Source organism: Curcuma longa, chromosome 7 (assembly GCF_044706935.1).
Source record: "Curcuma longa cultivar G26 ecotype Majalengka, Jawa Barat chromosome 7, ITB_CL_G26_1.1, whole genome shotgun sequence".
Lineage (NCBI taxonomy): Eukaryota > Viridiplantae > Streptophyta > Magnoliopsida > Zingiberales > Zingiberaceae > Curcuma > Curcuma longa.
The window spans coordinates 856295-1000473 of NC_133867.1; the positions used below are offsets into that span (position 1 = coordinate 856295).

Consider the following 144179-nt stretch of genomic DNA (forward strand, 5'->3'; position numbering starts at 1 on the left):
TTTGGACCCAACAATTGGTATCAGAGCGAGGCCGCTCTTCACCGGACTAACCGCCGGATGAGCCATGATCCGGATCTAACCATGTGGGTTGAACCTTAAAAACAAAGGAAGTAGGGGCTCCCGTGTTTGAATCAAGAGGACCAGACACCGGGCAGGAAGTCCTAGTAGGTCGGGTAGACCGAGGGGCATGAAGTCCTGGTTGCGGCTGGGCAGGAAGTCCTAGTAGGTCGGGTAGACCGAGGGGCAGGAAGTCCTGGTCGCGGCTGGGCAGGAAGTCCTAGTAGGTCAGGGTGGACCGAGGGGCAGGAAGCTCCTGGTGGGTCGAAGATTCAGACATCAAACGGAGGCTTTCCGTTTGAGGGGGGGTCTGTGGTCCTTTGTTTGAGGGGGGGATTGTTGGGTTGCAAAGGTGCAACATAGTCCCACATCTAAAACACATGGAAAAGATCATGGGTTTAAAAGGATGGAAAGATATCTCCATTGGCATGAGGCCTTTTGGGAGAGCCCAAGAACAAAACCATGAGGGCTTAGGCCCAAAGTGGACAATATCATGTCATTGTGGAGATGTGGACATTCTTTAGACCCTACCAAGCTGGAGAATATAAATCATATGTACCCAGTTTGTTACATATGTAATCAATTCGAGAACCTCTCAGTGACTTAGTGAATATATCTGCTAGTTGATCCTGTGAGTTAATAAAGCTAGTAGATATTTCACCAGATATGACTTTCTCTCTGACAAAGTGACAATCGACTTCAATATGCTTTATCCTCTCATGAAAAACTAGATTCGAGGCGATATGCATAACGGTTTGGTTGTCACATATAAGTGACATTTGTGTAACCTCTCCAAATCTTAGCTCTTGAAGCAACTGTTAAGTGGAAGCTGAAGGAGCAATAGAACTTTGGATGATCTGTGCAGCACGGGGAGGTCGACCATGTAGGCTCCAACATTTATCAATCGTGTGTCCTAGTCGGTGGCAATAATCACACCAAAGGCGTTCTTTGCCACCCTTACAAGATGACATGATCAACCTTCTTTCCATCAGTACCTGCTTTCAGAAAGGTATTGCTGCTGGTGTGTTGGTGGAAAAACACAAGGTAGGTGCTGCTGATGTCCGCCTACTTCTGGAAGAACGGGAAGAGGAGAAGAAAATGAGAGCTAGAACTTGCTAGCTTGCTGCCGTTACTGGAAGAGGGCAGCAGAGAAGAGAAGCACGCGGGAGGCAGGACGAGGAAGGCGTGTTGCTCGTTGCGTCGAGGAAGATGCGCGACGAGGAAGCCGCTGCGATTGCTGCATCGCGATGAGGAAGGTGTGCTGCCCGTCGCGTCGAGGAAGACGCGCGACGAGGAAGCCGCTGCGATTGCTGCGTCGCGACGAGAAAAACATGCGACGAGGTAGGTGTGTTGCTCGTCGCGTCGAGGAAGATGCGCGACGAGGAAGCCGCTGCGATTGCTGCGTCGTGACGAGGAAAGCGACGGAAGAGATCGGCACGCGGGAGGCTGGACGAGGAAGACGTGCTGCTTGTTGTGTCGAGGAAGACGCGCGACGAGGAAGACGTGCTGCTTGTCGCATCGAGAAAGACGCACGACGAGAAAGCCGCTGCGATTGCTGCGTCGCAACGAAGAAAACGCGCGACGAGGAAGTCATCAAGCTTAACAACGGATAGATCCCTTGATACTTTATATGCATCAACCATAGATGCCCATAAAGTAGTTCGGGGAAAGGCTTGTAACACATACCTTACAAGATCGCGGTTATCGATCTTTTCTCCGATTACATGGAGTCCATTTACTATTTCCTTGAACCTCCCATGCATTTGACTTACATTTTCATTGGATCTCATCGCGAAGGATTGTAGTTGACTCACCAAAAGATCCTTCTTGGCTCTTCGTCCAGTCTTTTGTAGGGATAGCTTTTCCCTCGATGTCTTTGGGTATCTCAAACTCATCTACAATACTAAACCAATTTTCAATGTCATTCATTAAATAATATTCCATTCTACCTTTCCAGTAGGCGAAATCATTTCCATCGAAGTATGGTGGTCGTGCGGTGCTGTAACCCTCTTGGAATGCCATGAGTTGCTCCGGTTGATTGTTAGATCCTCCGAAACGTAACCGGCTCTGATACCACTTGTTAGGATCGGTTGGTTCGCTAGAGGGGGGGTGAATAGCGTTTCTCGATTTTTCTTGATCTTTCTCTGCACAGAGATTAGCGGAAGCAAAAATATAAAAGAGAAAATAAGAGATCAACGCTAACCCGGTTTGTTTACTTGGTATCCACCTCCGCAGAGGTGACTAATCCAAGGATCCACACGCACGCACACACCCGATGCACTATGAATCTTCTCCTTCTCGAAAACCTCGAAGGCGGAGAAACCTTTACAACTCTTTCGATCTCCTCAAGAATGATATGAAATAGTGTTTGAGAGGAGAGGAAGAAAGCAGAGAATGGAGAACAAACAAGTTCTCAGAAGAAGCACAAAGTAATAAAAGAATAGCGAAGAAGATGAGTTGTTCTCGTGCAGGCTTCTTTTATAACTCTGCAACATCAGTCGACTGCTGGCAGGGCCAGTCGACTGATGCCTTCAATCGGCAACAAAATCTCGCATTAAAGCGCATTAAATGCTTGCCAATTTTCTGCAACGTTCAAATAGCAGTCGACTGTCCAAGACCAGTCGACTGGAAACAGTCGACTCACCATAACACCAGTCGACTGCCCAGTCGACTCCTGTCTTCCTCTGGCTCGACTGATTTTTCTGTGTGCGTCTGATTTATGAGCAGTCGACTGCTGGCAGGGCCAGTCGACTGGTGAAGCTGAAAAATCACATTTCAGCTTCTCTTGACCTAGACCTCGGCCTTCAAACATCTCCCACAGCCTCATGCCTTCCCTGGATGCTCCATCATCCTTGCACTAGCTTGAGATGCTTCCATCAGCTTCGTCATGTCAAGTCTTTGCCAAGACTACCCACTTGGACTTTTCCTTGCCAAGACTACCCACTTGGACTTTTCCTTGCCAAGACTACCCACTTGGACTTTTCCTTGCCAAGACTTCCCACTTGGACTTTTCCTTGCCAAGACTTCCCGCTTGGACTTTTTCCTTGCCAAGACTTCCCACTTGGACTTTTCCTTTGCCAAGACTTCCCACTTGGACTTTTCTTTTGCCAAGACTACGCTTGGACTTTCCTGCAAACTTGCATCACACATGTTAGATCACAAGAATTGCCTAACTTTAAACATGGTTTAGCCAAACATTGAAACTCAATGCACTTGGGGCAAAGATTGCACCAACAGTGCTATTTATCCAATAAATAGTATAACCTTTAGCCGATTGCCTTATGACACCCCTCAAATTAACACTAAGTTCAGTAATGAACTTCTTGATCTAAACCGCTTCGTTTGCTGCTTCAAAAACAGCAATGGTATCTTATTTGAAACACTTCCAACTTATTACGCTATAATTTAAAGTGAATATGACTGAGACTCAGAATCATTCTTATCTGTCTAGTAGATGGCATCCGATACCCGCATGTAACCATATCACCTTCTCTATGTACCAAGAATAAATCCCTATTTTCTCGTAAGTACTTTAAAAATTATCTTGACAGTCGCCCAATGATCCATTCCTAGACCTGACTGGTCTCTGCTCGTGATACTCAAAGCACATGATAAATCGGACATTGTACACATCATAGTATACATGATTGATCCTATTGTCGAAACATAAGGAATCTTATTTATGTAAATCCTCTAGTCTTTTGTCTGTGGGCACGTAGACTTTAAAAGGTGTAACCTTTCTTGGATTTCAGCATACTAAATAGCTTTTAGCACCTTGTCTATTTATGCAGACTACAAAAGATCAAGCAAATTCTTTGATCTATCTCTATAGATTTTAATCTCGAGGATATAGGTCGCTTTTCTCATGTCTTTTATGGAGAATATTTGACTAATCCTAGTTTGACTGATTGTAGAAGAGGCACATTATTTCCTATCATTAATATGTCACCAACATATAATGGCAGGAATCCGATCACACTCCCACTGACCTCTTTATACAAAGGGTTCGTCAGATTTTGTGAGGAATCAAACTTTTTGATTGCCTGATCAAAATGGATATTTGATAAGTTGCTATTTGATAGGGAAAATTAGGGTTAGATTGGACCGGTTTGATCACATTTCATATCATAATTGAGTTTTTGAGCTTATTTCTTATCCTTGATGAATTTTAGGCTTCATTTTATATTGTTTCATTAATTGAGTAATTTATAGGTATTAATTGTTTAAATCTGATTTGTGCAGGAAATTAGGATGAAGCCACAAATAAGCTCAATTTGGAGGAAATTAAATCCTGATTCGAGTTTGATTCAAATAAGAGTTAATTTGGCTCAATCCGGTGCAAAAATGGCTAATTCGGTTCAAAGGGTTCAACTAGGTTCAATTTGGGCTCGTATCGGGATCAATTTAGGCTTGATTTAGTCAAATCTTGATGTGGGTTGGTTTAATTGGAATCAAATCAATTTAATTCAGCCAGTTCAGAAGGCTTAAAAGGCGAAGTTGGTTCACGAAGCAAGGTGAGCTCGGTCAGTTTCTTCTCTTTTCTCTCTCCCAACGTCGTTCCACCGAGCTCCCGTCATCGCGGCTTCATTTCCCCCCCCCCCCCAATCAGCACATTTTGATGGCGGCGTGATGCAAGTGTTTTGTATGGGAATTATTTATGTATATGTTCCCTTATTTATTGTGTCACTTACACCCGTCAAAATTATTTATTTATTTATTTATTTATTTATCAAACCTCTTATTATCACCTTAAGTGGTATAGGGAGGTCCAGGTCGTCTCTCTCTCGGACTCAATGATAGAAAGTTATATCCTAGACCATTGATGTGGGGTTCCTATTTATTGACTTATTCGTTCCTATCTACAACTCCATTTATTCAAGAATCAAATCATATTTCACATACAACACAACAACATTATAAACATTAGAACATGTTCATTATTCAATTCATGGTCATCACTCAATCAATCATCAAACATATAATTATTCAACCACTTATTTTATTTACAATAATGGTTAACTTATTACACGAATTTTATTCCTACAAACTCAACATACAACCTACATCTTCATACAACAAATTCAATATACAACATACTAAACAAGCTTCATACAAACACTATACATTACAACATACATCTACAATGCATACATTACACAACAACACTATTCATTATACAACATCATACAACATGAGTTCGATACATACAACATACTAAACTAACATACAACATGCTTTATCATACAACCATATACATCATGTTTGTATCACCAATTAGGATTTTCTACCAATGGATCGATGCGTTTGAAACCTTAGAGGGGGCCGGTCTCACAAAGATAAATAAATCATGATTATGATTAAAAACTAGCAAGCGATTTCATAGTATTATGGTTTTAACTTTGATGTTCTTATCAATACTTTATCCAGTAAGATAGTTAGCGACAAAATCAAAAGCATAAAACAACCACAAACACTTAACAAGGAAAGAACAATCGCTAAGGATGGTCAAACCCAAGGAAAAATATAAATTTATGAAAAATGTTCGATTTACTTAGCGGGAGCAAATACAATAAAGTTTACTTGGATCAGTCGATTGATGCGCTTTAACGGCTATGTAATCTGCATTTAATCAGTCAGCTGTCGCTCTAACGGTCAAGTATCAGTCGACTTCCCACTCGACCAATCGACTGCCCAGTCGACTGCTCACTCGACTGATCTTTCTGTCCACTTCGGTGTGCTTCTGATAAATCATCAGTCGACTGGTGAAATGGTCAGTCGACTGACATCAGTCGACTGGCAAACTGGTCAGTCGACTGGCATCAGTCGACTGGCAAACTGGTCAGTCGACTGATCAAGCTGAAACTCCCCTTTCAGCTTCTTCTTCAGCCCTTAGCCTTGACGCAAGCCTTCAAACGCCTTCCACAAACTTCATGTCTTTCCTTGCACTAGCTTGAGACGTTTCCCTTAGCTTCGTCGTACTAAGTCTTCCTTTGCCAAGAGGTCGCGCCTCCGGGACTTCATCCTTTGCCAAGAGGCCTCGCCTCCGGGACTTCACTTTTGTCAAGAGGTCGCGCCTTCGGGACTTCACCATTTGCCAAGTCTTCCAACCTGGACTTTCTTGTGAACTCAATTCACACATGTTAGATCACCAACATTGTCTAACTTAAACTCATTTTAGCCAAACATTAAAATCCAATTCACTTGGGGCAAGATTGCACCAACAATATTATCCACAAATATGACACTAAATGTTATACAACATATACAATTAATTCACAATTGATGCTACAACTACTAAACAGGTTCACAATCATTATAATGTACAAATAACATGTTTCGAAACAACAACAACTAATTTACAACATGTCAGAATAAAACAACATACATTAACAATAAACAAACCTTTATTAAATCATCAAATTCAAATACAATGTTATTGGTTATACACAAGGATCACTACATACAACATCCTAAATTAAGCATACATGTCCAAACAAACACTACAATAGATGACCAATCCTTAGCTGAACAGACAACCAACATATGCACACAGATAACCAATCCTTAGTTCATCACATATGCCAAAGATAACCAAGATTTCAATGCTCTACCCAATAAAATAGTCGAACAGAGCTAATTAAGCACAAACAGGGGATTTGAACTGTAAACACAGAACCGACAGAGAATGGTCAAATGGGTAGATGTCATGCTAGAGTTAAGTTACTCCCTTCAGTTATGACCAAGAACAGGAAAGAGTGTGGAACGGTGAAGATGAATGGAAAGACCCAAATCGGCACAGACAGCAGCCAACTCCATCAACAGGGATACTTCAATTATTGCAACCTGTTAGCAAAACAACACAAACAAAACACATTAGAAGTTATATCAGAATTCAGGGTTAAAACAAAGGTTAGACTTAGAGTTAGGATTAGGAACAAAATTAGGAATTAATGTTAACAGTTAGGGTTAGAATTAGGGTTAGGGATACATTCATTATTACGGTTAGAACACAATTAGGGAGTATCAGTGGGTATTTACAATGTAAAAGTGGGCAAAGGAGGGTTTTCGATTTCAACAGAACAAACAACACAAACAACTAACAATTGAAATAAAATCTATACTGGAAATTTAAGCTAGGGTTTAGGGGTGTCTTCCCTCAACCGGTACCAATTGATGTCAAACAGAAGGTGACGGTGGTGGATTCCCTATTCAGCGCAGATGGGAACCAAAGACCAGATAGGAAATAGTGCCGATGGATGTGGAATTCGCTGAAGAAGTCACCCACGGCGAATCGTGAACAGAACAGCGAAGGCAAGAGCATCCTCCTCAATCCTTCATCCCTGCTGAAGTCACAGATAAAGACGTCAGAACAAGGAAGGAAAACCCTTACCTTACTATTTTTTCGGTGACAATGGGATGAACGGCGATCGGCGCACTTGCTAAAGTCACAGACAAGAGATAGATGAATTTCCACTGAAATCACAGACGGAATCCTCTTCGGCCCAACCGTAGGGATGGTGGTCAGCGCTCATCGCCTAGCTCAGTCGCCGGCGCCATCGGAGCTGCTCGGGCAATCGGGGAAGAAGAGGAACGGGAGAGTGGGGAGCTCGGCAAAGACGAAGCAGGAAGAAAATGGCGAGAATGAGAACGGCGTAACCCTAACCTGCGAGCCCCCCCCCCCTTTGGCGTTGTGAATCGGCGAAGGCTTTAACCTATGTGCTTGAACCAGCTGAACCGGTGATTTGATTGAACTGAACCAGAGGAATTGATTTGAATTGGGCTGGGCAGTGATGTTGGGCCACAACTTGATTGGGTTTTGGCTTAAACCTGAACCAGGCTCCAATTATCCAATTGAGCCGAATTAATTTCAATTGAACCGGGCTTGACTTGAGAACTTGATTGGGCTGAATCTTGAATTGGGATTGAGTTGAACCAACTGTGTTGGGATAATTGAACCAAGGTGGAACCAATAGCTTGAACCATAATCTTAATCGATTGAAACCCAAGCTTGAACCAAGTGAACCAAACTCGAGTTGAACCAAAAACTTAAACCAACTGATTTTGATCCTGATCAAACCAAATTAAATCCAATTTAGACCCAAACTCGAACCAAATTGATTTTTCTTGCAATTGAATTTCTTGCAAAATAAAATGTAACCAATTAATCTCCATAAATATCATAAATTAATGAAAAATACAATAAAGCTCAAAAATTCATGCAATATTAAGAATTAGCCCAATAAACCTTATTTATGATGTGAAATGCAATCAAACCGGTCCAATCTAACCCTAATTTACCCAGTCAAATAGCCAGTTATCACGGCGGCAACGTTCGACGAACACTGAAGATTCCGAAGGAGCCTCCGTCGACGTGGTTGCAAAAGCGGCAGCGCTCAGTCCCTCTCGGTCACAGAACGTTGCTGAGAGTGGTTAGCTCCGGCGACTGGCGACCGACGATCCTTCCGCACAACAGAGAGCAAGGCATGAGCGGTTGCTCCGGCGAGGTCTCTATCCCTCCCGATTCCACCGATGTTGAGCAGAATCGTTCTCCGCCGACGTGGTTGCAAACGTGGGAACGATTCTCCTTGGTCCCAATCGCCTTCCATCCCCCGAAGAGTGCAAGGTAAGGGTTCTGCTTCGCTTCTCTGATGTTTGGTTATGGTTGCAGCTAGATATCGGGCAGAGGAAGATCCTGAGCCACGCTTCTCCGTTCGTTCTCCGCCGTGGTGTCTTGCTCCAGTGCGATACGCTGCCCCTTTGGAGTGCCATCGATCGATTGAAGCAATCGTGGTTCTGTGTAAATCGGGAGAGACTATCCCTGATTCTTCCCTTGATTAGATTTTTCTTCCCTTAGCTTAAGTTTTGTTCTGTTCTGTTCTTGCATCGAAACCCCCACATTGGTTGTTGCCTATCCTGTTGATTCTAGGGTTGGATGTTTACTGTGTTTAATTGTCTATTTGCCTTTTTAAGGGTAATATGGTAGAGATAAATGGATGAGCAGGGTTGTTATCTGAATGATTTCATGGGCTTGTATGTTGGTTGATGACATCCATGTTTTTTGATTCTTGTAAATACCTAATAAACATTGTGATTGATTTTGTGAATTCAAATGCAAGGTTTGGTTGTTAATCATGTGGGTTGAATGAGTTTTGGGTGGTTGATGTTATGAACATGTTCCATTTGCAATTGTAGTGAACCGGTTGTGTAGCATGCTATTGTGTTGTTGTAGATAGAAATAAAACTTGTGAAGCTTGTTATTGACCACAAACATCACATTTGCCCATGAAAGCGTCGTCCCGATCATGACATGCGTCGTCTCCGATTACATGATGACTCCTTAGGGTTTCCTTTGATATGGAATATCACCTCTTCTTCTTCCCGTCGAAGAAAAACATCTATCTAACATTACCTTTGTTATATTTGGAAGGTGTCCTAAGGCAATCGCCTTATGATTGTACTATTTATTGAATAAGTAGAAATTCACTATTTAAGTGCATATTTTATATGTTTGATTGGATCTTAAATTTGTTTACTGAATGCCCACAATACATTTCATAGCATGAGAGAATTTGTGATTAGATCACAAACTGTAAGTTTCTCTACATATGTAATTATGAAAGTATTGAAACTATCCCTAATCGATGAATTGATGAATACGGACATCATCGATTCTATTGAGACTAGCACGTTTATACTCCTTGGTTTACGTAGTAGTAACTCTTACTAGCTGGAGATATTGGATGTTGAGAGTTAAACGTGGATGCTAGTTAAAGATAGCTAATTCATTGGAGTGACCTGTCGTGAGACTTCATATGGTTCTTTCTGTATGTCAATGAAGTTCTTAGTGCAGCTTAAGTGCGAGTTTCCTTAGACTTACAGTATTCAAGTCACCTTGGTCACGGAAGCTTATACTTTAACATCTTAAGCAAGCATCACCAAGGAGGTGTGGATCCGAGATGATTGAGTATAAGTTGAAGTACCCGAAGATATTTGAATAGCCTATAGAGGATTCACCGCTCTTTGTAAAAGAGACGTATACCCTACGACCGCTTGTTTGGATTATTATTGAAAGTCTTTGGCCAAAGCAACACGTATCAAGAATGTGGTATTCTTGGATACGTGTATGAGTAACTCGAATCCACAGAACAAGAAAGTAAGCTTGGGCTAGGTGTGACGTAGTCAGCCTAGCGGGGACGGATACACATAAACCATGTCCTGAATCAAGCGGGTATAAGACGGTAAAAGGAACGAGACACGCTTCATTAAAGTTGATGAAGGGTTTAGAAATTGTTTTGTCAGTTATTGATTTTTCGATTAATTGAGGGTCATGATGTACTACTAGGTGCAACTCATGATCGATTCGAAATTAAAGGATAATTACGGACGGCCAATATAACCGGAAACCTATTGGGTTACATGCATTACAAGTTTATTGAAAGGACTTAAAATAAATTTGAGAATTAAATTCTCAGAACAAGAGAAATTCGATTAGATCGTACAAAGGCAAATGATGGTTTTCATCTTATGAAGACGGATTAAATAAAATCAAAAATGTTCTGGTTGTCAAACCAGACAAACTGATTTTGAATTAAAGATTGAACCAACTTGGTTTGGTTCATTATGGAAGGCATTTTGACAAAATGAAAGGCATGACGGGCTTTGTCTTGAGAAGACAAAACAAACAAAACTTATTTGGGTCAAATCGGAATTCGTTTGGTTGTTGAATTAAATATTTTAGTTGTGAACCAAAATTGAACCAAACCGAATTTGGTTCGAATTGAACCAAACCCTAAAGCATTGAATCGGGTTCAAGGAAAGCCCTAAACCCGGTTCACCTCTTCTCGTTTCCCAAACGTGTAGGACACGCCACTCTTCTCCTTTCCCAAACACGCGGACACGCGACTTAGCTCGATGCCGACTACAAATTGGGAAGGAGATCTCGGTGGTCGCCGGATCGCGCAAGGAAGGAAGCAGATCTTTCCCTCCAGCCGTCGCACACATAAAGAAGGCAACAAACCCTTGATTGCTGCTGCTCTTGCAAGATAATGAAGAAGATTTGATCTCCTTCCCAAATCTACCGGTGAGTTAAGGAAAGAAGGGTTGGCTGGTTGGTTCTAGGGTTGGGTTTCAGCTCTATAAAAAGGGTGGTTGGCTATGGTTTTGAAGAGTAAGAATCCTATCCCTGCCTCTTCCCTTGCTGTCACCTTTTGCCCCTGTTCAGCCTCATCTTGAGGAAGAAGAAGTCCCTGTTTTGGTTTTCTTCTTGCCTTCCCTGTTGCTGGAAACATCCTGTGCTGCAGGAGGTTTGTGTGGTTGCTGTCCGATTACTGCTGGAGCTTTGTGTGGTGACTGACCAATAGCTGTCGGCCAAGTTTTGTTTCCTGCCGTCCAAGGAAGTTGCTGCCACTTCCTATTGATTTCTGCCTTTGAAAGATCACCAGAAATCAGATTACCAGCGATCGTTAGAATATCCCGGAAACAAAAGTAGCGTATGTTGTTGTACGCTTCCGATATTAGGGTATTCTCCTGTATCGACCATTGCTGATTCACGGCTAGTACCGCGATCAGCAACATGACTCGTGCTTAAGGAAGTCATCCAGATAAAACTTGGCGTGGATCATTGATAGAGGCAAACTTCGAGGAAGCTGCTCAATTCATGTCATTTCCGCTGAGCGTCATACGTCAAGTATACCTAGAATAATTATTATTCTAAAAATTTTATTTTTCCAGCATTTCTACAATTGTGTTGTATCTTGCATGTGTGCGTTGTGAGTGTTGTAATAATTTAGATTATTATCTTTTTTTTTGCTTCCGCTGTGTATGTTTTGATAAGCATAAAAACGCGTAACGCACCGGGTCGATCCCAAGTTTTGTCTGGATGGCTTCCTTAAGCACGAGTTATGTTGTTGGTCGCGGTACTAGCCATGAGTCAGCAACCGTCGATACAGGAGAATACCTTAATATCGAAAACGTACAACAACACATGTTACTTTCGTTTCCGAGGTATTCTAACGATCGCCAGTAATTTGATTTCCGGTGATCTTTCAAAGGCATCAATCAATAGGAAGTGGCAGCAACTTCCTTGGACGGCAGGAAACAAAACTTGGCTGGTAGCTATTGGTCAGTCACCACACAAAGCTCCAGCAGCAATCGGACAGCAACCACACAAAGCTCCAGCAACACAAGATGTTTCCGGCAACAGGGAAGGCAAGAAGAAAACTGAAACAGGGACTTCTTCTTCCTCAAGATGAGGTTGAAACAGGGGCAAAAGGTGACGGCAAGGGAAGAGGCAGGGATAGGATTCTTACTCTTCAAAACCATAGCCAGCCACCCTTTTTATAGAGCCGAAACCCAACCCTAGAACCAGCCAGCCAACCCTTCTTTCCTTTACTCACCGGCAGATTTAGGAAGGAGATCAAATCTTCTTCCTTATCTTGCAAGAGCAACAGCAATCAAGGGTTTGTTGCCTTCTTTGTGTGTGCGACGGCTGGAGGGGAAGATCCTCTTCCTTTCTTACGCTATTCGACAACCACCGAGTTCTCCTTCCCGATTTGCAGTCGGCATCGGGCTGAGTCGTGCCCCCGTGTGTTTGGGAAAGGAGAAGAGTCACATGTCCTGCGCGTTTGGGAAAGGAGAAGAGGTGAACCAGGTAAGCTTGAACCGGGTTTAGGGTTTTCCTTGAACCCGGTTCAATGCTTTAGGGTTTGGTTCAATTCGAACCAAGTTCGGTTCGATTCAATTTTGGTTCACAACCAAAATATTTAATTCAACAACCAAACGAACTCCAATTTGACCCAAACAAGTTTTGTTTGTTTCATCTTTTCAAGACGAAGCCCGTCATGTCTTCCATTTTGCCAAAATTCCTTCCATAATGAATCAAACTAAGTTGGTTCAATCTTTGATTCAAAATTGGTTTGTCTGGTTCGACAACCAGAACATTTTCAATTTTATTTAATCCATCTTCATAAGACGAAATCCATTATTTATCTTTGTCCGGTCTAACCAAATTTCTCTTATTCTGAGAATCTAATTCTCAAACTCGTTTTAAGTCCTTCCAAAAAACTTATAGTGCATGTGACCTAATAGGTTTCTGGTTATGTTGGCCGTCCGTAATTAACCCTTAATTTCGGATCGATCATGAGTGGCACCTAGTAGTACATCATGACCCCCAATTGATCGAAAAATCAATAACTGATTTCAGAACAATTTCTAAACCCTTCAGCAGCTTTAATGAAACGTGTCTCGTTCCTTTCACCGTCTTATACCCGCTTGATTCAGGACATGGTCTGTGTGTGTCAGTCCCCGCTAGGTTAACTACATCACACCTAGCCCAAGCTTACATCCTTGTTCTATGGATTCGAGTTACTCGTACATGTGTCCAAGAATACCACATTCTTGATATGTGTTGTTTTGGCCAAAGACTTTCAGTAACAATTGAAACAAGCGGCCGTAGGGTATACGTCTCTTTTACAAAGAGTGGTGAATCCTCTGTGGGCTATTCAAACATCTTCAGGCACTTCAACTTATACTCAATCATCTCAGGTCTATACCTCCTTGGAAATGCTTACTTAAGATGTTAAAGTATAAGCTTTCGCGACTAAGGTGACTTGAATACCGCAAGTCTAAGGAAACTTACACTTAAGCTGCACTGAGAAATTCATTGACATACAGAAAGAACCACATGAAGTCTCACGGCAGGTCACTCCAATAAACTAGCTACTTTTAACTAGCATCCACGTTTAACTTTCAACATCCAATGTTTCTAGCTAGTGAGAGCTACTGCTTGGCAAACCAAGGAGTATAAACGTGTTAGTCTCAACAAAATCGATGACGTCCGTGTTCATCAATTCATCGACTAGGGATGTTTCAATACTTTCATAATTACATATGTAGAGAAACTCATAGTTTGTGATCTAATCACAAATTCTCTCATGCTATGAAATATATTGTGGGCATTCAGTGAACAAATTGAAGATCCAATCAAACATATAAAATATGCACTTAAACAGTTAATTCTACTTATTCAATAAACAGTACAATCATAAGGCGATTGCCTTATGACACCTCTCAAATATAACATACTCCCACTTGGCCTAAAATCAATCGCCATGATATCCAATACCAAACGCCTCTATATGTTCCTTAAACTTACTTTGAGGTATAGGCTTCGTCAAAGGATTCGTAAGGTTTCTTTCTGTGAGAATTTTCTTGATTTGTATTTCCTTTCTACTGATGATCTCTCTAATCAGATGATATCACCAATGTACGTGTTTGGATCGATGATGAGACCTGGGTTCCTTTGTTGCGCAATTGCTCCATTGTTGTCACAATAGACTAGTAATGCTTCAACAATGGTTGGAACCACTCCAAGTTTAGTGATGAACTTTCTGATTCAAACCGCTTTCTTTGCTGCTTCACAAGCCGCAATGTATTGTGCCTCCGTGGTAGAATCGATAATCGTGTCTTGTTTGGAACTCTTTCAACTTATTGCACCATCATTTAAAGTGAATATGTATCCAAACTGTGACCTGGAATCATCCTTCTCTATCTGAAAGTTGGCATCAGTATACCCGCGTGTTACTATATCACCGTTTCCATATACCAAGAACACATCCTTAGTTCTTCGTAAGTACTTAAGGATTATCTTGACAGCCACTCAATGATCCATCCCTGGATCTGACTGATATCTGCTCATAACATTCAGAGCATATAATACATCGGGCCTTGTACATATCATAGAGTACATGATAGATCCTATTGCCGAAGCATAAGGAATCTCACTCATGTGATTCCTTTCATCTTCTATCCACGGACATATAGACTTCAAGAGATGAACCGCATGCCTGATGGGTATGTAACCTCTCTTGGATTCAAGCATGTCAAACTGTTTTAGCACCTTTAATGATGATCGAATCAAGAGAAGTCTTATTCCGAAAATCATGCTATAATGTTTGTTGCGATCATTTTCCGGGGCTTTCTAACTATCACTGATAATCATATTCTCGATGTAGTTTTTGGTGGTCAATCTTTGACCGTCGATAACGGATAAACAATCGAAAATCCTTTTCGATCACAATGGAATAATTCTCTGGAAGCTTCGTAAGCTCTCGAGAAGCTGACACACGATCGTCAAACGACCGAGGTTGATTAACAGCGACCGAAAAACTTATCCGATAATTGAAAATAATTTTCGATAATCGAACAACGTATTCCGATGACAAAACCCTATTACAATCAAACCCTCTTCTCCCACACAACCCACGAACAGAAGAACACAATGGAAATTAGGTTTTTCTAGCTTTCCCCTTCTCACCCACACGGGTCGAAACAGAAACGAAGAAGAACAATTCATCTCCTTCTCATCTCTGATCTATAGCCAATCTCCCACAATCAATTGGCTACAAGAGGCAGCTCTGATCAGCAACACGCTAGAGAACGCCGACAAAACAAAGGAAGGCGCCCCATCCTCACTCGCGGCGGCTAGGGTTTGCTGTGTCCTTGCTTCTTTGGCGGATGGAGGACGACGGACGATGGACGACGCTCGTGACTTGCTCAGCAGACAGCACGAACAAGGGTGACACGAGTAGAGGTGTGCGACACTTGCAACCGGTGCACACACACGATGAAGAAGCAGCCGGCCACCACTCGGGGAGAAGGAAGAAGCCAACGTCAACGGAAGAGGTCGAATCCTCTGTTTTAGCTGCACAAGCAGAGACATCGACAGAGGGTGGTACATCGCGGGGAGCTTCAGAACAGGGGTGGCACGACGCGGGGAGAGAAGCCCTGAAATCGCGATCGACTCAGCGGTGTTGCTCTCCGATCCGACGACACCTATGCGCGGACAGGAGTGACGGCGCGACGCGGGAGAAGGGGAGACGCGGGGAAGAGGATGAAGACGATGAATAGGGCAACCACGGTTTGTCGCAATTACTTCTGAATCATGATAAGGTTTAAGTTTTTTCTTTTCTTTTGTTTTTCACATGGCACGACAACCAAAAACAAAAACCAAAAAATAAACCAAAAACTACAAAACCCTAAATCGGGCTGAACCAGATTCAGCCGAACTGATACTGTAGCAAACTAGATTTGTTTTGGTTCGCTTGGTTCACTAACCAAACAAACTCCAATTTGATACAAACTAGTTTTATTCAATTCATCTTCACAAGATGAATATTCCCATCACATCCGTTCTGCCAAAATCTCTTCCATCATAAATCAAACCAAGTTGGTTCAATTTGGTTCAAAATCAAATCGTTTGGTTCACTAACCAAACGCCCTCTGATTTGAACGAAATTAGTTTCGTTCATTTCGTCTTCGCATTTCATCTGATTTGAACGAAATAAATTTCGTTCATTTCATCTTCGTAAGATAAGTTCCATCATTTTGTCCTTTGTCCGGTCCAACCATACTTTATTTCTCTCGTTCTAAGAATTTAATTCTCAAACTCATTTTGTCCTTCGGAGAACTTGTAGTGCGTGTGACTCAATAGGTTTCCAGTTATGTTGGTCGTCCGTAATTAATCATTAATTACGGAATGATCATGAGTGGCACCTAGTAGTACATCATGATCCCCAATTGATCGTAAAATCAACGATTGATTCCAGAACAATTCTAAACCTTTTAGCAGCTCCAATTAAACGTGTCTCATTCCTTTCACCATCTTATACCCGCTTGGTTCAAGATATGGTCTATGTGTCGATCCCCACTAGGCTGACTACGTCACATCTAGCCCAAGCTGCTTTCTTGTCCTATGGATTCAAGTTACTTGTACATGTGTCCAAGAGTACCGTACTCTTGATATGTAATGCTTTGGCCAAAGACTTTTAGTAACAATCTTGACAAGCGCCCGCAGGGTATACGTCTCCTTTTTCAAGGAGCGGTGAATCCTCTGTGAGTCATTAAAACACCTTCGGACACTTTGACTTATACCCATTCATTATGGTTCCATACCTCCTCGGAGGTGCTTGCTTAAGATGTCAAAGTATAAGCCTCCATGACCAAGGTGACTTGAATACCGCAAGTTAAAGGAAATTCACACTTAAGCTGCACTGAGATCTTCATTGACATACGTATAAAACTATATGAAGTCTCAAAACAGGTCACTCCAATGAACTAGTTACATTTAACTAGCATCTACGTTTAACTCTCAACATCAAATGTCTTCAACAGTGAGATCGGCTGCTTGGTTAACTAAAAAGTTTAAACGTGCTAGTCTCGACAGAATCGATGACGTTTGTGCTCATCAATTTCTTGACTAAGGATAGTTTCAATACATTCATAATTGCACATGTAGAGATGCTCACTAGTTGTAATTCAATCACAAATTTCCTCATGCTATGAATCGTATTGCGGACATTCAGTATTTGAGTTTAAGATCCAATCAAACATATATGGAATGTGCACTCAAATAGTGAATTGCTATTTATCCAATAAATAGTATAACAGTAAGGCGATTGCCTTAGGACACCTCTCAAATCTAACAATCATGCACCACCCAAGAGGACCAACAGCCAATGGACTTGCCACCGTCGTCTAGCCTCCAACTACCCCTTCCTCCGTTGGCCAGTCACTACCTCTAGGTTATAGTTGTAGTGTTGGACAACAAGCAGACAACAAGAAATCCAACCACGAAGGAGTTTCTTTTGATGCCTTGGCTACTATTACGGTGAGCAATTATTATTGTCAAAACTTCGACGCCATTAGGCTTATTGCCTCTTGTCGATAGCGAGCCTTCAGACCTTTGAATGATGGCTTCATCGCCTCCGTTCACTTCATTTCGTATTGTCGAGTTGCTTTATGCAGTCGGATACTAAATCAAAACATAAGTCCTTTCTCGGATCATTTTGTCTCCCTCCTGCGACTAGTATCAAAATGGAGATATGACACGTGACTTAGTAAAGTCGTCTAACGGAGATCTCAGCGTGGATACAAGTAGAGGTAGCTTTTCTAAAGGTTATTAGTTAATATCATTTCTGCTTCACATCATCCAACAAGTATAATTTAATTATGTTGTTTATTTCTATGATTATGTCTACACATACGTGTATCCTTGTATGTATGTGATATGCATGTTATAATAATTTAGATTATTATGTTTCCGCTGCTTGTTTATCAAAATAAAATTTAAAATGCACATAAAGACACCCAACAAATACATCAGTGTTTTCATGTTTTTTTCACCCCATAGACATATTGATTACCCTTTGGATGAATTCTTTCATAATCATACGTTGAGATAAAAGATATTGCATTTATCAACATTCATCATTAGTGAAATTAAAATCCTATAATTACCATCCATACTAGCTTTCTCATCGTTTTCTGTCCCCGGGGCAATGGTGTCGCGGTAGGACATCCAGGTTGTCAGCCAGGCACCTGCGGTTCGATCCCCAGCTACGACGTATTTGTAGGAATTTTCCTCCAAATGGAGAGTGCAACAAAGGATGCTAGGCGTCTGGGCTGGCCATTGCGTGCACTTCCCGATTTACCCTGGTGGTCGGTGGAAAACTTCCGTGGGACCGGATCGGTCACCCCTAGAGATAGTCAATGGGGCTAACTGAGATTTAACATTTTTTTTCTCATCATTTTCTCTCGATCGCTTTTGGTTCTTTACCACAACACAACTTTTCTTGATTCTCTAATAACCCCTTTGCAAATAATTTGATACTCGACAACACAGTCCTAATGGATAATATTTTTATTACTTGACTATATCGTACACTTGTGGTATGACCACATCAACTACTTATGATACAATTATTTATACCTCTTGAGAAGTCATAGTCCCTGGATCTGTTGAAGGTATTTAAAGTTAAAGTTGGAAATAAACTAGGCAAGAAGGTTAAGGTTATCAAATCTTACTGTGATGGTGAATACTATGAAAGATATGAAGGATCAGGTGAAGGGAACAGATACACGAATAATTATAACGTTACTAAAGGGTTTAGAAGTGGTTTTAGAATCAACTATAATTTTTTGATTGATTAGGGTTCATGATGTACTGTTAAGTGTCATTAATGATTGATCCATAATTAATAATTAATTATGGATGACCAACATATACTTAAAACTTATAAAGTCATATGTACTATGAATTTATCCAAAAAAACATATAATGAGTTTGAGAATTAGATTATTAAATTGAGAAAAATTGAGTTTAGTTGGACTAGACAAAGTCAAATATGGAAGATATTTTGTTATAACGGAAGTGTAGATGAGCCACATCTGCCTCTTTGATTTAATTTTAATTAAAAAATGATTTGATTTTAAACCAATATGGTTTAGTCTTGAACCAAACTTAAGGCTAATGGTTTGAATTTTGATTTAGCGGATACAGATTTGGATTCACTAATTAAATCCGTTAGGAGATCTATAAATAGATCCAGTTAGAAGAGAGAAATAAGATTTTTTATCTTTGCGACAAAAACCTAAGGTTAGGTTTTTGATCCTCTCTTCTCTCCCTCTCCTCCTTGTCACCATTGACCACTAAAGGGCTCTCCTTTATGCTGCTGCCCAACACCACCGGGGGGCTTATTGCCACCGACCAACACTGCTGGAGACTTATTCTCTGACCCCTCTTTCTTCTGCGACAAGCCATCTGTTGGGATTATCCTGGTACGTTGTATGTGTTTACACGTTTTACAAACGTACGCAGCAGAAAAATAATAATTAAACCTAATTATTACAATACTTGCAACACACGTATGCAAATGCAACAGACATAAGACATGATTAGAATTTAAAATTTTTAGAATAATAAATACTTTGCGCGTACCTGGTGTATGACGCTCAACGAGAATAGTATCAATCGAGCGACCCTTGTCGAAGTTCTGCCTCTACTAGTGATCCAAGCCAAACTCTCATCTGGACGACTTTCTAAGTCATGAATCATATCACCGTCTTCGATATTAGCTGATGATTGGTAACAATCAATACGAGAGAAAATCTCATTCCGAAAAACACGCAACAATATTTATCGTGGTTATTTTTCAGGGTTTTCTAACTATCATCGACAATCATATTCCTGGTATAGTTTTCGGTGGTCAATCTTTGATCGCTAATTTGAAGCAAATGGTCTGAACTTTAACCGACAAAATAGAATTATCTTAGCGACTTCACAAGCTAGGTGGCGATAAGTGAGCTCCAACAATGCAAAACAGTCGAAGTGCAAGCTCTGATAGTGGTTTAAGGTCGTGGCCATGGATGGCAAGATCCGGGAGAAGATTCAAAACCTCCGACTGATCCCTATCTTGGAGGAAGCAACAAGCAAGAGGTGGCGCGATTAGGGTTCTTCGATCGGTGACAGAGAAAACTCTTTTCCCAATGTGCTAGCGAAGAAGATCCGCCAGTCATATTGCAATTCCAGAGAGGAAGGAGGACAACATCGGAAACTTCTCCTACGATCGGCCACCATGACCAAAAGACCAAAATCACAATTAGGGAAAAATCGGTTGTCAACACGATCGGGAAGCTAAGCCACGTTCGAGAGGGAAGGACGATGCTCGGAAGAGAAGGTGCGACAATCTTCTCAATCAGCCACTACTGCCCGGGGAGAGGAGGTGCCGAAGACCTTCTCTGCTCTGCCATCAACCACCGCTGCTGCTAGCCACCACAGGCAGTCATCGTTGCCCGCGAACGAGAGAAACAGAGCGCTCGGGAGAGGCTTTGGCCGACGACATTCTTATGGAGGAGAGGCTCGACCGACGACAACTTTGCTCTCGACGGATGGCGTGAACAGGGAGGAAGAAGCGACTTCTAGGGTTTGCCTCCGAGCTCTTCCACATGGTCTGCTTCCTTTTAAAATGCGATTCTCCCAAGTTTACCATCAGCAGACGCGATTGTGGAGGAGTCGTGTGAGGAAATCAGGTCACCAACAAATGTGGGATCACGAGATCGCGATCCCCAGTGTGCGCGATGGCCGAGTGAGGAGAAAAGAAAACTCAGATTTTAGGCTTGAATCGAGTTCAACTAAATGGCTATTGTAGCAAACCGGATTGAACCGATATCGTAGTAAATTGAGTTTATTGATTCAAAACTAAATTACTTGGTTCAATAACCAAACGACCTCCGATTTGATCCAAATCAGTTTTGTTCATTTCATCTTCATAAGACGAAGTCCATCATTACTTCCGTTTTGCCAAAATATCTCCCATCATAAACCAAATCAAATTGATTCAAAACTGAATCGCTTGATTCAAAAACCAAAATATCTTCGATTTGAATCAAATCTTTTTTATTTATTTCATCTTCATAAGTCCTTTAAAAAATTTGTAGTCATGTGATCTAATATATTTTTGATTATGTTGATCGTCCGTAATAATTTTTTATCAGTCTTATTTTTCATGCTGGTTGTCAAACAATTTTTTCGGTTCACGAACCAAATCCACTCAAGCTTGGATGTTCTTCTCCTGTATCAGTTAACTAACGTTAGTTATTTCACAGTGTATCGTTCAAAGAATATAGTAAATAAAGAATAATTGTCAATGAAATAAAGCGAGAAATAAATATTCTTTATTAATTTGAAATAGTCATTCCATAAAAATAAAGATCTATTTGAAACAACTATTACGTGGAGAACATATAATCTCAATTGGAAGATAGAAGAATGCATTCTCTCTCTTCTTTTGGAAATTATTAAAACATGGAAACAAAAAATGGCCGCAAGATCGACGAGATTCAATCTCGGTCAATAACATACGCAAACAATTATAAAATTAATATCCTCTTTATATTATTTTTAATTCTTTCCAAAACTCGAGATAAAAGATAGGCGAAGGATTCAGATTCAGATTCAGATTCAGATTCAGACGACGCAGCAGTGCACTCCCCACCACTAAACACATTGAATCTGATTTACATGGGCCGGGAGGCCCAAAGACAAAAAAGAAAAAAGCCCCACGATGCCAGGAGTCCACCCACCGTTGGATGTGGTTTCCGCGGGGTCTCTCTCGCTTCCAACGCACCACGTTGCCATATTCGCCTCGACCGAGGCGATACATTGGCATCGGCGTCGGTTCCATCCATTGCCCGTCGTTATTTATTCCTCCCCCAGTCCCACTACGCTTCTCCCGTGCCCAACTAAAATCGAATTAATTGAAAAGGCAAGACAAGGGGCAAAAAAAGAAAGCAAAACGATTCCAACTCCTTCCTGTCGCTCTCTCCGGATCTGTCACGGAAGCGAAAAGAAAAAAAAAAGAAAAATGAAATGAAAATTAGAAGACCAAACCGAGAACCGGAGCTTCAAACCCTAACCCTAGGTTCCCCGCCTTCCACCCCTACCCCCACCTCCCTCTCCTGTCGTCTTCTCCTCCCTTCCCCTCTCCTCCAGGTCTCGCCCTAGGCGAGCTTGCCTTCCTCCACCCCTACGATTCCGGGGATGTCGCGCTGACGCCCCCGGGTCGTGATGAAGGGTAAAGGGACCGACCTCCGTTCCGATGCCGCCGAGAACCCTTCCTCCGCGCCCTCCCCGCCTTCCGGCTTAGATCTTTTCTCCCAGGCGAGGAAGGCGCTCTCAGTCCGATGCCCCTTCGACGGCGAGGAGTCTACGCCTAGGGTTCCGACGCTCCCTTCTCGTCTGGCCTCTTTTCTCGCTCGCGCCTCCGAGAGCCACAAGAAGCAACGAAAGGTCGCGGGGGAGAACACTGAGAAGCCGTCGACGCCTGGTAAGCCGCCCACTGTTTGGGATGAAACTGAAGAGTACTTTCGGCCACTCACTCTGTCGGACGTCGACCTACTGGTTCCGACACTCGAGTTGGGTCCAGGTTCAGTAGATTCCTGCCTAATTATGCCAGTTCTTGGAAATTGGGCGGAGGGTAGCAAGACAGTTGGGGAGTCGGAGCCTTCTGCCCCGCAATTGAATTCCGTTTCATTGCCTGAGAAAGAACAACAACTCTTAGACCTTCAAACAGAGGAGACAGAGAAAGTTCAAGATGGCCAGAAGGTGCCTCTTCCTGAAACAGATGGGATTCCGGCTCCTGGAGACGGTGCATTATTAGCTGAAGGAGAAGAAGAAAATGATCATAGTTTATCTTTTCATTGGCTTTTGGGTTCAAAGGAACGTTTCAATCTCACGTCTCAGCGCCCAAACAAGAATCGGAAGCTCCTGGGTGGAGATGCTGGCTTGGATAGGTTGCTACTGCTTCCTCATTCACATTCAGGAGCTGAAATATGTGATGCATGTTGCACTGCAGAGAGTAGAGCGAAGTCGAACAAGTTGCTTCACTGCCATTCTTGCAAGGCTTTGGTGCACCAGAAATGTTATGGGGTAAATGAGGCTTTGGACGGGGCTTGGGTTTGTTCTTGGTGTAAGCATTTGGAGAAAGCAAGTAAAGTCATACAGGGAAGGCCATGTTTTCTTTGTCCCAGGGAAGGTGGAGCAATGAAAGAACTAAACATTGGTCCATCCGGTTACCCTAGCGATTATGGTACATTTGTGCACCTGTTTTGTAGTCTGTGGACACCAGAAGTGTTCGTCGAAGACACTGCTTCAATGCAATTGGTTATGAATGCTGGCAGCATAGATGATAATCGGAGGAGGTTGGTCTGTCATTTATGCAAGGTGAAGCATGGTGTATGTGTAAGATGCAGCCATGGTAATTCTATTCGTTGTTTCCCTTGCTGTCCTTTGTTGCTAACATATAGCTTGATGTCTTATTTCTTCATGTTTAATATTTAGGCTATGTTTTCTATGAGGGAGTGAATTTGTGAGGGATGTAGAATAAGACTAGTGAAACAAATTTAGAGGAAAAGGATAATGTGCTGTATCCTTCATTTGTGTGTTCCTTGGAGGAAAGAATCAAGAGATTAATTTTTCCCACCATTTTTTTTAGAGGGAAAGAAAGAGTGAGGGAATTTTAAATTTAACAAATTGTTTTTCTAAAAACTAAAAAAAGATTAAAAAGAGCTTTTTTCAAGCTAGTGGCATTGGATAGCTAATTGTATTTTCCATCTGATTTGGATAGAAGCCAAATGAATTACAACTGGCTAAAGAGTTCTCTTACTTTTTCTTTCCTTCCATTTCCCTTAAAGGAAGTGGAGGGAAATAGGATAGCTTCATTCCCCTCCTCTGATATTTCCATGAAGGGAAACAAGTGCTTACTGCTTTTAATCTTTCACCATTTCAGGATGTGTTTGTGCACATTCAATACATTGTATGCGTTTATGCTTAGAAAATTTGATGTGATTTATAATTGTTCAAATTTTTCACTCTTGTCATTCAGATTAATGTTTTCCCTTCTATTATCTTCTAAATAGGTTGTTCTAGTATTCATGTTTGCACAATTCTCTTCATTCCTTTGTAACAAGTTGCTAGTATCTCTCCTGCTATGCTGTATATCATGCAACACTCTACTTGCAAGCAACTGCATCAACTGTATGTTATATCATTGTTGTGGATTTTTCTTTGGTCAGATTAGTGCCCTGATGAGTGCTTGGTTTATAAATTTAATAGATTCAAAGAGAGGATAGAAACTTGGAGTGATTTACTTTGTTTCTTTGGTCAGTTTGGTTCAGTTTGTGCCAAATGGACACAAACATGGCGATGCCTTTTATTTTATGGATAGCGTGAAGAGTTATTTTTGAACAGTTAAGATTGTCTTGCTACCATTAATGAGCTCTGCAAGTCTCTTGGATCTGCAGTTTTCTTGTTTTTCTCTTTAGTTATTGTCTTGATAACTGGTTCAGCTTTGATACTTCAGGAACATGTAGAACATCTTTCCACCCTATGTGTGCTAGGGAGTCAAAGAATCAGATGGAGATTTGGGGAAAATTTGGGTGTTCTAATGTAAATCTTCATTGTCTCTCTTCTTTTCTGTGACTTTTTGTATTTTATTAATCTCTTCATCAAAACTTTTCTTCTCTTACACCTTATAGGTTGAGTTGCGAGCTTTTTGCTCAAAACACACTGCTTTCCAGGATGTGAAAAGTGTTAAAGACTTCCCTACTAACTTCTTAATGGCTACTGATGACCATTCTATGACAGACAAGCTTTCAATCAATATTCCCCCTGCCAAAAAGTTGCCAAAATTACGATTTACTCGCAAGAATAGAGATAAAAACTACATGCAAAATGAAATTGCAAAGTTCACTTCTGAGAAAATAGTCCAGGTGGAACCAGGTGAGCAAGATACTGTAGGAAGTAAGCTTAATCTTGATAGTGGCCAAGCAGGTTCTACTACAGAGATGGCTTCTGTTGGAGCTATTGACAGTGAAATTGTTAAACGAAGTACCGCTGATGTCCCTGCAATACTTAGAGAGGTAATATTCACCAACTCACAACCATTGTCATGTTGCTGGTAGTGGGCTATTTTTCTCTTTGTTGGTCAATCTGTTGTTGGAGGCAGCTTTAGCCTCCTTGTTTCTAAATTTACCTAGTTTGTCAAGTTCTGTCAGCTTTTTCTTTTTCTTTGTTTTGGTAATTTTGGTTGTTGGCTTGATTTTTGGTTTTCTATTTGTTATCCTAACAAAGTTGATGCAGCTTTCTAATTAACATTATATGTAATATATAATCAACTAGGAAATGTTTAAAAAATGTGATGTTAATGGATAAACGTGAGCAACTCAAGAAAACCCAAAAGACCAAACTTGTCTGGACCTACCTAATCATCCCTCATTCTTTAATCTCAGATATTTTTTTCCAACCTAGCTTGTGCCTAACAACTAGTTACCAAACATTGTTGCGTAACTTTGGCTATCAATTATGGTTGTCGAATTGCAGGATAGATCTTAGGATTTTTCTATCATATGACTCAAATTAGGCTAAATATTGTTGCATAATTTTGGTTCTTAACACTATATGTGATATGTAATCAACTAGGAAATGCTTCAAAAATTTGATGTTAATCAATCACCCTGAGCAAATCCTATAGATCGAACTTGTCTGAACCTACCTAGTAATCCCTCATCATTAATCTTTAGACATTTTGTTCAACCCAACTTGTTTCGAACAACTAATTACTATATGCTGCTGTATAACTTTGGCTAACAACTGTGGTTGATCTTTCAATCATCGACCCAAATTAGGATCGAAATCCATATGGGACATTTCACAAATCTACACTTTGGTTGTCATTGCTACCAACCACCAAAGTACAATCAAACAGAATCAGTCATATAAGAATTATTTTAATCTCCATATAGCTATCATCAGTGTTATAGATGTTACTCATTTTGTTACATAAAGATCTGAAACTAGTTCATAATCATCATAGAAAGGAATTATAACAAAATATATAGACAATGAAAATTCTATCTGTTTGAAAATAGGAACAACTAATGAGAATATTTACTTTATAAAAAATAGAAACAAAAATAGTGACTATCCTACAAATTGAGTCTTCTACATAAAAATGGGTTGGAATATCTTGTTCCAAATAGAATGAGTCTGAATATCTTCTTTCAAATAGAATGACCTGGAATATCTTTATCTAAATCATTCCCTAAATGGAGAGGATTTCTAAACTCCTCAACCTGGAGTATATGTGTTGATCATTTGAGCCTTGCTCACTAATTCTTTAAATTTAGCTTATGAAGCTTCTTTGCCAGAATGTTAGCTGTTTGCTCCCTAGTATGAACATGTCATACATACACTCCTGTTTTCTAATTTCTCCTTGATGAAATAGCAGTCAACCTTTACATGTTTTCTATGCTTACAGATGCCTTGTTTTTGTAATATAGCTTTATAGGAGAGCTGCTAGGGATTTTTATTCAGTTAAAAGTCTCCCTAGTGATATCCCTTCTCACATACAGTGAGCCAATGCTCAAGATTCAACCTCTGCCCTGTTTCTTGCAATTATATATTGTTTCTTCTCTATGTCACAAGAAAAGTACAATATCCTGAAATTGAACTTGTATTGACAGAAGAATTTACCAAATTAACATTGGTGTAAATCTCTATTACCCTGGAACCACCTTTCTTGAAAAACAAATCCCTATCAGAAGTGTTAGACACCTTAAGATTCTATTACCATCTCCTTCAGTGAGTGTATAAATGGGCTAACCACAGTGACTGCAACTCTAATGTTAGACATTAGCCTCAAATGCTACTCTTAACCAATCTACCTATCACTCCTCAATGTCTCACTTGGTATTAGGCTCACTAGGTGTATAGTTTAAAATTTTGAGCCATGCGGTTGGCATGGACGGAATTTACCGTTCTGCCCTTCGACTAACATCGGCATCGACACCGATACCATCAATAAAGGGTAGAGCCTCTCGCGGTAGCCTCATGGAGGATGCGCGAAGGTCGTACGAGGTCGCACGAAGGCCGTGAAGATCACATGGAGGCCTCCCTTGACTGCGAGGTTTCAAGCGAGGCCCCGTGATCAGGCGAGGCATCGCGGAAGGCCTTATGCGACCTCTGCGAGGCCAAGCTGGCTCACATGACGTTCGCGCAAGAACTCACGATCTTCACATGAGAATCCGTAGTTAGGTGAGGCTTTCGTGCAGCCTTTGTGTGCGACCTCGCGGCTAGAGCCGTTAATTTGGGTTGAGCTTCTCGGGTTGGCCCTCCCCGTCAAACAATTTAATCGGGTTGGGTTGAAATTTTATTAATCCATTTAAAAGCGGACCTAAACGGGCCAACCCACACGGGTTGTAGGTACAGGTGGGCCAGCTTGTGGCGGGCTCAGGTTGGCTCGTGGGTTAAGAAGGATTTTTTTTTTCAAAATTCAAAACTAAAGTGGAAAACTTAATGGGTTTGTGGGTTGATCTGCCTAATCCGCAATCCAAAATTAAAAATTTCAACCTTTTCTATATAAGCTTATGGGCTGACCCGCCTAACCCGCAACCCATCTGGTCTTGTGTTGGGTTCCTAGTGGGCTGACCCGCCTCGCTCTGCTAGATGATAGGTTTTTGGTGGACTGAATTGCCCCGCCACCGGTCGACCCGTCTGACAGCTCTATTTGCGGCCAAGCGAGGCCTCTGCGTTGCCTCGTGTGACCTTTGCGAGGTAGCTGTCTATCCGAGCTCACGACTTCACGGAGCCAGACCTCTATGTTTTTTTTCCCATTTCTTGCTTATTTTAATTTTTTTTAAATGATTAAAATTTTTTAATTATTAATTATTTTTCTTTTTCCTTTCTATTTTTAAATTTAAAGATTGAAATTTTTTTCTTTCCATCAGTCCATAATGATAAATATAGAAATTAAGAGAGAAAAAAATTCCTTTTTTAAGGATAGAGAAAAAATACCTAAAGATAGAAAAAATAAATATAATATAATTTCTAAATACTACTTCAATTAAGTTATATTATTTTATATATAAATTTGGTTTAATTTTAAACAATTAAAATAAGTTAAATTAAATTTAAATCTATTTGATCCTAATTATCATGTCTACTTGGGTGGACTTTAATTAATCCTAAATTGACTTTTTACTCAATCTTAATTTTTAAAATATTAATTTAATTAATTAATTATTTTATAAAATTATTTAAGATATAAAATTTTTAATTAAGATAAAATTTGGTATTTTGTATGTTCTAGCTTTTATGATAGAGATCGAGAATTAAAATCATTATTTAAGAATTATAATATATATACTTAATATATCAATCATTTTACTAAATAGAAAATTTATATACTTTTATATATTCTCAAAATAAATATTACATTAATCCATAAATAATTTGAAGTTTTCAAATTGTTATTTGAAATAAAAAGTTTCACTCATTTTATTGAAAATGAGATATATTTATATACAAAGCTAGGAATCTATCTTACATAAGTATCTACAATTAGGAAATTAATTAAGCTAATTAACAGCTAGTATAATTGACAGATATATATTGCTTTATACAGCTAATAGATATATACTGCTATATATATAGCTAACACTTCCTCCTCAAGTTGGAGTATAGATATTAATCATACCCAACTTGTTACAAAGATAATAAATCCGAATCCCATTTAAAGTTTTTGTGAAGATGTCTCCTAGTTATTCACCAATCTTCACATATTCTATAGAAATTAAGTTTTGTTGAATCTTCTCACAACAAAATGACAATCAATTTCAATGTGTTTAGTTTGCTCATGAAACACATGATTTGATGCAATATGAAGAGTAACTTGGTTATCACATCACAATTTTGTTAGTACTGAAGGTTTGAGTCCTATTTCATTCATGAGTTGATATATTCACATTATCTCACATAGACTTGTGCCATAGCTCTATATGTTGACTCTGCATTGGATCGTAACATAATGTTTTGCTTCTTACTCTTCTATAAGATTAAATTTCCTCCAACAAAGATACAATAACCTGAAATAGATCTTCTATCCATTTTGGAACCTGTCCAATCTGCATATGAAAAATACTCAATATGAGTGTGCCCATGATTTGCATACATGATATCATGTTCGGGTGCTCCTTTCAAATAATACAAAATTTATTTTACCGCTGTCGAATGATGAATTGTTGGAGATGACAAAAATTGATTGACAACACTAATCGGATATGTAATATCTGAACGAGTTACAGTAAGGTAATTTAACTTCCCAACCAACCTTCGATACCTTTTAGGATGTTCAAATAGTTCCCAATCTCTTGTGAGATGCATGTTCTGAGTTATTAGAACACTATAAGGTTTTGTCCCTAATTTTTCTATCTCAGTTAATAGGTTGAGGACATATTTTCTCTGAGATGGAAATATACCTTTTTTACTCCTTATAACTTCAATGCCTAAAAAATACTTTAGCACCCTCAAGTCCTTCGTGTGAAACTGAGTATGAATGAAAGACTTAAGAGATGTGATTCCCGTAGTATCACTTCCAGTGATAACAATATTATCCATATATACAACTAACAGGATGATACGAGCTTCTGATTGCTTGTAGAACACAGAATGGTCAAATTTGCTTTTCATCATACTAAATTTGTCAACAATCTTACTAAATTTTCTAAACCAAGCGCGAGTACTCTATTTCAAACCATACAAAGATTTTCGAAGATGACAAACTCGCCCTGACTCTTCCTGAGCAACAAAATCAGGAGATTGCTCCGTATATACCTCCTCTTGGAGATCTCCATGAAGAAAAACATTCTTGATATCAAGTTGATGTAAAGACCAATGATGAGTAGTAGCTATTGAAATAAACAATCGAACATATATTAATTTTGCAACAGGAGAAAAAAATGTTAAAATAGTTTACACCATAGGTCTAAGCATAACCTTTTGCAACAAGTCAGACTTTCAATCTTGTAACTAACCCATCCGGATTGACTTTAACTGCGAAGACCCTTTTGCATCCTATAGTCCATTTCCCTGAAGGTAAATCGACCAAGTCCCAACTGCCATTGTCATCAAACATTCATCTCCTCTATCATTGCCTTATACCAAACAGGATAAGTAGGATAAAAGACATGACTTCACGGACAGTTTTAGGAATAGAAATTGAGTCAAGTGAAGTAATAAAAGAGCAAGAGGAAGACGATAAGCCATTATAAGAAACAAAAGAAGTAGGATAAGTAAATTGACATTTACCTTTGCGTAATGCAATAGAGAGATCATTACTTAGGACTGGATCTGCTGACAAAGGAGGAGGTGCAGGACATGAATCAAGAGGTTGACGCGACTTGAATAATAAGAAGTTTGATAGGATCTGGTTCTGAGACAGGTGTGGAGGATTTGATAGAATATGCCAATAAATCATCATAAGGTGTCTTCCATGAAGGTAACATCAATTGAAACAAGATATTTGTTAATGTTGGGACAATATCACCTATAACTTTTCTGAAGACGAGAAGGAAGACACATTTTAAAGATTTGGGGGTCTAATTTAGTGATATACGGACAAACATCACGAATAAAACAAGTGCTACCAGATATCCTAGGGTTAATAGGAAACGACTTATTAGAAAAAGTATTTTGAAAGGAATTTTACCATGAAGAGTGGAAGATGACATGCGGTTAATGAGAAAACATACTATAGAAATTACATCAGTCCAAAATGTTCTGGGAACATTCATTTGGAATAAAAGAGCTCGTGCAGTTTCAAGAAGATGTTTGTTCTTACATTCTGCCACACTATTTTGATAAGTTTTAACACGAGATTTCATGAAGCAAGCCATTCTAACTCATATGAGATTGAAATAAACTAGATGTATATTCTTTGGCATTATTACTTCACAACGTATAGATGGACACATTGAATTGAGTTCTAACCTTAGCAAAAAATGTACAAAATAGAGAAAATAATTCAAAATGATTTTTCATTAAATATAATTAAGTTACACGAGAATAATCATCCACCAAAGTAACAAAGTATCTAAATCCAAGTTTAGATAAAATAGGATAAATACCCCAAATATCAGAATGAACTAATTCAAAAGGAACAATAACATGTTTATTGACTCTAGGGCTCGAACTAAGACGCTGTTGTTTTGCAAATTGATATGATTCATAATCTAATGAAGATATCTTATTATATTGTGGACAAAGCTTCTTTAATATGGGAGAAATGAATGATCTAACTTACAATGAGCCTCGAAAAGAAAAGAGACACTCAAGCAAACAAAAGAATTTGGGAGCGGTGTGTCAAGAATGTAGAGGCCTCCAGATTCATGTCTTTTACCAATAATCTTCTTCATTATAAGATCTTAAAATAAATAATCATCAAGAAAAAATGAGATGCAACAATTAATATTGCGAGTTAGTTGATTGATAGAGAGCAAATTAAAGAATAAATTAGGTAAATATAAGATAGAGGAAGCAAAGGGGTAAGATTGATAGTGCCAGATCTACTAACATAAGATGGAGATCTATCAGTTAAAGGAACGGTAGGATTGTTAGCTTTAGACTGAAAAGTAGAAAAGTGACTAGAATTATCTATTATATGATCCGTGACACCAGAATCAATGATCTATTTGGAGGATGAGGAAAGAAGACATGCGTTGTGTTTATCTGAATCAGCAATAGCAGTGATAGAAGATGATGAAAAACTTGAGTGATTTTTGATATTGTGAGAACTTGACAAATTTATATGTAGAGATAAGGATGGATTTATCAGAGACATTATTAGTGGGCGCAATCTGGGCCAAGTGTTGTTGTTGATTTTTGTACTGAAGTTTTCTACACTCAAACTTCGTATGACCTGACGTACGACAGTAGTTGCACACAATAACACTAGAATTCGGCGTTCAAGTTTCAAAGTTTTGAGGGTTACTTTCTTTGTTTCCACTGTGATTAGTTGATCTCCTAGGTATATAGTTAGTATTGCGACTTATCAAGGCACCACTAAATGGAACGGGTGCAGTACTTTTTGTACGGAGAATGCAACTAAATACATCTTGTAGGGACTGATCTTGTGTTTCTACACAGTAAAAGGCTTTGTAAACCTCATACACGAAGGAGAGATTCCCTGTTACAGAGTACAAAAACTTCAGATAATCCATCAAGTTTTTAACAACTTACAGTGATTGATCAAACCAATTACTTCACTATCAATAGAATTCCAAATCTGAAGGAATAAGCGGTCATCCTCTCTAAGCTATATCTGCTTTAAATCATCTTTGGGAGGATCATCAGTCAAACGACCATCTTTGTCAATACTTTGTAGATAGAGGCGAACAGTCTTAACTCCAATCCAAGTAGTTCGAATCATTTAGCTTCTGGTCCATGATTTTAGATATCACAGGAACCACATCTGTCACAATAGACTACTTATTTTCAGCTATAAGACCTTGAAACCTAGGAAAAAAATAGCAGAAGACCAAAATAGAGAATACAAAGCAGAATAAATACCACAATCCAAACTTTGTCCAATGGAAGTCCACAAGCAAGGATGCATTCATACGAGTTGGCGTGTGAAACCCTATATTCTAATCTCTAATATTGCTCTGATACTATGTTATTTGAGATGAAAAAAATCACTCATTTTATTGAAAGATGAGATATTTATATACAAAGTTAGGAATCTATCTTAGGTAATTATCTACAATTAGAAAGTATTAAATTAAGCTAATTAACAGCTAGCATAATTGACAGATATATATTGCTATATACAGCTAGAAGATATATACTGCTAACACAAATAAATATACATAATCAATCCTTAAATTCATCAAAATATATCTAAACATGTCTAAATCGAAGATGATGACCATTTTAAATGCAAGGTCTTCGACTTGATGTCTTTACAATGAAACTTAAATTGATGATCAATCTTCATCACCATTGTAAATGCAAACTCTTGAACTTGACACCTCTACGATAAAATTATAATTAAAACTATTTAATTATGTGTAATATTAATAAAAATATAAATTTTAAATTTATACATTCAACAAACACAAACAGTTATTGTAAAAGATTCAATAAGCATCAAATATTTCATAAGATAATATAAAAATTTGAATTAAACATTGAACATCTCAAATATAATTTATAGTAAATATTTATAACAATTAAATATTAATAAAAATATTTTTAATTAATATACTTTATATTTTAAAAAATATCAAAATCGTATCGGTTCAATATGATATGGTACCGAAACTTATAAACTTCCTCATGTAGGCCACTATTTTGAAATGCATTCTTGATATCCAGTTGTTGTAGAGATCAAATCAAGATTGGGTTCTAATAATAGAAGGCCCTAAACTGTATTAAGTTTGTCTATAGGACAAAAGTCTCCTAATACCGAATACCACATGTTTGGGTAAATCCACTGGCAATAATCCTTTGTACCTGTTCACGCTCCATCTACATTGAACTTTTCTGTGAAGACCCACTTATCCCACTGTTTTCTTCCCTTTGTGTAATTCCACAGCCCCCAAGTATCATTCCTTTGTGTAGCACCATTCTCTTTGTGAATTACTATTCTCCATGTAAGGTAACACGAGCTTCTTGTATGACAATAAGGTAGTAATGGCTTTGTATAACGTGTGATAAGGAATGAACCTTGATATACATGCTGGGTGCATGATCTAATCTTTTTTCTGAAAACTTTAGGTAGGCATAGATCTAGGTCTTTGCTTTGTAGCTCAACATCGTGCTTAATCAGTTTTCTAGATGGCTTGGCATCCGAGCTTGAACTTAGGTTAGACTTTTGACCTTGCTGAGCTTCTGGTTCAGTCACCACTGAATGTTTTTTGTGTCAATACACAAGTAACTCAGGAGGATGAGAGCTGCCTCCTCTCATTCCTGCATATTTTTTCTTAGTCAGTGAGTTGCACAATAGGGATAGCATCAAACTGCATGTTAGGTAGTACTGGCGGCGCTCGGATAAAATGGGAGTCAGCCAATGGTATGTTCAGCTTCTGGACTATCCTAAGATTTGTGTTCATCCAAAGTCTCTTCTTGAAGAGGTATGGGAAAGATAAGATTGGGATTCATGACAGGTAACATCCATGGACTCAAATACATGGCTAAGTTATGTTGAATAACATTTGTACTCACATTGAGTGGGTGAATACCCAGTTAACACCTACCTGGCCAATTTTGGACTAATGGTTTTGAGGTTGCCTGTGTATAAAAGTAGGGCATCCAAAGGTCCAAAGTGGAAGATATGAGATGCAGTTTAGAAAGCCTTTTCTTGGGGCAGATTTTAAAGGAGACTGCAAGGTGACCATATATGACAGCATATGACCTATGCAATCTGCATGTGCAATTAAAAAAAAAACAAATTTGATCCTTTCAAAACAATTTAAACTTGACCACATTTATGTAAAACCCTAAGTTATCCTATAGTAGCTTGTAACTCGTATGTGTTAAACACTTGCTTTACTAGTGATCAGGTTTGAAATCTCGAGCTGATGTTTCAGTATGGTGTCAGTGATAAATTAGCGATGGAAGGAGGAAAGAGATGGATTAAAAGAAAAAGATAAATAACTTTTATTTTTTTGTTTTCCATTTGAAATGCAATAATTTGGACATTATCTTATATGAAGAAAAATTGTAAAAACAACTCAATTTTAGCATGTCAAGGAGTATTGAGTGTTAACACAATACTCAACATAGGAGACTTTGTCTTGGTGTCGAGTAGTAGTGAGTTTTGGTAATTTATCAGAATAATACGTTTCGACCGACATGGTACAAAATTTTAAAACATGCTAGTGATAAATACTTTAGATATCACTCAGAATATTTTTTAAGTATTTTAAGTAACTGCATATGCCTCCACATATAGCACATGCATTATACAATGAGTTGACGACGTGCTGCCTGCCTACACTTTTTGAAACCTTGAGGTGAAAAATTTGGACATGCTTATAAAAGAAGTGGTGTTGGGAAACTAAACATGAGGATTTTTGAGAGCATTCTATTTATGAGACAGCTCGCTATTAGAATGATTTCACTTCAAAGATATTATGGACGTGCGTAGTGAACATTAAGGCTTTAGCAACTTCTAGAAGGGGTTGATTTTTCCCTTCTTCTACACCATTTTGTGAGATATATTAGGATAGGAGCATATTGATGAATAATTCCATTAGAGTTTGTTCACCTAGAATGGAGTTGAAGTTTTCTTTTCCTTGTTAGTTCTCAATGTCTGAATGGTGTTGAATTGACTTTTTTTTATTAAATTATTGTATGAAATGTTTTGAATCTTTTATACCTCAGTTTTTTCTTAAAGAAGGCAGACTCAGCACTCTAGTGTGAACACTAAGAATGTAATCAACCACTGAATAATTGAGATATTTTAGATATGAGAAGATCCTCTTATGTTACTACGGATTAGGGAGAAAGGGTGATACTTTTCAGTTTGACAAGGAATGATATACAAACACAAAACTGAAAGAATTAGGATTTTTACTCGTAAATTCACTGCCACAAAATTAAGACATCATTCTGGGAAATAGAAAAGGAGTTATGTTGGGTTGTTGTATCATGTTTTCTCATGCAAGCATCATCTTCAACGTAGTGAAGTCCACCATCTTCTCTAGCACTACAGTCATCCTCCTTGATCCTTGCCTCAAATTTTACAAGCTATAGAATTTAGTAGTTCATTTAGTTCATGAGCTATTTTTCTAAAAAAACAACTTAGGCTAAATTTGGTAAGTGCAACACAGAATAGAGTATAATTATTTTATGACCTATCTTCCTGAAAGAAACAAATTACAAGCTAATTTGTAAGTGCAGCAAAATAAGACTGCAATTGTTTTTTGACAGGTTTATTAAAACTTCTCCAGCAATAGAGGTGAATATTTCATCTAATATTTTAACTTTGGAATTTCAATGGTATAGTAGTAAAATAGAGATGGGGTTACTTGTCATATGGTTGCATGTTCTAGAATCAAATATCTTGGGAATTTTAATTTGGTCATGAAAATCAGTAATTTTGTGAGCAAATTTGACTATTGTTGTGCTTGAATTATTTTCCCCCAACTAACTCAAAAGCATATTGTCTTATTTTAGCTATTCTAGCTTGGTCTTATCACAACATACCTCCAAAGACTCATTGTTAGCACTAGGTTCCTTGTTTTTCTCCTTTACTAATGGCTGGTAATCCTTGCTATCTTATTGTTTATCATTAATGATAACCCTATACGAAAGAATTCTGAAACCACTATAGAATGGACATATCTGGACCTGATAGAAGAAGCCACATGCTTACTTGAGCTTGTGGTTTTCCTTCCCATATTGTTGTGCGGGCTCAAGTGATGAAGGAAAAAATAGATAAGCTAGCATGGCACAAAGCTCAAAGACCGTGAAACTAGTTCTTAGAGAATGCTTTTATTCTCTTTCTCACTACAGAAAGGGACAATGAAAATACCATCTGTCTTAAAAAAGAAGCAAAATAATTGAAAGACAAAATAATTTAGAATATTCACTATTTGAAGAAAAGAAACAAAAACAAGTTTCTCCTAGACATCTAGATAGAATGATTTGAATATCCTATTCTGAATAGAATGTCTCAAAATGTCTTCTTCCAAATTGAATGCTTTGGAATATCTTCTTCCCATAATTATTAAAGGCGCTCGCTTGGCTGCGCCTTGGTGCAAGGTGTGGCTAGGCGAGCCCCTTGCACTTTGTTGCCTTAAGCGCATGCCTTGTGAGAGGTGACAGGTGTGCTTGAGACGCGATTTTTCTTGCTTCATAGAAGTGAGACGTACATGCCAAAAAAAACTTTCTAAAGTCTTGCCCATACCTTTAATCACTCTTTTAATTAATTACGTAGCATGCATGCAACACTTATTTCTCTATTTTTGAATGAAAAAAGTGATTTTGAACATGTAAGTATAAATATTTAAGGAAATATTAAATTTTTTGTTTTGTGTGAAGCTTCATTCCAAAAGAATAAATAGGCTGAAGAAAAAAAAGACTAAATGATTAAGTTTTTGTTAAGTATAATAGGGCTTTGAGACGTCGATATGATATGTGTGGCACTGTTGATTCTATTTCTTTAGATGAGATTGACGATAGCGATGAATGATTGATGAGGTGATTGAAAGATAACACTGATGAATAAAATGATTTAATATTTGATGATGACAATTTGACTTGGAATGAAGTTGCATGAGCTTCTTGAGTTGGTGAAGATGCCTACAGATCTTGAGTTTCATCTTCTTCAAAAGAAGTAAGGGCAACTACATCAAAAGGAACTAAGAGAAGATCTTTTAATCAACTTATTGATGAAGAGGAGGAAGAAATGGATCTTGAGGAAACCGATGAACATTTATCTATACAAATCTAAAACATCTGATGACGATGATAATAATATGATTGAGGAAGATTTTGATGATTTAGATATTTGATTTTTTTCTTTAATTTGAATTATGCATATAACATATTTTTTTGCTATGAATTTTATATTTACATGAACTATAATTTTGTTAGTGAAATATTTTGATAGAAATTTCCTATATATTTTTGAATTGTAAAAATTTATACTCAAAGCGCCTTACTTTGGTAACACATGCGCCTCACCTTACGCTATGCGCCTCAGGCCCCATAGCATCTGTTGGAAGTAATCCTGAATAAACAACACTGGATTTAACCGGCAGACTAAAACAAAAATCACTAGTCTCATTCCTGTGAATTAATTGCATGGGTATTGGCGTGTTTAGACAATGCTGCACACGGACAGCTTCTGTCTCTGTTCTGTCTTAGTTTTGCTAGTTGAAAGTTGCATTATACATGCTGTGATACACAAATAGGCTAATGGATTATGGCTGTGGACCAGAAGCTTTCTGCATCTGGAACCTTATCCAAGTTGGAACTGTCATCTGTTCTGTACAAACCTCACATGGAAATTACCTTGCGTCCAAGCGCTGTTCATGTGAGATTGAGATGAATCATTATGTTGTGATATTGCTCCTATCATACAATTGTAATTGTCTTGTTCAAGCGATGACCTGTTAAAACAATTTGCAACCCTCTGCCAAATTAGTTAGGAACTGTTTACAACAGCTAGACCAGAAATCAAGAGTTCTTTACAGTATGGGAGGGAAGGGTGGTAAAACATGGGATCCAAAATCATGTTTCTTATTGTTGCAATTTCCATCCAACGCTGCTTATACTCTTTTCTGTTTGCAGCTAATTGTCATGGGCAAAATCAGTGCTGAAGATGTTGCATCAGAGATGGGCATCTCATTAGGTTCCTTGCAAGCAGCACTTGTTGTATGTGGACAATTTTGTACTTTTTTTTGTCTTTTGTGGACATTTCTTTGATAGACTGAATCTATGTATGGCAGGGTGAAACAACATCCTTTTCACCTGGTTTAAAGTTGAAAATTATCAAATGGCTTCAGAATTCTGTACATGTATCAGCTTTGCCACCATCAAAACTCAGAAATAGCCCTATGGCATCATCTGAGTATAAAGTTACAAAGATTGATAGCTTAAATGCTGTTAAAGGGAAGGATCCTGAGAACAAGTCAACTGGTGATAAAGTCACAAGCGCTGAGTCATCAGATGCTGTTCTTGTTAAGTCACTACCACCACAAAGAAGAACAAAAGGCCACATGATGATAAAGAATAATGATAAGGCATTATGCTCATCCCTACTCCCTTCCATTTTGGAAAACAGTAATGGGAATATAGACAGTGTTCCGCTTGCCCTTAGCAAAGACATGGTGCAAGATGCTAGTAAAAGAAAATCTCCTAATCCCATCGAGGGCATTCCAAATGACCAAAACCATCCAGAGATGGTAATTATTCTATTAATGTGTTGCATTTGTTGTATTTTTTTAGTCCTTAAAAGGTGCATGTTTGGGCAATTATGTATGGCCTACTTTGCCTACTCAGGCAATTACTGCAATTAGCCCTAGCTTTTCACCAGGGTTTAAACATTTGCACCTAGCGGTGTAGTTTTAAACTGTTGGAATTATTTCGCTTTGTGCTTTCTAACTATTTGCTATGTGGACCCATTTATAGAGGACAAAGACCAAATCAAATACTGTCATTTTTAGAAACCAAACCAAAGGGGGTGGTTTAATTGCTAATACACCTTATTCTTTCTATTGATGTACTGATCCTGATACTGTTGGACCTTTTGCTTCTGAATTCCTTTTGCATGGGTGGTTTTATACATTTGTAGATCACTGCATGTCTGTTTAATCCACTATGCAACAATTAGTAAGTTGGTGGAAACTGATTTAAATGAATTGTTCTATTTTTGTGCATGTAGAATCCGGTAAGGACGTATATCAGTTGAACTATTTGCATGATAAGGATGCTTAATAACCATGCACTTGATGGCTTGGTAAATAGAAATGAAGAAAACATTAGATTATGCATGATAATGACTTTATTTTAGAGTAAAATCTTGTCTTTTTTTGTTGCTAAGGTATAATCGCTAGGCATCCCCAAAGATAGTACCCGTGGGATAATTTCAGCTTTGGATCTTCTTGTTTTTGTCAATCAGCAATCAAATGGTTATGTTTTGCAGAATTGCATACCTTCTTTCATCAACCTGCATTATGATTTGATATAGGTTAATATTATAATTCATTCTATTAATGGACACAGTTTTTCTAACTACTACTAGATGATAATAGTAGCATATATTTCTTCTGCTTAAAATTTACCCACTCAAATTCTTTTAACTAAAATTTAGTAAGTGATTCTAATTACACTTTTATGCAACAAAAGATAACTTAGTTTCTCTTTGTTAATGAATTAGTAATGACTAGATTCATGCTCTCATATCTTATTTTACAGAAGATTATTGAAGACACTCTTAAGAATGAAGATTCTAGTCCTTTGCATCCAGGTTACATGCCTCAAGGTGGGTTGCTGTCTGCTAATTTTGTAATACGTGCATTTCTGTTGTTGTGTTGTTTTATTTCGTGGCTAATTGGTGAACATGGTATATCAAGTGTAGCCATTTTGAGGCATGATTATGGTTGTGTTGTTTGTACTATGTATTTTATGTTCCATAGTTTGAACTCACTAAATGCACTTGACAATGGTACACACTGACAACAATTTTGCATCATATATGGCTTCCAAAATTTTTTCAATTGTTTGGGTTAAGAGTCATGAGAGTTATAATTGTCACTTATTATGCATTTGGTTAGACACTGGGTATTTTAGCCTTTTGAGTATGTGTAGTTTTGTATATAGTGTGATGTTCTCTTGGGTAAATACAATAAACACTATTTTCTCTCTCAACAGGGATATTCTCTCTAATGTCTAAACAAGATTTTATCTCTCAATAGCGTTTAGGGTATAATAGAGTAAGTCCATCTTCTTGGCATTTGGACAAAGAGAATGAGAGAATAAGAGTGGATCTCCTCTCTTAGCCCCGCATGATTGAGTTAGATCCTCTTGGGCATGCTTAAGTATCAACAGGGTATTTTGGCATTTTGGTCGGAAAAAGCTTCTCAGGATTTGACATAGTATAATTGTTTGTTTTAAAAAATGGGAGGTTGAAACTTTTTTTTCCTTAAAAAAGCCAAGGAAATTTTGACAAAAGGGGAGGATCATATTAAAAGGGAGGGCCCATAAGAAAATGTCACTAGTAGTTATTATTCTCCATTCTCATCTTTCTGTCAGAAATTGGTGATTCCCCAGACAGATCCCTCTTGGAGTACAAAGACAGGAAACTTACTTCTCTTCTCAATAGTAGATATTGGAACCCTTTCTCAAAATATTTGTCAACTTCAATTCTGACTGTTGCATCTTGAAAGTTTCTAGTCACTGTTGTATTGTGTCTTTGTCATCTTAGGTGAGTGTAATTTCAAATTTATACATTTTCCAGTTATTAGTTTTTTTCTGGTTTATTTAATAGGTTCAACAAAATGGTATCACTGCTTTAGTTCTAGGGTTTGTTAGTCATTGTTATCTGCATGGTTTGAAGTTTTGAATTCTGAGCCAGGAATCAAGTCCCTGACCAAAAGGAGACTGGTTCAGTGTAGTGGGGGTCAAGACCAAAATAAGAACACCTTTGCTGCTCCCTCTTCACTGCCAATCCCTAGCATCATGAAGGGAAGGAGGAAGAGAAACATGACTGGATTTTTGATACAGGCGAGAGACTATGAGATTTAAAACCTTGGTTATGTTTCATGGTTTTATTCTACATAGGGTATTTCCTCTTTGGGTATTATTTTGGAGGTCTTATGTATATGATGTAATGCTTCTCTTGGGAAAAAAAACACAACACAACATCTTTGAATATGTGGATTACATTTACACCTTGATGATACCATCCTGTAGACTATTTCAATGAGAGAGCTGAGTGATGTGATGATAGATATTAGTTGAGTATGAGAGTGATGTTCTGTTAGATAAGTTTCTTGTAAAGAGGAGCAACTAAGGTTTCAAATCTCGTTGTGAGGTAGAGTTACAGTGGTCAGAATCATACAGGTTCGTACTGTTTTGACTTGTGCTCACAAATGTCGTTGGTTTCTCCGATGAGGAGCAGAAGGGGAATAAAGAAGAAGAGTAAGGGGAAGAAGCAAAAGAGGAGTCTGACAAAGGTATTTATAATGATTGAGGTATTGTTGGTGCTCGATTGAGTCATGATGAGGGCACAAAATACATGAAGGATGAGCTTGCAACAAATGGCTACAAAGTGATGAGCTCACGATGAATTTATAATGAGCTCGCAACTCGCTTTTAGAAAAGGATGAGCTCATAGATGAACTCACATATGACATACAAACTCATGGATGAATTTGCAGGAACAAATGAATTTGCAGAAGAACTCACCAACCACAGACAAACTCATGTATGAAGAATGAGCTCGCAGACTAACTCATGGACAAACCAGTTGATAGCAGATGAACTCTTGGATGGTGGATGAACTTGCAGATGAGTTTGCTGATGAACTTGTTATTGAAGACTAAGTTTGCATACTAGTGATTTCAGACCTTGCTTGCAAGTCGGTGGGTTGAATGAAAAGTTTTCAGTGCTGACTGGCCTGGAACAAAATTTGGAACACTTGGAGCGGCACTTGTGAAATTTTTAACAAACAATTTATATTTTGATGCCGAGTATAGAAATTTGAAGTTTGTGTAAATGTTTTTTTGCCTATCGTATATAAAAGTTTTATGTATCTACTGCTTTTGTTCATATTTGATATATTATGTGATAGATGTAAAATTTCTTGCACATACACAAATTTGGTCAGTTGTTCAATTTGGAAAACAGTGTGGTTGTTACCCAATTTAATTTATCATTTAATATGTAACAAGTAGTGTTTGATTCAAGATGATAAGAGATGTATATTTCAATCTGAACTCAAATGTCCAGTAATAGTGTTTGATTGAAGATGATAAGAGTTGTATATTTCAATCTGACCTAAAATGTCCTTGCAGTTGATTTTCAAAGTCTGTTTGTTATTGCCAATTTTATAAACTACAAAGAGACAGATTGTTCTCACTTAGGATATGTTAAATGACCTACTGAATTTCTGACTGTATATCACTATCACCAACAGGAAACCCATTAAGAGTAGATACCAATAATCTGCCTTATGAAGAGTGCAAGATCCATGATGTTCAGGAGAAAGTAGCTGATCTTCATTGCAGTGACAAACAAGCTGAGGATGCTGATGCCATCTTTGAAAATAAGCCACAACAAGAGTTTAGTTCTTCAAAAGAATTAAATAATGAACTGGAGGCAGCAGTTTCTTGTAAATTTTATCTTGAGTAAGTTATTTTTATTATTTTTATATATTTTTTGTTTTAAAAACTCCAAAACCTGGTTCCTGCTGCCTGCAAGGTCTTTATTTGCATGTTTCTTCTATGAATCCTTAATTTGTTTTCTTTTTCTGTCCTTGTTAAGTCGAACAAGTCTTTTTAAAACTAATAGAAAAGATTAATATATTTTTATTTTGAAATTTTAATTTATTCCAGCTTATTATTTTTTTTGGGCAGAAATGGTGCACTTGATTCTTTTTCTAACGTTCATCCTTTGATCAATATGAAGTTGTTGCAAATGCGGAACTCATTCAAGAAAACTCCTGGAGATCCAACTTATAACGGTAAACTATCCACAATATGGTTAAACAAGACTCGTTCCTTTATGTTATACAACTGTATGCCATTGAAAACATTTTCGCCTATTGATATAGGGAATTCATGTCCTCAGTGCATCAAACAAGGCTTGCTTTGTTCCTCCACTGGTACACACTGCTCGCTGGATGGAACAAAAATTGACCAAATTTCTAAAACTAAGAATATGGGTCTCTTGGAACTTTCCCCTGAGGATGAAGTGGAGGGAGAAATAGTTTACTTTCAATCTAAGCTGCTTGATAATGCCATGACAATCAAGCATAAATATGGTGAAGCATCATTTTTTTTTAAGAACTGCCTTATGGTGGTTAAAATAATGTTGCTTGTTCATTTATTTGAGATTCACATTCTGGATTTTCTTTTGTATTATGCAGATGATTTATTGCTGAGGATAGTTAAGAACCTTCCTCATGAGCTAAATGAATCAACTAAACAGAAATGGGACTTAATCCTTGTTAATCAGTTTTTTCATGAAATTAAAGAGGCAAAGAAGCGAGGGAGAAAAGAGAAGAAGAACAAAGAAGCTCAGGCTGTATATGCTGCTGCTGCTGAAGCAGCAGCTGTTTCATCAAGAAACTCATTAAGGAAAGACAACAATGATGAGATTATAGCAGCTGCTCAAGAAGTGAAGTTTTAACTCTATTATTAATTAGTTCTCATGCATAAAGCTTGTTTCTTAATCTCCTTGTTTCCTTATCTATAGATTCCTGCAAACTTAAATGCTGCAACTGGGAGAGCTGGTTTACCATTGGTGCCTCGGCCAAAGGAGGCCTTTAGATCCGCTGTTTTAAAATTGACCTCAGATAAGCAGACTATGGCTTTTCAGATGCCTGAATTCTTGAAAGACAATGTATTGTCTTGTGAAATATGCATGCGAACTGAGACAATGTTAAACCGTATCTTTGTCTGTTCAACCTGCAAGGTAGGTTGCATCTCTACTTTGGTAGTTTAAAATATCATATTACTAATACCTTTGGTAGTTTAAAATATCTATTACTAAGACTACTACATATTGCAGGTTGCTGTTCATTTAGACTGCTATCAAAGGCTTTCTGAAATTCCAGTTGGTCCATGGAAATGTGAGCGCTGTGAGGAAATGTCACTGTCATCTACTAGCCCCCAAAATGTAACTGATGCCAATGATAGAAATGCTATGGTTCAGTGTGGCTTATGTGGTACTCTGGATGGTGCTATGAGAAAGTCAGCAGATGGACAGTGGGTTCATGCTTTCTGTGCTGAGGTAATTACTTATCCTTTTGTTGAATTTCCCTCAAAGTTATTATATTTAGAATAAATCTGGATTTCCCTAAATTTGAATTTTCTTATAATATGGATTATCTTATAATTTGGATTTTCCTATATGGGATACCTTAAGTTTAGGATAATAATTAATGGCAATTTTCTTGTTTTAGGAATTTGTTATTATGTTCAGCCATGTGAATCATATATATATTAGGATGTATTATTCTCCAATTGAAGCAATGAGAAATAAGATCATTCTTCCTCAAAAATTTTCATGGTATTAGAGCTCAGTTATCTGAAAAAACCTAGCCTCCATTCCTGACCATCTTCCATGGTCAACTATGGCATGACAATAAAAAAATCTACCTTTGAAGTATCTTAACATGCCCATTAAATATCTACTCTCCCAAATTCTGGAAGTTCTGAAAACTTTGAAAGTCTCTCTTCTCATCACCAGCCATAAACTCAATGGACAAAACTTTCTCCAGTGGTCTCAATCTGTCAGGATGTTTATCTGCGGCAGAGGCAAAGAAGATTATTTAATAGGGGAGATTCCAATTTTGAAGAAGGATGATCCAGATTACAAGAAGTGGAAGACCGAAAATCATCTAATAATGTCATGACTCATAAATTTCATGAATATTGATATTGGTGAGATTTTTTTTCCTATTAGACCACACAAGAAATTTGTAAGAGATTTATTCTAGTTCTGAGAATACATTGGAGCTGTTTGCAGTTGAGTCAATCCTTCATGATTTACGATGGGGAGACCTCATAGTGACATAATATTTCAACACACTCACCTGTCACTGGTAGAAACTAGACATGTTTGAGAGTCATGGATGGAAGTTTCTCGAAGATAATGCTCTGTATCGCAAAATAGTGGAGTAGAAGTGGACATTTAAGTTCCTACTGGGATTAAACAAGAATTTAGATGAAGTTAGAGACCAAGTGATAGGAACTAACCTTATTTCGACCCTTCAAGAAGCTTTTTTTTTAAGTCTGTCATGAGGAAAGTAGGAAAAAGGTCATGATGAGCAGTCAACATCCATCTCCAACATTGGAAGGATCTGCACTTGCTGTCCGATGGGAACCCATCCTCTAATCAGCAAGATACTTGTCAACAAAGGAAGGGAAGACTGATGGTCATCACTATGCTAAACATGGTCACACCAATGACATATGCTGGAAGATACACAGTAAACCAGCTGAGTGGAAATCATCAAAGTCAAATTTTGATAGAGATAGTCGTGCCAACTCAGCCAATGCAGTTGAGGAACTGCCAGCCAGCACTGAGTCAAGTTTGTTCCCCAAGGAACAACTTGAAGTGCTGCAAAAGCTTCTAAATATCACACTTTCTCAGCATACTACTCCCCCATCCACCAGCATGCATGCATAAGCAGATAACTCATGTTCTGCATTCTCAGTGTGGGCGAATATATGATGGGGGATAAGTCCCTTTTTAATGATTATCAATTGTGTCACACCAATCTTACTGTGCCGATGGTTCTCTGTCCAAGGTGGTCAAGATTGGATCTATTCAACTCTCACTCGAAATTACTCTCAAATTCGTGCTTCATGTCCCTAAACTCGAGTGCAACTTAATGTCCATTAATAAGTTGACTTGTGATCGCAAATGTTCTACTAAATTTCTTCCAAATGCGTGTTTTTCTCGAATCGGGTTCGAAGAAGAGGATTGGTAGTGGTGAGATGTGCTTTGGACTTTATCTCTTCAAGACACCTCAACCTAGGGAAGTCTTAGTGGTGAGTAGTGATTTTTCTTAGAGTGAGTCAGTTTGTTATTCCATCCCTCACTCATTCATTAATAAAAGTTCAAAATTATTGAAATGTGAGATCTGTCAACTTGCTAAACACATGTTCTATCTATCTAACTGTGCCTTATTGTCCATCAAAACGATTCGCATTGATTCACAGTGATATTTAGGGACCATCTTAAATAAAAAATATTAATGGGGCTTGGTGGTTTGTGACATTTGTGGATGATCATACGAGACTCACTTGGGTTTTCCTTATGAAAGAAAAGTCAGAGGTTGATAGAATGTTCAAAGCATTCTATTTTATGGTTCAAACATAATTCAATACTAAAATCCAAATTTTGAAATCTGACAATGCTAGAGAGTATTTCGATTCAATTCTAGGTGAATATTTGTCTAAATAGGGAATTGTCTAAGTAAGTTCATGTGCTAATACTCTCCAACAAAATGAAATGGTTGAGAGGAAAAACCGTCATTTGTTGAAAGTAGCTCGATCTCTTATGTCTATTGGAGAAAAAACAAACTTAGGAGGAGATTGAGAATTTGGCACATCTCACACCTATTCGAGAAGTTGAGCCGAATTCAATTACGGTGGAAGCTAGCACAAGAGGTGAGAATGAACCATGGATTAGAGGAGATTCAAGTTGAAGATGATTTGGAGCTACCTATTGCCTTGAGGAAAGGTACTTAAACCTGTACTCAACATCGGATCAAGAACTTTATATCGTATGCAGGTTTTTTTTTCAGTCTTATCGAGCATTTATTTCAAGGCTAGATAATGTTTAAATTCTAACAAATATTCAAGAGGCTCTTAAGTGACCCGAGTTGGAAGCAAGCTATTCAAGAGGAGATTATGACTTTCAAGAAAATGGAACCTGAGTTATTATTGAATTCCCACCAAGAAAGAAAACTGAGTTGTAAATGGCTCTTTACTTCAAAATATAAGGCAGATCGGAGCATTGACAGACTCTAATTCCAATTGGTAGCAAGGGGCTTTACTCAATCCTATAGGTGTTGATTACTAAGAGACCTTTGTTCCTGTTGCAAAGGTCAACATCGTTCAAATACTTCTCTCATTAGCAGCAAACTTGGACTGGCCTCTTCATCAACTTCATATAAAGAATGTTTTTTTAATGAAGATCTCGAAGAGGAAGTCTACATGGAGATTTGTTTGAGTTTACAAATAAACAACTGCAACAATAAGGTGTGCTAGTTATTAAAGTCTATGTATGGATTTAAACAATCTACACATGTGTGGTTTGGCAGGGTTCTCATAGTTAGTAAAAGAACATAAACACGTAAGCACTTCTATGGAACCCTTAAAGAAGTTAGTGTGTGAAGAGGAAGGAGTTCCAATAGACAAAGGATGATATCAATGCCTAGTAGGGAGACTCGTTGATCTCTCCCATACTCGACCAGACATTGGTTTTGCAGCGAGTGTCATAAGTCAGTTTATGAACTTTCTAATGGAGGAGCACATAGAAGTTGTGTATTGAATTCGCAGGTATCTAAAAATGACTCCTAGAAAAAGGTTACCATTCGGAAGAATGAATGTAGAGATATAGTTCTATACTCCTACGTAGATTGGGCAGGAAGCAAGAAGCTAGGTAGATAGGGTTTTACTCGTTCATTTGGGTAGCCTTATAATATGGAGAAGTAAGAAACAATTTGAGGCTTCCAGAAGTCGAGGTTGAACTAAGAGCCTTAGCCATAGCAATTTATCAGGAATATAAATCAGGCAAGTTATGACCGAGTTGGGATAGAGTTTGAGAAGTCGGCGAAGTTGAAATGTGATGATCAAGCCACTATTAGCATTGCAAAGGATCCGGTTCATCATGAGAAAAAAATTATGGAGATTGATTGCCATTTTATAGCTGAGAAGATTTTGAACTTTGAAGTGCAATTGATCTACACTCATACATGAGAGCAACTCGTAGACATCTTAACAAGGACACTGGTAGGACTTAACTTTGAGGAACTATGTAACAAGTTGGGCATGTACAATATGTACAACCAAACATGAGGGGGAGTGTTTAATTTCCCTCAAAGTTAGCATATTTAAATTTAAATGTGGATTTTCCTAAATATGAATTTTCTTATTTATCCTATAATCTAGATTTTCCTATATGGAATATCTTAAGTTTAGGATGATAATTAATGGTAATTTTTGTGTTTTTAGGAATTTGTTACTGTGTTCAGCCATGTAAATCATGTATTTATTAGGATGTATTATTCTCCAATTGAAGCAATGAGAAATAAAATTATTCTTCCTCAAAAATCTTCATTTTTATAATAATTAATATTGTATTAGTTCTCTTAATTTTATTTGTATACCATGTCTAATATAAGGAATTGTATTCTTCAGTGGTTGTTGGAGACATGTTTTAGGAGAGGACAAGAAGACCCCATACAAGGATTGGTAATATTTTTTGCTATAATTTATATGGCAACATGTTCAGTTTATCTTAAATTCATTTTACATCAAACTAAATTGTGCAGATGAATCCCATTTAACCAATGCTTTTTTTTTGTATTCTATTGCTTGTTGTAGGTAGAATATTTCTTTGACATTTGTTGTTTGCAGGACACTAGTTCCAAAGGGAAGGACACCTGCTCCATATGCCATCTCAATGTTGGTTCATGCCTAAAGGTCCGTCCTTTTTTATACTATAATGGAACAACTTCGAAAGTTAAATGTACAACCATTTGTTGACTATATGTATTCTGCCTTCCAAATGCAGTGCAGCTATGGAAATTGTAAGTGTCATTTTCATCCTTTCTGTGCTAGTAGTGCTGGGTTTTACATGAATGCCAAGGTTACTGGCAGCAACACACAACACAAGGCCTATTGTGGCAAGCATAGTGTAGAACAGAGAGAGGTAATACAATTCTGCATTGTATTTTATCCATGTCTTTCTTTAACTTGAATGAATTTATTTTTTTTCACTTTATCTTGCCTCCTAATATAAATGTCATAAAGTATCAATCATTAGAATTATAAGATATGCATCAGTCCCTTATTGTTTTACGAAAACTTGTATAGAAATAGATCGGAAAGGAGAGAAGGGAAAGGAAATATGAGAAAACCCTGAGAAAGTACATAGTTTAATCTTTATAAATATCTCTTGTACATTGTATTCACCTTTAAATAGTATTTGTTGTATCTTAATGCGGTTTGGTTCTTTTTTATAGGCAGACAACCGACAGTGTGGAGCTGAGGATCTTAAGAGTTTAAAACAAATAAGGGTGAGTTTGTTCTTTGCCTTTAAGTTGGAGATAAAGAGTTTCATTTTTCTTCATTGCTTTTAATACATAATCAAACTTCCCATCTCAATTTTAATTTTCTCTCTAAAGTAAATGCTTTAGTTTCATCTATAACATCAAATTTTTTTGTGGATAATTTATTAGTTGTTTGTTATTCAGAGACCACTAATATTTTTGGAGGTGTCAGTGAAAAATTATGACTATTCTCAATTTAATTGTTGACAAAATGCAATAGAAGCTACAAATAGAGGTGTTAGACGGGCCAACTCATGGCGGGGCGGACTGATCCGCCAAAAATTCGTCATTTGGTGGGGCGGGCAGGGTGGGAAATTTCTAGCCTAGCCTAACCCAAAGTGGGTAGGTTAGGCGGGTCAATCCATCAAAAAATAAAAAAATAAAAAAATAAAAAAATTTTTTTTATAATTCATTGAATTTGATCATTTTCATAAATACACATTTTTATAAACATCTCCAATAAAATTTCTAATTCTTGATTTCACACTTATACATATTTACCAAAGCAATTGACACAAAAAATTCATAACTTTCACTACAAAAATACATATAACACCATAAATCCATAATCCAATTTTGGATTTTATTTTCTTCTCAACCTATGCACCAACCCGAGCCCTCCACGGGCTGGTCCGTTTGGACTTGCAACTCTTGCGAGCTAGCCCGTTTAGATTCACTTTTAAATGGGCTAATAAAATTTCAATCTAATTCACTTAAATTGTTTGGCGGGACGGGCCAATCTGACTACCCCAATCCAAATTGATGGCTTTAGCTACAAATTGCCATAAATTCAAACATCACTATAGAATAGTGTTATGTTATAAGATACAATATTAGTTTCTTTTTTGGTAGATACAACCTTGTAGACAAAGTTCTATTGACTTTTATCTTATAAAATATGGTCAAATCTTTATTTGGAGTATTAAGTTCTTTTCTAGAATCTAATTTGTGCTCTTTGATATTGATTCATGTAGTAGTCATAGAACAATAACAACACTCAAACTTTTAATTCACTCAAACTTACTCGTGTGGTAGTTATAGAAATGTACACTAATTTTGTGTTTCATAGTCATTTTATGTCTTTCTTTCTTTTCTTTGGAACTTGTCTATGGTATTAACATTGACTTATATTTATTGTTTCTTTTGTTTTTATCTAATTCTTTGCATGGTGACTCAAATACAACATGGGATAAAATGATGTCCAATTTAAAAATAGTGACAAAAAACATACTCAGTGAGTCAAGAGGATAAATATCATTAAATAAAGAATCTTGGTAGTGGAATGAGAAAGTACAAAAGAAATTGAATAACAAAGAGCAGCCTATAAATTACTATACATTTGTAAGAATGAAGAAAATTTTAAAAAATATATAATAGCTAAGAAAGAGACTAAGAAAACAGGGAGTGTAGTCAAGAATAAAGCTTTCGAATGCTTGTGTCGATAGTTTGATACAAAAGGAGAAAATAATATTTATAGAATAGTTAAAGCGAAAGAAAGGAAAACAAAATATCTTACCTAAATAAGATGCATTACAAATGAATTCATTAAGGTACTAGTGAAGGATAAGGAAATAAATGATCAATGGATGAATATTTTCATCAAATTTTTAATGAAGGCTTAGGTGACCAATTTAGTTTAAGAAATTTACATAGATCATAGGAGTATAAAATTTTTATAGGAGAATTCAAAATTTAAAAGTAGAAGTTAAATGTGGTGAAAAATAGAAAAAAGTGGTTGGACCAGATAATATTCCAATACAGGTATGGAAGTGTCTAGGGAAGCAGTGTAGAATCATTTACGAAGTTATTCAAGTTGATATTTAAAATAAAGAAAATGTCAAATCAGCAAAGTGTAAGAACTTTAATTCTCTTGTATAAAAACATAGGAGACGTACAAAATTATGCAAATTATAGAGATATTAAGATAATGAGTGATACCATGAAAAAAAGATAGAAGGAGACCAAGGTAATCAAAAATCAATTTTGATTCATATCTGAATGGTTGATGATAGAAGTTATATATCTTCTTAAACAATTGATTGAAAATATCGAGAAAAAATCAAGATTTAAACATGGTATTCGTTGACATAAAAAGTTTATGATAGAGTTCTAAGAAAAATTATGTGAAGAATTTTAGAAAAAAAAGATATTTGCATAGTATATATTGAGATAATTAAGGATGTGTATAATGATGTAATGGCAAGAGTGAAGATTTCAGATAGATTAATCGAAATGTTTCTTATAAAAATATGATTACATTAAGGATCAACTCTATATTCATATCTTTTTACAATAGTTATGGTTAAACTCACTAGATACATCTTAGGTAAGTTACCATGGTGTATGTTGTTAGAAGATATTGTTTTGATTGATGAGACTCATGAAAGAGTAAATGCTAAGTTTGAATTTTGGAGGAAGATATTTGAAGTTAAGGTTTTAGACTTAGTAGAGTAAAAGATAAAGTATATGAATTTAGTAGTAGCAGATGTAGTAAAACAATTGTAAAGATAGGAGATTATGAGTTATCTGTGATTGAAAGTTTTAAGTATTTAGGATCCTTTTTGCAAAAGAATTGAGAGGTTGATAAATATGTTTTATATAGGATGCAAATAAGATGGTGGAAATGAAGGGTGTTAGGTGTTCTTTGTGATCGTAAGGTACCTTTAAACCTTAAAAGGAGTTTCTACAAAATGGAGGTTGGATTTGCTATGTTATATGAAGTTAAATGTTGAGTTTTGAACTGAGCACACGAGCAAAAATGAGAATCGTAGTAATAAGGATGTTAAGGTGGATATGCGAACATACGAGAACGGAAAAGGAAATGAGAACATTTTTGAGAAACTCGGGTTGCACCTATGAGAAAAAATTTCGAAAAACACATTTAAGATAGACCATACATGTACTTAGGCTACCAATAAAGACACTAGTTACCCTATGTGAGACTGAGACAAATATGCATATTAATCGAGGAAGAGGGGGATAAAGAAGACTTGATTAGCAATGATAAAATAATATAAAATTATAGATGATGATATAGTAGAAGATCGAATTCAATGGTGACTAATCAAGACTTAGTGGGATAAAGGCTTGGTCGTTTTTATCTAATTCTTTGCATGGTCCATTTATGTTTAAGACTAAAAGGTCTTGACTGGTATTTTAACCATCTGAAATTTAATGCTAGTAGTGAATATACTGGTATGTAGTTCATTTTAACTGCTCTAATTCTTTTTTACTCTCTCCATATTCCTTTTAGTTTGATTAACAAGGGTATAAAATAAATGGTATCATTATGTAGTGTCGTGCTTTTGTTGTTACTAATTTGTGGTTTCCAATAAATGAAAGGCTAAACTCATTCTAGCTGATTGATGGTGCAACTAAATTTATTCTCAATATTTGATATTGTTTTGTACAGAACAACTAGCTGATATTTACAAAATGTTAACTTTGTAATGTGGCTTCTTGTTAGGATGAGAGAGAATAAGAGTCTCATAAGTGGGGAAGCTTGTTAGTTTTTTGATGAACATGCTCATTCTCTTTTTGGTTGCAAATCCTTAGTTATTTGGCATTGACTTGAGGGGAAAAAAAATTCTGCAAGTGGCTATTCTAATTAAGGTTCTTATGACAGGTTGAATTGGAAAAAGTACGTCTACTTTGTGAAAGGATTATAAAGAGAGAGAAGTTAAAGGTACCTATCTCTGTTAATCTTTCTTTTGATTTTATTCTTCTCTTGTTTCTTTAAAACATGTTGCTTTTGTTTTTTATTGTTTCAGATTGTCTTTTTTTGCAATAGCAGAATGCCTTGTTTAGCTTATTTGGTTTTATTTTCTGTTCTCATTCCCTTTGTTTTGACTTGACACAGTTAATTCCTCAATAAGACTATCGATCTATCTTCTTCAATTAAAAAGATAAAATTACTTCTTTATGTATAATAACCCAACAAATATTCAATGACATTGTACCTCATGCAGGATGAAACGTATACATTCTACTACTCCCCACTCGTTGAAGCATAAATAGATAAATGTCAACTTGTTACATAGAATAGACAAAAGTGACAAACAAGGAAAAAGATTGATAAGATGCTTGACAAGAATAATGAAGGTAACAATGACTGAAGGTCTTTGATGGTGCTACACAATACTTTAATTTGATTTAGTTTTTTCTTCTGCAAAGGTGGAATCCGCCACCTTTGCGGCCCCACACGATCGGTTTCACGACTATCTGTGAAGAGATAAATCGAGAAGCTGTAGTTGATCACGACGGAGGAAGGTATTGTTTCGGCTTCGCCGAGATTCGAACCCTTGCCTTCTTCTACAACTCTGTTCCGTCATAACCAACTCAGCTATGCTCCGGGTGCAATTTGATTTAGTCTTGTGATAATGAACAAGGGAAGAGAGAGAGAGAGAGAGAGAGAGAGAGAGATGATATTACTATATTTAAATGAGAATTGTTCTATTTTCTAATTCTATATTTACTTGGAGTGAAGAGAGAAAAAAAATATATACATATATTATCTTTCATCCTCTCTGTTCCATTCATCTTGTTTATTTGGATGGAAATAGAAGGAAATAAATGTTGTCACTTGTTTGTATTTACTTGATGTTTGAACTTCCTCTCAAATTTGATATTTTTATTTATTTTATTTTCCTTTCTTTCTTTCTTCTAAGCGAACATGGGGCTTTAGATGAGTTAGCCATTTAATCTTGATTTTGCCATTTTGCCTAGAGAAATTCTTGACCATAAGAATGATGCTTGCCACTCCCCTCACTATCCTACAACTATTATAGGTGAGAGATAAAAATGCATATATATGTCTCTAAGAACAAAGAGGAAGAAAATTAAGAAGAAACAAATGACCCAAGTTTATTACAGTGTGCTGATTTTATTCTTGAATATGTTGCAATGTAAAAGGACTACTGAGTGACATTTGAATACCGTTACATTCTTTAATATTTAAACGGCTAACAAATTTAAACGTAGCAATCAATACCGTTTAAAAAATTAAATTTAAACGGCTAACAAATTTAATATTTTTTAATATATACATTGTATAAAATTGAAGTTTTTTATTATATTCTTTGCATCATTCTAATGTATTGAAGTTTTTTCATTGATATTTGAAAATTGAAATTTCTTTGTGATTACACCTATGCTTTAGGTAAATTTCTACTAGTCAATCTCTTTTCATGTACGATCTTTTTTAATGTTTACAATTGTTAAAATATTTTTCTAAAGAAAATTTGTTTGGCGAGTTCAAGTAGTCTCAATTTGTAGTTCTTTTACAAATATACATCCTAATCTATTATGTACGGACTTGAAGATTAAGAATGACAGTAACTCTCTGTTTACTCCAAAAGATAGAAAGGGGAAGGAAAGGAATCGATGGTGGAAAAAAATTTATAGGGAATGGTAAGAGAAAAGAAATGCATCTTAGGGAAAGGAAAAAGAAAGAGAAAAAAGTCGCGGACTCGCGTAGAGCTGTTGGTCTTGGCCGTGCGAGGTGACTTTGTGCACGTGGGGCCGCAAGCCACAATCGCGGTTGCGCGAGGTGACATTGGGTCCGTGGGATTGTAGGTGTGGCCATGCAAGTCGATCTGGCAACCAAACGAGCTAGGTCAATGCTTTGCAGGCGTCAATCATTGCCGAGCAAGTTTGCCACCTTGTGCGGGCGGGGATGTCGAGCAAGGTCGCTGCCCTACGCGGGGCCTCCGGTCGCAATCGCGCGAGGTTGCCGGCTCGCGTAGGGCCTCTGGTCGCAACCTCGCGTGTGCGTAGTTGCTGACTGCAAGGACGCTACATCGCCATTGCTACCATACGAGAACTAGTTGTATTGGAGGAGTGAGTTGGGAGGGAGGCAATTGCTTTTTGGCCGATTTGGGCGAATAAAAAATAAAAATTAATCTATGAATGGATTTGTAATTTCGTCTGCCCATCTTGTAAACAAAAGATTGGAAAATAATTCAATCTTTTTTGCGAAGTAAATGGGGGAAAATTTTTCACTGTGGAAATTCCACGGTTGTATTTATGTCCTCCCAAGTAAGCAGAGTGTTGAAGTAAAGTCAATGAAGCCTATTAGTTTTATTTTAATGCAAGGTTTGCTCTTTCACTTAGGGAACTCTATGATTTATATAGAGAGTTATTAACTTTTCTTTCATGCATATACTAGAATGCATTTTGGCAAGACCATGCCAGTTATTGTTTTTCTATATTTCTTATTTTTTGCTGGATTGTGTTTAATTATTGTCTTCATATAATTTTTTTGTGGCTTTATATTTGATAAGAAAATGAAGAAAAAAAATTGGGAGAAAAATAAAGAGGTCATAGGGGAGATCCACGAATCAAATTTAACATTTTCCAGTATTCATTTTCAACATTCCTTTTACACTTACATACCTTGGACAGAATTTTTCCTTTTTCACTATGTTTTTCTTATAATAAAAAATTTAATTGAGGATTAGATAGGTGCTATATTGGATATACCTTAACCACATTTGGTTAGTTGTTGATTTGTGGGTTTTGGTTCAGAATTAGGATTAACTTATGGTTGAATTAGCTGATTAAGAGTGGAGTTAGTCGTAGTTTGATTTAATTTCTTTATGGACTTGAATTAGGCTTGAATGAGATTTAAATGAAAAGTTTGATAATTAGATCAGTTATGTACAGACGTTATATTTAGTTGGATTAACTGGACTGGAATTTTTTGTCTTGAAAATCCACTCTTTGAATCTTTTACCTGATCACTCGATACCTCATTTTCCTAGTCGATGTGATACCAACAGGAAGCCCTATCCTATCTTCTCCTAGTCATGAGTTCCCTTGTTTGAGTACCATTACATTCTTGCGGGCATGTATTGATTGCTTTGCATTTTGTCACCTCTATATGGAAAGCATGTATCGATTAATTTTGCATTGTTGTCGCTTCTATTTGGTGAGCTTGTATTGATCACCATCATTGTTGCTTGAGAACAATTGACAGCCACATCATCACGTACTCTTACTAGTTGCAAGATCTGCCGCTAAGCCCTTCCCGAGCCTCCCTGAATTATGTTCTTGATCTCATGTGGAGTGACAACCTTTCTACTCCCAACCCTGCACAAGGTCTTTTTCCATTGCTACTTGCTCTAGCAATATTGCTATTGTAGTGAATGTGCATGACTAGCGCACCCTTGCAGTGATTAATGTCTGAGCTACCTCTTTGTCGGTTGCTCGTCCTTGTTCAATCATCTACCATTGCTGTACCATTGTCATTTAGTTCTATCTTATAGAGAGAGAAAATAGAAGTCACCTGGCTCCTTGTTCTCCTCTTCCTCGGAGTAGCAGATTTGAGTAGATGCCCAAAGTTTTGTATATATGGGTTTGTACTTTTCTGAATACCAACTCAACATCAAAATGTACCCGCTCAAACCTGTTGTAGTTCTTTGCCTGCCAGACATGATGAATCATAGAGGACACACAAGGTGTCATGCTTGCATTAACCTACTAGTGCCTTGGTACTTGATAAGACCATATTGTCGTGATACGATATCAAATAAATTATCGAACCCTTTTATACTAATATAGTATAGAGTATGACCCGGATCATCTCTCACAAGGAATGTAGTCGACGAATGGCAATCTTAGAATTAATTTATTTCAAAATGGGGTTTTGGATTTTGATGCTATAAAGGGGGGTTTTTGTTTGGGTTGCCAAGACTAATAAACGAAAAGCATCCTAACATTCAAACACTAACAATGCATGCATAAAACACACCGAGTTGCATTTACTATAGTAATGGAATGTAAGGGGAATTGAATCAAACACATGACAAGCAATTAACAATCCAACGAAGTATGCAACATAACAAGTCATTCTACACTAACTAACAATATGAAAAATTAACACTCTAAATTGCAATTAATCAAAGCAATAGAAATGCAAGGGGAATTTAATCAAACATGATCCAGGCAGGAACTAACATTTAGCACACACAAATCCTAACCATGGAAAGCTAAATCTATTACAATCATTCAACCAAGAAGATCAAACCAACACATCGAAGGAAGCTTGCGAATGAACGACAGTTGTGGGCTGTGGAAGGATGAAATGTTGTGATGGTGACCTTTCCTCTTATAAGCTGAAGAGGAGAGGTGGAGAGAGCTGTTGGCGGTGGAGAAGAATGTACTCGGAGCAGTCGAATGCAGGATGAAGTGGAGCTCTTCCTAAATTGGTTGAACTCGTGGGCATCATCGGATGTGGAATGGACTCTCCTCTTCTAACCCTAAGAAGAGAGGTGAAGCTGCTGAAGTTGCGGATGTGGAGCGACTCTCCCCTTTTAAACCGGAGAAGAGAGGTGGAAGATGGAGATAGATAGGGAAGATGGCTGGAGATGGAGGATCCAAGTGGAAGGTAAACCCGCTTTCCTCTCGGGTGGTGGTGAGCCAATGAAGAAGAGGGAGATGGCGCGAGGATGGCTTCTGATCAGGATTGAGGATGAGATGGGTCATGGGTTCTGAGATTCAGATTTTAGGGTTGTCGATCTCCTTGGTTAACTCGTTGATTGAGGGGTGAACTGGATGAAGCTTCAAGTGAACCACTCCAATCAAAATTGAACCGACCCTTCTTTCTCCAAGTGAACCAATTCCAATGTGAACCAAACCAAGATTGGTTGAGTCATTGATTGCTTGAGAAGGTGAACCGTTGATGCTTGTAGGGAACCAGACCAAGATGAACCAAGCTCCCAATTGAGCCATGTTGTTTGCTTTGTTCCTTGATGAACCAACCCTTAATCTTGAGCAAACTCCAATTCAAGTTAGACTTCTCTCCTTAACCCTAGCCTTGGGCTAAAGTTGATTCGGTTTGACTTGAGTTCATGACTCATTTTGATTTCTTACATAACCACATTCACATTATAAGAAATAATACCATAAATGTAGGAAAATTACAATGAAGCTCAAAATAACCCTTAAATCGTAAAAACATGATATAAGGTGCTAAACTAAGCATATGAGCAGATTAAAAACACCAAATAACAAATTAAAATAATATGTCAAATTGTTGGTTATCAATATTGGTGTCCAAAAATCCATAACATCCTCTTATAGATAGTCATCTCCTGGGTCATATGCAGCCATTCTCTGATTTGCCCCCATAGTTGGTGGATCTGCGGACATTTGAAAAAAATATGCTCGTGTCTCCTTTGTAGCACCACAAAATGTGCAGCATTTATCCTCTATGTACTCTAATCGATCCTTGGTAGGTAACCTCCGATGTGCTAGTGCCAGTAGCTATAGTGTGAAAGCATAGCTCGGCTAGAGATATTTGTTACATATTGTCCATGCCCAAGGCTTTCAGGCTCTAGTATCTCAGAAGAAGTCATACGCCTGTCAAACTCCACCACGGAGTTGATTGAACAAACTTACCAATCTCTACTGGGCTAACTCTGCGGATCCAATTGAGGATAGTATCTGATCCCATATTTGCAATAGTTTTTTAATGAGTGGGGAGTCTTTATGTTTGGCTTGCCACTCCCATACATCTGTCCGTCGGAGCCGGTGGTAAGTATGGTAAACCAATTTGATCCAGAGTGCATCTTGCTATTTCTGGATATGCCATAGTACTTTGGCCAGACTGCCCCTTATAATACCAAGTTGAAAGGAGTATATCAATCTAATTGAATTACATTAGAGACAACTACATATATTATAATAACATAACATATTGGTAGTTCTTTATGGGACAAAAATTTCTTCAAACATTCTCAATGAATTAGGAACCTGTAGCAAACAAGAAGAAAGTGTTATGCTATGCTTATTGAACTTACAATGACGGAATTTTATTGTATGTAGGGTTAAGATGTAAAAGTTCAAGATAATTTGTGTAATTATGGATGATGGATATTTTGTTAGTCTTATGAAACAAACTTAATTTAGATCTTGCAATTGAATGCTTGTCTCACCTTGCTTGGGGTCAATCAACTGAACAATAGAGGTTTCACATGCATGCGCTTATCTGGTAGTGGAAGCATAAGATAATATATCTTTATTGAGAAATTTAACAAACACCCAATGTTTGTAACCAACTCAATCCACAAAATTAATGTGCAAAGTAGAGACACAAAAAGCAATATGGATAATATAATCATGATAAAAGAGCATATAGGCAGTATGCAATCAGCTTACTACCTCCCACATGTAAATGTATGTACCATAGACTAATTGTATATATATTAAAGGGTGTGTTTGAGTATCTCTTTTTGTGACACTTGGCCAAATTTGAGATTAATGCATGGTTACAATTGTCTGCTCCTCCAGATTGAACAACTAGATCTCGTGTCTGGGAATTTGTGTCCTAATCGCAAACTCCCATTTCGATCTCCCTCATCTTGCCTGTGTGCTTCATGTTCTCAGCTTCCTGTGCCTATTTGACTCCCTGCTCCGCCAATACCTCTTCTCTACTCCCCCATCCGCTTCCCTGTACGATCTATCCCACAATGTTGCTTCTTGCAGCCCTAGGAAGCACAACACTTCACCTGTGACTTCCTGCCTATGCATCTCCCAGAAGCCTCTTGCTCCTTTACCTACACTAGCCGTCCAAGACTTCTCCCTGTGCTCCTCGCTTTCCCTTCTCAGCAGCCTCTTCCCCTAACCATAATTTTAATATCAATCACAAACTTCCTCCCTTTCCTGCCCTCTGCTAATCCCAGCTTTAATGACTCTACTGTCTTCATTTGAAATGCCTACATATGCTACATCAAGCTCCCTAAGATTAGACACCTCCCACTGCTCACACCTGTGGCAGTTGCTTCTCTTCAGGGGCCTTACCTCCCTGCATCCACCCTAGAACTTCCTAATTCTGACTCGCTGCATCTCCTACTCCACCATTTATCATGCTTTGATCTGTAAAACAACGATGCGTTGTATAACTGCATTGAGGTAACACAAATACTTATGATACTGCATTGAGGTCAAATAATTATGATACCGCATTGATGTATGAACATATATCTTAATATATTGTGCAAGTCATTGAAATATATAAGCAATTGTGAGCATGGTAGTCAAAATTGTGACTTGTGCCTTAGGATTTTACGATCCAAACTAAATGATCTAGATCCAAGTAGGATATCAATTGCAAGAAAATTTTATGATCCTATGATCTGATCCTACTTGTGGTTCCTACATAAGATCTTGGTCCCATCAACTTGATTATAATATATTTACATTTTAGCATTGATATTAACTGTAGCAAATAAATTTTTTGTGCTATATCATTTGAGAAAATTTTGTAATATAAAATCCTTGTTGACTCCTAAGTAGAATTCTTTTTAATTATTATTGTTATTATCATCTATATTATAATTATGTATCATCTTATAGAGGTTTCTACTTGCTATATAAAAATGAAATTTTTTATATATTTACTATATGAAAAATCTGTTTATGCTCATAATAATAGAATCATAATATTTAAATATTCACACAATGGATATAATAATTTATATATATCAAATGTATTTCTAAAAAGTCTTGCTCAATTGTTGTATTTTACGATCCTATGCTTCGATTCTATGCTCATCAGTGTTGCAATAAATCAAGTAGAAAGCATGACAAGAATCATGATAACTCGTGCTTATGAAATCCCGTATGGCAAGACTAAACCAAAAACAACAATGAAATTAAAACCTATCCAACCACCAACTCTGATTCATCCATAGATAACCTCACAGACTTATCCACATCATCCCTCCTTGTTTTCCTTTGGAGCCGTTCTTTCTTTTGTATATCCCTATCTGTATCAGAAGATCACTTACACGTCCTTATATCCCAAACCTCCACCACTGGGTGGCTCGTACAAACAGCTGCACATTGCATACTGCAAATATGCAAGACAATATATCACACTGACTTTGGTTTCCATCCAACCACAATATTGTCCAATCATCAACTTATACATGGATTAGACAATTGCAGAGTACAAGGATATTACCCATTCCTGATCTCAATATCTTCCAACACTTAAACATCATTTGGGCATTAGCTCCATAACAATCAAAACCCTCACCTAACTAATGATCAAACCCATCGATAAGGTCAATCAGTACATTTGACTGCTACATTTCCTAGGACACATTGATCATATGTCAGAACGATCATCTGTAAGTTCCAACTACCATTTCATATGATGACTTGGCACTGCAAAAGTAAATGGTTATTTACCTACCTTGATGGGTTGGCTCCCCAACCCACCCCCACCCCCCAATCTTGTCAGTCCTTGAATGGACAAATATGATCTGTTCCCATCCCGTTAGTGTTACCACTAGCAGTGGTTTTAAAAATATTGACTAAATCTATTGAACTGAACAAAGTAAAATATTTGATTCAGTTACTGAATCAAATGGTTTTAAAATCTTTACTTTAGCTCTTGGAAGTAGTAATATTTAGATAATTTATTGAAAATATTAGGTAGGAAGTTCCATTTTGATATGATTCTAGGCTTGTAGAAACAAGATAATAATGAACTTAATTTTGTACAGGGTAAAAAAGTTTTATGTGGTTTATCTAAATTAATGTAGGCAAATTGACTTGAAATGACTGCATAGGATAATTTTTAATATTTCAGTATTGACTGCATAGGCCTTGCATGTGCTCCCACATCACCTATTTAGACCTTCTGAAACCTTGTTTAGACTCTTGAATTACATTTATATTTTTGATCACCTCAATAACCTCACTTAATTCTTTTTAAAGCATAATTCATCAAACTATAATTCTCGAAAGTAATTCATTTGGATATCTTTGAACATGTCAAAAGCATTGCATCTTATTTTATAGGTCTCAGCCCATTTCCCCCCTCACTTTCTTATCTTTCTTGACATTTACCTGCACGACCCGTTATTCATCTTAACTTAAAATTTTCTTATTTGGGCCTTTATATCTTTTGTCATCTTGGGACCTTAAATTTGTGTTCGCATTGCCAGTAGATGATTTGATGATATTGCAATTTTAGTGTCTGGTTTAAGGCATTTATTCAAATTTCATCTGATATTTTTTGCTAGCATCTTTTTATGAATGATTAACCCAAAGCCCCAACATTGTATGTATATTCAGAGTTGTTTTTTGTTTTTGCCTCTTAAGTTTTTTCTTTTCAGTTATTTCAATGGCATAATTCAGTAACTGGTTTACTTCTGAGTAAATGGCTCATTAACTAGTCCAATTTTGACAGAAAGACTTGCTTCTTTGTTCACATGATATACTTGCTTCGAAAAGGGATTCTACTGCATACTCGGCACTTGCAACCAGTTCTTTCTTGCATCCTGGTGCCAGTTCAGAATCAGCTACTACATCTATAAATAATAGATCACACAGTGGAATGGTACTGAGATCAGATGAAGTTACTGTGGACAGTACCTTTTCTAATAAACGCAAAATTAGATTTTCTTTGAGTAATAAGGACGTGGACAGACATACTGATGACAGTTCCACATCACAATCATCAATCAAACGAAAATTAGCAGAGCGGGATTCTCTTGCTGGTAAACAACTTCCACGGAGATCAGCATCAATGGCTTTCCGGATATCTGTAGATGATGGCAACAGGAAAATTAAGGAAAAAAAGGTATGTCTGCTTTCAATTAATATAACTGTTGTACTTTTGTTAACTTGTTCAATCTCATTTTGTTATGTTGCAGGAGGCCATTCAGGATCTTGCGTTATTGTCAGATCAAACATCAATGCAAAATCAACGGCCTTCCAAGGGGTATTTTTATGTCCCTGTTGGTTCTTTTTCCAAAGAAAGGGCACTGAAGAAGGATATGGAGCCTCATGAACCAAGAGAACCTGGTGGATAAGTTCAAGGATGAATTATTCAAATGCTCTTTTCCATTCTTGGTGGCTTTGGGTCCCTGTGGACAGATTTAAAGGTGAATACCAGGCAATTGATTTGCTGATGATGCAGAGACAGCAAACTGATGAAAGAGGTTTCACCAGTGTCTAATGCCCTGAGATTTAAAAAAGAGGACACTGGTGAAAACAGGGTTCGCCATGCATTCATACAACACCGATGCAGCCCGGAGAAGAAAATATTGATGACAACTTTGTTTATATATATCAAAGGAAAGTATTATAAAAGTGGAAGAGCTGAGTATCCTTTGATGTCTGATCTTAGTTGTCACTGTCAACTGCCAGTGTTGAGCTTGACTAGTCACTTCATTGGCTACATGGAAAGCTTTTATGGGCATAGAGATCCCATAGGTTACAGGGTTTGTAAACTTTTGTACATTCTTGGCCTTTAAATTCCGATGCCTTGTCTGAAAGGACAAGCACGTTTTTTTGGTAGATGGTGGTAGGAGGCATGCCTTGAGACATTTTGCTGGAAATGAAAATTTAACAGTCGAATCCCACATTTAGCATTCAATTAGAGTAGAAAAGAATGTACTATGTAGTGAGAATTAGTCAATAGGTAGATTAGTAGGTAGGAGCAGAATCAGCATTTGGTTGTTGTAATAGGCAATTATAGTTGTAATGATACATAAATCGTAGTCTAAAAAATTACAAGTTGTTTCCATATGTTTTCTTGTGTGTTTCAATTTGGTGATGCTGTTTACTTTTTTTTTTATTATTATATTATATAATCAAATATAAATATAAAAATAAAATAATATATATTATTGTATTTAAAAAAAATATAAATATATTATTATATATTATTAAATATCATAAATAAAAATAAATTTATAATTATTAATTTTTTCTAATTATTTATAGTAATATTAATTATTTATTATAAATATAAATTAAATGTATATAACAACATATTTTAATTTTATTATGCATATTTACAAAGATTTAATTTATTATAAATTTTATTTATAATATATTTAATATATATTATAATTATAATTATAATTATATTTATACATTATTTAACTAATTTAACAAAAATAAAAATATAATAAAATATTTAAAAATTTAATATGCATAAATGTAAAATGCATCATCTATTACGGTTAACATACAAAGTAAAAATAGTACTGACACAAATTTAAAATATTATTAATAATCACTCAAATACATAAGGAGTACAACACACATAAACTTAAAAACATTTAGAGATACAAATAAAAATGATACTGAGATACTTAAACCTAACAAATAACTATAAATAAAACACATATAAACTTAAAATAACTTAAATAATATTACAATACTAATATTCAGGAAAATCACTCCCCGTTCCACTCAAATAATTATGATATTGGCTGTAAAAATTTGCAAGATTCTGAGATTCTTGATCTTCACCTTGATATTGATTGAGTTGTGATCCTTCTCTCTGTATTGGAGATGATTGAGATCCTTCTCCTTGATGTGCAGCTGGACGAGATCCCTGGACTTCCATTCTCTTTTGCATAATTCTAATTTGTTCATTGCGAATATAATCACGCATCATCGGGTCAAAGATCGAGTTCAAATCTTTGAACAAAATTTTAGTTTCTTGTTTGTAGATCATAGCATCTGTCATTTTTGTAGTAGCAACAGTACTTGCATTCATTGCCTCAACAAGTTGAGCATTAATATGGATTACCTTTGCAATTTGTTCATCATTTTTTTCTTCATTTTTGCTTTCTTCACCCCAGGAGGTCGTTTACTAGAACTACCACCGCTATCTGAAGAAGTGATATTAAGATCAAAAGTAGCCACACAAGGAGATGAAGGTGTACGAAATTCTTCCTCGGAGAATTGTTGTTCAGATGAACCAACATTAGCAGTTTGTTGTTGTGATTTAATGCTTGCAGTATTCATATTGTCAGTGCCAAATTTTTCAATATCTTTGAGAATATCCTCATACATGGTCAAATTTAAAACCCTTTGTGTATTTCGGGTCTTGTGCTAACAATGCTCTGGCACGAGTTAACTGCAAGAAAACAATTAAACATCAGTTATGAAGGCAATACTATTAATGAACTTAGACTTTGATTATAAAATTTAGATAGTCTAAAATAAATATGAGCATAACAACTTACAATATCTTGTTCAGATGCTCCACTTGGATTCAAATGTTCGATTTGCCGTATGCAACCTTTCATTTTTGATACTGCACCAAGCATAAGAAGCATTTTTTTTTGCAAAGATCTTGGCGGTCGGCTACAATGCGCAAAATTCGGATCTGCATGATACTCTTTCTCAATTCTAGCCCAGAATTGATCCTTCGACTGGTTGATTCCTATGATTGAATTTTGTGAAATATGAAGGTAAACATGACATAAGTGTCTATCTTCTTCAATTGAGTATGAAGCTTGTCGGAAGGTGGGGGTTGAACTCATTTTGATTCGAAGAAGATAATACTCTCAAAAATATTGTTGACATAGGATGTGTTATACCAATATCTGGTAAGCCATTATATAGGAAAAAAAATGTGAATATAAAATTATACAAATTTTGTCCAAATGTGTTCATTGTTAGGTCATGTCATCTGCACACAAAAAAAGTGTGTTCAGTGTCATCGCCTGCCTAACTTGGCCCGATGTTGTTATTGTTGTGTCATGTCATTTATGTAATTTTGTCCAAATGTGTTCATTATTAGGTCATGTCATCTGCACAAAAAAAAAGTGTGTTCAGTGTCAGGTCACGTCGCCTGCCTAACTTGGCCCGATGTTGTCATTGTTGTGTCATGTCATTTTATACAATTTTGTCCAAATGTGTTCATTGTTAGGTCATGTCATCTGCACAAAAAAGTGTGTTCAGTGTCAGGTCACGTCGCCTGTCTAACTTGGCCCGATATTGTCATTGTTGTGTCATGTCATTTATGCAATTTTGTCCAAATGTGTTCATTGTTAGGTCATGTCATCTGCACATAAAAAAAGTGTGTTCAGTGTCAGATCACGTCGCCTGCCTAACTTGGCTCGATGTTGTCATTGTTGTGTCATGTCATTTGTGCAATTTTATCCAAATGTGTTCATTGTTAGGTTATGTCATCTGCACAAAAAAAGTGTGTTCAGTGTCAGGTCATGTCGCCTGCCTAACTTGGCCCGATGTTGTCATTGTTGTGTCATGTCATCTGTGCAATTTTGTCCAAATGTGTTCATTGTTAGGTCATGTCATCTGCACACAAAAAATATGTGTGTTCAGTGCCAGGTCACATCACCTGCCAAACTTGTCCCGATGTTGTCATTGTTGTGTCATGTCATCTGTGTAATTTTTATCCAAATGTATTCATTGTTAGGTCATGTCATATGTGGAAAAAAAAGTGAAGATATAACTTACATTATAAATATATACCCCATAAGCAGCATATACCTCATTCATTCAATTATCTCAAAAAATGGATACCACCAATGAAGGTTCATCAAATTTATCATCTTCAAGCTCTGATGATGATAACTATGCGGAAATGTTTGTCGCAACGCAGTTTGGCGCAATGCAACAACTGATCTCTCAGGTGATTTCTACCAATAGTCAAATTATCTTAAATTATCTCAATAAAGAAAACAGCCAACACATGCATCGAGGCTCAATTCCTAGTCACAACGTGATCAATCATAATCGTGAAGTTGCTGATCGTAATCTATTCAATGATTATTTCATTGAAAATGCCTTGTATAATGATGCAATATTTCGAAGAAGATTCTGAATGGGGCGGAATTTATTTATGCGTATCTATGATGCTGTTAGTAATCATGACAGCTATTTTATACAGAAAAGAGATGGGCTTGGAAGACTTGGTTTATCCGACTTACAAAAAGTAACAGCTGCATTTCGGATATTGATGTATGGTCTACCAGTAGATGCTACTGATGAGTACATTAAAATAGGAGAATCGACTGCTATTGAAAGTGTGAAACGATTTTGTCATGCTGTTGTTGAAGTTTTTGGAGGGCAGTACTTACGATCTCCAAATGCTCAGGATGTTGCTAGGCTACTCCAGATTGGTGAGCAACGTGGTTTTCCAGGTATGTTAGGTAGCCTAGATTGCATGCATTGGAGGTGGAAAAATTGTCCAACAGCATGGGCAGGACAATATTCTAGTCGTAGTGGAAAACCAATAATTATTCTGGAAGTTGTAGCTGATTATGATCTATGGATCTGGCATGCGTATTTTGGATTTCCTTGATCGAACAATGATATTAATGTGCTTGAGTCTTCTCATCTTTTTGCTAATCTTGCTGAAGGTATTACTATTCCTGCTTATTACGTCATTCAAGGAAAAGAGTATAATATGAGTTATTATTTAGCTGATGGTATATATCCAAATGGTCAACACTGGTTCAAACGATTCATGATCCACGAGGTAGAAAGAATAAATTATTTGCAATGAAGCAAGAAGCATGTAGAAAGGATGTTGAGCGAGCATTTGGCGTGCTCCAATCACGCTTTGCAATTATTGCAGGACCTTCACGTTTTTGGCAGAAAAATATTTTACATGATATAATGACATCATGTATTATTATGCATAATATGATAATTGAAGATGAACGTGATTTAAATGCACCAATCGTGGAACACTTCGAGGTGTCAACTCCAGATGTTGAGCCAGCAGTAGATGATTGTACTCGGTTTGAAAATTTTTTAGCTCGATATAGACAAATCAAAGACAAAGAAGCTCATATTGCTCTGCAAAATGCATTAATTGATCATATATGGGAACAATATAGTAATTTTGAATGTTAAATTTCCATAATATTATATTTTTAATTAAGTATCATTATCTGTTTTATATTAGTAATATATTTTATCCTAATTGTGTGTGATTTTATAATATTTTTAAAATATATTTATGTCTGAATAATTATGTAATAAATATTAAAAATAAAAATCATAATAATTATAAATATGAAAAATTAACTTATTAAATATAAATGAAATATTAATTTTAAATATAATAATTATCATAAATTAATTATTAAATTAAAATGTATGTTGATAATTAAATTATGAATAAATGAATAAGAATAAATAGAATATTCTAAGAAATATTCCTTTTTGGTGTGAAATGGTGTGAGTGGGTTGAAGCTGAAATAGTATTTGGTACTGAAATTGTACTATTTTAGTGTGAAAATGACACCAAATTTGATGATGTGGGTTGGAGATGGTCTTTTTTATGTGTCTTTGTAGGATACCTAAAGGAGCCATGAAGTTGGATCAAGATCAAGTGAAGTGAAGCTAGCCCAACCCAAATTCGGATTCATGCTATCTCTATCCTATTGCGGATTCGGATTTGGGCTCACAAAAAGGATCTACTATGACCACAACCCGCTAAGGAAGCTAGAGGAGGAAGCAGAGGGGTTCATTGAGGCATTCTTCCCTTTGGAGAAACCCTAACCGCCACCTCCTTCATCACACCATCCAACTTCACCGCCACCCATTTTCAGCGCCATCTCCATCCATTGCCACCAGAAAAAAGGCAAGGGGATTCCCTCTTCAATTCGGCCACCTTCCATCGACTGAGGAGTTAAGGGATACCTTCTCCATCACGCCATCTCATCCACCCGCATCTACGTAGAGTGCCGAAGTTGGGGATTCCTTCCTTCGCCGCGCCATTCGTGGAGTTCGCTTTGTTAGCATCTAATGGGACAATTATATAATTAAATGAATATATATGGTCATCAAATAAATTAAGTCAATTTTGTGATCTAAATTTTATTTGAAATTTGACTTAAAGGGCATAATTGTTATGAATTATAAATGTGGATACCATTTGTAATATTTCTAATTTGATGAGGGGCCAAATTAGAAATATGTCAATCCTTATAAGGGGTTATGGTCCCCAAAAGGCAGAGCGACAAAAAATCTGCGCTGAATCCCCATCGTCAGAGAAACTAAGGAAACCTAAAGAACTCTGCCCTTTGGAAGATCATCCTCGACTGCTAGCGATGGATTCCGGTACGCTTCCGAATTTTTTGTTCCTGTTGTTTCTTAAGATTGGATAAATGATGCATGTGTTGAGATTTCTCAACATTAGGGAAAATGCAAAATACCAACAATTGGTATCAGAGCGAGGTTATCTCACAGATTCTTAAGAAATTCTACTGTGTTGTTCTAATTTTTCCTTCCCAACACCTTGTTGTTCTGTTTTTCGCGATTTCTCTGCGAGTTCCCGATGTTGTCATTGTTGTGTCATGTCATTTGTGTAATTTGTCCAAATGTGTTCATTGATAGGTCATGTCATCTGTATAAAATAAAGTGTATTCAATGTCAGGTCACGTCGCCTGCCTAACTTGGCCTGATGTTGTCATTGTTGTGTCATGTCATCTGTGCAATTTTGTTCAAATGATTTCATTGTTAGGTCATATCATCTGCACAAAAAAATATGTGTGTTCAATGTCAGATCACATCGCCTGCTAAACTTGTCCCGATTTTGTCGTTGTTGTATCATGTCATCTGTGTAATTTTTGTTCAAATGTATTCATTGTTAGGCCACGTCATATGTGGAAAAAAAGTGAAGATATAATTTACATTACAAATATATATACCCCATAAGTAGCATACACCTCATTCATTCAATTATCTCAAAAAATGGATACCACCAATATTGAAGGTTCATCAAATTTATCATTTTCAAGCTTTGTTGACGATAACTATGCGGAAATATTTGCTGCAACACAATTTGACGCAATACAACAACTAATCTCTTAGGTGATTTCTACCAATAGTCAAATTATCTTGAATTATCTCAACGAAGAAAACATCCAACGCATGCATTGAGGCTCAATTCCTGGTCACAATGTGATCAATCGTAATCGTGAAGTTGCTGATTGTAATCTATTCAATGATTATTTCACCGAAAATGTCGTGTATAATGATGCAATGTTTTAAAGAAGATTCCGAATGGGGCAAAATTTATTTATGCGTATCTATGATGCTGTTAGTAATTATGATAACTATTTTATACAGAAAAGAGAAGATCGGCTTGGAAGATGGTTTATCCGGCTTAAAAAAGTAACAGCTGCATTTCGGATATTAACGTATGGTCTACCAATACATTAAAATAGGAGAATTGACTGCCATTGAAAGTGTGAAACAATTTTGTCGTGTTGTTGTTGAAAATTTTGGAGGGCAATACTTACGATCTCCAAATGCTCAGGATGTTGCTAGGCTACTCCAGATTGGTGAGCAATGTGGTTTTTCAGGTATGTTAGGTAGCTTAGATTGCATGCATTGGAGGTGGGAAAATTGTCCAACAACATGGGCAGGACAATATGCTGGTTGTAGTGGAAAACCAACAATTATTCTGGAAGTTGTAGCTGATTATGATATATGGATCTGACATGCGTATTTTGAGTTTCCTAGATCGAACAATAATATTAATGTGCTTGAGTCTTCTCATCTTTTTACTAATCTTGCTGATGGTATTACTATTCCTGCTCGTTACGTCATTCAAGGAAATGAGTATAATATGAGTTATTATTTAGCTGATGATATATATTCCAAATGGTCAACACTAGTTCAAACGATTCATGATCCACGAGATAGAAAGAATAAATTATTTGTAATGAAGCAAGAAGCATGTAGAAAGGATGTTGAGCGAGCATTTGGCGTGCTCTAATCACGCTTTGCAATTATTGCAGGACCTTCATGTTTTTGGCAGAAAAATATTTTACATGATATAATGACATCATGTATTATTATGCATAATATGATAATTGAAGATGAGCGTGATTTAAATGCACCAATCGTGGAACACTTCGAGGTGTCAACTCCAGATGTTGAGCCAGCAATAGATGATCGTACTTGGTTTGAAGATTTTTTAGCTCGATACAGACAAATCAAAGACAAAGATGCTCATATTGCTCTGCAAAATGTATTAATTGATCATATATGAGAATACTATAGTAATTTTGAATGTTAAATTTCCATAATATTGTATTTTTAATTAAGTATCATTGTCTGTTTTATATTAGTAATATATTTTATCCTAATTGTGTGTGATTTTATAATATTTTTAAAATATATTTATGTCTGAATAAATATGTAATAAATATTAAAAATAAAAATCATAATAATTATAAATATGAAAAATTAACTTATTAAATATAAATGAAATATTAATTTTAAATATAATAATTATCATAAATTAATTGTTAAATTAAAATGTATGTCGATAATTAAATTATGAATAAATGAATAAGATTAAATAGAATATTCTAAGAAATATTCCTTTTTGGTGTGAAATGGTGTGAGTGGGTTGGAGCTAAAATAGTGTTTGATGTTGAAATTGCATTATTTTGGTGTGAAAATGACATCAAATTTGATGATGTGGGTTGGAGATGGTCTAAGTCAGAGATTAGAGTTTATATTTCGGTATATCCCAAAGAAATTCATCATTTAATCTTTTGATCATATAAACATATGTGAATACATGATAACACACACTAGCATCATTAACATGGAAACATACTAAAATTGCATCAAGAATCAAACACATCAAGTGATAAAAGTGAAGAATAACAAACTACAAGTGTCAACTCAGCATCGAACTTCTCTTTAATCCTAGAATAAAGAAAACTACTTCATGACCTTAGAGTTACAAGCCATCATGTAAATAGCCTCCTCCTCAATCCCCTATCACAGGATCAAGAGACCCCTCTCCGATCATCAGATGTCTTATAATCATCGTCCCTTGCCTTCTTTTATAGTTTTTATAATCTTGATAAAGTTTCCTAAATAGTTTGACAACCCTAATATAATTTCCTAAAAAGTAAACAATCCTAACATAATTTTTTAGAATAAAGGGGTGGCTACCAAATTTTTCAAATCCTGCTCCAATGGTTTGATCGGAACTGGAATGAACACAAACCCCTGCAATAGATTACAAAATTTAATAATTAAACTTATATTACTCGCAGCAAATAACCCACGCATAACCTACCTATGGCATACATGTCCGCACTTAGGGGACTAATACATGAAAAGGTACAAGAATGAGTGACATTAATGCACCAACGAGAATATTAAAATGGAGATTTGCTTACTGATTCGTTCGCACCCGTTCGTCTACCTGAGTTGGTTATGAAAGCAGGGAGCTGCCACAGCATCAAGCCCCGTGGGTTCCGGTTTAAACGGGAATGAAGTAGAAGGTAGGGAAATTTGTCAAATCCAGCACTGTGATAGAGAACAGACATGAGTCGTATTTACGTTGCCGGCTCGCTTCTGTCGAAACGCTTCAAATCAATAGACGTGAATGCGGCCATGCCGCGACAAAATCCCTCGTGATCCCACTCCCCTTTCTCTCTCAAGCCTCCGTCTCGAATCGATCGGCTGAATTCCAATTGAGACGGCAAATTCTTAGTGTTCATTTCATCAAATCTAGTTTGTTTGAGCTCGAGAAGCTCCGAGGCAGAGACTGAGATGCGGGGGAGGAGCGGCGGCGGCGGCGGCGCTGGAGGCGGTTGCGATCGGAGAGTGTCGCCACGATGGATGGTCATTCTTTGCGTCTGCAGCTTCTCTCTAGGAATGCTTCTCACTGACAAGTTAGATTAAAGTTTTACATTTTTTTTCCTTTGGCTTTTTTTGTGTTAAAGATCTTATTTTGATTCGATTGAAATGGCGGGGGGTTTCGGCTGCGATTAGGTTTTGGGCATTCCCAGATGCAAACAACCCGGTCGTCTCGAGTAGCCGGCGGCAGGAACAGGAGCTCCAGATCATCTCTGAAGATTGTACCACTAAAAGAGTCTGTTTTGCTTGCTTGTTAAATTGTTGGATTTCGGCGTTTAGATGGCTAAAAATTGCAACTTGAGTGCAGAAGCATGCGGAAGATAAGGATGTAATGGGTGAAGTGAGCAGAACACATGAGGTCATCCAGTGCGTACTCTACCTGAATCTCATGGGATTTGCATGCATATTATAACTTTTGAGGGTTTTATTTTTGAGGAAAAGATGAACTAAAGCTTGTAGGATATGTCGAATATTAGATCTTTGGACAAGGCGATATCCACGCTGCAGATGGAGTTGGCTGCGAAGAGGAACTCGAGGGAGTTGATCGGCAGGGATGGTTCATCATCGACAGAAGCTTTGACTGAGAAGAGGAAGAAGGCTTTCGTGGTGATTGGGATAAATACAGCATTTAGCAGCAGGAAGAGAAGGGACTCGGTCAGAGCCACATGGATGCCGCAAGGTAGATTAGACGAGTGATTTCTTCTTTTTCAACTTAACTTGTTTTGGACTGTGCTGGTAATGTTGTGATTAAGTAGTCTTATCTCTTAAATATCTACTTGTTTCTCTTTTTTACTTCTAATTAGGTGGAAAGCTCCAACATCTAGAACAAGAAAAAGGAATTGTTGTTCGGTTTACAATTGGCCATAGGTAAGTGAAGCCCCTTCTTCTTGCTGTTACTTTTGATTCCTGTTCCATAAATTTGGGCATAAATTGCTGGTATTTTCTCATCGTTTTTCTTTTTTTATCCCCTTGCGCTCTCTCCTTTTACAGTATGTCCATTACCATAACTGTTGAACCTGATTATATAATAAATACATTATTGTTAGATCCATCTTTCTAGTATAGTGTCATGCCCAGTGAATCTCATATACCTGTCTTAACTGAGCTTTGCTTCCAAATGCAGAAAGCATGAGACTAAAACATTTTAACTATGATTTGGTATGTGGATGCTGCCCTTGATTTTCATGAATTGTTTAAGTGTTGCTTTGTGTAAAAGTAGGTTAATGCTTCTAGTGGAACATACACTGCAATGAAAGTCCATGCAAATATTTCTTTTATAGATGTTTATGTATTCATTAATACAGTGTTAGACACCTTTTTTAAGGGGAAAATATTGTCATTAATTTGTTCCCATGAAATAGTCATATTGCTGAGCAGCTAAAATTGTTCTATTTTCCATATAGAAAGGTGGTTTAGAAATTACCTAACAAACCAAATGAAACCTACTATAACTTTATGAATGTATCTTATATATGCTTCTGTGAAAGATAAGTTTAATATTTTGTTGATAATATGAGGAAATAAGTTGAAATGATTTGGATATGTTCATGGAGACAATAGATGTTAAATAAAATTGTCTAGAGTTGAAAGCATGAGGAGTAGAGGAAATCTATATAACATAATTTAGTGATTCAAAAGATCGGGAAATTATTATTCGCATATAGTCTTTAACTTGTTATTTTATTGCTTTTCAATCTTGTTAAAAGCCACGAGCAAATATTGACTTCTACTGTTGATTGTGTTTCATCTTCATAATGTTTCTTGTTTTGGACTAGCATTATGAATTATACAAAATCCAGGTGATAATGTTGTTGGTCACTAAAAACCTAAAACCACTTCTTTTTTCACAGTGCTACATCTCACAGTATTCTGGATAAAGCTATTGATTCAGAGGAAGCTCAGCACCATGACTTTCTCAGGCTGGTAAAGCATGTTATCCCAGGATTTTAGATTGCCATGGTGTTTGCAGATTATTTGTGCTGCACTGCTGCCTGAATTGATACGCCATTTGGACTTTAAAATTTCACACTACAATTGCCATGTTTTTTGTACATTGTTTGTTTTAACTGCATTTCTAGTGCTTCGTATGCAGGATCACGTTGAAGGTTACCATGAACTGTCTGCTAAAACAAAAATATTCTTTTCCACTGTTGTTGCAATATGGGATGCTGATTTCTATGTCAAGGTTGATGATGATGTTCATGTGAATCTAGGTGCAAATTATAGTACTCGATTAGAAATTCCAAGCTCTGTTTCTTTATAGAATCTATGTATATTGATTCAATTTGATAATATTATGAAATGGAGGTATGCTGGCCACAACCCTTGCTCGACATAGATCAAAACCGAGAACCTACATAGGGTGTATGAAGTCTGGGCCAGTGCTTTTTGATAAGTAATATTCTTGTTTCTTAAATCTCTTGTGACCCTATGAATCCTTAAAGCAATGACTGCAAAATGCTTCTATTGATTGCTAATTATGAATCCCAGAAATGTGAGGTACCATGAACCTGAATACTGGAAATTCGGAGAAGATGGAAACAAGTACTTTCGCCATGCTACTGGCCAGATTTATGCTATCTCAAAAGATCTGGCCACATACATATCAATTAACCAGTAAGGGTGATCTATGATTGTCTTCCTGGTTGCTTGCTTCAGTTGCACAGGGTTCTTACTGTTAAAGTTGCTGATGCCAGACCGATACTGCACAAGTATGCCAATGAAGATGTATCACTAGGTTCATGGTTCATTGGGCTGGAAGTCGAATACATCGATGAGAGGAACATGTGCTGTGGAACTCCACCGGGTTAGGAGTTGCTCTTTTGCAGTTGTCTATAAGCTATCTTATCATGACACTTATGCTTCTTCATGGTTCTTTGTTAACTTTTTCTTCAGACTGCGAGTGGAAAGCGCAGGCCGGAAATGTTTGCATTGCATCATTTGACTGGAGTTGTAGTGGCATATGCAAATCTGTGGAGAAGATAAAGGGTGTCCATGAAAGGTGTGGTGAAGGAGATGGTGCTGTGTGGAGTACTTCATTCTAACTGGATTTTGATGTTTATTTGACCATTTTTGCATCGAAGAAACCGAGAAAGGCAGCAGTTAGCACAAAAGAGACTCGTAACTCCGGCCATCAAGGGGAAGTTTAAGTTTCCTGGAAAAATGATACTGTGGATTGTTACTTGCTCTCTGCCTCAAAGTACACTGATGATATGAGTCAATTTTTGGAGTGTTCTTCATCAAAATATGCTTGTAAAGTGAGATCTGAAATTTTACATGATCTAGAAATGCAACGAGTGAAGGTAGTGCTAGATGGAGGGATGTTGTTACTAATGAGCATAGAGGGGAGGTGTAGCTCTGAATCTATTCAAAGTGATTTTTTTTTGTCATTTTGATTATTGGTAAATTTTTAAAAATTTAGTTGATGCAATTTCTTTTCTTTTCTTTTCAAAATTCCATGACGCTATCTTCCTCTCTTTAGCTTATGAAATGTTATTCCATTAGGCGATGCTAATAAATAAGCAAAAAAATAAAATAAAATAAAGATGAGAGGAAGTAAATAGAGATGCTAAAAAAAAGCAAATATTAAAAATGCCTCCATTTTTTTATACGTTTTTTGCTAAATTTATTCCCTGTTTTAAAAATTTTTATGGCCAAGCCTGGTTGTTGCCCGCACCCGCTGACGCCCACTCCCAAATAGCGCAATAATCCAATTGATAAAAATAACCTTTTTTAAAAAAACTTTGTATAAATAAGAGGTTTTTTCTTACTTGTGTGCTCATAGTGGAGGTGCAAATTTAGAGATCTATTAACGTTTTACCCCAAGTGACCCGATTAATGTTTTACCACTCAAATGAATTTTTTTATACTTAAATATAAAATGGGCATATTAATGACAGACTTAAAACAGTCGATCGGACACATTAATGACCGTTTTACAACTACCTATAACAATCAAACCATTAATCATCAATTGTTAGAACAGAGCTAGTAAAATGGGCATATTAATGGTTACGATGCACAGATTTGTAAGAGGACAAGGGTTCGAATCCAGACACATCAATGACCGTCCTGCGTCGTGACCAACTAAGTTTCTTGATTTACCTATAGACAATCGGACCATTAATCACCAATTGTTGCAGAAGCAGAGCAGTGAACTAGTGAATAGAATGATAGCTCCATATTCATCCTCCCTACCTAGCAGCTCCTCTGTACGACAATCCTTTTTCCTACCTAGTAGTCCTATCTCCCTACTCAACAACCCTACTACCTACTTGATAATCTTGTCTTCCTACTTAGCAACTATGCTTCCTATGCCCTGCCTCTCTGCTTGACAATACTACTTCCCTGTTAAGCTTTCTTGCTCGGTATGTCAGCCTCTTTGTTCGGACTCAATGCTCAGCCTCCCTACCCGACCTCCCCAGTTCTCAACTCGACAGCTCGGACTTCCTGTTTGCTACCTCAACCTTCCCAATCAGCTCGGCCTTCTCTAACAACTTGACTTTCCTAATCAGCTTAGTCTTCTCTGCAAACTCAGCCTATCCAACTCAGCAATCCAACCTCTGACTCGACCTTCTCGGCTTGACTTTACTAGCTTGATCAAGTCAACAGGAAGCTCATCTCGACAGACTAAATATGTCTAAATTATAAATTCAATAATTTTTAAATTCAGTAATTTTTATTTATTTTTGATAAGTAAATAATCTTAAAACAGAGAGTCCAACATTGTATTTATTTCTTCTTCGTTTTTATCTATTTACGTTTATTATCTGTCATTCCTACAAAAATAATTTTCAACCCATCTTAACACCTGTAAATTTCAAGTTGCAATTTTGGACCATCTTGACATTGATTTTTTATAGTTCTTTAGGTTAATTTAATAATTTTGTCCAAAACAATTAAATGATATATATTGATCAATTTTCATAAGAAAAAACACTCCACTGTACTTCTCAAAACCCCATGCTCTATGCTTTTACATTTCAACTTCTAAAAGAGTTAAAATTACTATGAAGACTAAACCTTTCCAAATTTCACAAAAGATCTTATTGTCTGCTCTAAAGTGCTTGGAGTTATTGTCTGCTATTATTCTTTAATTTCTTCTAAGTCTTACAAGACTTGATGGAATACGTAGGGCTTCGAGTTATTGTCTGCTATTATTCTTTAATTTCTTCTAAGTCTTACAAGACTTGAAGGAATACGTAGAGATGATCAACCTGAACATTTTCAGTTGATGATTTGATATTGACTTCTCTTTAAAGAGTATTATCTCTTTTTTAGAGAGAATCAACTTAGACACTGGACTTAACCAGTTTCTTAGTTAAATAATAAATAATTACATACAACTTCTTTATACTTACGAAGCTATTTGACCGTTCTAAATCGGATACGAATTCGTGGTTTGAATTGCATTTGGTGTTTGATTCCATGTCTGGTTCGGTTCTGTGAGTTCTTCTTGAGCAGGGAGAACTAGGAAGCTTGTGTTTGCTTCATCTCCAATCATGATATTGTCCACTTTGGGCCTAAGAGTTTTGATCTTGGGCTCTCCCAAAAGGTGATCTGGAGTCTTCTTTTTAAACCCATGACTTGCACTCTTTGTGATTTAGATGTGGGACTATGTTTGCACCCTTGCAACCCAACAATCCCCCCCTCAAACAAAGGACCACTGGAAGCTCCCCTACCATTTCTCATGGTCCGGCTGTTGGGACCGTTGCGTTTGCTAGAGGGGGTGAATAGCAACTTTTTGATCTTGCCTACAATTTGTTAGCGGAAGCACAAGACAAAACAAAAATAAGATTAAAACCAATAAAGCAATGCTAACCCCTTGATTTACTTGGTATCCACCTCCTCGAGGTGACTAATCCAAGGATCCACACACACCACCAAAATTTTTCACTATGAACTTTCTCCTTCTCAAAGCAACTTTGAAGGTGGAGAAACCTTAACACTTGATCTCTTCCTCTTACAAATGTATAGAGAAGTTTGGAGGAAGAATTTGAAAGACAAAACTTGAAGATCTTACAAAGATGAGAAAATGAAAACACTTCTTGCGTCTCCAATCTTGAATCTGTCTTTTTATATTTTCGCGATACCAGTCGACTGTCTCAGGACCAGTCGACTGGTGGGCTCCAACGGCTACTGTAGATTGCATTATTTCTCCAGCTGTCAGCCCCAACGTTCGAATACCAGTCGACTGATGACTTACCCAGTCGACTGATCAGTCGACTGGTCTCTTTTTCACTCGACTAATCTTTCTGTGTGTTTTGGATTAGGACACCAGTCGACTGATATCATCCCAGTCGACTGATGAAGCTGAAACTCACCTTTCAGCTTCCTTCTTCATCCCTTAGCCTAGACTCATGCCTTCAAACATCTTCCACAAGCCTCGTGCCCTTTTTGGATGCTTTTGAGCCCACAACTCCTCATCCTTGCACTTGCTTGAGATGTTTCCATCAGCTTTGTCATGCTAAGTCTTCCTTTTGCCAAGAGGTCGCACCTCCGGGACTTCACCATTTGCCAAGAGGTCGCACCTCCGGGACTTCACCATTTGCCAAGACTTCAAACCTGGACTTTCCTGTTTACTCAATTCACACATGTTAGATCACCAACATTGCCTAACTTAAACTCATTTAGCCAAACATTAAAACCAAATGATACTTGGGGCAAGATTGCACCAACAATCTCCCCCTTTTTGATGTTTGACAAAAACTTATTTAAGTTAGGTCTTTAACATGATAAGACATAATTTCAGCAAAAAGCATAATCATGAAGCATGAAGCATAAGAGTATAAGCATGGATAATAGAAGCATAAGACATGTAGGTTCTAACTTAAACCAAACTCATTTCTCCCCCTTTTTTGACACACACCAAAAAGGCAACATTTCCATACAGGAGGCAGAAATGAACAAGAGTCAGGATAAATATCCAAGCAAGAACCTCATCCCCTTGGAATAGGTAATAAGAAAGTTGTCCTTTGAGGGGACACTCCCACTAAAAACCTACTCCCCCTAAAACCATTGCACCAACAATTTAAAGTCCTACTCCCCCTAGACCATTGCACCAACAATGTCTTTGGAAAGTCTCAAAATCTAGAGGAACCTTGAACCATGAGAATAAGAAGTAGAAGTTCAAACATAAACTTCAATTGTGCGTTAGAATCAACAAAAGTAACAACATCGAGCCCAAAATACATGTGATCAATCCCATTGACCTTTATAATGAACAATGCTCCCCAGAGCATTTTTCAAGGAGTAGTAAGTCATAGGATACCTAAATGACCAAGATACGGCCGAAACCACAGAGTTTCAGCCTTATCAGACTCACCAGTCGACTGAGTCTGACTCAGTCGACTGTCCCGTGTAGAAAAATCTCACAGAAAGATTGGTCGAGTGGGAGTCGAGCGAGAGTCGACTGGTACCTGGTACCTATCACAGTCGACTGGTACCAAGTATCAGCTCAATTCAGCATTTTGAGATGAACTTCAGAAATGCCCTATTAATTTCATAAAATTTAAAAAATGATGAAATTTTGCAAGCAAGTTTGTTTCATCTCTTACCTATACAACATGAAACACATCACTCTTTGGTACCCAAAAGCTTGATCCACTAACATTTTGTAAATATTTCTTAGGGACCCATGCTTGCTTTACCTTTCCCTTAATGACTTGTTTGCTAGGTGACCCTTGTCTTCCTACTAGAGAAATGTAGGCAACCTCTTTAGGTTTGTATCCTATTCCGGCCTTATTGTAAACCGCTCTTTGACTATTTAGGATCATATCAAGGTTTTTAGATCCATTTGAAAATTTTTCTAAGCATTTCCTTAAATCAATGACTTCATCCTTCAACTTTGCATTTTCCTCATTAATTTCACTTGAGTCACTAGATTCACATGCATTGTTCCTAATGGTCCTAAGTTCCTCCTTTAATGCCTTAACCTTAGACTTCGACTTAACCAAAGCATTTTTAAGATATGCAATAGTTTTATAAAGAAATTTTTCTTTAGCAGAATCCATTACCTCATCTTCACTTGATGAAGATTCGTCGCTACTTGATGCTTCCTCCTCACTTGAAGTCTCTTGGTCACTTTCACGTGCCATCAGTGTCATGTGTCTAGTGATGTGGCATAGCTCTTCTTCATCATCCGATGAATCGCTACTTGATGTATCCCATGTGGCTTGGGCCACCATAACTTCCTTCTTCTTTTTCTCCTTCTTTTTCCTTTCCTTCTCCTCTTTCTTCTTCAACTCCGGACAATTTGTCTTGATGTGCCCCTTCTTGTTGCACTCATAGCACGTAACGTTAGGATTAAAATTTGAACTTTGATTATTTTTACCTCTTGATGATGTAAACATCTTCTTTACATCCCTCCTTGTGAATCTTCTTGATTTTCCCATCATTTTCTTGACATAGTGAGCAACCTCCTTTGCCGACATTTCCTCATCGCTATCCGAGGATTCTTGATCGGACTCAGATGAAGGCTCCTCCTTTTCCTTCTTCTTCTTCTTCTTCTCCTTCTTTTCTACAACCAAAGCTATACCTTTCTCTTTGGAAGAAATATTAGCTTGTTCATGTAGCTCAAATTCACAAAATAACTCATCAAGTTTTACAATTGAAAGATCCCTAGAGACTTTATACGCATCAACCATTGATGCCCATAAAGTGGTTCTAGGAAAAGCTTGAAGTACATACCTTACTAAATCTCGGTTGTCTATCTTCTCACCTATCACATGAAGTCCATTCACTATTTCTTTGAACCTTCCATGCATTTGGCTTACGGTCTCATTTGGCTTCATGTTGAAGGTTTGAAGTTGTCCAACCAAGAGATCCCTCTTGGCTCTTCTAGATTCACTTGACCCTTCATTCAATTCAATGAGCTTCTCCCAAAGCTCTTTGGCCGAATTGAAAGGTCCAACCTTACTCAATTGCTCTTTGGAGAGTCCACATTGCAAGGTGGTTGTGGCTTTGGCATTTGCTTGAGCCTTCTTGCATATTTCCTTTGACCAATCCTTGGTAGGAAGAGGTGCTCCAAGTGCATCCTTTGGTTTTTCGAATCCATCTACAACACTAAACCAATTTTCAATATCATTCATCAGATAATATTCCATCCTACCTTTCCAATAGGCAAAATCATTGCCATCGAAGTATGGAGGTCGTGTGGTGCTATATCCCTCTTGAAACGCCATCTAGATGCTCCGGTTGAGGGTGAGTTCTTCCGAAGCTAACCTTGCTCTGATACCACTTGTTGGGACCGTTGCGTTTGCTAGAGGGGGGGGGTGAATAGCTACTTTTGATCTTGCCTACAATATTGTTAGCGGAAGCACAAGACAAAAACAAAAATAAGATTAAAAATAATAAAAGCAATGCTAACCCCTTGATTTACTTGGTATCCACCTCCTCGAGGTGACTAATCCAAGGATCCACACACACCACCAAAACTTTTCACTATGAACTTTCTCCTTCTCAAAGCAACTTTGAAGGTGGAGAAACCTTAACACTTGATCTCTTCCTCTTACAAATGTATAGAGAAGTTTGGAGGAAGAGTTTGAGAGATTGACAAAGCTTGAAGATCTTACAAAGATGAAAAAGAAAAAACACTTGCGTCTCCAATCTTGAATCTGTCTTTTTATATTTTCGCGATACCAGTCGACTGTCTCAGGACCAGTCGACTGGTGGGCTCCAACGGCTACTGTAGATTGCATTATTTCTCCAGCTGTCAGCCCCAACGTTCGAATACCAGTCGACTGGGACTTACCCAGTCGACTGATCAGTCGACTGGTCAGTCGACTGGTCTCTACTTTTCACTCGACTAAACTTTCTGTGTGTTTTGGATCAGGACACCAGTCGACTGATATCATCCCAGTCGACTGATGAAGCTGAAACTCACCTTTCAGCTTCCTTCTTCATCCCTTAGCCTAGACTCACGCCTTCAAACATCTTCCACAAGCCTCGTGCCCTTTTTGGATGCTTTCGAGCCCACGGCTCCTCATCCTTGCACTTGCTTGAGATGTTTCCATCAGCTTCGTCATGCTAAGTCTTCCTTTTGCCAAGAGGTCGCACCTCCGGGACTTCACCATTTGCCAAGAGGTCGCACCTCCGGGACTTCACCATTTGCCAAGACTTCAAACCTGGACTTTCCTGTTTACTCAATTCACACATGTTAGATCACCAACATTGCCTAACTTAAACTCATTTAGCCAAACATTAAAACCAAATGATACTTGGGGCAAGATTGCACCAAAAGTCTTTAGCGCTTATGAACGAACCAACTCGGTTGAGCTCTTCTTTGGTCAATCCACACTGAAGCGCCTGAGTTGCTTTGGTATCGGCTTCGATCTTCTGCTTTGTGACTGCGTCCCACTTTTCACACCATTGCGGCATGCCGTCGTTGTCTATGAGGATTATAAATCCTGTCTGGATTACAATCCACATATACATCTGCGTCTTAAGGAGGTACTCCATTCTACCTTTCCAGTAGATGAAGTCTTCCGGGGAGAACAAAGGTGGTCTGGCGGTGCTGTAGCCTTCTTGATGGGCTATAAAATCTTACACACACAATAACAAAAAAATAAGATGTACCAAGACTTGGTCTTGAATTAGTAGTATGGAAGAAATAATAAGACGAAAATTAGAGCAAAAGCAGTTAAAACTCAAAAAATCGCTCAATCAGTGATTGCACTAAGATTGAGCACCCTTCGCTCTGATACCAATTATAGGATCGTTTAGGAGCGCTAGAGGAGGGGTGAATAACACTTCTTGGTGTTTTTACTCTTTTCAAAAAACTCATGTAACTTGCGTAAATAAATCAGAACTCGCAGCGAAAAAGAACACAAGTGACATGGTTGGTAATTTTACTTGGTTCACAGCCACAGACTATTACTCCAATGTCCACGATTAGTGATCGTTTCTGATGGACAATCTACTAAATAACTCCCCTCTTACGAAAGAGAGTTAGCCACTTTTACAAAATCAATTAAGATCGATAACATGTATACTGACCTAAAACTTTAAGTACAAAAGCAATGAGTAATTTTACTGATAGAGTAGTAATGAATGTGTAGATTTTGTTGCAACTCCTCGACGTGACAACAGTGTTCCAGATGAAAGAATTTCATGTAGACGGTCGTCGTTGAGTTATATTCAAATGCTTCTAGGGTTCCCCCTCGAGGCTACTTATATAAACTGATCTGGGCGCCTAGAAGCCTTTCTGAGCACCTCCACGTCACCCCGTCGATCCACTTTCGACGTTGACTTGGCATCTTTCGAACGCCTACATCCCTTCCGGACACCTAGATGTTGACGTAGAGGTTTCTGAATCAACTTTGACTCTGCAACGCCTTATCCGGATCTAGACGCCTGAAACCTTTCGGGTGTCTAAAGGCTGAGGTGTCATGACCATTGGAACTTTACCACCTCATCTGCCTCGTTGGCCCGTTCCGCTGACGTTTGGTCGCATGGAACCAATTTGGGCACATGAACTGTTTGATCGCTTGGATCCAAATAAGGGCGCCCATAACATAAAATTCCAGCCTCACCTTTCTTGCATTACAAGTTAGTCCAAAATATAAAATATAACAGAAAAATAATAGTTTTTCAAACTGTTTGATTTTGACTTCAGATTTTTAGTGAACCTTAAGTTAGACCGACGCCTACTGTCTCCTTTATTAGGAATACATTCTCATCCATTCAACTCGGGAGAATTTACCTTGTGCCAATCAGGTCCTCCAGACCTGTTGAACTTTGATGAGTTAGGGTTTTATTGATTTTTAATCGATTTATTTTTGGGCTTTTACATGAAAATAAATTATAAATTGAATCGATTTGATCATATTTGTCCTATATTGCATAATTTGAGGCTTGATATAATTTTTATGATTTAATGGTGAATTTTTGGCATTAATTGGATTTTAATTGATTTTAGGGCTAAATCGGACCCAACTCGAGCTCAACCGCGGTCAAATCAAGTCAAATTTGCCAAATTGATCAAGCCAACATGGAGGACATGACTCTAGATCGAGCCCGATCAAAATCCCTCACAATTTTTTGGAAACCCTAAGACTGCCCTAAAGCCCTAGATCAAGTCTGCACCGTTGGATTCAAAATCAACGGCCTGAGATCAATTGATTAATCAGCGGTATAAAACCAAAACCTTAATCGATGAACAGTGGCTGCGCCGCCACTGTTCATCTTCGTCCCCGCGACCGCGAGCCATGCTCTGCTCGGCGACGTACGCGCACGGCCAGCCCCGTCCTCCCAAACCTATTCCATTGTGATCCTTGATCCTTGAGGAGTCCAACGCCGGCCGATTGGGTATATTCCGGCAGCTGGACGGGCGCGACGGCGAGGGTTTCTCCGGCGGCGTTCAACCTCTGTTTTTGCGTTTTCCGGCCATCCTGCTGCACAATCCGAGCTCGCGCTTCGTGGAGGGGTTCTCCTAGGATCGTGGAGCTTTCCTTGTATCAACAGCAGCATCATCGGAGCAAGAGAGAAGCAAGGAATCCAGTTTTTGCCAGCTGAAAAAGCTACTGCACAAGCTCTGTTTCGTTCCGGAGAGGGTTTTTCCGGGCTTTTCATGGTTCTGGGCAGCGAGCAAACCACACAAGAGACCGACGTGGAAGACTCCAAAGGATTGAAGATCAGATTCAAAAGCTTGATTGACACCCAGCTGAGGAGAACAATCGGAGAAGGGAGGAGGATGTTTTGTCTTTCGTTTCTGCATTTCTGAATTTTCATTTTCTTTTTCTGAAATTTCTGTTTCTGAAATTTTTTGTTTTCTGTTAATTGTTTTTTTGCAAATTTCTTGTTTAGTTGTTTGCTGTTTTAGTTAATGTTTGACTATTTTAGTTTAGCTTTTTGCTTTTAGATTTTCAATGCTTTTAAGTTTGTGTTTTAGTTTTCACTTTCTCGTGCCTCTTTTATTCATGATTTTTGAAACTTTTTTAATGCACTGTTCCGTGCCATTTTGCTTGCACTGTATCGTGCCAAGTTTGCTTTTTTTGTAGGTTGCCATTTAGTTTTGTTAGTTTAGTTTTAGTTTAGTTTAAGTTTTGTTTTTATTGTTACATTCATTTAATTAGGTTATTGCATTTTTAACATTTGCCAATTAGTTAGATTTTCATTTCATTGAGCTATTCTTTTTTAGTTTATAATTTTATTTGTTTTGAATTTGTTTAGGTTTCATTTAGGTTAGAATTTTAGGTTTAATTTCAATTGCATTTTTTCATTTATTTTCAAATTTAAATTTACATTTCATTTCAAAAACACCAAAACCCCCATTTTTATTAGAAAACCCAAAAAGAACGACACGATAAGCTCGAATTAAACAATTTTCTACTAGTCCTTGGAAAAACACGACTCGAGGCCCCTATACTTCATTTATTTGAATTTATCGTGGGTTTTCGATAAAATTTATAAATTCTAATTTGCAACCCTACTCGTGACACATAGCAAATCTAGGGTTGTCAAATTTTGGCGCCGTTGCCGGGGAATAACTAGTAGGAATTGTTTGATTTGAGCTTATGAATAATTTCCTTTATTGTTGCTTTGATCATTGTTGGTTTCTAAGATGTATGGAAATTCTTTTTATCAACAACCATCTTATCAACAATCTGAACAACAAAATTTTTATTTGCAGGAGCCATATCAAGGTTTTCCACATGTGGATCAACAATTTCAACCTCAGAACCAGAATTTTCAGAGTGGGCAGTTTCAACAAAATTACAACAATTTTCAGCCCCAATTTCAGTATTCACAGCCTCAATTTCAACAACAATTTCAGCAACCATTTCAAAATTTTGAGGAGCCCATTCAAAGCTTCCAAAATCAGAATTTTCAACAATTTTCAAGCAATTTTCAGCAGCCCCAAAATCAAAATTTTCAAGGAAATAATTTTCAGCAACATTCATGGAATTTTCAAGGGAATTTTCAGCATCAAAATGCTTCTTTTCAAGCCCAAAATCAATGTCAATCATCATTTTCTCAAAGCGGACAGATTTGTAATCAAATTCAGCAGCCCATCTATTTTCAAGATCAGCAAAACTCATACTCAAACCAAGATGAATATGAAAATTCTATTGAGTTTATTCAACAACAACAAAGGCTAGAGGAGATGATGCAATCTCAACAAAGGGCTGCTACAACCTTGCAAAATCTTGAGAGGCAACTTGAACAACTTGTAAATAGCATGAACCAAATACAAGCTCAAAGATCAAGCACTCAAGAATCAGAATTTCATGAAGAAATTTCAGCAACTCCTTCTCCACACAAATCAGCCCCGAAATGGATTTTACAGTGTCACGGGTTGAGTTTAGTTTGGAGGATGCATTGGTTACTGAGGAAGATGATATAGAGCCTATTTCTGATGCAATAGCAGTTGAAGATGTTCAAATGGGTGTAGGGGATTGCACTGAGCCCCAGGGACCACCATTAGTGATTGAGGTATCAGAGGATTTTGAGGATAGATGTAGGAGTGTAGGGGATTGCATGGAGGCAATACCCCAAGAATCACTTCCTTTTAGTATACATTCCCTTGAGTTAGAGCAGGAAACCTCATCTGAGGAGGATGAAGTTGTGGAGCCACATAATCAGGAATTAGGGCTTATTTGTGATCACTCCAGTATTTGCCATGCTTCAGGTACCTCCTATTCATCCATGGATATTATTCATGCCCATCATTCAGAAAATGTCATAGAGGTACCAATTTTTGATTTTGTTGGATGTGATTCATTTCTTTATGCATGCCCTACACAGTTTGATATTACTATTTCTGCTCTTTCTTACTCCACATGCGTGTGGAAGATTGGTTCTATTTTTGGCCTTGCAGATTTATTCGAAACATCAGATTGTGCACTTCCACGGTTGATAGAGTCTCCATTAATGCTGAAAAAGGCAACAACAATTCAAGCAACAATCGAGCTTCCCAAGTGGATGCTCCATCTGAATCTGAGTCCTCCGACCACCTGAGACACCATTCAAGGAGGTGAAGAATTTTAAGAAAGCAACTCAGCACATTCATGGCCATATTATGAAGATGCTTACCTCTCCCCGATCCATTCCATTACCGGCGTGGATTTTATTACTGAATCTTCTACAACCGCCAGGATTCAGGGGAGTTTGTTCCAACTTTCACTTTATTTTCATTGTTAATACCATGCTTGTTTTTTTATTTTGCATTTTCAGTTTAAATCAGTAATAAGTTTCATTTTCATGAGCATTTTAAAAAAAAAATACCATTGCATGCATGGTTTAGGGTAGGGAATAAGAACCTTGAAAGTGTACCCCCTAGGATTTCTTTACATCATGTTAGAAGCTCTTGAAAGAGAATTAAATTTGATTGATTATTCTAGGAATTAAATCCATGGATGAACACTTTTGAATGCTTGCATGACCCTTAGTAATGGAACCTAGATTGATGAACTTGAGAAAATGCGATTTTTATACCTAGTGAGGTTAGCCATTTTGTGTGATGCACTTAGGTGATTGCCACACTAGAACTTGCTTGTTTTCTTTCAAGGCTACAATATCTATGATGGGTCCACATTTATTTAGGTTTAAAAATTTCCCCCCATAAACCATACAATTCCATGCTTTATCCATGTTTATCCATTTTTCTTTGAAATTTTTCTTCCCCATTTTCGATTCAATTTTCATGCTTTCTTGGACATGGGTATTTTTGAATGTTATTAATGTTCCTTTGCCCGAGACGGTCAAAGATTTAAGTGTGGGGGAGGAGGTTTGAAATTTTGAAAGAAAAATTTTTTTTTTTTGAGAAGAAAAGTGAGAAGTGTGCCAAAAGTTGGAGGTTTTGTGCCAATTTTGATTAAAAGCAATGTGAAAAAGAGAATTTCAAGTAGAGCACTTGAGAGTTTCATTGTTATGATGTTATGATGATTTTTGTGATGATATATGAAGTTGAGAATTTCTTGCAAGAAAATTAAAGATCAAGTGCCAACATCCCTTAACAAAGGTTCACATGAGTTGTTTTTAACCTCTCATTGGTTTCTTTGCTTTTGAATTGCTGAATTGAGATGGAAATGAGTTGATATCAGAATGCATTGAGTCATGTTTGCAATGTAATGGAGTTGAGGAGTAATTTTGAGAATTTTCTATTGATGAGAGATGATGAAGTGAAAAACAAGAAGTTGAATTGCTTAGTGGCCGGATTTGGGCACTAATAATTTGGTTTCATGGCCGGATTTGAGAGCACAAAGAATGTTACAGAAATGTTCAGAAATGATGGATGAAAAGGAAGGATTCAAATTGTGTGAAGAATGGAAGCTTGTAAACCACTTGAAAATCAAGCATGCCCATATTGTGCCAAAACAAAGAATTTGTGTGCCAATTTTGATTTTTGAAGCTTCTTATGGATCGGTTTCAAGGGAAATTGATTGATCTATATTTGTTAGAAATGCATTGAGTTGAAAGCAAAGAATTCAGCATGCCAAATGGTCAGTTTGAAATCAAACAAAACAAAGAAAAAGAAAAGAAGAAAAAGAAATCCAAGAAAAAAAAAAAATGATGGAGCTTTGAAGTTGGGAATGTTTTGCTTGGATTTCCTTCAACAAATCATTTGCAAAGCAATTGAAGAAGTGGGATTGGAATGTGTGATAATCATGGCTACAAATTCAGATTCGAAATGGAAAAAAAATCAGAAAAAAAAAAAAAAAACAGAAAAAAAAAAAAAAAGAAAAAAAGAAATGAGATGAATGTATCAAGAGAGTTTCAAGAATTTGATCGGTTGAGGAACCACATGGGAACCTACTCCATTTCAGTTCACTTTCTAAACAACAAATTCAGATGTCTAGTTGTCTTCAAATTGTTGCTGCAACATCAGAAAAAAAAAACAAAAAAAAAAAAGAAAAAAAATTCATTGCTTCCTAAGCAAAAAATCAGAAAACCCAGTTTTGCATTTTTTTTTTCAGCCAAGGTTTTGAGCAATTTTTATGGGACTGATCCGAATCTGGAATTTCATGGAACTTTGCATGGCTATTAGCATTATCAATCAAGCTTCATGATGCAAAAAGAATGGAGGCAAAAGAGCAAGAAACAAGAGAGAAAAGCAAGATTTCATTTTGAGAAAAAATCAGTTTTTCAGCTTTATTTTCAGCCATGTTCTATAATTTTTCTGCTACTGATCCGAATCTGGATTTCATGAAAATTTTGCATGGATATTAGCATTATCAATCAAGCTTCATGATGCAAAAAGAATGGAAGCAAAAGAGCAAGAAACAAGAGAGAACAAGCCAAATTTCAGATTCAATTTCAGTAATTTTCAGATTTAAACGTGCCAATGATACATTGAATTTGCGGATTCATGTGAACTGAATTTTGATTTCTGATGATTGGATGCTATTTCTTATCTCTTGTGAAATCTAAATGTGAAAGAATTGGGCTTGATTCGAAGGAAAATGCAAAAATGGCACATTTGGGTGTTGAAGAGAAAAGAAAAGAAGAAGAAGAAGAGGAGTTTGTATCAAGGAATGGAACCTCAAGAGTTTTGATCAGAATTGCTTCATGAATCTGAAAAACACACTTAAAGAAATGGAATACAAGAGAAAGCTTTCAGAAAAAGGGCAAGGGTTCATTGATAGCATTTTACTATACCCATGTCTTCCACTTCATTTACTCTCTTTTCTTGAAATTCTTTTCTCTTGAAATTTTACTTCTAAATTCCTATTTCATTTATTTCAGTTCATGATTCCTTTACATGTCTTCAATAAGCCTAGTATATGTGGATTCCAAATCATGAATGGTAGTGGAGAGTAGAAAACAAGCAAGCCTATGGAAATGCATGAAACCTAAGTTGCTTGAGTGAGCTCCATTCCTTTTTGATCATGAATTAGAATTAGGGTGAGAGCCACTGATTTATCTATTGAAAACAACCTCGTGAGATTCAGTGTGATGCATTTTTCTCAATTAGTCATGAAGGGTGAAACTTACTATGCGGTTAACCAAATACAAGGGTTAGTCCATGGATTTAAGTTTTTGAGACTTTACAAGCTTAGATAATTTTCTTTTAATTGTTTCTAATCATGATTGAGGATGATCTAGGGGGTACAATCCTAGTTTATTTTGTTGACTTGAGCGGGACGCTCAAGGGTAAGTGTGGGGGAATTTGATGAGTTAGGGTTTTATTAATTTTTAATCGATTTATTTTTGGGCTTTTACATGAAAATAAATTATAAAATGAATCGATTTGACTTCATATTTGTCCTATATTGCATAATTTGAGGCTTGATATAATTTTTATGATTTAATGGTGAATTTTTGGCATTAATTGGATTTTAATTGATTTTAGGGCTAAATCGGACCCGACTCGAGCTCAACCGCGGTCAAATCGAGTCAAATTTGCCAAATTGATCAAGCCAACATGGAGGACATGACTAGATCGAGCCCGATCAAAATCCCTGAATTTTTTGGAAACCCTAAGCTGCCCTAAAGCCTAGATCAAGTTCTGCACCGTTGGATCAAAATCAACGGCCCAGATTCGTTGATTAATCAGCGGTATAAAACCAAACTTTAATCGATGAACAGTGGCTGCCGCCACTGTTCATCGTCCCCGCGACCGCGACGCCTCCCCTGCTCGGCGACGTACTCGCACGGCCAGCCCCATCCTCCCAAACCTATTCCATTGCAATCCTTGATCCTTGAGGAGTCCAACGCCGGCCGATTGGGTATTTTCCGGCGAGCTGGACGGGCGCGACGGAGAGGGTTTTTCCGGCGCGTTTCAGCCGTTCACCTCTGTTTTCGGCGATTTTCCGGCGTTCTGCTGCACAATCCGAAGCCGCGCTTCGTGGAGGGGTTCTCCTAGGATCGTGGAGCTCCCTTGTATCAACAGCAACACCATCGGAGCACAAGGAAGCTGAGGAATCCAGTTTTTGCCATCTCAAACAGCTCGCTGCACAGCTCTGTTTCGTTCGGAGAGGGTTTTTCCGGGCTTTTCAGACGTCGGGCAGCGAGCAAAACACACAAGAGACCGACGTGAAGACTCCGAAGAATTGCACTTAGAGATCGTTTCATGCATAGTTTCAAGCGTTCCCATTTTAAATGATAAAATTTGCATTTTAATTCATTTACCGAATTCTAAATTTGCATTTCGTTCCAAAACACCAAAACCCCCATTTATATTCATAGAAAACCCCAAAAAGAGCGACATCGAAAGCTCAATTCATGCAATTGTCTACTAGTCCTTGGAAAAACACGACTCGAGGCCCCTATACTTCATTTATTTGAATTCATTGTGGGTTTTCGAAAAAATTTATAAATTCTAATTTGCAACCCTACTCGTGACATCTAATTTAGGGTTGTCACCTCATCCTCGCTAGAGGAGGATTTGTCTTCACTTGATGATGATGATGCTTCATTGCTTGAGGTATCCGATTCATCTCTTCGTGCCATGAGCGTCATATGTCGCGTGATGTGGCAAGCTTCTTCATCATCTGATGAGAACTCACTGCTTGAGTCATCCCATTTGGCTTGAGCCACCATCACCTCTTTCTTTGCTCTTGTCCTTTTTCTTCTTATCTTTTGATTCATCGTTCTTCTTCAGGTTTGGACAATTTGGCCTGATATGTCCTTTCCTGTTGCACTCATAGCAAGTGACATCAGTACCAAAACCTGAACTTTGACTATTACCTTGAGATGGCGTGAATGTCTTCTTGAAGTTCCTCTTGGTAAATCTTTTGGTTTTCCCCATCATTTTCTTCACGTAATGAGCCATTTCTTTTGATGTTAATTCTTCATCACTGTCTGAAGAATCTTGATCAGACTCTGATGACTCCTCCTTTTCTTTCTTCTTCTTCTTTTTCTCCTTATCTGCAATCAAAGCTATACCTTTCTCTTGCGTGCCCATATTAGCTTGTTCATGCAGTTGTAGTTCACAAAATAATTCATCCAATTTGACAACAGATAAATCCCTTGACACTTTATACGCATCTACCATCGATGCCCATAAAGTGGTTCTCGGGAAGGCTTGTAATACATACCTTACAAGATCGCGGTTCTCGATCTTTTCTCCGATGACATGGAGGCCATTTACTATTTCTTTGAATCTTCCATGCATCTGACTTACTGTCTCATTGGATCTCATCGCGAAGGATTGTAGTTGACTCACCAAAAGATCCTTCTTGGCTCGTCTCGATTCGGTTGATCCCTCGTTCAGTTCGATGAGTTTCTCCCACAGTTCTTTGGCCGAATTAAATGGTCCGACCTTGCTCAGTTGCTCTTTTGATAACCTACATTGCAATGTCGTTGTGGCTTTAGCATTTGCCTNATTGGGCCAGCAACTTCTAGGCTCTTGCATCTTGAGGAAGTATTTGTGTTTAGGCAGCGTAGCAAGCTATTTGTGCAATTCAGGCAGCTTAGGTTGGGACATGTGCAGTTGCCTGTTTGTGGTGCCAACTGGACAAGTGGCGGGAAAAACAAACTGCAGCAGAGAGATGGTGATGACTGGAGCAGAGAGATGGCGAAGAAGGAACCTGTTTGTGGCGATCGGTGATGACTGCCGTCAGTTACTCGCGAGCAGAGAGGCACCGGGTCGGACGGTGGCAGGCCAAGGAGAGAAAAAGATGGCGCAGCGGAGGAGATGGTGCTAGGGTTTCGACAGTCTCGTGAGAAGATGTCGTGGTGCTGAACCACACAGAGGGAGGCGCGAGTCCTGGTGGATTCGAAGACAAGGCGTGAAAAGAACTCCCAAGCTCGCAATATTGGGGTCGAATACCACCAGTGGAAGGCGATGCGACAAGCAACGAAGGCGTCGCGCCAGAAAAAAAGGAGAAGGAGACAGGATCCCTGGAGGAAGCGAAGCTGATCTATCTCCTCTGGACTGGCGGCGGCAGCACGTCACGAGTCTGCTCTACACGAACACTACAGGAGTTCGAAGCGTGAGGTTCGGAGGGCAAAGCCGCTCCGGGAAGGGGGCGCAGGGGCTTCTCAGGCGGACGGTCGGCGCTAGGAGAGGTCTCCAGAACAGCGGGGCGGCGGCACTAGGTTGGACCGTCTATATGCGACAGCGGAGGCGGCGCGACGGGCTACGCATGATAGCGGAGGCGGCGACACAGCAGAGAGGTGATGCTGTCGTTCCGATCTCTACACCAGCAGCCACGCGTGAGCGAGAGAAACCGAGGAATCTCGCGTTCGCGATGGAGAGAAGTCGGCGCCAAGAAGGAACAGAAATCGGCGCCGAGAAGAAACTCCTAGCAATAAAACCGCCTTCAAAAATAAACCAATAAGCCCTAATGCTCTGATACCATGTTATAAAATAACTAAAGAATAAAGACCTAGAAAAAGAAATCGAACTAAAAATAGGGAGACAATTTGATTTTCAAACAACAAGCCTAACTTGCCCTTCATGCATCTAAATTTGCTTAGGAAACAGCTAAGACCTAGCTTAGACCTATCAAACACAAAATCTGATAATTGGGATTCACTTTGGCACGGAACTGAAAAATGGCACAAGCAGTACTAAATTATCAGAAACAGCTTACCACAATTCAAACAGACGGCAATGCAAGGTATTTAAGCTAAGAAAACTCAACTACACAAACTAATGAATCAATCTAGCCAATTGAATTCAACACAGCTAACCACAATTCACAAAGTTGCTTAAAATTCGATTCTAATGAAATGTTCAGAAATCAGAATGAAGAAAAACTATCAGAGGCTGCAAATCAAAAACTAAACATCCATCTCATCCCTTCTCCGATTGTTCCTCCTCAACTGGGTGTCAAGCAGCTTCACTGATCGATTAAGAGTCTTCAACGTGGTCTCCAGTTGGAGTTTGGTAGCTGCCAGCGCTCGAGAAACCTGAAAAACCCTTCCAGAGCAAACGAAACGCTGCACAGTCGCCTTGAAGCTGGCGAAAACTGAGTTCCTTGCTTCCACCGTGCTCCGATTAATTTTCTGGCAATTCCGGAATGATGTGCACTCCTAGGAGAACCCCTCCAAGGAATGCGGTGCCGGACTTTGCTGTGGATGGCCGGAAAAACGAAGAAACAGGAAACGGCCCGCTGGAAAAACCCTCTCCGACGAGCCTCCTCAGTTGCCGGAATATTCCCAATTGGCCGGTTTCGGACTCCTCTTCGAACAAGGATTGCAATGGAAGAAGATTGGGTGGATGGGGCTACGCCGTTTGATACGTCGGTGAACAGGGGTCTTCTCGCGGGACGAAGATGAACAGTGGGCGCAGCCGCACTGTTCATTCCCTAAGTTCAGTTTAAATACTCTGATTAATCAACAGATCTGGACCCTTAATTTCAGATTCAACGGTGCAGGCTTGATCTGGGCTTTAGGGCAGTCTAGGATTTCCAAAAAAATCAGGGATTTTGATCGGGCTCGATCTAAGTCATGCCCTCCATGTTGGCTTGATCAATTTGACAAATTTGATTTGATTTGACCCGGTTGAGCTCGAGTCGGATCCGATTTAATCCTAAAATCAATAAAAATCAAATTAATGCCAAAAATTGCCATAAAATCATGAATATTAGAATCAAACCTCAAATTATGCAATATGGGACAAATATGGTCAAATCGATTCAATAAATGATCATTTTCATGTAAAAGCCCAAGAATAAATCGATTTAAAATTAATAAAATCCTAAGTCATCAGTCCACCCGACCTACTAGGATTTCTCATCTGGTGTCTGGTCCTCTTGATTCAGACACAGGAGCACCCACTTCCTTTGTTTAAGGTTCAAACCACATGGTTAGATCTGGATCATGGCTCATCCGGCGGTTAGTCCAGTGAAGAGCGGTCTCGCTCTGATACCACTTGTTAGTACCGATGGAATTAAAATATCTCCACAATGGTATGATATTGTCCACTTTGGGCCTAAGCCCTCATGGCTTTATTTTTGGGCTCTCCCCAAAAGGTCTCACACCAATGGAGATACTTTCCATCCTTTTAACCCCATGATCTTTTTTATGTACTTTAGATGTGAGACTATGTTTGCACCCTTGCAACCCAACAGACTCAACTATTCATCTGAGTCAACTCCAATCGTCGTGGCTGATAAAACTTTATCGCTGCTACCTGAGTCAACTCAACTATTCACTAGAGTCGACTCCAGTCTGAATTGCTGACTCAAAAATCGATGGGCTGACTTTCGAGATTTTGCTGACTCAGCTGGAGTCGACTCCAGTCCTCAGCTAAGTCGACTCCAGTGACAAAATTCAGCTTTTTATTCCGGATTTAGCTTTCAACCGATTTTACCATTCCTGCAAAATACGTTAGCAAATAACATGCAAAATAAGCTTATTTTTAAGCCGGTTCCTAGAACCAACTTAAGGTCTTAACTTCAGGTCTCTAGTGAGACCCTGGGTTAGATCGATGCCTAATGTTCCCCTCAGGAACGCGTCCTTATCCACTCCACTCAAGAGAATTTACCTAACTGCCAACCGAGTCCTCCTGACCCGTTGGACTTTTATTCGGCTCTGTCCTCGGCTCTGAGGGTTTGTGCTGCGGCTCGGTCCTTCCCGACCAGCCCAGTCTTCTGTTGCGACTCGATCTCTCTTGATCAGTCCAGACTTTTGCTGCAGTTGGTCCTCCTGACCAATCCAGACTTCTGCTATAGCCTAGTCCTCTCGACCAGCCCAGACTTCACCTGGTGCTCTTGATTCTGCCAATACTTCATACCTAGCTTCCACTAGGACTTAACCCTGTACTTCCTGCACACTTAGATTAACAGTTTAGTCTAATAACACACTTAACTTGAACCTTGTTCCATTATCAAAACTCAGGTTCGATCTGCTAGTGCTCCCTGCACCAACAATCTAAGTGTGTAGAGAACATAAAAAAGTCCTAGTTGAGGCTCGACAAAAGCAAGTCCTAGTGGATACTAGGCAGTGGAAGTCCTGGCTAGAGGCTAGGCTGACCAAACTTGGAAGGTTAGGTGGAAAGTCCTGGTGTGGAGGACTAGGTAGGAAGACTTGGCGAATCAAGTGAAACAGGTGGAAGTCTAGATAGGTCAAGTGAACCAGATGTCTAGTAATGGAAGTCTTGGCAAGTCAGGTGGACCAGATGTCTAGCAGTAGAAGTCTAGGCAGGTCAGGTGGACCAGATGTCTTGCAAGAAATCTTGGGGGTCGAGGATAGAGGCTAAGCAGAAAGTCCAACAAAGTCTGGAAGACTTGGTTGGCAAACAGGTAAATTCTTCCGAGTGGAGTGGGTAAGGGTGCATTCCCAGTGAGGAAATAGTAGACATTGGTCTAACCCAGGATTTCATTGAAAATTCAAAGTCAAGACCAAAATAATTATAAACTGTTATATTTTCCTGTTAGTTTTTAGTTTTGTACTAACTTGTAATGCAGGAAAAAAAGGGCTGAAACTTTATGTTCTGAGCGCCCTTATCTGGATCCAAGTGACTGGAGTCTAGGCACTCGAATTGGTTCTAGGCGATCGGATGCCAGCAAAATGGGGGTGAATAAAGAAGTGAGGTGGCATAGTCCCAGTGGTCGGGACACCTCAGCTTCCAAGCGCCCAGATCGGTTCCAACAGCCCTAGATCTGGATAGGCATTGCAGAGTCAAAGGTTAATCCAGAACCTCCACGTCAGCATACAGGCACCCAGAAAGGGATACAAGTGCCTAGAAGTGTCGAGTCAACAGCGCCTATGGTGGATCGACGGACAACATGCATGGAGGTGCTTGGAAAGGTTTCTAGGCGCCCGAAAAGCCCAATAAAAGAGCATTGAGGGAGACCCCTCATAGCATCATTCTATAGACAAGCGATGATCGTCTTCACGTGAAGTATCAACCAGGAACGTCATCGTAACACTGAAGTGCTGCATAAAAAGTTGACATCTTCATTCCTTCAGTAACTCTAAGATTCTGTGCTTAATTTTTAAAGGACAATATCATTGTTACCAATCCCATATTTTTTTATTGGCTAACTCCTTCTCATAAGAGGCGAGTTATATAGTTGATTGCCTGTTGGAAATAGCCATATGATTTTGAGCCTTAGAGTAACAGCCTATGGTTGTAAACCAAGTAAATACCCATGTTCTCCTTTCTTGTGTTTGTCATTTTCCGCTGCATTATTACTCAACTCTATTCACAAGATTTTATGAGCATCTTTACAAAATCAAAAATGCTACAATAACGTTATTCACCCCCCTCTAGCACTCTCAATGATCCTACAAATTCTTCTTGATTTGGGTGCTTGGATCATCCAAGGGCGCTTGGACCGTCCGGGCGCTTGTAGTAACATCAGAGCGCTCGGATCCAATCAAATTGGGTTTGATCTGAGTTGACCCTGGGCTTGATTCGGCTACTTTTATCCTCCTCCTATGCATCTTTAATCTTGCTTTGAGCTCTTGGTTCCTACAAGATAAGCATACACACAAAAAAAACAACCTAAGCCTACATGTAGTCCATCTGATCTATGAGGCTTATCTAAGTCTTACCTTGTAGGTTTAACCTACTAGGCTTACCCATGCCTAACTTTCTATTAGGACTAGTCACTTTCATAGGTAGACTTCCTACCTGCCAGACATCCTATCATTCTTGACCTATAGGGACTTTTCTTTGTCTAACCTTCAGTTAGGACTAGTTACTTCTATAGGTAGACTTCTCACATATCAAACATCTGATCATTCTTGACCTGTTTGAACTTTTCTTTGCCTAACCTCCAGTTAAGACTTTCTTGCCCAGTTTCACTCACTAGGACTTCCTGCTTAGCCTCCAACCAGGACTTCCTGCCTAGCTTCACTCACCAGATCTTCGTTATCGAGCCCTCCAAATCAAGTCTTCCTTGCCCAATCCTCCAGATCATGACTTCCTTTGCCTAGCCACAACTAGAGCATTCTCTGCCTAGTCTCAACTAGGACTTCTCCTTGCCTGGTCTAACCAACTAAGACTTCTTTCCCAATCTAACTAACTAGGAGTTCTCGCTAGTCTTTTGGTCAAACTGACGTGATTAGACTTCACTCACATCCAAATATTAGATCCTATTTAGATCACCCCTTGGTCAAACTAACTAGACCTAGGTGTATTGTCAAACATCGAAACTCTAGGCATAGACTAGTGCTCCTTGCACTAACACTATCTTTTGGTTCAATTATGTTTGAATTAGGTTGAGTTTCTTCCTCTTCTTGGTTTTGTGGATTATTAAGTTGTTCACTAGGTTGATCATTATTAGGTTGATTGTTGTTAGGTTGATTAGTGTTACTTTCTTCATCAAATATTCTTATAGTTTCTTTAACTTTTAGGGTATCTTTATTATAGACCCTATATGCCCTACTAGTTGTTGAATAACCTAAGAATATTCCTTTAGTGGGTTTGGATGTAAATTTCTCTAAGTAGTCTTTTGTGTTAAGTATGTGTATTTTACATCTAAATATTTTTAGATAATTTAAATTTAGTATTTTATTATTATATATTTCATAGGTGGTTTTATTATGGTATTTATTAATTAATATTCTATTTTGTATATAGCAAGCTGTGTTTATTGCCTCAACCCAGAATTAGTTGGTTAGTTGGTATTCATTTAACATTGTCCTAGCTGCTTCTTATAGAGTTATATTTTTCCTTTCTACTATTTTATTCTATTATGGGATTCTAGGACATGAAAACTCATGGTGGTATCCATTAACTTGACAAAATTCATTAAACCTAACATTTTCAACTCTCCACTATAGTGACTCCTTATTCTTTTAATTTTTAAGTCCTTTTTATTTTCTATTAGTTTCATTAGCTGGTGATTTTTTCATAAGTTTCATCCTTAGTTTTTAAGAATTTTACCTACGTAAACCTAAAGTAATCATCAATTATTACTAAGCAGTACTGATTTTTACTTAATGACTTAGCCCCATGTGAATCAAAGAGGTCTATGTGTAGTAATTCAAGTATAGAATTTGTTTGGTTTAGGTTAATTACTTTGTGGTTTGATTTTGTTTGTTTACCTTGTTGACAAACATTATAAATTGTGTTTTCTAGATTGATTAGTTTAGGTAGACCCTTAACTAAGTCATTTTGACTCATCTTTGAGATGGGTCTTACATGAGTATGACCCAGTCTCCTATGCCATAGCTTGGTTCCTCTTATTGTGTCAATAGACACTTAGTTGAGGAGATTGATAGGTCAATTTTGTGGATATTATTTTTTCTAATTCCCTTAAGTATAATATTAGGATTTTCAGTGTTTTCAATTATACATTTGGATTTGGTAAATCTAACTAAATATCCAGTATCGCATAATTATCTAATACTTAACAAATTAAACTCAAATTGATCTACTAATAATACTTTGCAAATAATAAAGTTAGAAGTTAGTTTGATCTTACCTATTCTGATTACCTTAAGTTTTTCGTTGCTCCCAAAAGCAACGGATCCTAGGTTCTTAAACTTTAGCTTTGTGAATTTTGATATGTCTCCAGTCAAGGCCTTGAGTATCCACTATCCAACATCTATTGGTCCAAATCTTTTTATTCCAACACATAAGATATTTGGTTTGGATCCAATGTGGAGTTAAAAAGTAGATTGATCTTAACTAATATATCTCACCCATTTTTAGATTATTAAGCAGTTAATCCTATGGATTGTGTGAGATAATTTTTTTAATATTTATCTTAATTAATTTTTAATCTCACCTATTCTGTTCCTATACATAAGTCTTTTTCACCTATGAAGGGATCAACCCGGTTGAGCTTCTCCTTTATGAGGACGCATTAGAGGGTCTGGGTTGTCTTAGCGTCAGCCTCAATCTTTTGCTTTATCGTAGAATCCCACTTCTCGCAAGATGTGGGATGTCATCATTGTCTGTTGGAAGTGTGAATCCAGTCTAGATCACAATCCACATCTCCACCTGTATTTTGAGGTGGTACTTCATCCTCCCTTCTAATAGATGAAGTCTTCTCCTGAAAACAACGGGGGTCTAGCGGTGTTATGGTCTTCTTGATGGGTCATTTATCTTGCACAAAAAATACAATAAAGAATGTACTAAGACTTGATCTTGGAATAGCAATGCGGGAACAATAAAACATGAAAAATAGAATGGAAAAAATTAAATAAGATCGATTAGTGGTTACACTAAATTCGAACACCTCTCATTATAATACCAATTGAAGGATCGAGTTAGAGCACTAAAGGGGGTAAATAGTGCTTTATCGCTTTATTGCTTTTTCACTCGTTTGATAAATCATACGTAAAATAGAGTGCATAAATAAAAACTACAATGGAAAATAAGAGATGAGTATGCTTTTATTTATTTGGTTCACAGTCATAGCCTACTACTCCAAGGCCCATGATCCTTGATCGTTTTTAATAGGCAATCCACTATAAAAACTCTCCTCTTACGAAAAGGAGTTTATTGCTTTACAAAATATGTTAGGAACAGTAAAACCTTACTGTCCTAAATGATTAAGTACAAAAGCACAAGGTTTCCGACTTAGAAGATTAGAACTGAAGTGGATATGTCAGTGTAACTCCTCGGCATTACGATGGCGTACTAGATTGGTTGTTCACACGTAAAAAGTCATTGTAGTAGTGTATTAAGATGATATTAGAGTTTTCCCTCATAGCTGCATATAAAGGCTGATCCAGGTGCTTGGAAGTCCTTCCGAGCGCTTCCATGTCATCCTGTTGATTTGCTTCCAACGCTGACTCGGTATCTTCCGAGCGCCTATATCCCTTCCAGGCTCCTAGATGCTAACGTGGAAGTTGCCAGATCAACTTTGACTACACAATGTCTTATCCTTATCCAGGCGCCATAAAAGTGGAGCTCTCTCAAGCTACATCATGGATCATGTCTTACCATAGGCTTGCTCTTCTTCTCATCTCCACCACTATATATACACAAAGTTCCATAATCATGAAGGCTTATTAGAATTTCAAAGGCAACATGCTAAGAGGAATGAAACTCAACAATAATGTGCAATGAAAGATGGAAACAATGCAAAGAAGAAAGTAAGTGGAAGAATTGGAAACATATAACATGTTTCATAGATAAGTATAGTAAGCAATGCCCAAGAGATATCATCGAAGCTAGTATGGGGAAAGCTAATAGCAAGACATATCACTCAATCTTCTCCTAACTCTAATCCTTTACAATGAAGATCATAATAGCAGAATTCTCAAAAAAGAACAACTTGCTACCAACCATCTTCCATAAATTTTCACTCATTCAAACCTTTATTTCCCTATCAACGAAACAAAAACCAAACAACAAATCATCTTCTTTTTTTTTGAAACATACTTTTTCTTTTTTTTTTCTTTCTTTTTTTCCTTTTTTTTTCTTTTTTTTTAACAGAAGCTTTTTTTTTAACTGAAGCTTCTTTTTTTTTCAAACAAGAAACAGAAGCAAAAAATTTTTTTTTTCTCTTTTTCAACAACCTACACAATAACACAAAATAGATCTATTAACAAGTAACACACAAATCGAACTAACTAGTTTGTCAATGGTGAAACATTTAGGCACACCCCCACACTTGAACTTTTGTCCGTCCGGGCAATAACTCATCTCAACATAAATGTCTCCAATTCCAATGAAAAAGGAAAGCAAAGCATGGTATGCAAACACATGATGGAAAGATTTATTGAGATACCTAAACTAAGAAAAGAAAATGGATGTGGGATAATGAAATGCCTTCATAATTAATGTAACCTCATGTTATTGTGATTTCAATAGAATCAAGCAAGTTCTAGCTTAACATTTTCCATGAGTGCCACTCAACAAAAGAATTAACCAGGCTCAGTCCTCTCTAGGTCAATATAGGTCATCATCTCAACTTTTCAAAGTGACATCCATCACTAGGTTATTTCCTCACGCAGTCCACAAACTCTTTCATGTTTTGTAATCTCTAAAAATCTGATAAACTCATTTAACTAAATCATCACAAATCCTAAAAAGAATGAAATCATGTAGGGAGAAAATTTATTGAAAAGAATGATAAATCAATAAATATACAAATCCTAAACTAACTTATTCATTTATTTACACATCCTAAGCTAAGTTATTTATATACAACCTAAGCTAAGAAAGAATGAAAATCCTATTTACAGAATATAATAACAAGAACTAAACAACTATATACACAAAAGAAAAGAAAAAAAAACAAGAAAAGATAAAGATTACTCCCCTTTCACCGGGAAGATGGATCGTCGCTAAGAGGAGTCCCTTGATTCCTGATTGCCTTGGGTTCTCAACTCTGCAAACGGATCTAAACACATCATTGAAAGTGATCCTAGGGAATCAGTGCAATTCCCTACACTTTCTTAATGGACCAATACGATTTTGTGAAAAAATTGAAATGTCATCAATTGATGAAAGTTGTAATTGACTTCAAAATCGAAATCTACGTTTCGCTTAGATAGATTTAGACTATTAATTTGCTCAAAATCGATTAAGGGTGAATGAGAAATTAATTATTTAAAGTCGGCCCGAATAATATTAATTATTCATTAATATTATATATAAGAAAATGCATGAGAAATAGTCCCACATCGGAAATTTTCAATGTATTTTCTTTCCTTATTAATGATGATGTGTTAATGAAGTTAGCACAAAATACCAGGTGCTCTCTTCTCATGAGCGAGCAAGTGCTTGCACTTGTGAGCCCGCCACCCGCCACGCGCGCATATGCGCAATGGGATCTTTGAAGACGCACTTTGCACTTCACAAGGAGCTTAAATTTATGCTCCAGCGGACATAGTCGTGCCTACGTGGTACTCGGGTGACGTGTCAGGCTCACATGTGACGTGGCAGTGCCTATGTGGCATCCGCGTGGGCTAAGAGAGATGACTAGACTGCTGACTGGGCCAACGGATGGCAACCGTTGATCAAAGAGGTGTGATGCGATCTGGAGCGTTAGATCGCGAAGAGTTACGATCTGACCGCTTGGGATGAGACTTGATCTGAAGCGTCAGATCGAATGGATCAATAGATCCAGATCCGACGGCTGATGATAAGAAGAGAGATCTGAGGGTCACAACCCTTCAGATCTGATTGATGAGATTAAAGTGAGCTATGTGAAGGGTTACAACCCTTCAGATTGGACCATCCAGATCGATCCAGCCCAAAGAACACATCCTCTCACCCAAAGGGCATTCAACCTCTTCATTTGGTATAAATAGATCCCTCCAGATTAGAAATTTCATCGATCAATTCATCGATTCTACTCTTCCTTGTGCATTCATCTCATCTAGTGTATTAGGAGTCCAAAAAGCCTACGAGAAGGTTCGCTGGTCTCGGAATTTGGAGTGCTACTATTCTGAGACATTTATCGTTGTATCTTGGGAACGAATTGCTACTATCCGTTAGCACCGTAGCGGAGCAATATCGTTTACGGAGATAGTGTTGAACACTAGCCTCGACGATCCATATCAGTTTGCGTACTCCCGGCACTACAAAAAAACATGCCATCTACGACGAATTTTGCGATGAATTTTCTAAAAAAATTCATCGCAAAATCGTTTGCGACGAATTTTGCGATGAATTTAAATTCGTTGTAATAAAAATCGTCACCATTCTCTGCGATGAAAAATCTAATTTCGTCGTAAATTTTTGCGATGAATTTTCATATTTGTCGCAAAATTCGTCTCCAATTGGTGACGAATTTGGAAATTCGTCGCAAAATTTTGATGTATAGTAACTTACAATAGAATTGCGACGAACCTGTTTTCATCGCAAAATTCGTCGCAAAATAAATTTTTTTTTTCAAATTCTACTTATTTGTTGATTATCTCGTATATACAATCAAATATCAATCCAATCAGATCGATTCATAACATACATAAGACCTGTCACATACAATCCATAACAATATATCAACATCCATATATCAATCCATAACAATACATAAATATAAAACAATTCATAACAACATTCATTTATTTTACAAAGATCCATATTTACAAATATTCATATCAACATCCATAATCCATAACATGCATAATATACAAAATCTAAATGATGCAATCCATACAAAGATCCACAATAGACATGTACACATGTAAGTCTAAGGACGAAGAAAAGATAGAATAGAATCATCATGGTCGTTTGTGTTCTCCGGAGACTCTGCTTCCTTCTCCGTCACTATCTTTTCTTCTCCTGCATAAAAAAATATGATAAAGAGAAAATATCATTCTTCAAATTAAAACTTAAACCTATAAACTAAATATGTAAAAACTTACCTCTTCTTCTAAAATTTTTATTAAAAAACCTGTTTAAACAAAAATAAATAATATTACTAAAAATATATAAATTATTAACTTGCAGCTCTAATAAAATGCTAAATAAATAAAATAATGATTGTAAAAAATTCATACACAAAAAAAAACTCATGAGGAATGAAATTTCTGACCAATTTGACCAAATATCTGACCAAATTGAGCAATGAAAATACTTTTTCTCTGGTTAAAGTGGAGTCAACTGCCTGAGATGGCTAGCAATACATTCTGATGCATCCGTAAAATCAAATCTGACTCCAATTTCTTTAAGTTCTTCTGTGTACTCTGTTATCTTTTCACCATAAACTCTTTCTGAATTCATGGTATGCCAGGCATTTTCTTTAAGTTCTTCTGACTTCAAAATCTGAAGGGTTCGAATCCTAGAGAAGTCAGGCAATACCCTCCTGCATTGTGATCAACTGTAGTTTCTCGATTTACCTCCTCACAGATAGTCGTGGGACCGACCGTGTGGGACCGCTAAGGTGGCAGATTCCACCTTTTGTAGAAGAAAAGAGGAACTTCAAAATCTGTCCTTCACGTGTAACACTTTCTACAAACTAAAATTAAATAATAAATTTTAGCATTAAACTAAATACAATTATAACTACAAACTATTCACATTTCTAAAATAACTATACTTATAAATATACCTCAAGTCGGTAAATTATCTCTCTAATTATTTTCATCCACGTAAATTTGTCAACTTGCAAAAACAACATTAAAAAAATAATCAACATTAAATTCACATTGTGTATCATACAAAATCTGAGCATTGAGCATGCACATTTATCTATCGGACAAAATCTAAAAACCTGAATTATTAATGAATAAATTAATAAATGTAACCAAGAATAAAATATAATGTGTCACAGGTGTTCCTACAGAGAACCAGTGGAATCCTTCTGCCACTCTACTTTAATGCGATTCATTGCAGCATTTCAGGAAGTAGAAGAAGAAGATCACCTACAGCAGCAGCTTCATGTAAAATTTTTTTCCCTTCCTTTTACTTCCCTATTTTGTCTTGCTTGCTTTCTTCAAAATTTTATTGTAATTCACAATCCTTTTTTTCCTATCTAAAAGATGGAGGAAATTTTCTCTACACAGAGAGAAGCTTTGGATGAGCACTACGAGCACAGAATTCAAATACATTTGTGACTGCATATTTGTATCATTATTTTCGCAATCTTTCTTTCAGTCTCTCTGACATCTTGTTCCTATTAAGACAGTGCAGAGGCAGAGTTTTCATTTCATAGTATATTTGTAAATTTCACTTGTATTGAGGTGGCCACACCTAATGAAACAGCTCCACCGTTTCTTCTTTTTTTTCTCATCTTAAAAGTAAAAGAGAAAATGAAAGAAATAAAGACAAGGCATCAATGTTCAAACCTATACTGGTTCTATAGAATGCACTGCCCAAACCTGTAAATTTTATACCGTAAAACATTCTGAAGCACCGGCCAGCACTGGCCAATAGCGGCCAACGCTGGCCAGCAGACGCGCAACCAGCACCAGCCAGCAGCAGCCGCGTAGCAGCGGGCGCGCAGGCGCGGCCAGCGGGCGCGCAGGCGCGGCCAGCGGGCGCGCAGGCGCGGCCAGCGGGCGCGCAGGCGCGGCCAACGGCCAGCGGGCGCGCAGGCGCGGCCAGCAGGCGCGCAGCGGGCGCGCAGGCGCGGCCAGCGGGCGCGCAGGCGCGGCCAGCGGGCGCGCAGGCGCGGCCAGCGCCTGCCAACACCCGCCAGCACTGACAACGTGCATGACCCGACGCTGCCAACGGTCGGCCGGCGGCGGCGACTGGCCCCTACAGCGGTCCGGCGGCGAAAACATACTCACGAGGAAGGAAAAAGGAGGAAGGAGGAAACTTACCACACGCGAGGAGGAAAGATCTGGCAAGATCCCGACCGGCAAAAGCGAGAAACCGACGAGGAAGAGACTGTTGGCTGGCATTGTTGAGGAAAGGGGGCGTTTTTCGTGCAAAGAAGGAGGCGGAGGGGCGGATGTTCTCATAAAGAGGAAAGGATTCACGATTCAAATCTAGGTTATTAAAGATTTGGCGACAAAATGTGTTTGTCGCCAAATTCATCGCTGAATTGGCGACGAACAACGTATTCGTCTCCAATTTTGCGACGAACAGAAAGTTTGTTGCAAATTTGTGACGAAAAGAGTTTGTCGCAAAAATTCAACCCTAAAAACTGATTTCTAAATTATAATTTAGCGACCGAATCGGAGGTTCGATCGCTAAATTAGCTACTGAATTCCAGTCGATCGCTAAATTATAGCATTTGTCCCTAAAAATTTATTTTTTTATAGTGGCATTTGGCGACGAAATGGAAACGGAATTAGCGACGAAAGCACGGTCATCGCCAATTAGCGACGAAAGCACGGTTTCGTCACCAATTAGTGACGAAAACTATTTTTGTCGCCAAAGAAATTGACGACGGACATCATTCGTCGCCAAATTCACTAAAAGTGGACCCACCTATCACCTATTAAACTTCATTAACTTAGCCAAATTGGCGATGAAATCAGAGTTTCGTCACGAAACTCTGAATTCGTCACCAAATTAGGGGCGAAATCAGAGTTTCGTCACCAATTCTGCGACGCATTTTGGCAACAAAAATATTTTCGTCGCCAAATGCCCTAACTGAGGGGCCGACGGAGGAGGGATCGAAGCCGGCGGAGGGAAGATCGAGATCGAGAGGAAGGAATTAGGGTTCGCGTGTGGGTAAGAAGGGGGAAGTGAAAAGATGGAGAGAAGTCATTTTTAGGGTTGTTTTTGCGATGAATATGAAAATTCGTCGAAATTGGGACGAATCTGGAATTCGACCCTAATTTTTGCGATGAATTCTAGATTCGTCCCTAAATTTATCCCAAATTTTGATGAGGAATTCAAATTGGACATCCAAAATTCATCGAAAATTTAGCGACAAATCCAAGATTCATCGCAAAAATTAGGGATAAATCCTGGTCCCAAAATTTCGTCCCAAAATTAGGGACTAATCCAGAATTTGTCCCAAAATTAACGACAAATCTAGAATTCGTCCTAATATTTTTGCGACGAATCCACAAATTTTGATGACAAATTCGTCCCAAAATTAGGGATGAATCAAAATTAGAATTCGTCCCAAAATTAGGGACGAATCCAGAATTCATCCCTAATTTTTGTGACGAATCCTGGATTCGTCCCTAAATTCTCGAGGTGGTGCCTTTTTGGCGACAAAAAAATATTTCGTCGTCAATTTACGACGAATAAAAGTTTCATCGCAAATTTGCGATAAATTTGGCAACGAAATTTATTTTTGCAACGAATTCAGCGACGAATTTAGTTTGTTGCTAATTCAGCAACTAATTTATTTTTGTCGTAATTTTTGTTGCCAATTAGCGATAAAAATCATATTCGTCGCAAAATTGGTTGTCAATTTGCGACGAAAAAAATTCATCCCAAATATTCGTCGCTAAAAACCAATTTTTTTGTAGTGTGGAGCTACCGGGAACAATAGTCGTAAACGATATTCTGCAAGCTAATCTGGCTACCAACGACGTTTTGACGCCCGTTCCGACCGCCATTCCGATAACAATTCCGCACGGAGAGAAGCCAGAGAAATTCAACGGAGTCGACTTCAAAAGATGGCAGCAAAAGATCGATGTTGTTCTACCTGACAATGCTAAACCTCGTACGATTTTTGCGTGAAGATCCGCCAGCGTTGGATCGCGAAGAGTCACGATATAATCGCTTAGGATGAGACTTGATCTAAAGCGTCAGATCAAATGGATCAATAGATCCAGATCTGACGGCTGATGACAAGAAGAAGATCTGAGGGTCACAACCCTTTAGATGTGATAGATGAGATTAAAGTATGCTATGTGAAGGGTTACAACCCTTCAGATTGGACCATCCAGATCGATCAAGCGCAAAGAACACATCCTCTCACCCAAAAGGCATTCAACCTCTTCATTTGGTATAAATAGATCCCTCCAGATTGAAAATTTCATCGATCAATTCATCGATTCTACTCTTCCTTGTGCATTCATCTCATCTAATGCATTAGGAGTCCAAAAAGCCTACGAGAAGCTTCGTTGGTCTCGGAATTTGGAGTGCTACTATTCCGAGACGTTCGTCGTTGTATCTTGGGAACGAATTGCTGCTATCCATTAGCACCGTAGCGGAGCAATATCGTTTACGGAGATAGTGTTGAACACTAGTCTCGACGATCCATATCAGTTTGCATATTCTCAGAGCTACCGAGAACAACAGAATTTACTAGGAGGTTTTGCATCGTGAAATCAACCTCCATCCTCCTCCCTCCTCACAACAGACAACTCTACCATCTCAATCAGGTGCACTCCCTCTTACAATCACACTAACATGGCCCCTTCAGATTCCTTAATTGTAGGATGGCATCCAAATTCTAAAGAAATTCATCATTATAATTTGGATTATGACATTCTCATAAAAGCTTCACTCTATCTTGACACTAATATAATGTAAGTAGGCAATCACTCATGTTTACAAATTTCTTACCTTGAAAATAAATTCTTTTATTCATCTAGTCAAACCTTTCATGTGCACAAATCTCTTCACGTTCCTTTTATCACTAAAAATGAATATTTAGTTCATCAATATTCTCTTGATAATCATTTTTTTAATTTCACTCTTATCATTGTCATGTAAAGAATCCTACAACATAAACTATTTTACTCCAAAGAGAAACTAGAGATATTCTTTATCACTTTAAATAGGAGAACGTACAAATAAATTCTCTTGACATACATGACTTATTCATCCATCTCTACAACTAATTTAGAAAATCATTAGCAGTTGTGGCTTACCAACTTCTTTAGCTTCATCATCTCTTTAGCAAAAGATAGAATATGTCACCCCAGCCGTCCTATATGACTGATCCCACGACCATCTGTGAGGAGGTAAATCGAGAAATTACAATTGGCCACTATGGAGGAGGATATTAATTGTCTTGACTTCACCGAGATTTCGACACTTGCCCACTTTAATAAAATTCCGTACTAACTAACTCAATCGTGTCTCGGAGCAATTTTATCATCTCATTTATATGAAGTGTGTATGAAAAAGAAACGCCCCATAAATTACTCTATATCCAATCATACTTCTAATTTTTTTTAAAAAAAAAAAATAATTTACTATGAGGTATGGAGCTTCTAGTTATCCTAGTGGATAACTTTAGTAAATTCACATAGATTTTTCTAATAAAAACATTTAATTATTTTAATATTTTTTTAATCATTTTCAAAGACATAAGCGCTACATTGGATGCCCTCTCTTCACTCTAATTGTGGAGAAGACTATAAGACACTTTATTATTGCATTTCTTCTTCTAGAATCTTTTATTGAGTTTCTTGCTCTTACACCCCTAAACATTAAGATTTAATAGAGAAAAATATATTAAATAATTTAGACTATTTTAACTCTTCTTAATCATGCACCAATCCTGCTTAAATTTTAAGATAAAATTATCATACTACAGTTACCTTATCAATTATTTACTCACTCCACTACTTTATTAATAAAAATGACCTATGGAAAAATACTACAACCAACCTTCCAACTTTCCAACTGCACATTCTTACACATCTTTGGTTGCACATGATATTCCTAATTACAATCTTACTCTAAATACATGTTAAACTTTTGTTCTTAACAATGTATTTTTCTTGACTTAAATTTGTATCATAGGTGTCATTATTTGCATGTATCAATCAAGCTAACATCTATTTCATGGCATATTATTTTTTATAAGTCTCTCTCTTCATTTATAAGGTCCCTCTCTCTTTAGAAAAGATGCAAAAGAGGATGACATGTTAGGTGTTGCTTTGTCCCTGCTAGTCTTTGAAGCCTCAATTATTAATAATGGTCCATTCTTTAATTTTAGATCTTCTTTAATAAATGATGAAATTTATTATTTTACTATATTTCGAGACTTAATTTTAAATCCTTGTCCACTTCAGTAATTCTGTTCTGTCATAACCAACTCAATTATATCTCAGAGACTTAATTTTAATTTTAGATTCTCAAATATGTGATAATATTAGAATAATATGAAAATATTAAAAAATAATATATTTTATCATAAATTTAATTTTTCATGCATGTTCGCACGAAACTCATGCAAATTAATTTTTGCACCTGTGAAACTGTGGCGAATCGATCCAATAATTAAATGAGCTGGGATGGGTAAAGTAGCTGGGTTGCGCGCTAGTTACCATCAATTTTTGCACGTTACTACATTCATTTTATTTTTTTATTAAAATTTATATCGATTGATCATCTAATTATATTTTATCCATCAAATAAATTTAAATTTTAAATCTTAATTATTTAAGAAAAATTCTCGATCTCTTATCATATGTGATAAAAAGTGAATCCGTCGTAGTTTCTCTAAAATAATTCTTCATTTTCTAGAGGAGAAGTAAATTATTAAAAATTGTGTCTTAACAATAATAGCTCCGGTAAGAAGATGAAACAATCAACGGATCTTACGTACCCATTAGGTGACCTATCTATGATAATATCCTTATAATAATCATCTGTGTTAGTCCGTGAGGACTTCTGTTTCTGACCATCAGATCATGACCTACGTTCACATGGCATTGCTACGTTCATTTCAGATCTAAAATTAATAAACAAGATAATATAATGTTCTTTTATTTTTTTAGAGAATAATAAGACCGCTGATAAACAGTGGTCACAGCACTAAAGATTAAGCCAATTCCGACAAAAGCTACATCATCGAGTTATAAAATTGCAAGTGGATACGGATTCATCGAAAAAGTGATGGAGGAAGGGAGTGAAAGGAGCAGTGTCTCTCTACTGAGTTCCTTCGCCGGCGATGAGACCGTGGCGGCTTTTGGAATCGCGGGGAGAGCACGGGAGGAATCGAAGAAGCTGTGGACGATCGTTGGGCCGGCGATGGTCACCCGTCTCGCCATGAACGCTATGATCGTGGTGACGCAGGCCTTCGTCGGCCACCTCGGAGACCTCCAGCTCGCTTCCATGACCATCGCCACCACAGTCGTCGTCGGCTTCAACTTCGGCCTCCTGGTGATTTTTAATTTTCTGCACTGCCCTATTTTCTTAATTTCTTCTTTGTCGTTTATTGCTTTTATTATAATTATCAGATTGCTGTCAGCCTGCAGCTTACGAAATATATAGCAACTCGGAGATATAAGCAAGCTAATTAAGTATTCTACTTCATTTTTCTCGTGTCACACTTATTTTTTAAATATTTTTTAAGAAAAAATCAGATTAGTTTATTATATACTTCAAAAATTACAACACAGGCTACTTCCTTCTAGTGTAGAAGTTCTACATCCATGGCGCACACGTTCTTCTAGAGAAACTTTAACAACATTATGAGCTCACATGTGCCCATCCTCTCTATATAAAATGCCTCATGCAGGATGCATATTGCACCAAGATGCCTTGCAATTAGAAGCAATAAGAGGCTTATCAGAGTGCCTAAAACAATATTGAAGCCCAAACATGATTGTCAGTAACTCCCCATTGATCACAGATGGAGCCCTCACCTACAGTTGCCTATATATGAGAATACCTATAATTAATTTTGTGCTTGACATACCACTGGGCTTGCAGATCATCTTTAGAATCTTGCTGAATAGCAAACACCTCAGTATCAATTAGTTGAAAAGTTTCCCATGATTGTTTCGTTGCCTCTCTTCATGCTTCTTATTTCTATGCTTCCAGATGTGGCATAGTTCTACCACAATCCAAGCTCTTGGCACTGTAGCTGTCTCCCTGTCAAAATCCAAACTTGCCCATCCTGCCACTCAGGCACTCAGGCCTTCGTCGGCCACCTTTTTATATGCAGGACTAGTTTATGATTTGGATAGATTCATGGTTTGGGTATCAATCAACTCAGACTAAGATAAAACCAAACAGAATATTTTACGGTTGAATGTGACAATCGATTATGATAAGCAGTTGATTAGTATAGTTTATTAATGCTAAAATAGAAATTTACTGAGAAGAAGAAATTTGGATAAAGCTTCAACAATGGTCGAATTCTCACCATCTATAGTGGAGCAGTCGACTAGTCAGTAAGCACTCAACTGGAGGTTAGCAAACAATCGAATTAGTAAATTTAAGTCATGAACAAAAACTCTATAAAGGGATATTTTTGGAGGTTTCAGCCAAGACTTCGCGAGATCAACTTTATGAGGTGCCAAGGTGAATGTTGTTGCATCCCATGGCTTCCAGAGAGGATTCTAAAGCAACCAAAGTGATCAAGCAATCAAGTTATCTTTGTATTTATATTGTTGGCCACTTATATATATTTTATAGTTGTGTGTTATAAGAATAGAGCTATTGATGTACGAATCCGCAAATGCAATATAGCATCAAGTAATAAAAGTATCGTCCACTAGGACTATTAAATCAAGTAGCAATCAAATATGAAGTAGGTTAACTAAATCAATCGAAATCGAGATAATCGTGTGTGAAAGAAACAAGTTAAGAAAGCAAAGAAAGTTTATGGGGAAAATTAATTTTTGAAAGCAATTCTAGGACCCACGATAATTATTGACACCCTAAATATAATTCACTTTTTTACCTCCATATTTGATATACATGAAGGTGGTCTATCCTAAGGTACCCAATACTTCCTCTCAGATAATACCAGAGTATCTACCCAAACGTGACGTCGACTTTTGGGGTAACCTTACTAAAGTGATTGCTTTCTCAGGGCGGTTCCTATCACAATGCCCCCATGGTCCTATATATGTTATCCCTTAGTTCATGACGTTGAATCAGGATAGACCCATTCAGCTTCGTGATAATCAATGGTGTCCTTGAGAGATTTTGGATAAATTTCATGAACAAACCCTCAAGTCTCAATTTTTATAGGTTAGAGAATTGAGTTCACCTCTCGGTCCTTCCTTACATCTCAGTGGTATAAAAATGTATGCTAGCACCATAGTCATGTATACATACTAAAGTTGGATTATGAATTAAACATGTCATGCAATAAAAAGAGATTAAATAATAGAAAATAATATCAACAATGCATCGGACTACTCCCTAATCTTAGAATTAAGAAAACTACTCCATGAAGATAGAGTTACAATCCAAAGATATTAAAAATAACATTCTACAACTCAAATCAAAGAGAAAAGAGAGAGAAGACTTAGTCGTGGTTGTCATAGACGTGTTCGGAAGAACTCCTAACTCTTTGATGATAGAATCCTGATAACTCCTTGGAAATGACTCTTTCCTAGGGTTCTATATTATGGGAATCAGAAACCCCTTGATGCCTCAAACCTAAGTCCTCTTGGTTCTTTTAAAGCCTCCTAGTCTTCCAAATCTATTATGACTTTTCAAAATAGTCAGGGTGCCATCACCAGACTATGACCGTGTTGGGAAACATGGCCTGACCGTGTGGTACTCAGGTCATCACATATTGGCTGGACATAGCTGTGTCAAGGGACATGGCCAGACATGCCCAGCTTTGGAACTGCTCATCAAGTGGTAGTAGATAGAACGACAGTGTCAGGGGATATAGACAGACCATGATGGATGCTAAAGTCCAATTGCTCTTTTGAATCTCATCTAACTTCTCATGTAATGCATGACCATGTCAGAGGAATGGCCAGACCATGCACAATGTTGAAAATGCACGCTCCAAGGCTTCTTATCTCTAATTTAGCTATGAATTCACTTCCTATCAATAAAAATACACAAAAAGTAAATCTCTGAATTATAAGAATAAAATCAATGCAAAAGAGATAAAAGTATGTAAAATATACTAATGTAATAGAACAAATGCATGCAAATAATATCGATAATATGTATATGAAACACGCATATCAAATTCCCCCAAATTTAAATTTTTTATTGTCCTCAAGTTAAACATGCAATCTAAACTCATGTGTGTGAATGACACATCATAATTTTAGCGAAATCATCTAATCCTACCTAGCAGTTTCATTAACGAGCAAAAACACATGAATCATCTCAATGTAGCCTATCTTGAAAGTTCTTCATGCGTAGTGCAAAGTGACTCAACTCTAAAGCTTCAATTACCAATCATAGTCATTTCATCATCCCACTATATTTCTAAAGTCTTTTACACCTGCCTTATGCAAGGATCGTCCCTCCTAATGCTTTGCATTGTCTATACAAGATTTCAAAGGAGACTCAATGTCAAAATAAGTTAGGTATTTTCCCTATAACCTTGGGATCTCAAAGGAGTACCTAAGTTTGTATTTCTCTAGTAATTATTGTGTTTAAAAAGAGTACCATATTGTTTCTACTCATTATCAAAATAAAATTTTATCATTAATTTATTTCTTATCACATCCTCAAAATAAAAAAAAATTCTCTAATATTTTTTTATGATATCATTGTCGACTTGAGTGTTTCTCTAGTAATTAAAATGTAGTGGAGGTTACCTAGAAAATCAAGGTGCTAGTCCAATGTATGATTCATAACTATTCTAGGATATATTTACTCTCGAAATCAAATATAAAGTGAAATTGAGATGCTAAAAAATTAGGTCAACACTAAAATTATTAGACTCAATAATGCTCATGTCATGCTACCACAGATAGAAAAAAATAAATTGCTAAAAATATGAGCATGCTAAAATATATAGTTCATTATGCTAATGTAGTGCTATAAGGAATAAACAAATAAACTAACAAAACTAGCTAAGACTAACTAAACTAACTAACCCCCCCCCTCCCCCGACTCGAATAATGTATTGTCCTCAATAAAAAGCTACTACGTGGGTGGTGGAAAAGGAGATAAATTTTGGAGTTTACCTAATGATGTGTGCCAAGTGATGAGCGCATGTCATATATGATTTTTAGTCTTGTTTAACGCTTATCGACTTGTAATTCATTGCATATGATCTACTTTATCACATCTTATTCCTTTATCATTACATGTTTCTACTCTTTTGCTCGGAGATCTGTTCTTTGTATATTTTTTTATTGCATGCCAGGGCCAACACGGCCGTGCCAAGCTAGGCACGGCCGTGCCTTACATTTCCAGGATCTAGACATGCTAGGCATGACCGTGTCTCCTATCTAGACTTCTTTGTGAAAGTAAAATGAGCATAACTTTTAGCTCCGATTTATCCACGGGCCATGTTGAGACCAATTTGGGGTCATGCCAAAGAGGCATGGCCGTGTCTCATTTTCTAGATTGAGATTAGCTTGAGGTCGTGCCTACCAGGCATAACCATGTCTCCTTTCCAGAATAGTAACTTTATCTGGCCGTGCCTACAAGGCATGGCCGTGCCACGAGACACGGTCGTGTCGCGCCTGAAGCCTATAAATACTTTTTTTTGCAATCCTTTTGGGATGGTCTTGGTGATCTTTGGGATCTAGGAAAATCCTAAGGTCTTAGCTTGGAGGCGGTGCCTCCCCACTCCAGGGAAGGCCCTAAACGCTTCATCGTCATTAATCCATCCTACGCCGGAGCGAGAAGATCTTCAAAGGATGCTCGTGCTTCAAGATAAGTCTTCCCCTCTCTTGTGGATGGTTATTTTCTTGCATACTTGTTGTAATTTTCTTGTAATGGAATAGATCTTTGAGTTTAGGATGTAGATGAACATTAATGTAATGATGGTGATGTAAGAACTAGTTCATGTTATTTTTTACTTATTCTATGAAGAGTTTACACTTGTTTCATGTATTGTGTGCCTTGAACTTGTTTGATGATATGTTTGTGTGAGCGCATGTACATGATTATGAGGGGTAGATTACTATGTAGGGAGATCTTAAGATCGTATGACCGGAATACCTTGTGACAGAAGGTGAACCTTTAATCGAACTTTCTGAAGTGATTCTACATAGTGGTAAACTCCCATAAGGGATAGTTAATGGCTGGTGGCCACTAGAACAAGGTCCTTAATAGGGTACTCGGTGACAGAGAGCATGACGTTGGATCGTATGACCGGGGCACCTCATGACAGGAGGTAAACCTTTAATTGGACTTTCTGGCATCACCTTTACTGGAGGGCCACCACATAGGACTTCAAGGTTAAATGCCAACGTAGCCTGACGAGGTCAAGTTGGTATCTTTGTTAGCATCCCTACAAGGTGGTAAACATGGAGAGTGAGGGAGTAAATATAGATTAGGGACGTTACCTAGTATTGATGTGAGTTCGAAATTCTAGACTTATCCATCTCATCCCATAAACCCCCAAGCCAATCAATCCCTCTCTACCACATCAAAATCCTTAACTATTTCGCTCCCCTCAGAGTCTAGATAACTAGCCTTGTGACATCATTATAGCTAACAACAGTCCTTGTGGATTCGATACTTTTTATTACTTGACGACGATTGTATACTTACAGTTGCTATTAAGTTTTTGACGTAGTTGCCAGGGACTATTGCTATTAGCTTTAGTGACTAACAATTTTAGTTACTCTAGAATTCGAGAAAAAAATTTTAAATATAGAAAATCTAAATATTTTTCTGGAGGGCTAAATGGATGCTTGTACACATCGATTACTCCAAATAGAAAACTTAAGATTAACTGTATTGTATACTGATGATTATTGTGTATTTTGTTATGTTGATTGGCATGTGATTAAAACTTGCCCAATTTTATTTGACACATTGGATCTATCCCTTATAATGAAGATTCACAACTTATTTGCTTTGCTTGAAGAGAAACCTGAAGATGTATCCCTTATAATAGAAGAATGGGGGTCATTACAACTTATTTGCTTTGATTTAATTGTTTAAGACAATTAAATTTTTATAAAAATTAATTACGGCAAAAAGATCTTAGAGGCTGATGCTGTATAAAAGAGTTGAAGATCTCACTGAGAATGAAGCCACCAAGGGAACGCCGGCCTAAAGGAAGTAGAAGAGGAGAATTAGATTTGCCGCCGGCTTCAAGGAGAGGAAACAAATAGATTGATTGTTTAAAACCCCCTTTTATATAGCCAAGCCATCATGGAAATTTAAGAAAGGCATCAGTGAAAAGTTCTAATAGAACAATAGATTTATTTTAGAAATAAATCTCTTATAAGATTTTTATTAGAAAGATTCTAACAATCTTATCTATCTATAGGTGAAGAGAAACCTGGATGTATCCCTTATAAAAATGAAGAATGAGGTCTTATTTGCTTTGCTTGTTTAAGAGGTCTCCATGAATTAAGGATTTTTTACCTCGAGGAGGAAAATTACTGACAAGAATCTAATTAACTTCTAATCCAAGAGTAGTACCACTCAACCTTTGTTATCATGTACTAAGTTCGCCTACAGAGCTTACATGATATATTCAAGGAGACATCAGAGTCTTAGATTATAGGACAGTTTTCTTCTATAATCAACAACACACCATGTACATAATACTACTTCCCAACTCATCGGGCCTTTTGATCTATCGCTCTAAATCTCACCCGTTGACGAATAGGATTCTTGTATACATCCCAACATCATTTTCTCCTGACTAATACCAAATTTACAACCACAACCTCTAGATGTTATGGATAATGCAGGATTAGGAGTCGTTGAAAGGGTTAGTGTAGGGACTTATGCATTAGAGGTCAAGCTCGAAGAATCACTTCTCTTAGTTAATCTTCCACCCGCACCAAGGCGCACCCTACCCTCAAATATGTTTGATGACTTGCTAAACTTCGTGATTGGTGAAGATACTATTTCTTTTAATATATCTATGTTTACCAATCTATCTTTTTTCAAGCATTTTTGTGGTAAGAAATTTTTTGATTATGATTTGCATACAAACCTTTCATATCAATTATATGAGATTACTAGAAGTAACCAATTGTATATGAGCATATATAATGACAAACTCAAGACCCTCAACTGTAGGGTTCTGAAGTATCTTACACCTTCATGGTCGAGGTTTAAGTAATAAAAATAAAGGTCAAGCTAAAAACCTTAAACAAGCACTGTTTGAGAGGCAACACAAGTTTTTTTTTTGTTTTATTTTGGTTTCTTTCTTTATTTTCTTTTATACTTTATTTTATCTCCTAACCCACAAACCCTCTACTTACTTTTTCTTGTTATATTTTCTTTTGAAGGTTTCATTGATATGGAGAGGCACTACAACAATTTAGTAATTTAGCGACAAATTAAATTCGCCGCTAACCAAAATTTTTCGTCGCTAACCTTATTTTGCGACGATAATTTTTCGTCGCTAGTATCGTCACTATAGGCTTGTCGCAAAAGAAACTTAGCGACGAATTATTACTATTTCGTCGCTAACATTAGCGGCGAAATAAGAATCGTTTTTAATCAAGAAAATTCGTCACAAATATTAGCGACGAAATAATATGATGTCGTCGCTAACATTAGCGACGAAATAATATGGATTCGTCGCGAATATGTGGTAAAAGAAATCGATAATACTGGTGTAAGTTACCGACGTATTTAATGAAATTAAGGATTAACTTAGCAACGAATTCTGGCCATTTCGCCGCTAATCCAGGGTGTTAGCAACGAATTCTGATAATTTCGCCGCTAATCTACGTGTGTTAGCGATGAATTATGCTGATTTCGCCGCTAATCTACAGTTATTCTGCCCCCAGCTTCGTTTTTTATCCTTTATTTTATCCTGTATCACATTCATATCACACATATCACATTCAGATTACACGAAAACAACATAAAAATTCACAACAACTTCACTCAAAGCATACTTAAACACAAAGTTGTGATACATAATCAAATTCAAATGCAATACACAAAGTTTAGATACCAATTCATACAAAGTTCAGCAACGTTCAGATACAAGCTGTCCAATGCACTCAGCAACTTTACACTCCAGCACACTGATGAATTAGGATTTTTATGATTTTAATCGATTCAATTTTGGGCTTTTATATGAAAATAAATTATGAAATGGATCGATTTGATCTTAATTGTCCTATATTGCATAATCTGAGGCTTGATTCTAATTTTCATGATTTTATGGCAATTCTTGGCATTAATTGGATTTTAAATTGATTTTAGGGTTAACTCGAATCCGACTCGAGCTCAACCGCGGTCAAATCAAGTCAAATTTGTCAAATTGATCAAGCCAACATGAAGGACATGATCTGGATCGAGCCCGATCAAAATCCCGGAATTTTTTGGAAGCCCTAAGAAGCCCTAGAGCTCAGATCAAGCCTGGCCGTCGGATTCAAAATCAAAGGTTGAGATAAATCAGTTAATCACGCGTATATAAGCTAAGTTGTAATCGGGTGAACAGTGGCTGCGCACTGTTCACCTTCGTCCCGAAACACGCCCGACGCCGACCCCCTTCTCACCGCCGTACCATCCAGGCCAGCCCCGTCCTCCCAAACTTATCCCATTGCGAAGCTTGATCCTAGAGGAGTCTTTAGCCGGTTGATTGGGTGAATTCCAGCAGCTGGACGAGGCGCAAAGGAGAGGGTTTCTCCGGCGAGCAGCGGTCCTGTTTTTGTTTAATCCGGCAATTCACAACGAAATCCGGCGCCATGATCATTTAGAGGGGTTCTCTGAGGTTCGTGAGCACTCGTGTTTCATCTTCAAGCCAATCGGAGCTAAGCCAAAGCACGGAATCCAGTTTTGCAGCTTCATCGTCTCCGTAGCAGTGCTCTGTTCGGGCCTGGAAAGGGTTTTTCCGAGCTTAATCAGCGTGCTGGCAGCGAGAGAAAACCACCAGGCGACCACGTTGAAGACTCCAAATGGTTCAACAGCTGATTGACAACCAGCTGAGAAGAATTGAAGGAGAAAAGGGATGGGAAGGATGTGTTATCATTTCTGATTTTTGTATCTGCTAAACTAGTTTCTGATACTGTTTCTGAATTTGCTGTTTAGTTGATTACTGAGTTTTCCACATTTTTCAGTCAATGTTTGCTCGTGGTTTGAATTTGGTTGATTCCTAATGATAGTTTAGTTGTTTGTTGGATTTAATTTTGTGTTACTGATTTAAATCTCGTGTTAAGAGCTTCCTTTCATGGTTCTGATAACATGTAACTTGGCACTGTTCCGTGCCAAATAAAAAGCTTGCTTCGTGCCATTTTACCATCATTTTGATATCCTTGTTCTTGCCATCCTAATTCGGTGAATGTTAGCTAGTGATTGTGTTTTATTTTGCATGGAATGTTAATTTCATAGGTTTAGATTAGTTTTAGCTTGTTTGGGTACTAATTAGCTTAGGATGATACTTTGAATTAAGTTGAATCTAGTTTTTACTAGTTTAAATGGTTCCATTGCATTCTAGGATTTAGATGGTTGGTTTCAGTAATTTGCAATTGTTTTATCGCATTTTCGTGCATTGTTAGTTTTTCTTCATTCTAGGCTTCATTTAGCGTGCATTAGAGTTAGCTTGCTTTAAGGTTTAATTTTTGCGATTTTGCATTTATTTGTCAATTTTGAATTGCATTTCATTTCAAAAACCTCAAAACCCCCATTTATATAGAAAACCCAAAAACACGACACGCGATAAGCTCAATTTATTCAATTGTCTACTAGTCCTTGGAAAAACACGACTCGAGGCCCCTATACTTCGTTTATTTTGTATTCGTTGTGGGTTTTCGATAAATCTATAAATTTCAATTTGAAGCCCTATCGTGACACCTAGTTAAGGGCTTTTCACACACTTAACGTTGCTACAAGCTGTCCAATGCACTCAACAACTACACTCCAGCACACTCAGCAATTACAAAGCAACAAAGCAACAAAGTTCAGATACTTTACACAAAGTTCAGATACTTTTACACTCAGCCCAATACAAAGTCATGCACATGGATGCAAACTGCCTGCTAACACGTACAGATTCGGCAAGACCACCTATGTAATGTAAAATTGTTCAGAAAAATTAAACAGATGTAGAAATAAATGTAAATGATTCTTCATATTGCTTGATTATCAAAAGTAATGACTACAACAATTATGTGCATTATGGTGAATGTCTTGGGAAAAGGATAGCAGTTGCTAGAAACAAAAAAGGAAACACCGATTTAACTTTCACTAAAAGAAAGCACAAGACTAATTATATAATTTCTATAGCTAGTATCCCTAGCTCCATAAAAAAAAATCCTAATTAGTCCCAACTGACTGAACTGACCAAACATCTTATCTCTAATAGTAATTTAGTCAATTGCAAATACCAAATGTGTTATTACTAGCATGGATGCCAAAACAGATGGTATTCATTATAAGCATGGTTTTTGTACCAGAAGCAACAAAGGGCAATGGCATATGTTTGCAACGGAATGCTGATCTATTCACTCATCCATATTATCTTCTCTTTTCTAAATGCTAATCATTTGCTAAACATTGCCAGTTTCTATAAAATATTTTATTTAGCCAATAGCAACCAAACTCTTGCTCAAGGATAAAAAACAACTTATAGCTTATCATTTAGGACTTGAAAGTGTCAGTTAGAACCAAAATAAAGTACAGATGACGTGAGGAGATACAAAAAGAAGAGATGCTTCCAATTGCCAAGATCTGTGAAATTAGAAATTTAAGTTAAACCAAAAACTAAAAAGTAGGGTCACAACATGTTGTATCCCAATTATTTGAGGCTGGCTATATGGCTGCTACACGCTGCCATTGACGTACAAGATCATGGATGGGTTTCTAGAATGATAAAGGCTCATATGTATGGCACCATTGTAGGGGTGGTATCAAGCACTATGGAACCAGTACATGAGCCAATTCTTGATCCAACAGGAAAGTGTCACTTATAATGGTGGTACAGAGTAAGAATAAATTGCACGTCAAGATGTTATTAGTTAGTGTCATCAATCCCTAAGTGGTTGTGCTCAACCATGATGTAATCAGTTAAGTTAAAATTTATAGTGTCACTAATGTTTCATGATGTTGTGCAAGACTTGGTAGGATGCACATGAAGCTTACGAAACTTGTGACTCGATAAGCCTACATGTTCAATTTCTACCTTTTATGCAAGCTTACGAAACTTGTGACTTGATAAGCCTACATGTTCAATTTCTACCTTTTATGCAACCAACACATCCTAACCAATTTATACAACACATCCTAACCAATTTATGCAACCAAATCAGATTCTAACCAATTTATGCAACCAAATCAGATTATAGATAAAACTTACTTCAAATCAGGTTGAATCCCTTCTGGAAAAATCTCAAATCAGGTTGAATCCCTTCTGGAAAAACCTCAAAGCAGGTTGAATCCTTCTAAATCAGTTCAAGAAATCAGCAACATAGCATTTCCGCAGAGCAACTAGACAAAATAAATAGTTTACAAAATAGGTCAGATCGGCCGAACATCCAACTTCCGGATCCCACCGAAACCTCAATCAACAAGAACTCCAATCGACCTAAAATAAACCTTAAATCCACTTACCAACACTTCCTCAGTTCCAGCTCGCCTTCAGCTTCGATCCGGCCGCGATATCGCGTCGAGGAAGACAGGCTCGAAGGCTGCGCGATCGGGAAGAAATCGGGTGGAGGCGGCGGCAAAACTAGAGCAGGCGACGGATGGCGGAGGCGGCGGCGTAATAGGCAGGCGGAGGCGTCGGAGCTAACTCGCAGAAAGGACTCGCGCGCCGACGAAGGAAAGGGTCGCGAGAAGGGGACGGGGTTAGGGCTTTAGGCGAAGGTTAGCGGCGAAAACTACTTTTCGTCGCTAATATTAATTATTAGCGACGAAAATACATTTTCGTCGCAAACAAATTGACTAACGACGATTTTTACACCTTTCGCCACTAATGTTAGAGACGAAAATTCATTTTCGCCACAAAAAAATCATTTAGCGACGAATTTATAATTTTCGTCGCTAATATTTAGAGACGAAATATCATTCCCGTCGCAAAATGTTAGTTTTAGCGACGAAATTATTTTTTCATCGCAAATATTTATATTAGCAACGAAATTAAAATTCGTCGCTAATATTTCGTCGCTATTTTTATAGTTTCTTATAGTGAGGTGTGCTTACCTTGAGGAGAGGAATTAAATAACTAATGGTTCTGAACATCTTTTGAGCTTCATTGGGTAATTTCTCTCCAATCATATTTCTGCTCTATTAATATTTTTTTATTTTCATTGAGACATAGAAAAATGTAGGTTTGGGGGATGTATATATTTTGGGTTCTTAGTTAGATTTAATTATATCTCTTTTAGTTTCTTTATGCATAATAAACTTTTCCAGCTAGTGGCATCACTTATCACATCATTAATGGTTTGTCTTCTTGCAAAAATACTAGCACACTTATTTTAGATTTCATTTGATGCTTGAAGTTAGTATGTTTGATGATCTGATCTTTCCTATCCTTAGTAGTGAAAGAATTTGAGTTTTGGCCTAGTTTTAGGATCTCCTTACACTATTGCCTAATCTAGGAGGTTGATTAATTTTAAAAATAGTTATGATTCATGAAACCTGATTAGTACTAGTATTTCCATGGTGATCTTTCATTGCATTTTGGTTACTAGACCAACTCAAGTCATTCCAACTCTTTTGAAAAAATCCTAAATCTCAAAAAAAAAAAAAAAACTCAAAAGCTTCTTTACTTTAATTTCAATACATTGCTAAAAAAAATAAGGGAAGAAAAAAAATAGTGTCGAGAGTGGAAGCATGTCAATTACCCCTTTAAGATCGATAAGTGTTACTGGAGAAATAATGATATGTTTCTCTTGATCTTGTGGTAATCCTTTGAGACCTTATGCAATGGAATGAATGATCTTAGCCTATGGCAGGTAAGTGTCTAAGGGTAGAAATATTTAGGAACACGGTAGGATGATGACTTGACTTTAAGTAGAATTTTGATACCAAATGGACTAAGATCACTTTTTGCACCAAGCACAAAGAACTAACTCTTAGGTCACATTTAAGTAATTTTAATATATAACTCATCAATGTTACTATATGATATGATTGATTGTGATTCACTAGATATTATGATACTCCGTTCTTTCAATTCATGAATTTAAATGTAAGTTTTTGCTTGAGGATAAACAAAAGTTTAAGTCTGGAGGTGTGATGAGCATAGGTCATATATGATTTTTAGCCTTGTTTAACGCTCATCTACTTGTAATTCATTGCATATGATCTACTTTATCATACTTTATTCCTTTATCATTACATGTTTCTACTCTTTTGTTCGAAGATCTTCTCTTTGTATATGTTTGATTGATAGGATATGATTCAAAGCTAAAACGATGCATTATTGATGGTGGAGCAAGGAGTGAAGAAAAGATACTCGCACTGGCCATGCTCATCATCACGAGCGAGTTTCTTATGCAGCAAACGGTTCATGGACGTGATAAAATACTTAAAGAGCCATGAAGTTGGATCAAGTTGAAGCACATTTTGATGAGTTTGGAGGTCATTTGAAGTGCTTCAGAGGCCCACACGGCCGTGCCAAAGGTGCCACGACCATATCCCATCATCCGGACCAGTTTTCAAGCTTTCATAGAGTGCCCCGGGCTGAGGCACACCCATGACAGGTCCAACACGGCCGTGCCAAGCTAAGCACGATTGTGCCTCACATTTCTAGGGTCCAGACATGGCCAGGCCATGCCAAGAGGCACGACCGTGTCTCCTATCTGGACTACTTTACAGACTAAAAGTAAAATAGGGATAACGTTTAGCTTCGATTGACGCATGAGCCGTGCCACCTACCAAATTGAAGATAACTTCAAGATCTACAACTTTACTTCAAAGTGTACTGACGGATTCCATCTCTAGACCGTGCTAAAAGGCACGATTGCGCCCATCTTTCAGATTGAGACTAACTTGGGGCCATGCCTAGGAGGCACGGTCGTGCCCATTTTCTAGATTGAGATCAGCTTGGGGTCGTGCCTACCAAGCACAGCTATGTTTCTTTTCCAAAATAACAACTTTCTCTGGCTGTGCCTACTAGGCACAACCATGCCACGAGACACGGTCGTGTCACGCCTAGAGCCTATAAATACTTCTTTTTACAATTCTTTTGGGGTGATCTTGGTGATCTTTGGGATCTAGGGAAACTCTAAGGTCTTGGTTTGGGGGCAGTGCCTCTCCACTCTTGGGAAGACCCTAAACACTTCATCTTCACTGATCCATCCTACCCTAAAATGAGAGATCTTTCAAGGATGTCCGAGCTTCAAGATAAGTCTTTTCCTCTCTTGTGGATAACTATTTTCTTGCATACTTGTTGTATTCTTGTTGTAATGGAGTAGATCTTTGAATTTAGGATGTAGGATGAATATTAATGTAATGATGGTGATGTAAGAACTAGTTCATGTTATTTTTTTTCCTATTCTATGAAGAGTTTACACTTGTTTCATGTGTTGTGGAACTTGTCTGATGATATGTTTGTGTGAGCGCATGTATATGATTATGAGGGATAAATTAATATGTTAAGAAATCGGATCATATGACCGAGGTGTCTTGTGATAGAAGGTGAACCTTTAATCGGACTTTCTAAAGGGATTCCAACATAGTGGTAAACCCTCATAAGGGATAGCTAATGGCTGGTGGCCACTAGAACAAGGTCCTTAATAGGGTACTCGGTGATAGAGAGTATGACATTGGATCGTATGACTAGGGCGCCTCGTGACAAGAGATAAACCTTTAACCAGACTTTCTGGTGTCACCTTTACTGGAGGGCCACCACATAGGACTTCAAGGTCAAATGCCAACGTAACCTGACGAGGTCAAGTTGGTATCTTAGTTAGCATCCCTATAAGGTGGTAAACATGGAGAGTGAGGGAGTAAACATGGATTAGGGACGTTACCTAGTATTGATGTGAATCTGAAATCCTAGACTTATCCATCTCATCCCATAAACCCTAAGCCAATCAATCTCTCTCTACTACATCAAAATCCTCAACCATTTCGCTCCCCTTAGATTCTAGATAACTAGCCTTGTGACATCATTATAGCTAACAACAGTCCCTGTGAATTTGATACTTTTTATTACTTGACGATGGCCGTATACTTGCGGTTGCTATCATCAAGCGTATAAGTTACTCATCTGATGGTGATACTCCTCCATCTGATGGTTATGCTCCTCATCTCGGTGATCATAATCCTCCTCTCGGGGATAATGATCATCTTATCTCTGAAAGTACATCTCTACCCTTTCATTAAGCAAAACTAAACTACACTAAGAAAATAATAAAACAAACTAACAAAACTAGCTAACAATAATTAAACTAACTAACCCACCCCACCCCCTGCCCCTAGATGTGAATAATGTATTGTACCTCAATGAAAAGCTACTACAGGGGTGGTGGAAAAGGAGAAAAGTTTGGGAGGTTACCCAATTATGCTTGCCAACTATATAAGTCACTCATCTAGTGGTGATACTCCTCCATCTGATGGTCACACTCCTTCTCTTGGCGATCATGATCCTACTCATGGCGATAATGATCATCTTGTCTTTGAAAATACATCCCCACCGTTTCATTATGCACATCTGATAAGCATCTCTAGTCAGCCTGCTCTTCTCTGATGGCAGAGAGAGTAGTGGCGATGTTCAAAAAATCATATGTCGAATGCCTTCTAGAAGAATCAACAAAGAAAAAGAATATAGAGTTGAGCTCCATCTAGTTGAGGGTCAAGTGGGGAGGCCCATATCAATAGGCTCTAGAGGTGAGATGTCGATGGTCATGAGCCAATTACATCGGTCTTGGATTGTGTTGCGTGTAGGGTCAGGTAGTGGATGAAGTAATTGGTTCCTAAGAACCAAGCAATAACACTTATCCTCCATAATAATCATTCTCAAGGCAACACAGGCCTCCAAATCAATCATAGAGCTACTTGTCGCCTCCTCAAGTTCATGCACCTCATAATCTATAGTCAGGGAAATGGATGTGATCAATCCAACAACCACTATGTTCTCCGTCGAAGAATTCCCAACCCTAACTAGGTGCCTAATAAAGTATGAGTCAGTATCAACATTGACATTATGCATGATGTCCCATAAGAATAATAACTCACTTTAATAGATGACACCATCGCTATTCTTACGAACTAAAATAGTGTGGGTCATGACTCAGTGTTGATAGTGGAAATAGGGGTTACGGACGATGGTGGGTTTGGCTCAAGATGGATCATATCCTGCTTCACTAGTGATTGTTGCCCAGAAGAAGGTGTCGATGAATTGGTTCTCTCTCCTTCCTCACCACAAGGTAATTTAAAAATTATATTAAATTTCTCCAAGATCAATTGATGATCATTGTTAAATAATCGAAAAGTAATCAAACCCTAAAGGCATCCTTCACCTTGCAAAATATTGGCCTCTACCGAACTCAAGAACTCTAGGATGATCTTAATGTAAGTATGATACTTCATACTCATTAAGTCATTCTATCATACTCAGTTCATCATCCAATCATTGTCATCCCTAAGCCCAAGGTTATTCAAAACAACATCATCCATGCATCGAGTATTGACAATTCTACGTTTAGCAAGAATATCATAACAAGCTTTAAGATTATCATCTTTAAAAATAATGTCGTAAGGATTAGTGTCATTACCCTTGTCCACGGCTTTTCCCTTGTCCTTGTCAGTGGCTTACCCTTTGCTTTGTCATCAATGCTCGATCCTTCACCACATTTTTGTCATTTCACATCCTTGAACCCTACAAAAATTAGACAAGCAAAATTCAAAGAGAAAGGGAGGTTAGGGTTTCAGGTGGTGGAAGAAGAAGGGAAAAGGAAGAATGGTTCTTCTCTTAGGGTGGGAAGAAGGGAAATAGGAGAAGAGTTCTTGATAGAAGAAGAGAAAGAAAGAAACCTTCTCTTGAGAGAGGTCTTGCTTGGGGAAAAGAAACCTAGAGAGGAGAGAAAACTAGGGCTTCTTGAGTGAAATCCTTATGGTGGAGTGGAAGAGGAAGTAGAAATCAAAGCTTTGAGAGAGCTTAGAAGCTTGATTTCATTTTGGGAGAGGAAGGGGATGAGTTTGGAGAAGAAGGGTGTGGCACGGATAGGTTATGTGGGAGAGTTTAAAACCTCTTCTCAATTGTGTGACACGGTCGTGCTTGTAAGCATGGGTTGACCGTGTTGCATTAGTGGAAATTGAGTGCCTATGTCTAGTAGGTGACATGGGCATGTTGAATGACACATCTTGCCTATGTTCCATTTGGGAAACTTTTTTTTCCCATGGTCGTTATAGGGGATGGTCGTGCTTTTCCACATGGCTTGGTCATGCTTCTTGTTGGAGCCTTTGAATTGCTACAACCATGCTTTTCATTGGAATTTTTTTCACACCCATGGTAGTTTCCGTGGCTAGCTCGTGGATACTCCTGACCCTGTAATTAAATAAAACAAAAGACTAAAATGAAGAAAAAAAGAAAAAATTTAAAATGAAAAAAGAACTTGGATTGTCTCCCATAAAGCGCTTGTTTTAGGTCATTAACTTGACCTCTATCATTTCTAACAAGGAGCTTTTGGATTAAGGGGTGTGCGTGATCCTCCTCCATGTACAAACTCCATTAGAAGCTCAAATTTTAGCCTTACTGTTGGGTTGCAAGGGTGCAAACATAGTCCCACATCTAAAGCACATGGAAAAGATCATGGAGTTAAAAGGATGGAAAGTATCTCCATTGGCATGAGGCCTTTTGGGGAGAGACCAAGAACAAAGCCATGAGGGCTTAGGCCCAAAGTGGACAATATCATGTCATTGTGGAGATATTTTAATTCCATCCGGACTAACAAGTGGTATCAGAGCGAGACCGCTCTTCACCGGACTAACCTTCGAATGAGCCATGATCCAGATCTAACCATGTGCTTTGAACCTTAAAAATAAAGGAAGTGAGTGCTCCCGTGTCTGAATCAAGAGGACCAGACACCAGGTGAGAAGTCCTAGTAGGTCGGGTGGACCGAGGGGCAAAAAGTCCTAGTTGCGACTAGGTAAAAGTCCTAGTAGGTCGGGTGAACCGAGGGGCAAAAAGTCCTAGTTGCGGCTAGGTGAAAAGTCCTAGTGGGTCGAGGATTCAGACATCAAACGGAGGATTTCCGTTTGAGGGGGGCCTGTGGTCCTTTGTTTGAAGGGGGGATTGTTGGGTTGCAAGGGTGCAAACATAGTCCCACATCTAAAGCACATGGAAAAGATCATGGGATTAAAAGGATGGAAAGTATCTCCATTGGCATGAGACCTTTTGGGGAGAGCCCAAGAACAAAGCCATGAGGGCTTAGGCCCAAAGTGGACAATATCATGTCATTGTGGAGATATTTTAATTCCATCCGGACTAACACTTGCTTGTGCCAAAATAATATATTTACTAACTCATTCCTTCGACTCCCCCTTATGCTCTCTTGGTTTTGCTTGTGTATCCGAGGGTTATTTGTGAGGTGATCCTTTCTTTTCCTTTTGTAAGGTATTAACCCTATAACAAATTCTCTCAGCATCCAAATGGTTAGTGGCCTTAGATAGGTTAAATTCAATCTTGTCTTTGTAGGACTGATGTGCGCGCTAGAAGGGGGGTTGAATAGCATGATTTGTTCGTTCATTCTATTACAGAGACTAGTAGTAAAATTAGTAAATAAGACAAAGACACGCAGATTTACTTAGTTCCTAACCCCCCAGGGTTAGTACATCCAAGACCTATGCATGGGAAGACACTCATTCACTAATGATCTCCTTTTTGGACCTTTGTCTGGAGGCAGAGAAACTCATCTTAAAGTTCAATCAATAATAAAAGAGAATACAAACAAGTAAGATTTAAAATAAAATAAACAATCATTGGGCCGATCTAGAAGTCTTAAGCGCAGCACACTCTTCTTGAAACTTCTCCGATTGCACGAGCAAGATATCGTTCACGTTAATAGCACTGTGAGATGAAGAGTATGGAGTAGAGAAGTTGGCTTGTGCTTCACGCTGAGGCTCCGGGTGCTTGGATCTGATTCGATTCGATCCGATCTCTTTGATCTTTATCGGGACTGGCTCTTTTTAATCCGAAAGCCTGGACCATCCAGGGGTGCCTAGACCGTCCGAGCGCCTAAAGTAACATCCGGGCGCCCAAGTCCAATTAACTCGGGTTTGACTTGAGTTGACCCCGAGCTTGGTTCGGCTGCTTCTGTTTGCTCTTCTTATGATTTCTCTATCTTGCATCTAGTTCCTGGTCCCTACAAGATTAGCATACAAACAAACAAGCAACTTACGCCTATCGATAGTTCATCTGACCTATTAGGCTTACCTAAGCCTTACCCTGTAGTTCTAACCTACTAGCTTACCCGTGTTTAACTTCTCGTTAGGACTAGTTACTTCCATAGGTAAACTTCCCACCTGCCAAACATTCTGTTTGGACTTTTCCTTGTTTAACCTCTAGTTAGGACTAGTCACTTCCATATTAGACTTCTCACTTGCCAAACATCTGATCACCCTTGACCTGTTTGGACTTTCCCTTGCCCAACCTCCAGTCAGAACTTTCTTGCCCAGTACTCCAAATTAGGACTTCCTTGTCGAGTCCTCCAAACTAGATCTTTCTTACCCAAGTCTCCAACTAGGACTTTCCCAGCCTAGCGCCCAGCTAGGGTTTTCCTTGTCTAGCCTCCAACTAGAGCCCTAAGGACGAATTAGGAAAAAAGAGAGATTTTGATTTAAAAGAATAATAAATACTTTTTAAAATTTATCTACTTTAAAATATCTGATAAACACATTTTAAAACTTATGTTTGAAAAACTCTTTCGAAAACTATGCTTTAAAACTTATTTTAAAAATCTTTGAAAAACTCATATGAAAAGTGTATTTCAAAATTTAATTTTGAGAACTCTTTTGAAAAATAAGTTTAAAATTTCTTTACAAACTTGTTTTGATTTTTTTAAAAAAAAATTATGTTGAAAAATTCTTTGAAAAAGTATTTTAAAATCATTTTTGACATCTACTATAGTCTTTCAAAAATTATCTAAACTAAGTTGTGACCATAGAAAAATATTTATTGTTGGTGCAAAACTAAAAATCTTTGTGATGTGTGAAAAGGGGGAGAAGGGCACTTAAGTTAAAAATCTAAAATTCTTCCAGATTATTAAACCTTGACCTAAATTAATATAAGAAATTATCAAACATCAAAAAGAGAGTGATTGTTAGTGCAAGGAGTACTAATCAATCCCTAGAGTTTTTATGTTTGATAATACACCTAGGTTTGGTCTGTTTGACCAAGGGTTGATCCAAACAGGACTTAATATTTGAATGCAAGTGAAGTCTAGTTAAGTCAGATTGACTAGAAGACTAGCAAGAAGTCCTAGTATGTTAAACTGGGTAAGGAGAAGTCCTAGTATGTTAAATTGGGCAAGGAGAAGTCCTAGTTGAGGTTAGGCAAGGAAATACAAAGATCCTCTTCTATACATAGAAGTCTTGCCTTTATAGTAAACAAAGGAGCCAAACAAAAAAGAGGACAATCAAGAATGATTTTTAATTATAAAAGACTTAATGATAATTGTCAGGAAGATGGATATAAGATACTTGATAAGGATCAAGTACTTAACAAAATATAAAATTCCAAATGGTATTCTAAATTATTTGACATGAAATTTGAATTTTGACAAGTAAAAATGCACCCAAACTCCATAGAATAGGCTGTTTTCTCTTGCCCCGAAGGACATTTTGAATGACTAGTAATGTCTTTCAGTTTAAAAACTGCACCACAAGTATTCCAATAAAAAATAGATGACATATTTAGAAATGTTGCTTCATTCACATGCATATACATTGACGATGTTTTAGTATTTTTCAAGACAAAAGAAGAACATTATGCACATCTACACATAATTTTTACCTTATTTAAAAAACACAGACTTATAGTTTCTAAGAAAAAAATGGAACTTGCAACACAACATATATAATTTTTAAGAGAAGAAATAGGCCAGGGAAAAATAACACTTCAACCTCATATAGAATTTTTAAGCGAAGAAATAGGTCCAACCTCACCAGCCGACCCACCCGCCCAACCCCACCAGTCAGCTCGCCCAACCCTACCGGCTGACCTACCTCAGCACTAGGCTTACCTCAGCACCAAGCCCGCCTCAACGACTGGTCTGTCAGGCTCATCGACATGTCGATCGGCCGTTGAGGCCAACCAACCATCCTGATCAGTCAGTGGGTTGAATTTATTAGCTATAGGGAGAGAGGAGAATAGGGGAGGAGAAAGAAGAGGGGAGGAAGCTTATCGTCGGAGATATCGAACCCCTCGTTCGTCGCCTAGGTCATCGTCGTTGTCGTCGCTATTGCTGTAGGGTGTCACCGTCGCTGTCAGGATTGGAGTGGGAAAATGAGGTTTTGCAGAATGGGGATTGAGCAAAATTTGGATTAAGTTAGGATTTTTGACGATGAAACCATGATTCGTTGCCAAATGGTCATAAAATGGAGCGAGAATTTACAACGGGATGTACCAAATTCTTGTCAAATGGGTGACGAATTTAAAATCCATCATAAATTGAATTTGGTGATAAAAATAGTTTTAGCGATGAATTTGGCGATAAAATTTATTTGTTGTTAAAAGTATTTTTATCGCAAAATCATCCATCATCAATTGGCGACGAAACAATTATTCATCGCTAAGTTTGTTGCAGATTTGCAACGAATTATTTTCATCGTTAAAATTCATCTCTAATCAACTCATTTTTTGTAGTACTAAATCTCCAAGTCAAATTTCACGATTAGCCATAAATACCCAAATCTGATTTTAGATCCCACCACTGTGGTGTTGATTGACCATTAGAAAATGAGTGTTACCATCTCCTGAACATTCCCCAACCTTCAATGCAAATGTAAGATGTTTCCTACTCCCCTCAACATAGGATTGACTTTGAGAGCTTGCTACAATATTGGCTCTTCTTATCTTATCTTTTCTTTTTGGATTTGTAGTAAACCCCCTTTAGTGGTCATCGAGTCTAAATCTTCAATAACACACAATAAAATCATATTTAGGAGTAAAAGAATATAGAACTTTTTCTACTATAGGTACATCTTCTATCTTCTCTTTGTATTTCTTTAGTTGATTCACAATTGCTTTCACTGGTAAACAATAATTCGAGATGAATTCGGACTCTTTCATCTACACTACTTCTAAATCACACTTTAACTAATTGAAAATTTACCTTCTTTACTTTATCAATTCCTTAAAGGGTCTTTGCCAATATTTTCTAAACTTTTTTTTAAAGAAAAAATAGTAGCATCAACCATCGTATTAAACATTGAATCCTCCAAATGGTGATGGATTAGGGTGAGGGCTTATTAATCCTTCTTCCTTGTATTTGACAAAGAAACGCTCTTCTACGCTTGGGAGTTGGGATAAGTTATCATCATTTTGAGAATTTTCATAACCTTTCTCTATAATCTCTAACACATCTTGAGAGCCAAGCAATGCTTTTATCCTAAGACACCATATCTCATAAATCTCCTTTCTAAGTGGAGATTGAATGGAAGCAACTTCATTATTGGTTATCTCTTGGTATAAAATCAGACTTTGAAATGACTTTATCAGAAAGGAAAATGTATAATTGAGGAAGACGAAGAAATTTTTTTTCTATATGTAGTTAAAAATATAAGAATAAAATCTAGATATTCCTCTAGGTCAATGAATATTAATTTTTTAAACTCTAGATATGATGAATGTGATTAAATGTACCAGATAAGACTTGACTTAGTTGTTGTTGTATGGCGATGAATGGTACTCCAAATTTCTGGGAAAGCATGTAGAATATTTGTTTTTCACTTACCTGCAGTGATCTCAATGGCAAACGCAACATTTGCAGCTTGGGATGGCGAGCGCAATGGAAACACTATGCGGTCAAGCCTATGGAGCCAGGCGACTCCCAATTCTCGGCGTGTACCTGCAGCGCTCATGGCTCATCCTCTCCCTCTGCGCCCTCCTCCTCCTTCCCATGTACGCCTTCGCTGCCCCATTCCTGCTCCTCATCGGCCTGCCGACCGACCTGGCCACCGGGGCCGGCCGCCTCTCCCTCCTCTTCATACCTGTCCACTTCTCTTTCGCGTTGTTGCTGCCGCAGCAACGCTTCCTGCAGTGCCAAGGCAAGAACCTGGTCAACGCCGCCATCTCAGTGGCCGCGCTTCTCTTCCATCTCCTCCTCACTTGGCTCTTAGTCACCGAGCTTCAGCTCGGCCTCGATGGCGCCGCCATCGCCCTCAACGTGTCCTGGTGGCTCACCACGCTCAGCCAATTCTGCTACATCGTCGGCGGGGGTTGTCCACTCTCTTGGGAAGGCTTCTCCACGGAAGCTTTCTTTGGCCTCTCGGATTTCCTTAAGCTCTCCGCTTCCTCCGGCGTCATGCTATGGTCCACTCAATCGACACAACAACCAACTTACTGTATTATCGACGACGATCATTTTGCGCCTGCAAAAGCTAATCTATCTTCTTTTTTTTTTTGGTGCAAGCAGTTTGGAGAACTGGTACTACAAAATACTTGTTCTGCTCGCAGGTTACATGAAAAATGCGAAGATTGCAGTGGACGCCCTCTCCATTTGGTGAGCTACAGATGCTCTCCCACGACCTCGTTCCGTTATTTTCAATTCCAGTTGCAACATGACTTTCTTCTTTCTGCAACGAATAGCATGAACCTCAACAGCTGGGAGATAATGATCCCCATGGCATTCTTTGCAGGAACTGGGTACGTACCGACTAAATCTGGTTAATTAATACATTTGTAGGTATTGACTTCGCTCTTCTTTCGGATCGCAGAGTGAGGGTTGCTACTGAGCTCGGTGCCGGCAATGGCAAGGGCGCGAGATTTGCGGCAGCGGTGTCAGTGGCGACGTCAACAGTAATCGGTCTCTTCCTTTGGTTACTAATCATGATATTCCATGACAAGTACGCGTATATTTTCACGTCCAGTGAGGAAGTCGCCAACGCAGTCGACAGAATCAGCATTCTTCTCGCCTTCACTGTGCTCCTCAATAGTGTCCAACCAATTCTTTCTGGTAAAATCTAATCCAGTATTAATTATAATATATATATATATATAAAATAAATCTAAAGAAATGTAAAATTCTTGTGTGTAGGAGTTGCCGTGGGATCGGGTTGGCAGGCACTGGTAGCTTATGTGAATATCGGGAGTTACTACATCATTGGTGTCCCTCTTGGGATTCTCTTGGGATGGATGACGAACCTTGGAATTTGGGTACCATTCTTCATTGTGGTGTAATTGTACTGATTTTTCCATTTATTACCCTGATTAAACACAATTGACAAGCTGAATTTTCCACATTTGTGTCGACTGATGCAGGGTTTATGGGCTGGAATGATAGTTGGAACGGCAGTTCAGACATGTATACTAGTTTTGAAGACTGTGAGATGTGATTGGGACAGAGAGGTGGGCTTATATATATTCCAATCTTTTATGTTAATCAAATTTCAACCAGTGTGATCATAACATTGTTACTTACAAACTTTAATATGCATTTCTTCCCTGGTAGGCTTCAAACGCTAATGTGCGAATGCAAAAGTGGGCTAAACCACATGGAAGTGAAGTTCAATGATTGAAAATGGTGGCCAAGAATTGCAACAATTTTTTTTTGTTAGCCTGTACTTGGAATTTTTCAGCAAGTATATAAAACTCTAACAGTGAATAAAATTATAATTAATATTAGATTAGATATGAATATATTTAATTTAGTTATTAATTTTAGTTGAATTTATTCTATGTAAATAATTATCTAAATTATGAATTTATTTCTTACTTATCTAGATTTGATGAACATGCATATAATTTTATTATTGTGATCAATAATATTCAAGTTATTCTCAAAATCTCATATGGTATCAAAGTCTTTGACTCACGCCCCTAATTCCTCCAAAAGCTAAGTCAATGGCCTCCTCGACCTTCTCCATTACCTCTATTATCTCCACCATGATAACCAATGCATGCACCGCCCCCTTTACACAATCTTATCGCCATTAATGTGGCAGCCCAAGCCCCTTTGAAACTCACCTCCATCAATTACTAGCTTAGCGGCTTCAGTTTCAGTCTCTCCTTATTAGTTATGATCTCATGGGTTATATTGATGGCTTAAATCCATGCCCGCCTTCTACCATCCCTAAGTAATTCCATGGTTCCCAACCTTGACTATTTGCTTTGGATTTGTCAAGACCAATTACTTCTCAACGCTATCATTGGTGCTCTCTCGCACACCTTGATTTCGTTCATTGCTATTTTCAAAACATCTCTTGATGCTTGGACCACTCTTGCAAAGACCTACGTTGCTCCTAGCCATGGTCAGATTTTGCAACTTAAAGCTTAGATCTCCAATCATGTTAAAGGATCAAAATATATCATTGATTTTATGCAAGACATCAAGTACATTGTGGATGCTCTTGCCCTCATGAACACCCCCGTTGATGATGAAGACCTCACCCTTAAGGTCCTCAATGGTCTTGATGACAATTACAAAGAACTCTCCATGTTAATCAAACTCGTGACACCTTTATTTCGTTTGATGAGTTGTATGAAAAACTACTCAACTCTCTCATGCGAATCAAACTTGTGACACCTCTATTTTGTTTGATGAGTTGTATGAAAAACTAAACTTTGAAGCCCAACTCTTAACAAAGGATGATGTTCCTTATACCCCTACCACCGCCTTTGCTGCTTCTCGCTCTAACAAATCATTTCATTCTAGTTTATTCACAAGTCAGACTTGATCCTCTGGTGCTTCACGTGGTCGTGATCCTCATCCTCTGAGTCCTTGGCAACCACGGTCTTCCGCCGCCCACCCCCAACCTACGCCCTTACCAAGGGCACTGCCAATTCTGTGGTGTCATTGGTCATTTAGCCAAGCGTTGCACTTCTTACCAATATCTACCGTAGACTCCACAATAACAAGGACCCTCTCCTCACCGGGCCTACGTTGCTCTTCAGGCTCACATGACTTCTCATCCGCTTGCTAACCCTGTACACGTAGAATGGCTCATGGACTCTGCCGCCTCTCACCACGTGACCACTGATCTAGCCAATCTCTCTCTCCACTCTCCGTACGCTGGCTTGGATACCATTGTTGTGGGCAATGACACTGGTTTGTCTTTCTCACACACTGGCTCTCTCACTTTACCTATATCCTTTTCGCCTTTATCTTTTATCAATACGGTATGTGTTCCTTCCATGAAAATAAATTTAATTTATGTTGCTCAACTTTGTTGCATTAATAATATATCTGTTACTTTTCTACTCTCTTATTTTCAAGTGAAGGATCTACGAACGGGGGCTCTTCTACTCACGGATCTGTGTAATAATGAGATCTATGTTTGACCACTGTTCAAGCCCCTCTCACTTGCCCCCACTGCTCTTGTCTCCACCATTGCGCCATTGTCCCTTTGTCACTCTTGCTTGGGTCATCCTTTTTCTAACATTGTTCATTAGTTAGTCTCTAATAATCCTGTTTCAGTTTCGTCTAGTGCTTTATTGAATTTTCATTACAATTCCTATAATTTTAATAAAAGTCGCAAACTTTCATTTTTTGATTCCACTCTTACTTCATCATCGCCTCTTGAATTAATTTTCTCTGATGTATGCACCTCTCTAGTTCTCTCGTTGAATGATTACAAATATTATTTAAGTTTTGTTGACCATTTTTTCACTTATATCTAGTTTTATCCACTTAAATGCAAATATGATGTCATCTCTATTTTTTCGACTACAAAAATCTTGTTGAAAAATATTTCAATTAGAAAATTATCTCCCTTTACACTGATAATGGGAATAAATTTCTTGCCTTAAAAATACTTTTGCTACAATCTGATAAATTTCTTGTCTTAAAAATAATTTTGCTACAATCTGATAAATTTCTTGTCTTAAAAATACTTTTGCTACAATTTGAAATCTCCCACCTTACGACCCCACCTCATACACCCAAACACAATGGTTTTGTTGAACGATGGCATCGACACATTGTCGAAACGGGCCTCACCCTTTTACACCAAGGATCCATTTCACTCACTTTTTGGCCTTACGTCTTTGCTACCACAAAGCTATTTAATAAACCATTTGCCCAAAGTCAATCTCTCCATGCTCTCATCTTTTGAAAAACTCTTCCACCGTTCTCCCAACATTCACAAGCTTTGGATATTTGGCTGCCTATGTTATCCTTGGTTACATCCATACATCAAGCATAAATTGGACCCTCGTTCTTCTGCTTGTGTCTTTCTTGGGTACTCTTTTACCCAAAGTGTGTACCTTTACCTTGATATTTCCTCTTCCAAAATTTTTGTCTCTCATCATGTTTGTTTTGTTGAGACTGTCTTTCCCTATGTCAATTCTCCCTTGTAGGATCGGAAACACGCTAGAGGGGGGGGGGTGAATAGCGTGTTTGAACGCTTTTCAATTTTCGTAGAAAACTCGAGTACGAAAGCGGAAGCAAATAAACAGCGAGTACATAAAGGAAATGCAGTAAAGTAAAGGACACAGTTTGTTTTTACTTGGTTGACAGCGCAACGCTGCTACTCCAAGGCCCACGGTCTTTAACCGTTTACGTTGGGCAATCCACTAACTCACTTGCCCCTGTCCGGCAACAAGTGTATCAAAAATTCGAGTACAAAAACCGATTACAATATGAATATTAATTGAAGTACAACTGTTACCAAACGTTTGCTCCTCGGAAGGTGAATTCGGCGTTTCGATGTCAAGAGCAGTTGCTTGAGACGGGCACAGCACCGACGTCGAAGTTGGAAGGCTCGGGAGTCGCGGGAACAGCGTTTGGAATCGTTGAAATCGAATGCTCTGGCTGATGCTCGCAAGGGGCTTATATAGCCGGCCTGGGTCGACTTAGATCGCCATCTGGGTCGACTCCAGCTGATGTGGCAGATAAATTTTTATCGGCTTCGTCGCTTATCTCTCCTGAGTCGACTCTGATCCGGTTCTGAGTCGACTCTAGTCGTGGTGGCGGCAGCGGCGATAAGTATTTAACCTGAGTCGACTCAGAAGCTTATCTGGGTCGACTCCAGTCTGATCTGGCGGAGACCTTGACGCGCTGACTTCCGGAATCGTGCTGATTAGGCTGGAGTCGACTCCAGAGCTCATCTGGGTCGACTCCAGACCCGAAAAACTGAGTTTTTCGTCCGAAGTTAGCTTTCGTCGGGTTTTTCCTTCCTGCACAACAAGTTAGCTAAAGTATAACACAGGAAGGAGTAAGTTGGTTCATCGAACCAACTTTGAGTCTTAACTTCGGATCTCCGGTGAGACCCTGGGTTAGATCGGCGCCTACTGTTCCTCGTAGGAACGCGTCCTCACCCACTCCCCTCGGGAGAATTTACCTGATGCCAACCAAGTCCTCCTGACCCGTTGGACTTTTGCTCGGCTCTGTCGTTGCCCCCCAGGACTTGAACGCAACTGATCTTCCTGATCAGTCCATTCTTCTCTGCAACTTGGTCCTCCTGACCAAGTCCAGTTCATCTGCAACTTGGCCCTCCTGACCAAGTCCAGACTTGTGCCTGGTGCACTTTGACTCTGCCAAGTCTTCATGCCTAGCCACACTAGGACTTAACCTGTTTTCTGCACACTCAATTTAGTCTGGTTAATCAAACCACATACTTAACTTGATCCTAGTTCCATAATCAAAACTCAGGTTTGATCTGCTAGTGCTTCCTGCACTAACATCCCTCACCTATCTCACTTAAATACTTACCTAATTTTGCCTCCTCTAGTATGGTCTATCCTATTCATCCCCACTAGTGTCTACACTCCCGCACAAGGATCCTGGCTCGTGCTGCGCCCCTGCTAGTGTTCTTGAACCACTACTTCCTATACCTCCATGTGCACTAGATGACCCACCACCTCTTACACCGCTCCGTGCACTAGATGACCCACCGTTGTCCTCTTCCGTTGTTCCTCATCCTATGACCACTCGATCTAAAAATCATATCATCAAGCCAAATCCCAAATACTCCCTCATCACCACTACTACCCCATGCTAATCATGAGCCTACATGTGCCACCATTGCCCTTCGAGACCCACATTGGCGATCCGTTATGTCTGCTGAATTTGATGCTCTTCTTCGCAATGACACCTGGGATCATGTTCCTCCTTAGTCTAGTCAGAATCTCATTGGTTGTAAGTGGGTGTTTCGCATCAAACATCATTCTAATGGGTCTGATGAATGCTATAAAGCTCGTTTTGTTGCAAAAGATTTTCATCAATGTCCCAGGACGATTTTCATGACACCTTCAGCCCTGTGGTTAAGTCGATCACCATTTGCACAATCTTGAGCTTTGTTGTACAACGTGGTTGAGATCATATCTATGACTTGTGAGATTAAGTCATCTAGTTGACTTACATGCTAGTCTCAACGTATTAATATCGTCCCTAAATATTAATGCTTGACTAGGAATGATTAAGAGTAGTGTTCTCTACATCATCTCACTATCGACCCAAACAATCGATATGATGTAGATTGAACTAGCTACCCAAGGACATTATTATGCTTAGTTATTTGCCAAAAATATAAAATATGTATAATAATAATAAAAAAAATATTACCTTTATTAATAATAGAATATAATACAAAAGTCCCTAGTCAATCATCACATACTTGGCTTTAGGACTACTACTAACAGGTTAGACCGACAGAGTAAGACTTAGGTAAGCCTAGTAGGTCAGACGGACTACAGATTGGCTTAGGTTGTTTATTTTCTTATATGCTAATCTTGTAGGAATCAAGAACTAGAAGCAAGACTGAGGAAGCATAAGAGGAACAAACAGAAGCAGCTGAACCAAGCTCGGAAGTCAACTCAGGTCAAAATTGGTTGATTGATTTTGGGTGCCCTTATTGAATCCGAGCACCCAAAATAGGCAGATCCAAGCCCCAGGATGGTCCGAGAACCCTATGTGTTCCAAGCGCCCAGATAAGACTAACGGAATCAGTTCGGTTCTAGGCACTCAGAAAGGGATCTAGGCGCCCGAAAAGGTATTTATATGACCTATACGACTAACACCAAGAGACAACAATTCTATGCCTCATTCGTCATCCTATAGTGCTGCTGAACGCGAACAGAGTGAGGTTTATGCAATCGGAAAAGTTTCAGGAGGAGTGCGCGACGCTCAAGAGTTTCCAGATCAGCTACACAAGAGTTTGTGATTTACTTTATGTGTTATTATTTTGTACTTATCTTTGTTATCATTTGGATTGTAAGACGGGTTTCTCTGTCTCCGGACAAAGGTTCGGAAAGGAGACCACTAATGGACGGGTGCATCTCATATATAGGCCTTGGATGTACTAACCCTGGCGGGGTTAGGAACCAAGTAAATATGTGTATCCTTGCATTGTTTACTAACACCGCTGCTAAGTCTCTGTGATAGAACGAACGAACAAAAACGTCGAATGGGCTATTCACTGTCCCCCTCTAGCGCGTCCACCAATCTTACACTTTAAAGGACAAAAAATAACTCTAAACAATATAAATAAAGTAATGTAGTGGAAAAAGGATAAGCAATTAAAGCAAGTATACGACTAACTTGATAATAATATTTTATAAGTTAAACATATAAGATTTCTATTACATAAATTATAAGGACGCACGATATAAATAAATTGATTCTTATTATGATTAACTCCTTTCTAGAAAGATTCTAGAGGTAGAAAAACTTTTTTAAAAATCTAAAAATAAAACGCACAAGACTACAATAATGTATGATAACAATGTCATGATAGTATTACGCTTGAGTTGCAATATTCAGAATATGAAACGCGATGTTGCAACACATGGTCGAAGTAGCGTCCAAAGAACCTTGAATGTGAGCAGGAACATGGTGAGAATGAGATGCTTGAAAACTCTATCTCGTGGCTTCTTTTATAAGCCTTCTTTAAATGTTGATGTGGCACCTCCCGATCGACTGGACCATCCCTAGTTGCCTGAAAGTCTACTGGCATGGTTACAATATTATTTATCTAATAATAAATATTATCCACGATCCTGATTGACTAGGATCCCCTAATCGCTTGGAGCTAAGTCAACTTCCTTCTTTGACCTGACTTTCCTGTATCGTAAGATTCCATTTATACCGATTGCTTGGATGCTGTGATCGACTACCCCCTCTCTAGTCACCTGTGAGACTCTGACTCCAATGGTCGAATGTTATCTCTATTTTGTCACCTGCGCTCCCACTCAATCATCTAGAACAGTTGAACTTTGTTTCCCTGCACTTGATACACATAATCAATATGATATTGATTTTAGCTTTACTTGCGCGGACCTTGGTTAGACGTTTAGCTCTCAACTGACCCATCTAGTGTGATTTATCAAGCCACAGCTCCCAGCTACCTTCACTTGGACTTGTCTATCAAGATAGCTCCTAGCTGCCTCCACTTGAACTTATCTTTGTCAAGCCACAGCTCTCAGCTACAATCACTTGGACTTGTCTATCAAGCCATAACTTTTAGATGTCTCTACTTAAGCTTGTTCTACCTAGTTCCCAACTAAGACTTTTCTACTTAGTTTCTAACCAAGACTTCTAACTGTCTAGTTATTAACCATGACTTTGAACTTACCTAACTTCACTAAGACTTATCCAATTTACCTAATTCCAAACTAGGACTTCCATCTGCCAAGTAACCTACTTTACTTGATATAAAACCATCAATTCATAACAACCTAGCTTTATACTTAGTCATACATCAAAACACTGGATTCACTATGGTGCTACTAGCACCAACAACATCAGCTTCTTGAAGCTTATCCTTGACACATCATTTGCCACATCAGCACATCAACATCTTCCTGGAAATTGACTATGCAGTTATCTGGTCAACAAAAAATTCCTTTTTGATCGATCAAATAATCCGATGGATAGGATTGACCTTTTTGTCGCCCGAAAACCTATTCTCTACAAAAACCAAGTTAGCACAACAAGCAAATAATAGATATATATTAATATGCTTGCTCTATTTTTCTTGATAGTTAAAATTGTTTGACCTTGACTTTGATACTTATATAGGTTTTTTAATCAGATCATCACCTAACT

General features: G+C 37.9%; 3 protein-coding genes and 2 pseudogenes across 5 annotated transcripts; all 5 read left to right on the plus strand.

The window, feature by feature from the left end:
- The first annotated feature begins 22140 nt into the window (after positions 1–22140).
- LOC141831928 (uncharacterized) lies at positions 22141–64258 on the plus strand. Of its 3 annotated transcripts, none has more exons than XM_074719351.1 (19): positions 22141–23648; positions 24753–24838; positions 24928–25311; positions 38528–38611; positions 38686–39141; positions 40154–40220; positions 42876–43086; positions 43315–43421; positions 43512–43721; positions 43827–44077; positions 44156–44374; positions 44471–44692; positions 48835–48888; positions 49054–49119; positions 49211–49348; positions 49662–49715; positions 53374–53433; positions 62950–63342; positions 63416–64258. In XM_074719351.1, the coding sequence occupies exons 1-19, from the start codon at positions 22460–22462 to the stop codon at positions 63572–63574; spliced, it is 4410 nt and encodes a 1469-aa protein (XP_074575452.1). In that variant the 5' UTR covers positions 22141–22459; the 3' UTR covers positions 63575–64258. The 3 variants fall into 3 exon arrangements, with proteins under 3 accessions (XP_074575452.1, XP_074575453.1, XP_074575455.1); XM_074719352.1 differs by having other exon boundaries at positions 40157–40220; XM_074719354.1 differs by lacking the exons at positions 49662–49715; positions 53374–53433; positions 62950–63342; positions 63416–64258 and having other exon boundaries at positions 49216–49323.
- A 2786-nt stretch (positions 64259–67044) lies between these two features.
- Positions 67045–68880, plus strand: LOC141831733 (uncharacterized; annotated as a pseudogene).
- Positions 68881–69592: 712 nt separating this feature from the next.
- On the plus strand, positions 69593–71541 carry LOC141831734 (uncharacterized; annotated as a pseudogene).
- A 1368-nt stretch (positions 71542–72909) lies between these two features.
- LOC141831478 (beta-1,3-galactosyltransferase 7-like) lies at positions 72910–76543 on the plus strand. The gene is made up of 11 exons (XM_074718837.1): positions 72910–73189; positions 73290–73389; positions 73462–73520; positions 73631–73833; positions 73958–74021; positions 75005–75077; positions 75247–75367; positions 75462–75549; positions 75645–75770; positions 75851–75960; positions 76050–76543. Exons 1-11 carry the CDS (start codon positions 73068–73070, stop codon positions 76196–76198), a joined length of 1215 nt encoding a protein of 404 aa, XP_074574938.1. The 5' UTR covers positions 72910–73067; the 3' UTR covers positions 76199–76543.
- Positions 76544–112110: 35567 nt separating this feature from the next.
- Positions 112111–136791, plus strand: LOC141832089 (protein DETOXIFICATION 27-like). Its single transcript, XM_074719569.1, has 8 exons — positions 112111–112377; positions 134967–135508; positions 135612–135698; positions 135785–135841; positions 135913–136151; positions 136233–136351; positions 136457–136543; positions 136647–136791. The coding sequence occupies exons 1-8, from the start codon at positions 112111–112113 to the stop codon at positions 136707–136709; spliced, it is 1461 nt and encodes a 486-aa protein (XP_074575670.1). The 3' UTR covers positions 136710–136791.
- The last annotated feature ends 7388 nt before the right edge of the window (positions 136792–144179 follow it).

Coding starts and splice junctions, on each gene's coding strand:
- LOC141831928 (XM_074719351.1), top strand. CDS start 22,460: ATGAAGGGTAAAGGGACCGACCTCCGTTCCGATGCCGCCGAGAACCCT. Junction 40,221..42,875: donor TCCAGGTTACATGCCTCAAG/GTGGGTTGCTGT, acceptor TATCACCAACAG/GAAACCCATTAAGAGTAGAT. Junction 49,349..49,661: donor ATAGTGTAGAACAGAGAGAG/GTAATACAATTC, acceptor TCTTTTTTATAG/GCAGACAACCGACAGTGTGG.
- LOC141831478 (XM_074718837.1), top strand. CDS start 73,068: ATGCGGGGGAGGAGCGGCGGCGGCGGCGGCGCTGGAGGCGGTTGCGAT. Junction 73,390..73,461: donor AAGATTGTACCACTAAAAGA/GTCTGTTTTGCT, acceptor ACTTGAGTGCAG/AAGCATGCGGAAGATAAGGA. Junction 75,771..75,850: donor ACATACATATCAATTAACCA/GTAAGGGTGATC, acceptor TGCTGATGCCAG/ACCGATACTGCACAAGTATG.
- LOC141832089 (XM_074719569.1), top strand. CDS start 112,111: ATGGAGGAAGGGAGTGAAAGGAGCAGTGTCTCTCTACTGAGTTCCTTC. Junction 136,152..136,232: donor TGTCCAACCAATTCTTTCTG/GTAAAATCTAAT, acceptor TCTTGTGTGTAG/GAGTTGCCGTGGGATCGGGT. Junction 136,352..136,456: donor TGACGAACCTTGGAATTTGG/GTACCATTCTTC, acceptor CGACTGATGCAG/GGTTTATGGGCTGGAATGAT.